The 144,179-nt window shown below is 44.5% G+C and overlaps 2 protein-coding genes across 2 annotated transcripts; both read left to right on the top strand.

Moving 5' to 3' along the window:
* Positions 1-2,906: 2,906 nt before the first annotated feature.
* GALNT8 (polypeptide N-acetylgalactosaminyltransferase 8) lies at positions 2,907-60,702 on the top strand. The gene is made up of 11 exons (XM_016215218.2): positions 2,907-3,117; positions 8,356-8,650; positions 37,484-37,650; positions 38,669-38,852; positions 39,765-39,962; positions 40,458-40,572; positions 45,416-45,601; positions 52,307-52,444; positions 53,019-53,114; positions 53,304-53,471; positions 60,559-60,702. Exons 1-11 carry the CDS (start codon positions 2,907-2,909, stop codon positions 60,700-60,702), a joined length of 1,902 nt encoding a protein of 633 aa, XP_016070704.2.
* Positions 60,703-94,871: 34,169 nt separating this feature from the next.
* Positions 94,872-131,701, top strand: KCNA6 (potassium voltage-gated channel subfamily A member 6). Its single transcript, XM_087814489.1, has 2 exons — positions 94,872-99,540; positions 131,400-131,701. The coding sequence occupies exon 1, from the start codon at positions 94,872-94,874 to the stop codon at positions 96,459-96,461; it is 1,590 nt and encodes a 529-aa protein (XP_087670615.1). The 3' UTR covers positions 96,462-99,540; positions 131,400-131,701.
* The last annotated feature ends 12,478 nt before the right edge of the window (positions 131,702-144,179 follow it).

Below are 144,179 nucleotides of genomic sequence, written 5' to 3' on the forward strand. Positions count from 1 at the left end.
TCATTTTGAAAATTTTCTGTAGGCTTTCTTTTAGAGTAGGTATACAACAAACTCTTTTAATTTTCTTTTGTCTGAGAATGGCTTTATTTCCTTCACTACTGAGGGATATTTTTGTTGGATATAGGACTCTGGATTGACCTTTTTTTATCACTTGAAAATGTGATATTTCTTTCTGGCCTCTGTGATTTCTGATCAGAAATCTGAACAGAAAGCAGAGGATAGAAACAAATAAGTTAGAACTGATTTTTGTTTGCTTGCTTGAGTTACTTTTCTGCTCTTGCTGTTTTTTTTCTATGTAAGGCCAGCCCCTTGTGCACTCAAACTCATCCACTCTCAGCTTGCTCCAGGACATGGTTTCTCCATTATCTCCTCTTTGTCATTCAAATAGCTTTTTCCCCTCTACAGGTGAGCTCTTGTTTCTCTCTTACTGTTTTCAAATTTTCTTCTTTGTCTTTAGTTATTAGAAGTTTGATTATGATGTGTCTTGGAGTGATTTCTTTGGTTTATACTATTTGCCGTTCACTCAGCTTTTTGAATCTGTAGATTTGTCTTTTGCCAACTTATTTCTTTGATTTCTTGTTTAGCCTCACATTTCTCCTTTCCTTCTGAGACTCTGATGAAATACTAAATCTTTTGTTATAGGCTCAGGTTCTTGGGGCTTAGTCTGTTCTTGCTCTGTCGTTCAGGCTGATAATTTCTACTGTCCTACCTGTTTTCTAATCAAGTTCCCTGATTCTTTTCTCTATCTCTTTTATTCTGCTATTGGAGCTCCTCCAGTGATTTAAACATTTATTTATTGTATTTTTAGTTCTAAAATTTCTATTTGGTTCTTTTTTTGTTTGTTTTCTATTTCTTTCCTTAGGCTTTATATTTCTTTGCTGAGACATTATTTTTTTCATTTGTTATAAGCATGCTGATAACTGCTTATTGAAGCTTTTTCTTTAAAAACTTTTTTTTTTTTTTTTTAATATATCTTTATTGATTTCAGAGAGAGGAAAGGAGGGGGAGAGAGAGAGAAACATCAATGATGAGAGAGTCATTGATTGGCTGCAGCCCGCAACTGGGCATATGCCCTGACTGGGAATCGAACCCCTATTGCCTGGATCCTAGGTCGACGCTCAACCGCTGAGCCACGCCTGGCTGGGCAAAGCTTTTTTTTAAACTTTTTTTTTTTTTTTTTATGATGGCTGCTTTAAAATCCTCATTAGATAGTTCCAACATCTTTGTCATATTGGTGTTGGTGTCATTCGAGTTGAGATTTTCCTGGTTCTAGGTATGTCAGGTTATTTTTTATTGCATTCTGGACATTCTGAAAATTATGTTATGAGACTCTGGATGTTAATGAAGTCTTCTGTTTTAGCAAGACTTCCTGACACTGTTTGGTGGGGAAAGGGAGATGCCACCTTGTTCCTGCCATGTGGAAGTCTAGGTTTTCCCCTTTGCTTCCATTGACACCTGGTGTAGGGAGGAGAGTACACCTACTGCTGGTGGGGAAGGAAGTTCCCATTCCCCACTAGGCCTCTGCTGAAACCAACTGCCTGAGAGAGGGAGGGCCACTTCATCACTGTTTCCTTACTGACATCCTGGAGGGCAATGGTAAAAATTATGGCTCCCCATTAGGCCACCATCCTAGACAGGATGAAGGAAGGGGCACCTCGTCATAGCTGAGGGTGTGTGGAAATTGAGGCTCCCTACACGGCTTTCGTTGGTGGGATGGGCGTGGTGCAGCCGGTCTTTCAGTGGTGTTTGGCTAGAATAGGGCAGTTACCTGAATGTTTTCTGTCTTTCCTTTTTTGCCAGAGAGAACAGGATTTTCTTGGGGACTTTTATTATCTTGCCTGTTGGCACTTACAGTTTGACAACTTATTCAGCATTCAGTCTAGGATATATTAGGCAAAAAGAAAACCCAAGGAATTCACCACTGTGTTGTTTCATTCCTTGGATCCTGTGATTTCTAGGTGGTCTGTCCCTTTTCTCTGCCTTTCAGAGTCCTCATACGTTTGTTTTCTATATAGTGTCCAGAGGTTTTAGTTGTCTTTAGTGGGGAGGAATAGAGATAAGTGGTCTACTACATTTTGAGTGTTAAATGGATGTAATCATGCATTTTTAATTTATTCTAATTTGTAGGTGAGGACATGGGAACAACTGATTAAAAAAACTGTTACATTTTATTTTATTATTTTCTTTGTTCTACCTGCTTTTTCTAATGCCACGTTTCTTTACTTTAATCTAAATGTCTGCCTCAGCTCTTGCCTGCATATGCTGTATTTGGGGACCTAGTAAGGAGTGCCAGCAGCTGGGACAAGGTGGAAGACATGATTATGGAAGGACCCAACACTAGACTGAGAACTTGAAATTTTTGGCTCTGGAGAGCAATTTCAAGTGTTTAATCTACAATGATGATAATTAGATGATTTGTCTAAAACATATAGTGAGTGTGAGGTGTGGGAGCCAAAGAGTTAGTGGAAGCTGGAGCAGGGTGGAATCTCAGTATGCAGAGCGGTGTGCAGATGGCTATCAGGAGGCAAAGATCAGTGAAACAAGATCATTGCATGGGGCTCACCTCAGGGGCCGCCTCCAGCTTACATGCCTGCTTTCAGGTGGAACCAGCAGAAAGAGCTCTCCTCAAGTTTGTTGAACTTGACTTCTGAGATAGTGTGAGGTGTGCCCATGTAACCTGCCAGTCATTGGGTGGCTGTCATGACATGATCCACACACCTGACGCTGCTCAGGGAGAAGCAAAGCAGCTTGTGCCAGCTTCGCTTCCACAGTTGGAGAGCATCTGATTCAGCAGGCAGGGTATTATCTATGCATCTGGAAGACCAGGCTCTGCTGATTCTGATCCTTAGCTTGCCTGAGCAGGGAACTCTCAGCCCCGCAGGGAGTGGCAGAGCCAGAGACTGAGTATGAAGATCAGGAGACATGCCTGCAAAGTTCTCTGCATTGGGCTGACTCTGTTTATCGCCTATAGCCTCTTCCTGGTATTTTATACCAAGGTGACTTTACAAAAGTTATTTCTGGCTAGTGTCCAAGAGGAGCTTCGTTTGCCTCTATCTGAATGGAACGGGACAGTGAAAAAGAAACTCTCTGAATTAGAGTTGGATTTGCAGCATCTGAGTAAGTTCATAACGTGAACTCGGAGGGGATGGGGGTGGTGCACATGTGCCTGAGCTTAGGGACACTTAGAAGAAAGGGGTGTAGAGAAAAAACGGGTGAGAGGTCACGTTTTCATCTTTTAGTTGCTCAATTTAGCATCTGACATTGAATTCTATGCCTCCAAATGGGCAGTAAGTATTGAGAGTTAGTGGGAACCAGAGCAAACAGTTAAGGGGAGGAAGCAGGGTGTGTTGATGTGAGTGGTGTGTTTGTGTACACTTGCACACATTCATGATCACAAGTACATACATGCAAGCAGGGAGACTGAGGCTCAGACGAAGACTCCCAGGGAGGCTCAGGAATATCTAGGCACAGCCCCGACCTTGGCCTGTACATGGAGATGATGAAACCATACCTACCTGACCTCACACGGTTGTGAAATGCATGCAGACAGTGCTCTATAAACGGATGTGTGTCATATTTTAACTTCTTTCTTTTATTGAGGTATAATAGTTATATAACATCATATTAGTTTTAGGTGTACAGTGTAATAATTTGATACTTGTATTTACTGTGAAATGATCACCGTAGGTCTAGTTAACATCCACCACCACACAGTTACAAGTATTTGTTTCTTTGTGATGAGAACTTCTAAGATCTACTCTCTTAGCAACTTCAAATATACAAAGCGGTATTATTAACTGTAGTCACCATGCTGTACATTACATCCCATGACTTACTTATTTTATAAATGGAAGTTTGTACCTTTTGACCCCTTTCGCCCATTTCGCCCCCCCTCCCCCCACCTGTGGCAACTATCAATTTGTTCTCTGTATCTATGAGCTTGTTTCCCTTATTTTTTTTTTTTAGATTCACATATAAGTGAAATCAGTGCTATTTGTCTTTCTCTGTCTGACTAATTTCACTTAGCCTAGTGCCCTCAAGTCCACCAAATTTTAACCTGTTCACGTGAATTCTGGGGCTTGCTTTTGATTCTGGCTCTAACCCCTGAGTTTTGTGTCTCAGCGTCTGACTCCAGTGAGGGGAACAGCCATGTTCCCCGCCCCCCACATCCTTGTCACCACAGGGATCAAATGCTTGTGCCCCTGAGGGGAGGTCGAATGGACGGGCAGGGATGTGACAGCGAAGATGTGTGGGGTTATGTACGTGGGGCTGGAGGTGGGGAAAGTGTCTTTTCAAATGAAAACTGAAAATTGTCCGGGTTCAGGGCAGGGCAGAGGGGTAGAAGGAAGGACAGACATGAGGACAAAAAGGAAGAGAGGAAATCAGGAAAAGGGAGAGAGAAAAGGGGGACAGTAGAGGACTGAAGATTTGAGGACAGAAAAGGGGCTAATAACAAGAGTCCAGGGCAAGAGAATGAAAGAACATGTATGGAGACAAGACAGAGACAAGGCAAGTGATGGGACGGGGGCGGGGGGGCATCAGAGCGCACCTCAGGCCTCCTACATCTCCCCTCGTAGGGCCCATCACCTTTTATTGTGGTGTAATTTTCTGGAAGGCGCATTTCATAAGGGCTGCTTTCAAGGATGGCTCACAGAGTGTCCTTGCACTTTATCCCCTGGGTCTGGCACATGGAAATTAAATGGATGAGTAACTACATGAAGGAAGGTAGGAAAAAGAGAACAGAGGACAGGCAGGCCTGGAGGGAAGAGACAGGGGGTAAAGGAGTAGGTGACATAGAGACGGCATCGTAGCTCTGGAAGCCCTGGCTTTGAGCACAGCCGGCTGGGACGGACACTGACGTACAAATATGCCCAGTGTAGCTTCACTAAGAGGATGCCGGTGTACCTGGGCAGTCACCGTCACTCCTTTTTTAATGTGATTTTATTGATTTCAGAGAGAGGAAGGGAGGGGGGGAGGGAGAGAGAGACAGAAACATCAATGAGGAGAGAGTCGTCATTGATCAGCTGCCTCCTGCACGCCCCTGACTGGGGATGGAGCCCGCATCCCGGGCATGTGCCCTGACCGGGAATCGAACCGCGATCTCTTGGTTCATAGGTCCACGCTCAACCGCTGAGCCACAGCTGACTGGGCCCTGTCACTGCTTCATAGAGACCACAAGACTTTCTCACCCAACCCTGGCTCAGCCACGTCAGGCCTTAAAATAGCAGGAGTTCTGCCTACAGCCTGTTTTCCCTTCAGCTGGGAACATGTTCTACCTCCACAAGTCACCTGGAGCCACCGGGTGTACTTCCCTTTCCTTCTGCGCAGTGACCGGTTCCTCCTCCTCTTGTTATTTTTAATGCTCCTCACATTTTATTCACTTTAAAATGATGTGGTGTCAGGGACTCCCTACCACCTGAGGTGAATTTCAAAACATCTTCTGGACCCTGTTTCCAGATCACAAATGCTCTTGTTTCCTGAAGGGCTTCCTGAAATGAAGCCTGTTCAGTTAGGCAGCATCCTGGTTGCTCACTGCCTCCGAGAAGACCAGGGGATATCCTGTCAGTAAGGACGTTTAGGCAAATCATAGAAACTCTCACATAAAACAAACGCAACCACATGTCGATAATGCTATTCCTATTGGGGGAGGGTTTGATGACTCTTAACCAATTTTTTGGAACCTCCCCAGGGAGTCTTAAAGCCTTCACCAGAATGATGACCTCTCATTGGGTGTGTCCCCGTTGGATCCTGGAAAGTTTCAGTATAAGTCATGGGAATGGTCTATTCCCCTGGCTGGACTCTGCACTTACATCCTCAAATTGTTTAAACAATCTCTGACAGCAATGAATAAAAGAGAAAAATCAGATATCCCCCAAAGAGGAGCACAGGGAACTGAAGGAAACAGAGGACTCAAGGCTGCCCTGCGACCCCCACATGCTTAGTACAGAAGAGTTAGAATAAAAATCCCATTCGATTTGAAATGCTGTAAAAATTCTGCTCTCATTTTGATTTTCTACCTGAGCAAATATACAGGGTACTCACATGAGCCTTCTGTGAAAGACCCACCATTTATTTTTCTTTCTGAATTTTCTTTAATCCTCTTTACAAATTTGAAAAAAAATTTTTTTCCTTAAGCACTTCTGTAATTGCTTCTCTTTCCCCTTGGGCCACCTTCCAAACATGTCCTCCTCCCAGTTGCAGGACTTTCCTGCTCGGCTTTAAGGGGCTGTAAATGTAGCTGAAATTTGGCCCACATTCTGCTCACAAAGCCATGTGCTGTGGCCTGGGGCTGCATCTGCCCAGGGGAAACTCACACAAGGAGAGGTGCCCTGGGCAAGCTGGTGCCGCTTGGCTACAAGCATCCAAAAAAGGGGCGATTCTTCTTACTTGCAAGAATCTGCTGCATGGGCTACAGGTGACCCGGTCAGTCTGGTTGGAATTCAATATAGGTTTAAGGGAAGATTAGTGGGAACTAAGTGGGTCCCTCTGGTGGAGCATCTCAATTAAACCATTTTGGAATTTGCTGCTGAGGAATGTCAATCAATGTTGGACTTAGGCAATATTAATGGGCTGGAGGTTTGATCCGATTGCAGAAAGCAATCAGACAGCTATGGTAATAGCTTTTTGCCTTATTGTGTAAACCTGGCTGCCCTCTAGCGTTTCTTCTATTGGCCTCCCTGACAAGTTTCCCCACTCATTGCAGACTTTGCAACGGCTCCTTGTTCACAGTCTTTTTCTCTGCCCCAAATCCTGCTATCACCCTGGACCACTGCCATGTCCTGTGGATGACCCATTCCTCACCCCTGCGTCCCCATTTATACAGCCCATTACCTCCGTCCTGCCTCACGCTTCTATGCTGTATGTTGGACTTTGTCATCATCCAGAACTGCTCACCTGTGAAATGACAAATTCATGCTGTGTTGCTGATCACAACCTCACCACTGCAGCGTTCTCACTCAGTTTTTCTCTGTAATAATACCCTTTCTCCAACTTTTCTCTTGCCATGATCCACAACTCCGTTGCACACTTGTTCTGTTGCACCCTCCTAAGAACCCCCGACACTGTGTGAAATCAACTGGCCATCTTCTTTATGCCTTCACCCAAGGGCTGAGCACTGCTGGAAAAATTCCCATAACTGAGCCACTTCAAATTCACGGCCACACTTCAGGCAGCCTTCTCTTAGACTTTCAGAGCTCTGTGTTTCACGAATCAGTTCTCACCTCCATTTCTTATAACAATTTTTAAAGTTTTCCATTCCTCCCCGGCCGGGCCTGGCTCAGTGGTTGAGAGTCGACCTAGGATCCAGGCGATCAGGGTTCATTTCCCGGTCAGGGCACATGCCCGGGTTGCGGGCTTCATCCCCAGTCGGGGGCACGCAGGAGGCAGCCGATCAATGACTCTCTCATCATTGATGTTTCTATCTCTCTTCCTCCCTCTCCTTTCCTCTCTCTGAAATCAATAAAGATTTAAAAAATAAAAATAAAAATAAAGTTTTCCATTCCTCTCAATACCCTTCCTCGCCTCTCTCCCCACTCCGCAAGCAGAGGAAACAGAGCAACCAGAGAAAACTGAATAATAGCCAAATTTTATTGTGTGCCAGGCCCTGTCATAAGCATTTCACAGGTATCAATCCACATAGTTATCACAGCAGCTCTCTGAGGTACTTAGTAAATCTATGGCACCAAGAAGAGAAATATCCTGGCCAAGGTCACGTAGTTAGGAAGTGGATCCCTATGGTGGAGTATCACGTTCTGCTCACAAAGCCATGTGCTGTGGCCTGGGGCTGCATCTGCCCAGAGGAAATTCATACAAGGAAAGGTGCCCACACAAGGAAGGAGTAGCCACTGATAGTGTAGTGCAGTGCTTCTCAAATATTATTGTACAAAAGAATTACTCATTGATTTTGTTAAATTTGCAGATTTTGGCATCTTCTCCTACCCGTATCTGACCTTGAGATTCTGATTTAGTTGATTTGGGGATAAGCCTGGGTATTTGCATTTTAGAATAATCCAACATATGATTCTATGTCAGTGGTTATCGGGCCTTGTTCTGAAAGACGTTAGCTACTGTCAACGTATTTCTCAGATCATAGTTCCTGGAGGAAATTTGAAGGTGTGGACTCAGGATAGACAAGTTCTGATAGAGCTGAAAAGGAGGTGTGTTCTATCACATGCCTTGCCAGGACAGCCTGTCATGACTCTGACAAGTTCCCTTGACATGGCATCCTCTAGGACAAGAGTTTGTCATTTTTGGGGATTTAGAGAGGAAAACATTTCAATGAAATTTGAATGCAACGCTATGCCCAGGTAACTAAGGATTGGCTGAAATGTTTTCTCTCCTGCCCTTCATTTGCAGAAGAAAGTATGAAACTGGTTATGAAGCAACAAGAAAATTTGAACAACACACTGGAGGGGATGGAAGATGAACATCCTGTTCAAAAGGCAGTGGAAGCCAAGGCAAGTGAGACAAAGAAACCCAAACCCAGAGAGAAACTCTTCCCAGACTCACCGCTTTTCAAACAGTGGGGTGAGGATCTTTCTGAGGCCCAGCAGAAAAAGGCCAAGGACCTCTTCCGGAACTTTGGTTACAATGCTTACCTCAGTAACCGGCTGCCCCTGGACCGGGCCATCCCAGACACTCGGCATTCCAGGTAGGATGGGGCAAGGTTGGGCTTCCTAGGGACCTCACTTTAATTTGGGGATGAGCTTTGAGAGCAGTGAAAAGGCAAAGAATGAAAAGAGAGTGGAAGGAGTGGGAAATTGGCAGGGAAGGGTTCAGGGCATAGAAAGTTCTGGCAGGCTGACTGAGCAGACTTCTTGTTATTGTTGTTTTAAATTTTATTTTTCAATTACAGTTTACATTGAATATTATTTTGTATTAGTTTCATGTGTACAATATAGTGGTTTGACAATCACATGCTTTACAAAGTGGTCTCCCCCCAATATTTCCAGTACCCACCTGGCACCACACATAGTTATCACAATATTATTAATTATACTCTCTTTGCTGTACTTTACATCCCTGTGACTATTCTGTAACGACCCATTTGTATTTCTTAATTCCTTCACCTTTTCCACCCCCTCTGGCAACCATCATTCTGTTCTCTGTACCTATGAGTTTATGATTGTTTTGTTTGTTTATTTTGTTTTTTAGAACCCACATCTAAAGAAAATCATATAGTATTTGTCTCTCTCTGACTGACTTGTTTCACTTAGCATAATACCCTCTAGGTCCACCCATGCTATAACAAATAGTAAGATTTAATTATTCTTAATGGCCAAGTAACATTTCGTTATATATGTGTATGTACCACCTCTTTTTTATCCATTTGTCTCTTGATGGGCAGTTGGGTTGCTTCCATATCTTGGCCATTGTAAATAACACTGCAATGAACATAGGAGTGCATATAGTCTTTCAAATTGGTGTTTTGGGTTTCTTCGGATATACCCAGAAGTGGAATCAATGGGTCATAAGGCATCCTATTTTTAATATTTTTAAGGACTCTCCATACTCTTTTCTATAGTAGTTGCGCCAGTCTGCATTCCCACCAACAGGACATGAGGGGTCCCTTTTCTCCACATCCTTGCCAACACTTGTTGCTTTATTGATGATAGCCATTCTGACAGGTGTGAGGTGATATCTCATTGTGGTTCGTTTGTTTACTCATTTATAAAAACTTTCAGCCACAGTTTACATTCAATACCATTCTGCACCAGTTTCAGATGTATAGCAAAGTGGTCGGAAAACCATGCATTCTACAGAATGGTCCCCTGCTGCCCCAAGCACTCACCTGGCCCCATACTCCATTATATTGACATTATTGACTATATTCTTCATGCTGCAATCCACATCTCTGAGGCTATTCTGCAACTACCAATTTGTACTGCTTAATCCCTTCATTGTGGTTTTAATTTGCATTTCTCTGCTGATTAGTGATGTTGAACATCTTTTCATATGTCTCTTGGCCATCTGTATGTCCTGTTTGGAGAAGTGTCTATTCAGAACCTGTGCCCAATTTCTAATTGGATTGTTTGTTTGTTTTTGGTGTTGAGTTGAATGAATTCTTTATAAATTTTGGATATTAACCCCTTATCAGATGTATCATTGGTGAATATGTTCTCCCATTCAGTAGATTGTCTTTTCATTTTGTTGATGATGTCCTTTGCTATGCAAAACCTTTTTAGTTTGATGTACTCCCATTTGTTTATTTTTTCTTTTGTTTCTTTTGCCTGAGGAGATAAATCAGAAAAACTATTGCTCTGAGAAATGTCAGAGATTTTACTGCCTATGTTTTCTTGTAGGATTTTATGGTTTCGAATCTTACATTTGTCTTTAATCCATTTTGAGTTTATTCTTGTATATGGTGCAAGAAGGTGGTCTAGTTTCATTTTTTTTGCTTGTATCTGTCCAATTTTTCCAACACCATTTACTGAATAGATTATCTATACCCCATTGTATATTCTTGCCTTCTTTATCAAATATTAATTGACCATATCTGTATGGGTTTATTTCTGGGCTCTCTATTCTGTTCCATTGATCTATATGCCTGTTTTTATGCCAGTACCATGCTGTTTTGATTACTATAGCCTTGTAGTATAGTTTCACATCAGGTAGTATCATACCATCAACTTTGTTCTTCTTTCTCAAGATTACTTTGGCTATTAAGGGTTTTTTGTGGTTCTATTTAAATATTTGGATTATTTGTTCTAGTTCTGTGAAAAATGTCATTGGTATTTCAGTAGGAATTGCATTGAATCTATAGACTGCTTTGGGTAGTATGAACATTTTAATAATGTTAATTCTTCCTATTCACAAGCACAGTATATGCTTCCATTTATATATATATATATATATATATATTTTTTTTTAATGTTTGTGTTGATTTCAGAGAGAGGAAGGGAGAGAGAGAGAGATGGAAACATCAGTGATGAGATAGTCATTCATTGGCTGCCTCCTGCATGCCCCCTACTGGGATTCAAACTGTGACCTTCTGGTTCATAGGTTGATGCTCAACCACTGAGCCATGCCAGCTGGGCTATTTATATCTTCTTAAATTTCTTTTTATTTTATTTTATTATTTTTTAACTTTTGTTTAAAATATTACAAATGTCCGTTTTTCTCCTCAATGACCCATTCCATCCTACATTTCTTTCTTCAGTGTCTTATATGTCTTTTACACGTGTTTTACCTCCTTGGTTAAATTTATTCTTAGGTTTTTGGTCTTTTAAATATATCTTTATTGATTTCAGAGAGAGGAAGGGAGAGGGAGAGAGAGAGAAACATCAATGACGAGAGTCATTGATTGGCTGCATCCTGCATGTCCCCTATTGAGGATTGAGCCCACAAACCGGGCATGTGCCCCAACTGGGATCTCCTGGATCCTAGGTTGATTCTCAACCACTGAGGCACTCCCAGCAGGGCCCTAGGTATTTTTTTGGTGCAATTGTAAATGGGATTTTAAAAAATTTTTATTTTTAGTTTTCTTTTCTGGTAGTTCATTATTGGTAAATAAAAATGAAACCATTTTCTGAATATTTATTTAATATCCTGCTACTTTACTGAATTCACTTATTAGTTCCAGTCATTTTTTGGTAGAATATTTAGAGTTCTCTATATACAGTATCATGTGATCTGCAAATAATGGCAGTTTAACTTCTTCCTTTCCAATTTGGATGCCTTTTTTCTTTTTCTTGTCTGTTTGCTGTGGCTAGACTATGTTGAATAAGAGTGGTGCTAGTGGACATCCCCACTGAGTATGATGTTAGCTATAGGTTTGTCATACATGGCCTTTATTATGTTGAGGTATGTTCCCTCTACTCCCACTTGTATTTTCTAATTTCCCTTGTGATATTTTCCTTTGACTTAATAGTTATTTAGGAATGTGTTGTTTAATTTACACATATTTGTGTATTTTTCATTTTTTCTGTTTTTATCTCTAATGTCACTCTATTGTGATCAGAGAATCACAGTTTGTATGAATTTAATATTTTAAAATTTACTGAGACTTATTTTATGTTTTAGCATATATCTCTCTGGAGAATGTTACATGTGCAGTTGAAAATATACTGCTGATGTTGGGTAGAGTGTTGCATGGATAGTTTGTGGTGTTCTATGTCTTTCATTTCCTTGTTTATCTTCTGCCCGGAAAGTGGGGTATTAAATTGTCTATGACTCCCTTTAATTCTGTCAGTTTTTGTTTCATATATTTTGGGAATCGATAGGTGGCCTCCCATATGTGACCCAATGAGGGACCAACCCCACAACCTGATATGTGCCCTGACTGAGAATGGAACCCGCAACCTTTTGGTGTATGGGAAGATACTCCAAGCAACTGAGCAACCCGGCTAGGGCACTAGATATATATTTCTGATTGTTACATCTTCCTGATGGATTGATCCTTTTATCATTATAAAATCTCCTTTATCACTAGTTAACACTTTTATTTTAACATCTATTTTGTCTAATATTAGTATAACTACTCTAGCTTTCTTATTTTTGCTGTTTGCATGCTATATTCTCTACTTTCAATGTATTTATATCTTTTGGTCTAAAGTGTGTTTTCTGAAGACAACATATAGTTGGATCTTTTGAAAAAAATACAATCTGACAATCTCTACCTTTTGACTGGGTAGTTTAATTCATTCATATTTGTTTTTATTGATATAGTTGGATTTATGTCTGCCATTCTATTTTTTGTTTGCGTTTTTGATTTTGAGGATATATTTATTAAAGCTAAGGACAGTGAAACAAGAGAGGGCTTAGCATAGAAGAAGCAACAGGAGAGAGCCTAGGCTGGGCTGCTTTGCCTCTCTAGAAATGTTAAAGGAAAAAAAGGAGCCGAGGCAGGGCTGCTTTAGCTCAATGGGAAGAAAGAAGAGAGGGGGCCTTGGAGACAGGTTCATGGTGTTAGCCCAAACAAGCTGAGCTGAGCTGCCCTTGCCCATTACTCCCCTGATTGAAAGCCTCATGGAGTTTTGGAGATGCATGCTTGTGGGGCAAGGAGAGAGGGAAGGGGAAGGCATGGGGGTAATTTCAGGAGCGAGAGTGCACCCCCTTTTTTTTTTTTTTTTTTGCTTTTAGAGAGAGGAAGGGAGAGAGAGAGATGTGTGAGAGAAACATCGATCTGTTCCCTCCCCGCACTCGCCTGGTCTGGGGCTCAAACCTGAAACCTGGGCATGTGCCCTGATGGGGAATCAAACCCAAGACATTTCAGTGCACCTGAGGATGCTCCAACCCACTGAACCGCACCAACCAGGGCCCTATTTTTGTTTTTTAATACCTCACGTTTTTTTTCTTTAGTCCTCCTTGACTGCTTGTTTTCTTCATTAAGTTAATATTTTCTAATGCAACAGTAGAGTTCTTTTAATGATTTTTAGTATATTTTTATAGTTATTTTTTTAAATTGTTCAGAATATTACAGATGTCCCCTTTTCTCCACATAGACCTCTTCCACCCTGGACCGACCCCCCTCTCCAGTCCCTCTGCACTCTCCCTCCTGAAATTACCCCCTCTCCACACCATTGTCTGTGTCCTTGGGTTATGCATATATGCATATATATTTTTTGGTTGATCTCTCCCCCCCACCATCTTCCTCTGAGATTTGTCAGTCTGATCCATGCTTCCATGTCACTCAATCTATTTTGTTCATCAGTTTATTAAATTCTTTAGATTCCACATACAAGTGAGATCATGTGATGTTTGTCTTTCTCTGCCTGGCTTATTTCACTTAGCATAATATTCTCCAGGTTTATCCATACTGTCCCAAAGGGTACGAGATCCTTCTTCTTTACAGCTGCGTAGTATTCCATGGTGTAAATGTTCCACAGCTTTTTTATCCACTCATCTACTGATGGGCACTTGGACTGTTTCCAGATCTTAGCTGTTGTAAACTGTGCTGCTATGAACATAGGGGTGCATATATTCTTTCTGATTAGCGTTTCCAGATTCCTAGGATATATTCCTAGAAGTAGGATCACTGGGTCAAATGACAGCTGTACTTTTAATTTTTTCAGGAAATTCCACACTGTTTTCCATAGTGGCTGCAGCAGTCTGCATTCCCACCAGCAGTGTACCAAGGTTCCCCTTTCTCCACATCCTCGCCAGCACATGTCATTTGTAGATTTGACAGCCATTCTGACAGGTGTGAAGTGATACCTCATTGTGGTTTTAATTTGCATCTTTCTGATGATTAGTGACTTTGAGCATTTTTTCATATGTCTCTTGGCCATCTGTATGTCCTCTTTGGAGAAGTGTCTATTTAGGTCCTTTGCCCATTTTTTAATTGGATTGTTTGTCTCTCCCTGGTTGAGTTGTATGAGTTCTTTGTACACTTTGGAAATTAGCTCTTATCAGATACAACCTTGGAAAATATGTTCTCTCATACCGTGGGGTTCCTTTGTATTTTGAGGCTGTTTTCTTTTGCTGTGCAGAAGCTTTTTAGTTTGATGTAGTCCCATTTGTTTATTTTTTCTTTAGTTTCTCTTGCCCTAGGAGATGTATCAGTGAAAATTCCACTACATGAGATGTCTGTGTCTTTACTGCCTATGTTTTCTTCCAGAATTTTTATGGTTTTGTGACTTACATTTAAGTCTTTTATCCATTTTGAATTTATTCTTTTTTTTTTTTTTTAAAGACAATGGTACCACTCTTTTTTTTTTTTTTAATATATCTTTATTGATTTGAGAGAGAGGAAAGGAGAGGGAGAGAGAGAGAGAGATAGAAACATCAATGATGAGAGAATCATTGATCGAGCCTGCAACCTGGGCATGTGCCCTGACCGGGAATCTAACCCCGATCGCTTGGATCCTAGGTCGACGCTCAACCGCTGAGCCATGCCCGGCCAGGCAAATTTATTCTTGTGTATGGAGTAAGTTGGTGATCTAGTTTCTTTTTTTTTTTTTTTGCATGTACCTGTCCAATTTTCCCAGCACTATTTATTGAAGAGACTGTCTTCTCACCATTGTATGTTCTTGCCTCCTTTGTCAAATATTAACTGACCATAATGGCTTGGGTCTATTTCTGGGGTCTCTGTTCTGTTCCATTTATCTATGTGTCTGTTGTTGTACCAATACCAGACTATTTTGATTACAATGGCTTTGTAGTATAGTTTGATGTCTGGTAAAGTGATACTTCCCACTCTGTTACTCTTTCTCAAGGTGGCTGCGGCCTTTTTTGTTTCCATATAAATTTTTGAAATATTTGTTCTAGCTCTGTGAAATATGCTGTTGATATTTTAATAGGAATTGCATTGAATCTATAGATTGCTTTGGGTACTATGGACATTTTGATGATATTAATTCTTCCAATCCATGAACATGCTATCTTCTTCCACTTGTTTATATCTTCCTCATTTTTTTTTTTCAGTGTCCTGTAGTTTTCCGAGTACAGGCCTTTTACATCCTTGGTTAAGTTTATTTCTAGGTATCTAATTTTTTTTAGTTGCAATGATAAATGGGATTGTTTTTTTAGTTTCTCCTTCTGATAGTTCATTGTTGGTGTATAAAAATGCTGTTGATTTCCAGATATTAATGTTGTACCCAGCTACCTTGCCGAATTCATTTATCAAATCTAGTAGTACTTTGGTGAAGTTTTTAGGGTTTTCTATGTACAATATCATGTCATCTGCAAATAATGACAGTTTTACTTCCTCCTTTCCAATTTGGATGCCTTTTATGTTTTCTTCCTGTCTGATGGCTGTGGCAAGAACTTCCAGTACTATGTTGAATAAGAGTGGTGAAAGTGGACAACCCTGTCCTGTTCCTGTTTTCAAGGGAAATAGTTGTAGCTTTTCACCATTGAATATTATTGTTGGCTGTAGGTTTGTTGTATATGACCTTTATTATGTTGAGGTATGATCCCTCTATTCCCACTTTGCTGAGAGCTTTTACCAGAAATGGGTGCTGGATTTTGTTGAATGGCTTTCCCACATCTATTGATATGATCATATGATTTTTTTCCTTCATTTTGCTTATGTGATATATCACATTTATTGATTTGCAAATAATATACCAGCCTTGCATCTCTGGAATAAATCCCACTTGGTTGTGGTATATGATCTTTTTAATGTATTGCTGGATCTGGTTTGCTAGTATTTTGTTGAGGATTTTAGCATCTATCTTCATCAGGGATATTGGCCTGTAATTTTCTTTCTTTATAGTGTCTTTATGTGGTTTTGGGATTAGGATGATGCTGGCCTCATAAAAAGAGTTTGGGAGTTTTCCCTCCTCTTGAATTTTCTGGAATAGTTTGAATAGAATAGGTGTTAATTCTTCTTTGAATGTTTGCTAAAACTCGCCTGTAAATCCATCTGGTCCAGAACTTTAGTTTGCTGGGAGTTTTTTTATTTTATTACTGCTTCAATTTCATTAGTTGTTAATGGCCTATTCAGGTTTTCTGCCTCTTCTTGATTCAGCTTTGGAAAGTTGTATACTTCTAGGAATTTGTCCATTTCCCCCATGTTGTCCAGTTTATTGGCATATAGATGCTTATAGTATTTTCTTACAATCTTTTGTATTTCTGTTGAGTCAGCTGTTATATTGCCTCTTTCATTTCTGATTTTATTTATTTGGGTCCGCTATCTTTGTTTCTTGATGAGTCTGGCTAAAGGTGCATCAGCCTTATTTATCTTTTCAAAGAACCATTTTGAACCATTTTGATTTTTGTATTTTTTTTTAGTTTCTATGTCATGAATTGCTGCTCTGGTCTTTATTATTTCCTTCCTTCTACTTCCTCAGGGTTTTTCGTGTGGTTCTCGTTCTAGTTCTTTTAGTTGCTGTGTTTGATGGCTCATTAGAGCTTCTTCTTGTTTCTTGAGATAGGCCTGTAATGCTATGAATTTTCCTCTCAGGACTGCTTTCGCCGTGTCCCATAGATTTTGGGTTGTTGTCTGTTTATTTTCATTTGTTTCCGTGAAGTGTTTGATTTCTTCCTTGATCTCATTGGTAACCAATTCATTGTTTAATAACGTGCTATTTAGAGTCCATGTGTCTGAATATTTTTGAGTTTTTTTATAGTGGTTGATTTCTAGTTTCATGGTATTGTGATCCTAGAAGATGCTTGATCTGATTTCAGTCTTCTTGAATTTGTAGAGACTTGCCTTGTGCCCTAACATGTGGTCTATTTTTGAGAATATTTCATGTGCACTTGAGAAGAATGTGTATTCTGCTGCTTTGGGATGAAATGTTCTGTAAATGTGAATTAAATCTATTAGGTCTAGTGAGTCATTTAAGGTCTGTGTTTCCCTGTTGATTTTTTGTCTTGATAATCTGTCTAATGCTGACAGTGGGGTGTTAAAGTCCCCCACTATCATTGTGCTGCTGTCAATCTCCCCCTTAAAGTCGATCAAGAAGTTTTTTTTATTTTTAGGTGCTCCTATATTGGGTGCATAAGTTTTTATAACGGTTATTACCTCCTGTTGGATGGATCCCTTTAGTATTATGTAGTGACCATCTTTGTCTCTTGTTATGGTCTTTATTTTGAAGTCTATTTTGTCAGAAGTAAGTATTGCTACTCCAGCTTTCTTTTCCCTTTCTATTTGTGTGGGATATTTTCTTCCAGCCCTTCACTTTTAGCCTGTGTGAATCTTTTGCTCTCAGGTGGGTCTCTTGTAGACAGCATATACTTGGGTCCTGTTTTCTTATCCATTCAGCTACTCTAGGTCTTTTGATTGGACCATTTATTCCACTTACATTTAAGGTTACTATTGATATATATTTATTTATTGCCATTTTCCCCCTTTATGCTGGTGTACCTTTCTCTCATTATTCCTTCTTTTTCTTAGAGCAGTCCTTTTAGCATTTCTTGCAATGCTGGTTTGGTGGTACTGAACTCCTTTAGCCTTTTTTTTTGTCTGGGAAGCTCTTTATTTCACCTTCAATTTTAAATGATAGCCTTGCTGGATAAAGCAATCTTGGTTACATGTTCTTGTTTTTCACTACTTTGAGAACTTCATGCCACACTCCCCTTCTGGCCTGGAGAGTTTCTGTTGAGAGATCTGATGTCAGCATTATGGGGGTTCCCTTGTAGGTCACTGCTTGTCTCTCTCTTGCAGCCCTTAATATTCTTCCTTTGTCTTTGACATTTGCCACTTTAATTATGGTGTGTCTTGGAGTGGGTCTCTTTGGGTCCTTCTTGTTTGGAACCCTCTGTGCTTCTTGAACTTGTGTGGCTTTCTCTATTGCCAGCATAGGGAAGTTTTCTGTCATAATTTCTTCCACTAAGTTCTCTATCCCTTGCTCTCTTTCCTCCCCCTCTGGCATTCCTATAATGAGAATGTTGTTTCCCTTCATGTTGTCCCACAGCTCCCTTAGACTGTGCTCATGCTTTTTAAGTGATTTTTCTTTTCGCTGCTCTGATTGAGTGATTTTTTTTCTCCCTTGTCTTCTAAGTCACTTATTCTCTGCTTCATTAAACCTGCTTTTAATTCCTTTCAGTGTATTTTTGATATCAGATACAGCATTCTTTATTTCTGTCTGATTTTTGTTTATGTTATATATCTCCATTTTTGTGTTTTCACTAAGGTCCTCACTAAGGCACCTTACCATCTGGTGCCTTGTTCTTCTCATTAATTTCTTTGAGTATCTTTATAATCATTACTCTGAACTCTTTCTGATAACTTGCTTAACTCCATCTCATCAAAGTCTTTTTCTGGTGATTTTTCCTTTTCTTTAATTTGGGGGTTGTTTCTTTGTCTCCCCATTTTGGTGGCTCTTTGAGTCTATATATTAGATATATTTGCTGTCTCCCAATCTTATGGGGATGGATTTTGTACTGTGAGTCCAGTGGAGCCCAGAGGTGTGTTTTCCTTATACTTCTGAGCTCTTTGCTCTATGTGTGCCCCTTTTGTGAGTGTCCCTTTTGTGGGTTCTTTGGGTTCTTTTGTTGTGGTTGGGTCTAGATTGTTGTTGAACAGTCCTTTGGAGGACTCTCTTCTCAGGTTGGCTAACTGTGTGTCTCAGCCTCAACCTCATTGTGTAAACTGTTGTATGGGTGCTGGCAAGGCGGGACAATACACAACTAAACTTCCAGGACACAAGGGGTATCTTACAAAATATCTTGACAATCTCAATGAAAACAACCCAAATGAAAATAGTACTGAGGGAGTGAAGGGAGAACACAAATTCTAGAGGGGAAAAAAAGGTTAAAAAAAGAGAGAAAGACAAGTAAAGCTTAGAGAGGGAAAAGTATGTTGTTGGTAATAGTGACAAAAATTTAGAAAATAATAATAATAAACTAAGCTAAAATGTAAAAAATAGAGAAACTACTGGAAGATAAAAGAGGCAGAGAAAAGATTCTGAAAGAAGGGCCAGCAAAAAATTAAGGGAGATAACAGGAATAGGATAATAGTTGAAAATGAAAAAATAAAAATACAGTAAAGAGAGTAACAGAAACTAATGATCAAACAAAAAGACAGGAAGACAGAAGGGAGAAAAACAAAAGAAAGAAAAGAAGAAGAGGGGAAAAAAAGTTATGACAATGGGGATTGAGAGGAGAGAGAGAGATAGAGCTAGGGCAAGGAGGGAGTCCAATAAGATATTTGCAGGAAACTGTAGAGAAAAGCAGTACACTTGGTTATAATGATAAAGTCCCAGCAATTAAGCAGGGAATATCAAGAAAATCTTGTAGTACAAGCAAGGATAAAACAAAACAAAGCAAATATGCAAAACAAAACAAAGAAGCAAAACCAAAAACAAGTTAAGCAAAATTTCTTTAAAAAAAAAATAAAATTAAAAATTAAAAAAATTTAAACAAACAAACAAAAAACCCCCAAAACTATAAAATTTAAAAAGAACAGAAAAAAAATTTCCCCCCACCTTTCTCAAAAAAAAAAAAAAAAAAAGTCAATCCAGTGAGTTTCTTCTGGGCAGCTTATGTTGTCTGAGACTCTCTGCTTTGTGTGTTGATTTCTGTTTTCCTGGGAAGTACATGTGTATCAGCCAATGTGAAGAGCTGTCTAGGTTTGGCTCTGGTGTCCTTAGGTAGTTGGTTGATCTGAGGCTCTCTGTGGGCCTCCTCCTCTTGTCAACTATTTGCAACCTTGTAGTTGCCTGGTCTTACTCCAGAGTCTTCTGTAGAGTCTTTAGGGTTCAGGATGGCTAGTGTAGCTTGGGATAACACTCCCTTTACTTAGAGGTTTCCCTGTCAAGCACTCATTGTGAAGGAGTTAGTCTCTGCTCCACCACCAGCTCCTCTGTCTCTACCCTCTCCTCGGATTCTATTTCCCCATGCACTGGCCTGCTGTAGTCTCAGATTGATTTCAGTCTGTTGTCTTTTCTGTATGGGCCATTTGGCTCAGTGGGTTTGATTAAAAAACATTCCAATGAGCCCTTTGCCTGCCCAGCCCCCAGCAGGGGTTTTCAGCTTTTCCTCCAGTTCCCAAACAACAGTCCCTTCGTGTCTTATTCTTGTAATATCCTCCTGTGAGCTGTTCCCTTTCCCCTCAGGACTGTGCCTTGTGGGGGATATCTGGGGCTTCAGTGAGCTGAACCAGCTCCTTTCCTGTTGGGGGTGGTGCTCCCAGGCTGCAGGAGAGGCCGGCGTGATCTGCTGCTCCTCCCTTCCCAGATATGGTTGGCTGGCCTCACCAGGTGCACCCCTCAAACAGTCTACTATGCAGACCCAAATTCCAGCTTCCACTGGTGTGTTTGCCCAATGCAAGCTGGGAAGGTGGGAGCCAGTTCAGCGATCAAAAACTCAAAAATGCACAAAGCAACACATAAGCAGAGAGTCCGCCCTGCAAGGTCCTGCTGCCTGCGCACCAAGGCACCCCACAGGAGGGGACCCAAAGTCAGTTCCATGCAGTTCCCTGCACCCCTGATCTCAGTAAAGCTGGGGCGGCTCCATGCATGCCACCATGGCACCCCTCAGGGCTGGTCCAAAATCCCAGAGTCTCCCCATTGGGAGCTCAGAGAGGGAGGGCCCTCTTCCCCTTCCCCATGCCACACAGATTAAATGCTTTCTGGGGCTCAATACAATGCCTTACAGGAAGGCAGAGGGTACCTGTGTGTGGCTGCTCAGTGCAGACCTCTGGTCCCTTACTACTCGGGCACCACACACTTTGGGGCAGCCTTTCCTATGGTCAGTGCTGCCATCAGAAGCTTTGTTTCACTAGGAAAATGCCATCCTCTCCTGGTGGGCACACTGCTCCCTTGGATCCCTCTGCCCTCCGTGTGGGCACACTGCTCCCCTCTCCTCCACTCCGGGTGTGGGATCCCCACTTTTGGATGCCAGTCTGAACTCCCAAGGGGAGTGAACTTTGCAGCCTCTAAGCCTCGGGGCTCATAGCCCAGCACAGGCTTCAGGGAGGACTCCCCCTTTCTTCTCCTCCCCTCTCTTACAAGACTCTATGAAGTTTCTTCAGTGCTCCCTATTTGCAATATGTCCACTTAGGTATATTTCTCTGTTTTTTCCAAGCTGGTTACGTAGTATTTTAGGAATAAATTGAGCCTGTGGCTGGGAGCAGGGGCACTCTCCTTCTTCTCACAGTGCCACCATCTTCCCTCCCTCATTAAAAAAACCTCCAGCATATTATTGATAACAGATATAGTATTCTTTATTTCTGCCTGGTTCTTATTTATCATATCTAGCTCTTTTTTCATGTATTCACTAAGATCCTGGACCTTTCCATTGTCTTGTGGTTCTCATTAATTTCCTTGAGCAACTTTATAACCATTACTCTGAACTCTATTTCTGATAATTTGCTTAACTCCATCTCATCAAAGTCTTTTTCTGGTGATTTTTCCTTTTCTTTAGTTTGAGGGTTGTTTCTTTGTTTTCTCATTTTAGTAACTCTTAGTATTTGCATATTAGATATATTTGCTGTCTCCCAGTCTTGTGAGGGTGGGATTTTGTAGTGTATGTCCAGTGGAGCCCAGAGGTGTGTTTTCCTTACACTTCTGAGCTATTTACTCTAGGCTTGTCCCTTTTGTGGGTGTCCCTTTTGTGGGTTCTTTGGGCTCTCTTGTTGTGATTGAGTCTAGATTGTTGTTGACCCATTCTTGGGAAGACTCTCCTCTCAGGTTAGCTAACTGTGTGGCTCAGCCACAACCACGTTGTGTAAGTTGTTGTAGAGGTGCTGGCAAGGAAAAACAAAACACAACGAAACTGCCACGATACAAGCAGTATCTTACAAAATATCCTGACAATCACAATGAAAACATCCCTAGAGAAAGTAGAATTGGGAGAGTGAAGCGAGGACACAAATACTAAGGCAAATATATATATATATACATATACATAGAGAGAGAGAGAGAGAGAGAGACGGGGGGGGAAGAAAGAAGGATATTATTGCTAATAGTAAAGAAAAATTAAAAAGAAATAATAAAATAAAAGTACAACATAGAGAGGCTGCTGGGAGATAAAAGGGGTAGAGAAAAGATTCTGAAAGAAGGGAGAGAAAAAAATTAAGGGTAGAGAGTAGGAATAGAAAAATAGTTGAAAAATAAAAAATAAAAATAAAGAGACAAACAGCAACAAACAAACAAAAAGACAGGAAGACAGAGAAAAAAAGGAGAGAAAAAGAAAAAAAAGTTATACCAATGGAACAAGAAGAGAGAGAAGGATAAAGCAAGGGCAGGGAAGGAGTCCAATAAGAGATATGGGGGAAACAATAGAGAAATGCAGTAAACTTTTTGGTTATAATAATATTCCAGCAATAAAGCAGAGAATATCAAGAAAATCTTGATACTAGAACAAAAAACAAAACAAAGCAAAAAGAGAAAAACAAGCAAAGCAAAACAAATTTTTAAAAAATTAATTAAAAACAATTAAAAAATTTAAAAAGAAATTTAAAAAAAGAGAAAGTCATGTGAGTTTCATCTGGGCACCTTATGTTGTCTGAGGCTCACTGTTTTGTGTGCTGATTTCAGTTCTCCTGGGAGATATTTGTTGTCTGCCAATGTCAGGAGCTGTGTAGGCTTGGCTCTGGTGTCCTTAGGTAGTTGGTTCATCTGAGGCTCTCTGTGGACCACCTCTACCTGTCAGCTATTTTGTCTCCTCTTTATGATTGCCTGGTCTTATTCCAGAGTCTTTTGAAGAGTCTTTAAGGTGCAGGCTGTCTTGGAATATTGCTCCCCTTACTTAGAGGTTTCACTGTGGGGGAGTTAGTCCCTGCTTCAAAGCCAACTCCTCAGTCTCTATCCTCTAATTTTAGATCCCCATACACTGGCCTGCTGCAGTTTCAGAATGAATTCAGTCTGTTGCCTTTTCTGTATGGGCAGTTTCAGAGTCCTGGGTTCAGTGGGTTCAATTAAAAAAAAAAATTCCGGTGAGCACTTTGCCTGCCCAGCCTCCAGTAGGGGTTTTAAGCTTTTCCTCCAGTTCCCAAACAATAGTCCCTGAGAGTCTTATTCTTGTAATGTCCTCCTATGAGCTGTTCTCCCTTCTCCCTCAGGACTGTGCCTTGTGGGGGTACCTGGAGCTTCAGTGAGCTGAACCAACCCCTTTCCTCTTAGGAGTGGTGCTCCCAGGCTGCAGGAGAGGCAGGCAGGCTCCATCTCTCCCTTCTGAGCTCTGGTTGGCTGATCTCACAGGGCACTCACTTCAAACTCTCCACAATGCAGGCACAAATCCCAGCTTTCCCCAGTCTGTCTCCCCAATGCAAGCCAGGAAGGTGAATGCCCATTCAGCGATCAAAAACTCAAAAACACACAAAGCAACAAACAGAGAACCTGCCCTGTGAGGTCCCGGTACCCCTGTGCCTTGGAACCAAGCAGGAGGGGACACAAAGTCAACCTCATGCAGGTCTGCTGCATAGCTGATCTCTGTAAAGCTGGGGCAGCTCCTTGCGCTCTATCCTGGCTCCCCTCAGAGCAGGTTAAAAGTCTCTGATTCACCCCACTGGCAGCTCTGGTGGCTATAGTCTGATCCGCTCCACCAGCAGCTCCAGCAGATGGAGTCCTGATCTGCCAGGCAGGCTGCTCCGGTCCCTTTCTGGTGGTGGGAGGGCTCTCTTTCCCTCCCTGTACCACACAGTTCAAATGCTTTCTGGGGTTCTACACAGTGCCTTACAGGAAAGCAGAGGGTCCCTGTAGGCGGCTGCTCAGTGCCGCTCTCTGGGCCCTTTATATTTGGAAGCTACACACTGTGGGACAGCCTTTCCAGGGTCAGCACCGGGTGTGAAAAACTCCTTTCCCAGCTGCTGCCATTAGGCACGCTATTTCACTGGGAAGGTGCGGTTCCCCCTCCCAGGCACACTATTCCCCTGGGTCCCTCTGCCCTCCAAGCATGGGTGCTCCTTCCCTCCTCTGCTCCGGGTGTGGGGTCCCAGCTTGTGGATGCCAGTCCACACTCCCAAGGGGCGGGAGCTTTGCAGCCTCTAGCCCTTGGGGCTCGGAGCCCAGCACTGGCTTCAGGGGAACTCCCCCTTTTTATGCCACCCTTCTCTTACCAGGCTCTATGATGTTTCTTCAGTGCTCCCTATTGGCAACTATGTCCACTCAGGTATATTTACCTTATTTTGCCAAGCTGGTTACGCAGTATTTTAGCAGTAAATAGAGTCCATGGCCAGGAGCAAAAGTGCCGCCATCTTCCCTCTCCTCTCATTGAAATCTTAAAGCCCCTATAGTTATTTTCTAATTGTTGTTCTAGGACGAATCACATGTCTTAATTTATCAGCCTACTTAAGCTTATTCCAATGAGAGATAGAAAGATTGCTTATATATAATCCCATTCCTTCTTCCTCCTTTTTATGCTATTATTGTTACTCATATTTATGTATGGTACAAACCTAAAAATATACAGCTTTAATTACTTTATGTAATTTTATGCCTAAAGATGAGAAAAAAGGAGAAAAAGTATAAATTTATAGAGTTTTATATTTATCTTTTTCTTTACCATGTCTGATTCTCTACACTTGTTCTTGTGGTTCAACTTACCATCCAGTGTCATTTATTTTAATACAACTTTGCTCCAATCTACCTCTTTTGTGTTATTATTGTCGAGTATATTAAATTACTATATGTTATAAGTCCAACAATGCAATTATATATACTTTTGAAATATACAATTCCTTTAAAAAATCAGTTAAGAGAATAAAGGAGAAGCAACAAGCATTTATACTGTCTTTTCTAATTACCCACTTTGCCGGTGCTCTTTGTTTTGTGTGTGCGGTGTACTCGGGTTACTGCCTGAGGTTACTTGCTTTCAGCCTAAAGAACTTAGTATTTCTTATAAAGTAGGTCTGCTACCAACAAATTCTCTCAGTGTTTGTTTATCTGCCAATATCTTTATTTCACCTCCATATTTGAAAAATATAAGATAAAAGATGCTTGGTTGATGGTATTTTTTTTCTTTCTTTCAACACTTTCAATATGGCATCCCACTGCCTCTGGCTCTATTGTTTCTAATGAGATGTCAACTGTTAATATTATTGGAGTTCCCTTGTAAATGGTGAGTTATTTTCTTTTTTCCCCAGATTTTGTTTTTATCTTTGGCTTTCAGCATTTAGACTATGGGATATACATCTGGGTGTGTATCTCTACCATTATTGTACTTGGGGTTCATTGAGCTTCTTGGGTGTGCTTAGAAGTTTTTGAGTATGAATACTTCTTTTGGAGGTTATAAAATACATATTTTGAAATTTCATCTTTCATGTCAACACGAATTGATTGGTAGTAACTACCTGGAGTATTGTGGGAGAAGATTTTGAGACCATGTAGTCAAAGGCATGAGTGCCACGATCTGTTAGAGGTGCCTGCCATCCTACAAGGGGAGAATGGGAGCATGTGTCACTATTTGCCACTTGTGTACCAGGAGGCAAGTAAGACATAATACATTTTTCCCTGTATGGGTTACATAATTTAGGTCTTTAGGTATGAGGATAATGTGCTGGAATCTGTTGGTTACTTAAGCTTCTTGTACTTATTTAATTTTGGAACATTCAGATTTAATTCCATAAGGATTAACTCATGAAACTGGTAGAAAGTATTACTGTGGATAAAAAAATATGTATGAATCAATTATCCATATGTACTTGAATAACATCTGAGTCACATCTGATACTTATGAACCAAGTGAGTACTCTTCCTCCCTGCTGTCCATATAAAATTCATGTGGTTCAAACATATATGGATTTTAGAGCTGAAGCATTCTGGAAACCACCGCTCCACTGACTTTCTTTGAGAGAGAAGTAATTTAGTGATTCAGAGCTATCACATAGAATCTTGAATTATAAGATTATATAAGAACTGACTTTGTATGCCATTTAGCCCAGTTTCCTGCTAAGTCAGATAGCAAAATGATCATGGTCACTGAGTTTCCCCAGCTTTCTGGATAGCTGTCTGATACAAGAAAGATGCCAGCCTTGGCAGTTCTCATGCTGTGGTGTCCCCGCTTTACCTTTCAGCAATCAGAGAAAGGCTACCCAGGAGGGTACTGTATGGAAATGGAGGATCCATCAGTCATTTTATTGAGTTTAGGCAAATATTAAATACCAACAAACAAACATAGGAAAAGGCATAGTGTTGATAGTTAATTTCTAATAGGCGGTTCACCAAAATGCTGTGGCCAGGACTGGGTATAAAATTTGCAGGGCCCAGTGCAAAATAAACATGTGGGGCCCTTTGTTCAAAAGTTATGAAGAATTTCAAGGCAGTGATAGTAAAGTGTAAAGTCAAGTTAACTCATTAAGTGGGTGGTGACCCTTGTGACTGCACAGGTCTCACACTCAGGAAGCTGGCCTTGCTGCTGGCATAACCTGCCTTGGAAAATCCTAGTGTAAGAACAGACTGTGCTTTGCCTGTGCACATATTAGTTTATTCATTCTCTATAACAGTAGTTTCAGGCAAAGTTGTGATATGCATAAAATTTATCTTTCCAACTCTAACCTCTAGAACTTAGTTATCTATTTCTACCATTGTGCTCTCTTATTGCTAGAAGTGAGGGGAGACTAGAACTGAGTTGCTAAGGATCAGTTCTTCTAGCTTTCATCCAAGAAATAAATATTTTTCAGTATCTTCTGCTGTACTGCCTAATATACCAGCCACTAATCACATGTGGCTAATTAAAATTAAATTAGTTAAAATGAAATGAAAATTTTAGTTTTTTGGTTACATGACCACATTATAAGTGCTCAATAGTCACATGGCAATCATAATAGACAGCACAGGTAAAAAACATTTCCATCACTGCAGGAAAATTTACTGGACACACCTGGTCTATACATTCCCGGTCAGGTGCTGGGAAACAGGGGGGAAGGAGAGATCATTCTCTTTGGAACTGCAGGAGCCTCATTTCCTGCCTTTCTTGATATAAGGTGGGAGGAGAATGTGAGTGTGCATAAGGAAGGTGCTGTGAAAGCATTCAGAATGGAGCCAAGAAAATATTCAAACTGAGGCATGTGAGACCGAGTGGAAGAAACAAAATATGAAGGTAGCTGATTGGATTATGTGGATTAGAGGGAAGAGAACCTGAGCAGAATTTTAATCAGTTTTCAGTGTAATTATCAGTTCTACTCTCAATTAAATACATACTTATTATATAACCACTCTGTACAAGGCATTAAGGATTGCCATTGAGCTCGAAAGAACTGATTTTAAAAAAATAATTTTTATTGATTTTAGAGAGCGAGGAAGGGAGACAGAGAAAGATTGATTGGTTGCCTCCCATACCCACCCCAACGGGGGATTGAACCCACAACCCAGGTATGTGCCCTGACTGGGAATTAAACCTGCAACCCTTTGGTGCATGACACTCAACCAACTTAGCAACACAGGCCAGGGCTGAGCTTGAAAGAATTTGAAGTTCACCTTTCAGGCTCCTCTGCCTCAGCTTTAAATATTGATGATTGTCAGGCATTAGCTCAAGGCTCTTATCAGCATGTAACTTGAGTGATTTTATCCAAGTCTTACGAATCAACCACTACTTACATGGTGATGACTCCCAAATTCACACATTGCCCATTCATATTGTCCAGCCGTGGTTCCGGGACCATATATACAGTGCCTGCTCGGGAGTTTCATGGTGTGACTCAGAGGCATTTCAGACTCACCGTGGCCAAACCGAAAAGTATCAATTTCTTTTTTTTAATTAAAAATTTTTTTTCAATTACAGTTGACATACAGTATTATATTAGTTTCAGGTATACAACATAGTGGTTAGACATTTATACACCTTAGGAAGAGATTCCCCTCATGAGTCTAGTACCCATCTGACATAGTTATTACAATATTACATAGTAATTACAATATTATTGACTATATTCTATGTAGCTGCAGTTTACATCCCACGCACTAATCTTATATCTTTTTTCCTCCCATTGTTCCTAGCTCAGTAAATGGATCATTGTTCAAGTAGTAATTATAACAAGAACAAGAACCACCTAATTAGTAAGAATAGCAGCTAACATTTATTGAGCACTCCTTTTATTCTGAGCACTTTAAGCACATTGACTTTGACCCTCATAATAATATTATTGCGAGATAAGAGAAAGTATATATCAGTCTCTGCTTGGGTTCCTGACACAGAGCTCGGGAAACCCTTGTAAAGTCCCAAGTAATAAGATCACAAGGATCTTTTGTTCTATTGAGGCAACTCGGGGTGGACTACTGGATAGGGACTGGTCACCAGAAAAACAAAACCATTACCAGAAGCTTGGACTTTCCAGTTTTATCCCCACACCCTCCAGAGAGGGGGAGAGGGGCTGGAAATGGAGTTAATAATTAATTGATTGTGCCTACGAGGAAACCTCCATAAAATCCCAGCAGCACAGGGTTTGGAGCTTCAGGTTGGCAACACGCCCACACGGGAGGGTGATGCACCTCACCCCCAGGGGAGAGAAGCTTCTGGGCTTGGGACCCTTACAGACCTGGCCTTATGTGTCTCTTCATCTGGCTCTTCATCTGTATCCTTTATCATCCCCTTTAATAAACTTATTAATGCAAGAGTCTCCCCTGAATTCTGTGAGCTGCTCTAGCAAATGACTTGGACCTGAAGAGAGGGTCATGAGAACATCCTATTTGTAGCCAAGTCTGACAGAAGCTATGGGTAACCTGATGTGGGGGAGGAACAAACTCTCTGCCTGTAAGGTGATTTTGGTTGGTCTAATAAAACAAACAGAAATGAGGCAAGAGAAAATAACCAAATTTAACACATACATTTGTATGGGAACCCCTCACACATGAGAGAACCAAAGACCCCACATGAAGGAGAGGTTCAGAGAAAGAAAGGGGGATTGAAGTATGTACGACATCTGAGCAAGAGATGCGGTAAGGTGCCTTGGGGGATTCAAAGGGTCACTGCAGGGCGATAAGAAGAGCAGATGCTTAGGAAATAGAAGTTTGTCCTGTATTATGGGCAAGGCCCCTAATCAAGTTTTCCTAGATAACTTAGGGAGGGGCAGAAGTTTCTCCGGAGCCTGCAGCTAAATTTGCCTTTAGCTCAAAACAATCTGCATACCACACAGGCACATCTTGGGGTGATTCACTCTGAACCCCCATACTGGGGACCCACTACTTGCAACTGGCATCTGAAGAGGGGTGCGTGCGGTGGTCTTGTGGGACTGAGACTTTAACCTGCGGGATCTGATGCTATTTCCAGGTAGACAGTATCTGAATTCTATCTGAATTCTGTACTGTCAGAATTGTAGGACACCCAGCTGGTGTCACAAAGAATTGTGTGGCATGGGAAAAACCCACACACATTTGGTTACCAGAAATGTCAAGAGTGAAGCGCTTGTGCGGTAATAATGTGAGTAATAAAGGAGACACAGAGTAGGGACAAACTGTTTTTTTTCTATACAACTATGATGTATTATTATCACTACTACCATTTTACAGATAACATACTGGAGACACAAAAACCATGGGTACCTTTCCCAAGGTCATACAGATAGAGGGTGACAGAGCTGGTACTTGAACACACATCTGTCTGGAAACTCTGCTCGTACTTGCTCTTATCATTGTACAGTCATGTCCCCTTGTTATAATTATTCAATTACCATGGCCAACTGTGTTCTGAAAATATTAAATGGAAAATTTCAGAAATAAACAATTTGTAGTTTTAAATTGGGTGACATTCTGAGTAGTGTGATGAATTCTTGCTTCGACTTGCTCTGTCCCACCTAGGATGTGACTCATCCCTTTGTCCAGCGTATCCACGCTCTACACACAGTGCAAGAAGATAGTGAGAGAAAGATCACATTCATATAACTTTTATTACAGGATATTGTTATAATTGTTCTATTTTATTATTAGTTATTGTTGTTAATCTCTTTCTGTGCCTAATTTATAAATAAAACTTTATCATAGGTATGTGTGTGTTAAAGAACAAACCTTATATTCCCCAAGTAGCATTATCTACGCTAAAAACCCATAATACTGTCAATGTAAGAAACATCCAAAGCTGTAGAGAATTTTGGTAAGAGTTTAATTGAGCCAAACTGACGACATTTGCCAGGGAGCAAGATCTCAAGTGCTACAGAGAATAACAGTCTGAAGCTTCTGTTATGCATTTGAAATTAAAGGAGCATAAGGAAGGTTACCTGGAGGTGGGAGAAAGGATTACAGGATAGCTAACAAGATTATGTGCTCTCTTGAAGGTGGTTATGGTTTACTTCAAAGGTGTGTTAACCTAGATGCACAGAAACAATGGACAGGGCTTACTCAAGGCAAAGGTAAACCTGACTACCCACAATGACCTGCCCAGTTAGGAATTTATGTTCAGATCACCCTGTGAGGTTACTTTCCATAGAATCCCCTTTTTTGTTCTCAATACCAAACTTAGATTTAATACCTGATCTAAATGTAGTTCCAATCTCTCTCAGAAATGTAATCTTAATCAACAATCTACATTTTTTTTTTATCTTTTAAATTTATCTTTATTGTTGAAAGTATTATAGATGTCCTCTTTCCCCTCCACTTACTGATCCCCTCCACCCTGTGTCCTCTCCACCGCCAGGCCTTTCCCATACTATTGTCTGTGTCCATGGGTTATGCATTTATGCATATAAATTCTTTGATTCATCTCTCCACACCCACTCCCCCACCCCCACCTTCCCCCTGAGACTGCTCAGTCTGTTCCATGCTTCTGTGTCTCTGGATCTATTTTATTCATTATATTCCACATACAAGTGAGATCTTGTGATACTTGTCTTTCTCTGCCTGGCTTATTTCACTTAGCATAATATCCTCCAGGTCCATCCATACTGTCCCAAAGAGTAAGATATCCTTTTCTTTTACAGCTGCATAGTATTCCATGGTGTAAATGTCCCACAGCTTTTTTATCCACTCATCTACCGATGGGCACTTAGGCTGTTTCCAGATCTTAGCTATTGTAAATTGTGCTGCTAGGAACATAGGGGTGCATAAGTTCTTTCTGATTGGCGTTTTTTAGGATATGTTCCTAGAAGTGGGATCACTGGGTCAAATGGCAGTTCAATTTTTCATTTTTTGAGGAACCTCCATACTGTTTTCCATAGTGGCTGCACCAGTCTGCATTCCCACCAGCAGTGTACTAGGGCTCCCTTTTCTCCACACCCTCACTTGTTTGTTGATTTGTTGACAGGTGTGAAGTGATACCTCATTGTTGTTTTAATTTGCATCTTTCTGATGATTAGTGACTTTGAGCATTTTTTCATGGTTCTTGGCCATCTGTATGTCCTCTTTGGAGAAGTGTCTATTTAGGTCCTTTGCCCATTTTTAATTGGATTCTGGCCAAGCACCAGTAAGGTATTCTGTCACTGTGAGCCCTCTCTATCCCCCTTAGAAAAAAGACAAAATCTGCATGATATAAACATTTCTCCCCCCCCCCCCCCGTCCAGCCCCCCCCCCCAGAGAAAAGATGTTCTGGACCAAAAAGAGTCCTTTTTATTCTCTTGTTAATAGCCCCCTTGCCCCACCCTCCTTCCTATAAAAACCTTCCATTTTGTAAGACCACTTGGAGTGTCCTCTGGTTGCTGGATGGGATGCTGCCCAATTCATGAGTTTCTTGAATAAAGCCAATTAGATCTTCAAATTGGCTTAGTTGAGTTTTTTAGAACATACATATAGAAAAAACATAGTATATATAGAATTTGGTGCTACCTGCAGTTTCAGTCATCTACTGAGGGTATTGGAAAGTATGCCTGGTGGATAATGGGGAGCTACTATAGTCCCCAGGTTGATCTACAATCCCTATCAAAATACCAACTGGATTTTGGGTAAAAATTGAGAAGCTGATCCAAAAATTCAAATGAAAATGCAAGCAATCCTAAATAGCCAAAACATCTTGAAACAGAAGAAAAAAATGTTACAGGACTCATATTTTCCCAATTTCTAAACCTATTACAAAGCTACAATAAGTAAGACCAGGTTACTGATTCAGGATAGACATATAGACCAGTAGAATAGGATTGATATCCAGAAATAAGCTCTTACATTTATGGTCAATTGGCTCCTCACAAGGGTGTTGTGATTTTGTAATTTATAATAAGAAATATATATTTGGTCTTTACCCATGTTCCTGGCACAGAACTCCTAAAATCCTTGGAATTTCTAAAGTGAGAACAGAAATTAAGGTGTCTTTTGTTATTCATAACAAGCTCTTTTCCACCTCACAGGCGTTTATGTTAATGACGTGGCTTTTGAAAGCCCCTAACAACATGGGTTTGTTGCCAGGGTAAGCAACCCTGTGATTAGAGAATTGGAACTTTCAGTTCTTCCCCCTTCTGGGAAGGAAGAGGGGCCAAGAGCTAGACTTGGTCACTAATGGCCAAAGGTTTAATCAATTGTGCCTACATGATGAAGCTTCCATAAAAATCCATGAACTATGGGAGTCAGAGTGTTTGGATTGGTGAACGAGAACACATACATGTGTCAGCAGTGAACTGCACACCAAATTCCACTGGGACAGATACTCCAGTGCTCGGGACCCTTCAGGACCTTGCCCTGTGTATCTATCTGGCTGTTCATTCATATCTTTTATTTTTTTAAAAAATATATCTTTATTGATTTCAGAGAGAGGAAGGGAGAAGGAGAGAGAGAGAGATAGAAACATCAATAATGAGTCATCATTGATCGGCTGCCTCCTGCACACCCCTGACTGGGGATCAAGCCCGCGCCCTGGGCATGTGCCCTGACTGGGAATCTAACTGCTATCTCCTGGATCCTAGGTCAATGCTCAACCCCTGAGCCACAACCGGCTAGGCTCATTTATATCTTTTAATATCCTTTGTAATAAACTGGCAATCTAGTAAGTGAAACGGTTTCTTGAATTCTGTGAGCCTCTCCAGCAAATTAATCTAACCAAAGCAGGGGGTCATGGGAATTTATAACCAGTAGGTCAGAAGTACAAGTAACAACCTGGGCTTGTGATTGGCTCTGGAGTGGGCTGGGGAGGGGGGATCAGTCTTGTGGGTCCGAACCCCTAACCTGTGGGATCTAATGTTAACTTCAGGTAGACAGTGTCAGAATTGAGTTAAACTGAGGTCACCTGGCCGATGTTGCAGAATTTTTTGATATGGGAAAATCCCACACACATCTGGTTACCTAAGTTTTCATTTTGAGTAGTGCTGTGAGTAGAGAGGAAGAAACAAACAGGAAAGCTTTTCTACTTTGCAGGTACCAAGACAATTCATGAGTGTGTGTGTGTGGGGGGGGAAGATTTAAAGTTTCTTTAACAAACATTATTGGGTCAACTGGGGATTTATATACAAAAATGATGAAGTTGGATTCCTATGTCATGATATATAAATATTAGCTCAAAATGATCATACAGGTAAATGTAAGAGATATAACTATAGAACTATTGGAAGAAAACACAAGAGAAAATCTTGATCATGGGTCAGACAGTGGTTTTTAGATATGACACTAAAAATGTAAATGACAAAAAAAAGATTGAAAAATTGAACTTCATCAAAACTAAAATATTTTTGGCTGCAAATAATATAATCAAGAAAGTGAAAAAACAACTTTCAGAGTGGGAGAATATTTGCAAGCCATATATCCAATAAGGTACTTGAATCTAGAATACATAAATAACTCCTACAACTCAATAATAAAAGGACAAATAACCAAATTTAAAATAAACAAAGGGCTTAGACATTGCTTTAAAAAACATATACAAATGGACAAGAAACAATGAAAAGATGCTCAACGTCATTAGTTATAAGGAAAATGGAAATCAAAACCACAGTGAGCTATACTTCACATCCACTGAAATAGCTATCATCGAAATGACAGAAAATGACAAATGTTCAAGATGTGGAGAAATCTGAACCCTCCTTCATCATGGATAATGTAAAATGGATAATGTAATGTAAAATGGCACAGACACCTTGGAAAACAGTGTGGCAATTCATCAAACTGTTTGTAAAACAAAATTAATTTTAGTCTGTAACAAGGAATAGAAGGCATTTATTTGAGCAAAAAGTTGCTGCACCCCAGCAGACACATTATAGTAGTAACCTAAATTGTGTTCCACCTAGACAAAGGGGAAGTATCTTTTATAGCAAAAGTTCCCACCCAGGTTCTTAATTAGGCCCATTTTATGTAAATGAGGTATCCAAATTATGCAGTTCTGATTGGACAGGGCAAGTCTCAATCTGTTGGTAGAAAGATGAAAACAGAGTTTCCTTCCCTGCAGTGGTGACTCTGCATAGTGTGAAAGCCCAGAGTTCAGTCTTCCCAGTGTACAGTGTGCAAGAAGCCCCTATCAGCAAATGGCCACTAGGCTCTTATTATTTATAAAATTGGGGCCCTCAGTTGACCGTGGCTAGTCCACCTCAGCAGGTAAATTTCTTCTTGGGGTTCACATCAAATGAATCTTTCTTCTCGGGGTCCACATGTTAGGCATAGAGTTATTATATGACTTAGCAATTGCATTCTTAGGTGTGTATGTAAGTGAAATAAAAACATGTCAACACAAAAACTTGTTCAAGAATGTTCACAGTGAGATTAAAGATGGTGGTGGACTGAGTGGAAGCTACACTGACTCTCCTGGGACCAAACTGGAATTACAACTAAAATATAGAAGAACCATCCTGAATGATCAACTGCAACTGAAGATGAGCTAGAGAGCATCCTCATAACCAAGGAGGAAAAGTAGAGACCGCATACAGACTGGCAGGAAGTGTAGAGGCACAAAAGGGCTGACTGGGCTCCCACAGGCAGCAGCTGAAAGCCCAGAAGGATATCTCAGCTGTGGGGGGTTCCCACTGAGGACTCTGGGGCTTAAACCCCAGGCTGGGCTTCCCAGCCCAGTGCACCAGAACTAAGAAAGGTGCACACATAGCATCTGGCTGTGAAAAACAGCAGGGTTTCTGTCTGCTAGGGAGAGACATCTGGAAATGCAGGCACCCTCTTAAAGAGACAATGCACAAAGTTTCGTGTGCAGCCACTCACCTTGGGCTCCAGCAGAGGGAGGGCAGAGTGGACTAGAGCTGTGTGAGGAGAACCTAGGGTTGTGGGCTCTTGAGATAGAGCTCAGAGGATTCCTGTGCCAAAGTCCTTCCCCCATATTGCAGATGCAGACATTTACCTTCCAAGCAGCTTTTGCCTGAGGCGGAAGCACTTGCCGCATGCAGCTGGAAAACCTCTGCCCAACCCAGGGGAGTTTCTACAGCCTGAGGCTCATTATGAGAATCAGATTAATCAGTCTGCAGTCCTCAGAGTGCTTTGAGTCTTTGCCTGATCTGCTTCTGGACCCAGGCCTTGGAAAAGCAGACTTTGGTGTGCATCTTGGTCCTGTCCAACTGCATCCAGCTACAGCAGAGGAGACCTCAAGCTGAGGGTTGTTGATAGCTTCAAACAAGGTACTCAGGGCCAGTGACAAACTGCGCCTGACATTTGCCTGCACCAGAGACCCTCCAAAAAGACTGAGAGTCCTAGAAGATCTACCTAGTAGAGAGAAACAAACCTAAACAGGCAGCCAAAATGGGGAGACAAAAAAACAAGCCCCAAATGAAAGAACAAGAGAAGTCTCCAGAAAAAGGGCTAAATGAAACAGAGATAAACAATCCATCAGATATAGAGTTCAGAATACTGATTGTAAGGTTGCTCAACAGCATGAAAAAAGATATGGAAACTATGAAGGAAATTAAGAATGACATGGCAGAAATAAAGAATATATTGGAAGGAATAAACAGCAGATTAAAGTAAGCTGAGGATTGGATCAGCGCATTAGAAGACAGGGTAGAAAAAGTCACTCAATCAGAGACCCAAAAAGAAAAAAACATTAAAAAACAAGAGGGACATCTATAATACTTAGAACAATAAAGGTAAATTAAAAACAAAAACAAAAACAAAAAACAACACCACCAACAAAAAAGAATGTTCACAGTAGCATTAATAGCCAAAAGGTGGTAACATCCTAAATGTCCAATAACTGATGAATGGATAAACTGATGAATGTGGCATATCCATGCAATGGAATATTATTTGACAATAAAAACAATGAAGTACTGATATGTGCTGTGAAATTGATGAACCTTGAAAATATTATGCCAAGTAAAAGAAGCCAGTCGCAAAAGACCAGATGTTGTATGTTTTCATTTATAGGAAAAGTCTAGAATAAGCAATTCTAGAGATAGAAAATAAATCTACTAATCAGTGGTTGCCTATAACTGAGGTGGGCGGGAGTAGAGTGGGTTTGAGGAGAAATGGAGAATGACTAGTAATGGGTATAGGGTTTCTTTTCTTTTCTTTTTTTTTTTTTTTTTTTTTAATATATCTTTATTGATTTCAGAGAGAGGAAAGGAGAGGGAGAGAGAGAGATAGAAACATCAATGATGAGAGAGTCATTGATCGGCTGCAGCCTGCAACCCGGGCATGTGCCCTGACCGGTAATCGAACCCCGATTGCCTGGATCCTAGGTCGACACTCAACCGCTGAGCCACACCCGGCCGGGCATAGGGTTTCTTTATAATGTGATGAAAATGTTCTAAAATTAGATAGTGGTGATGATTGGTCAATTCTGAATATTATAAAAAACACTGAATTGTACACGTGTAAATGAGTGAATTTTATAGCATGTAAAATGTATATCAATAAAAATGTTAAAAAAAGAAGAGTAAGCCAGTGCCTAGCATATGGTAAGCATTTAATAAATGTAAAGTATGACATTTAAAAAAATGTGTCAAGCACAATTCTTTGGATGGTTTGCTATCTCTCCATAGTGGTGAAGTAGCGGGTTGTGTCAAATATGACTGAAGGGCTGAGAACATGGGGAAAGGGTGTAGCAATGACAGAAAGAAGGCCTCTAGCAAGGAAGCTATTTTGGGGATGGAGGAGAAATAGGAATTCTTTTAGGGCATGTTAAATGTTCAAGTGGAAATGTCTACTAAAGATTAATCAACAAGAAAGGAATTTTATCCTCATAACAGGAGAATTTTGGATAAGTAAATATGAAATCTTCTCCATACTGTGATAAGCAAGAGTTTTCCTTTCTAGTGAGCTTGGGGAGATGGTGAGTTGACTGATATAACAACATTATAGGTAGTGAAACGATAGATTGGAAGTAATGTTTAAGTAAATAAAAAAAGTAAACCGGTTATTAAAAATGATCTCTCCCATAGGTGTCTTCAGAAGACATATTCTTCACAACTCCCATCCCTCAGTGTCATTCTCATATTCATGAATGAAGCTCTGTCCATTATACAACGGGCCATCGCCAGTATCATCAACCGGACCCCCTCTCGATTGTTGAAGGAGATCATCTTGGTGGATGATTTTAGCTCAAATGGTGAGCAACTTGATCAAGGAATAGTAGTAAAAACGACCATTTATCAACTGTGCTAGGCTGGAAATGGGTTTTAACTTAAAGTTCAGGACACTTTGGGCTCCTCATATAGGGAAAAGCAAGGGATTATTTATTGATCCCTGTTTGCACTGAACACATTAATCTTCACAGAGTCAAGGCAGAGGATCCTCATCTCAATTACACAGAGGAGGAAAGGAAGACAGAGAGAACACATAGTGTGCCCAAACCGCATGGCCAGTCAGTGGTGGAGCTGAGACAGGCCCAGGATTGTGTGACTCCAAAGCCACCTATGCCTTGTCCATGCACCACGAGGGAGGCTTGAGGAACTGAGGTGGGCTCCAAAGGAGGGTGTCAGACACCACGACTGAATTTAAGTAATTCCTTATGAGGGAAAAAACTATCTTCCCAGGTAGTTAAGCCCAGAGAAAGGAGGAGCTTTGGATGCTGAGACTCTTTAAAGTGGCAATGTCTTTTTGCTCACAGCATCCTCTCCTGGTCCTGGTCTAAACCCCTTACCCCAAGGAGGACATATGGAGAACTGGGAGACAGTGGGTAGGCCTGAGTCCTCACTTTCAGTGGTTTCAGAATCCAAGTTCCTCCTTTATAAGCTCTATGTCCTTGAGGAGCTTAACTTCTCCATGCTACGGTTTTCTTATTTGCAAAACATGTATGTTGATGATAATAACCATCTCATAGACTGTAATGAGAATTAAATGAGAGAATAATGGTAGCTAACATTATTCTAAGCACAGTGCATATGTTAACTATTTTAACCATTACAAAAATCCTATGAGGAAGGAGCCATTTCTTTGCCCAATTCACAAATGCAAAACAAATAAACTAAGGCATAGCCTGATCAGGAGAAACAATCAAGGCTGCAGAGTTGCGAGTCCTAAGCTGGAGGTAGTTCAGCGACTACTATGTATAGAACAGTATAAAATTTCCGTTCCAAATTGATTATCACACTCAGAATTTCTATAGGTGTGCATTTTGTTGGCAGGGGAACTAAAGGCAAACTTGGATGAGACTATTAAGCTTTACAACCAGAAGTATCCAGGACTACTGAAAATAGTGCGGCACACCAAGAGGAAAGGCCTCGCTCAGGCCCGCAACTCCGGCTGGGAGGCGGCCGCGGCCGACGTTGTTGCCATCTTGGACGCTCATGTTGAAGTGAACGCCGGGTGGTGAGGCTCCAGGGGTTTTCTTCTTCTGAAAAAGGGGAGAAAGGGCATATTTTACATGCTGAATATGAGATAGAATAGTGTGGAAATAGGGAAAGCCAACACCAGACCTTACACAAAGGTAAGCTACAAAGACAGGATGCTTTTACTGAGGACTTTGGTTGGCTAAGGATAGTGATCTAGCGCTGGAGGGACAACAGTGGGCTTGGCATGGTGACCCTGACCCCAACCCTGACTTTAACAAATACTTTGGGACTTCATATATACCACTTCATCTAACTTGATACTCACATGCTTATCTGTAAAATGAAGAGATTATCTTTTGTGAGGTGTAAGGTTTTTCCCAGTCCTGAAATTACATGACACAAGGAGAGGTGTGTTCTTTGGAGAATGGAGAATCGGGTAGTAAGGAGTCATCATTTTGGTAACAGGGAGACCCAAGAGGTGATGTAAATTCAGGTAGAATACTGATGGTCCTGGGTCACAGTGGCTCAGGGGTAGTATTTGGGTACTAATATCAAATATACATTTGACATGGGTCAGCTGCTAGCATCCCCAGCTATCCCCAAAGCTGCAGAGCTCTTCTGGGCTCTGGAGTGTTCCTCTCACCACCCAGTGCAGCCCTATCAGGGGTGGGGAATGTCTGACCCTGCCAAGGCAACCATACTCAGGACTCAAAATTCAACAAATCTAGGAGCTTTTTTCATAACTAATTTTTAAGTTGATAATTTTGGACAGCCCGGTAATGATGTTATAACTATCCAAATGGCCCTTGGCAGAAAAAAGGTTCTCCACCCCTGGCTAAATGAAAAAGGTGCTCAATGTCAGGGCAAGGTGCTGGGGGTGGCTTTGTTTGCTTGCTTCTGCTGCTTACTGTAATATCCAACCTGGATTTGTCACATACCTTTCTTCTAGGGCAGAGCCCATCTTGGCCCGGATTCAGGAAGATCACACCGTGATTGTGTCTCCTGTGTTTGATAAGATTCATTTTGACACCTTTGAAGTGGATAAGTATGATTTGGCGGTTGATGGGTTTAACTGGAAACTCTGGTGCCGCTATGATTCACTGCCAAAGGCCTGGATTGACCTGAATGATGTCACCGCTCCAGTGAAGTAAGTCTGAGAGGGCTCAGGAACTTGGTTAGCACATGGGAAGTCAGGAATGAATGGTGTGTGCTGGTAGTAATGGAAGAAGGGCGGGAGGAATGAAGGACAGGGGTGAGAGAGAGAGAGAGGGAGAGAAAGCTGATCCCAGATATGAAATCACAGACACTTTGGGCTATTTGAGGGTTTTCAAGCAAAATAAAGCAAAGTTTATAATGTTTTAGAAAACATTTGGGCCATTTAAACATTTATCAGGCTAAGAAGTAGGGATACTAAAATGAAAAAGATATACTTTTGATAGGCCTTGAAAAGGGTTATGGCCACACAGGGGGTGAGGGAAGCCTATACAAACAGTCCAGCTGGAGGGTTAAGGGAAAGCCTATGGGATAAGAGGCTTGGGTAGAGTTTCCAAGGCCAAACCATCACTGTGCTTCCTATCGAGCACCTCCCTCCTAACTCATTCATTACTGAGAGGTTAGTAACTCTCTTGCTTTGTGTTCACAGGAGTCCTTCCATCATGGGCATCCTGGCTGCCAACAGGCTCTTCCTGGGAAAGATTGGATCTCTGGATGGTGGTATGCTGGTCTATGGAGGAGAGAATGTGGAACTTAGCCTGAGGGTGGGTACATTTCCATTCTTATGGGATAAAGCAGATGGGAAATAATAGGAAGGTAGTATTATCTCTACAATCCTGGAACAAGGATGAATGTCATTGGTTCAAGAGGTGGACAAACTCTTATGTTTCTAGGTCACTAGACAGAGAAATAAGACTCCTGTAGTGGAGCTTTTTGGTGTAGGTCTATATAATCTGGGACATATGGGGAGAAAGGGGTTGAACTGAGGCTCAACAGATGGTATCCCCATTTCTCTTGAGATTCCAGGCATTTTCCAAGCATCTCCTAGAATAAAACAACTTTGTGGCAGACAGCTTTCTATAAGACCAAAGAGAAACTGGGCAAAGGGCCTAGGGGATACAGATGTGTGGGCAGCCAAATTGCTCCTGAATGGACAGCTAGAACAGCTGACATGATAGCGTAAGTTTATGCTGAGATGTAGTCTAGTCTAGGACACATAGCCAGTGATGGGTTGTATAGCAATAAAATCCTGTGCACTGGCTCCTCACTTCAGCAATGATGTCTATTCTCTGACCCTGACAGCTTCTCATGTTTTCTCAGGTCAAATGAATATCCTGAATTAATGTGCTTTATAAGGGAATTAAGAGTACAAACTAAGATAATTGGAGAAATCCAATTGCAAATCCATATTATATCAGTGTGTCAGTTATTGCCACAAAAATGCTGTGTAACCAGTCACCCCAAACTCAGTGACTTACAGCAACAGTCATTTATTTTCAGAGATCTGCAGGTCCACCTGGGCTTTGATGGGGTGGCTCTAAAGGCCCTGGTTTGGAACTAGTGCCTTATTTTTTCTGCCCTATCCAATTTGTCAAGCATCTTATGGCCAAGCCCAACGTCAAGGGGGGGGGAGTATCTTGTCTACAGTGAAGCCATGAAGAACTGGGGCCAGTAAGTTCAACCCATCATGATCAGTTTGGAACAGGTTCCATGCATAAAATATCCCTTCCATAGTACTGTTTTGCCTCTTCTGTATAATCTACAGGCCTTTGTTAAAAGGCCATGACCCTTGGGTTTGTGACTGTTCTTGTTATTTTGCCCCTCTTTCATTTTCCAGCCTAAGGCTGAACTTTTAAAAAAGGCTGCATAAAAGTAGTAAAAATTACATAGGTATTGGAGCCCAAATATTCAGTCCAAATCCCATTTTTCTACTAGAAAGTTTGTGTTATTCTGGGCAAGATACAAGCTCTCTAAGCCAAACCTGCTACATCAAGAACCTAGCATGACGAGTGACAGCTTATCCTCGATAATGAGTTAATAATAAAAATAATAATAAGGATGTCAGGGTGGTGGTGTAAGAAATGCTGGACCTAGGCTCTAATCCTGTCCCTGCTAATTCCCTGTGGACTAAATTTCTATAAAATATACCCCCCCACCCCCAGCTCCAAAATTCTGTGCCTGAGACCAGGTGACCTCTTGTCCATTGTGATTTCTGCAGGAGCAAGATGATTTCCATTCTAAAGCTTATTCCAGCCTACTCCCTTCAGTTTCTTTCCAGTTGAGACTCATGACCACATATTGTAACCACTTAGGACTCCACCAGGACCCCACCAGGGCCCCTCATTTATATTAACAAATAAACTTTGAGTCCTTGTCTGGGTTGTCCATTAAGCCACAACCATTCTTTGGTAGAGAGAACTATATTTTTGTCTGGTGGTCTTGATCAGTTTTTCCAATTGTGAAATGGAGAGAAGTGTCCTTATTTTAACTTCCCCATAAGAATGATTTACAGTTAAAGCATGATAAATAATTTGAAATGATTTATTAAGATACGAATTAGAATTCTTGTTTGGCTTCTGGGACAGAGGCCAAAATAACAGAGATTTAAATAAGATAGAAATTAGGTTTTCTCTTCCAGAACTGTTTGAACATAAGTAGTTCAGGATTGAGATGGCAGCTGCAGGGCGATGGGGACCAAGACTCTCCCATCTTGTGGTTCTGCTACATTCAACATCACATCAGTATTCCGGTCAGTAGAAAGAGAAAGGGGGGAAAGAGAGAGTATGTTCTTTTTTTTTTTTTTTTTTAAAGGGCTCTACCTGCAAGTTGTGTCTGTTGTATTGCATTGTCCACTACTGGACAATTAGTCTTTAGAACAAGAAATATAAATGCAGAAGTAATTATTTTATGTATGGTCCTTAGAAAATTCCCAAGGTGACCCTAGCTACATTGTGGCTGGGGTGTTCCTACTTACGAGAGCTTCCCATGAGTTTGACTGGAACCCCAATTCCCTGATTTAGGACCTAAAGCCTCTTTCCCATTTTTGAGTTCCTTGTCATTTTCTCTGCTCCTGCTTTCTGCATCTAGGCTGCCTCTCTCTTGTTAGGACCTGTCTTTCTCCAATAACAGATCTTAGAGACCATCAGAGCTGCATGGACTGTTTTATTCTGACATCTAGAGGCCATGGCAATGATGGTGTGCATGGATGTGTATAAATGGAGGGGAAGCAATGGGGCCAACAGGCGAGAGGAAAAACCAGTGTTTGTCAAGCACTGGATATATCCCTGGCGCTGTGCCAGAGCTGAACACATGGACTGCAGAATCAAAATCCAGCTCTGTCACTTACCAGCTAGTAAATTTAAGTGGGATAATAATACTACATGGTGAGGGTTAACGTTATGAAAAATGTTAGGATAGTATGTGGCACAAAGTAAGCCATTGCTATTATAAGTAGAAGCTTCGTGTGTGTGTGTGTGTGTGTGTGTGTGTGTGTGTGTGAAGGGGGTGGGAAGGGCTTTTGGCAAGTGGAATAAATTGAGAGAATAAAATTTGAAAAGTATTGGTCAAGGATAATAGTTAATATTCATAAATGACAATTCTGACTGTTATCTTTTCACTTGAATTTAAGGTTTCTTGTGCCAACTGTTAATTTTTCTCTCTTAAATTCCAGTGGCTTTGGAAAACTCCTTCAACCAGAAAAACTGAAGTTGTATTTGGATTTTTAAATGTTTGGCTACAGAAAATAGAATCTGAAAACAAATTAGCTGTAACCTCCCCATAGTTCTGGGAACGAATAAGGAGAGATGGAGGAGGGTAACGGGAGAAAAGGGGTGCTTCCAGCCAACATTCATGGACGCCCCTGCTCCCTGAGTACTTGTTATGTTATTTAGTCCACCTGACAACGCTGGTGGTGGGTTTGCTCACTGAGAAGGAGTATTTTGCCCCGAGTTATCAGATGTGCAGTGATAGATTTGAACACAGGTTCAGTCTAATTTCAAAGTTTGGCTTTTTGTCAAGAAGCAAGGGAAGGGAATCTGTGGGTTCAGGAGTTGAGGAAGGGACGAAAAACATTGAGTTGATAAGGGTACTGGTCCCTCAGGTGGGTAAGTAAACCAGCAGGACTTAAGTTGCTCATCCCTGTCTCAGGGGCTCCACAGGCATGAATGCAGTAGGTTGCTAAGCACTGCCAAATAGGAGAATTATCTCCCCACACTGCATCTCACTAGGCCACCATGAAGAGAAGACACTGGAGCCATTACATCAATCTCATAGCATTAGATAGTTTTACCATCTACTGGAAGGATGACCATATTTTTAAGCCGAATATTAGAATGTGTGATCTGACAAGTATGTTTGTACCCATCAGGATGACAAAAAAAATATTTAAAATTGTATCATAAGTCATGGTATCTCTCGGTCAAGAACTACCTGTGTTAGTTATCTATCGCTGTGTAACAACATTATTGCAAACTTAGTGGCTTAAAGCAAGACATGTTTACTATCCCACAGTTAACGTGAGTCAGGAGTCCATGCCTGGCTTAGGGGGGTCTCTGCAAGGTTGCAGTCAAGGTGTTGGCCAGGGCTGGGTTCTCATCTAGGACTGACTGAGAAGGATCTCCTTCTAGATTCATGCTGGTTTTGGCAGCACTCGTTCCTTGAAGTCTTCCAGACTGAGGGGGTGTTCAGGTTGTGGCCGGCTCTCATTTTGAAGCTGTCCTTAGTTTCTTGCACTCTCCATGTGGTGGCTCACAACGTGGTGGCTTGTTTCCTTAGAGCCAGTAGGAGAGTGCATCTCCTAGCAAGCTGGGCACTACAGTCTTATGTAATCGCACACATGTAATCATGTACATACTATCATCTTTGCCATACTCTGTTGGTTAAAGGAAGATCACAAGCTCACACTCAAACGGAGGGGAGTAGGGAAGTGTGTGAAGACCAGGAGGCAGGGGTCATGGGGGCCACCTGCAAGTCTGTGCAGCACCTTGTCTTATATCTGGCATGCAGAACAAAGAGAGTTCATGGGACGCTAACTCCAGTGGGATTAGCTCAGGGCGTGGTGACTTTCAGCACTTTGGCACTTTCCTTGGGGATAAATGAGCAGGGACAGACTGCCATTTGGTTTGTTTTGGAGGACTTCCTGAAGGGGGTAGGATTTCTGGAACTGTCTGAATGACAGGAGAGAAGAAGTAAGGTAAACTAAGGAAGGTTGTTTTAGATAAGTGGGTTGGGAGGCAACAGATATGGGAGTGGGAGAACTGATTTTTACCTTTTTTAGAAAATATATATCTTTATTGATTTCTGAGAGAGGAAAGAAGAGGGGGAGAGAGAGAGAAACATCAATGATGAGAGAGTCATTGATCAGCTGCCTCCTGCACGCCCCTGACTGGAGATCGAGCCCACATCCTGGGCATGTGCCCTGACCGGGAATCAAACCACAATCTCCTGGATCATAGGTTGATGCTCAACCACTAAGCCATGCAGGCTGAGCTGAATTTACAGTCTTTAAAAAATGGCTCCAAATTGTTGGTCTCTGTGCATCAGTAAGCTGTACTACTTATCACCCATGGGGCAAGCCTATCCAGATGATTTTTTCCCCTTCTTGTGCAGGTGTGGCAGTGTGGAGGGAGAATCGAGGTCTTGCCCTGCTCCCGGATTGCTCACGTAGAGAGATACCACAAGCCCTATGCCTTGGATCTGACTCCTGCCTTGAGGCGCAATGCTCTCAGAGTGGCCGAAATCTGGATGGATGAGCACAAAGACATGGTCTACTTGGCCTGGAACGTACCTCTCCAGGTTTGTCATGGCATTGAATAGGAGCAGGGAAGAACAAAGGAGGAGGTGGCAGTGGTAGTGGTGGGAAATGGGAAGGGATACAGCAAAAGTCCCATCCCAGCCCTCAAGAATAAGTGTAGACCTGGCTGGTGTTGCCCAATGGTTAGAGTGTCAGTCCACACATTGAAGGGTTGAGGGTTCAGTTCCCCGTCAAGGACACATACCTGGGTTGCAGATTCGATCCCTGGATCTGGTTGGGGTGAGTGCGAGAAGCAACCAATCAATCTGTCTCTTTCACATCAATGTTTCTTTCTCTCCCTCTCCCTTCTTCCCTTCCACTGTCTCTAAAAATCAATGGAAAAAATATCCTTGAGTGAGGATTAACAACAACAAAAAAGAATAAGGGTAAAGTCCAGATGATGTGATGATAGTGACACATTTATGTAGCAATAGTATGTCCCAGACTCATTAATCATCACAACATACTTATTGGGTAGGTTTTATTTTTAATTTTGTATTTAAAAAATTTTCAATTAGAGTTGACATTCAATATTATATTAGTTTCAGTTGTACCTCATAGTGCTTAGGCATTTATGTAACTTATCAAGAATTCCCGGGGAAAGTCTACCAAATTGGCACTGTGTACATAGTTATTACAATATAATTGACTGTATTCCCTATGCTGTAATTTACATCCCTGAGACTATTTTATAACTGCCAATTTTTACTTCTTAATCCCTTCATCTTTTCCACCCATCCCCCAACATCTGGCAACCATCAGTTTTGTTTGTTTATTTATTTTGTTTTTTTAGATTCTGCATGTAAGTGAAATCATATATTTGCCTTTCTGTGTTGGACTTACTTTATTTAGCATAATACCCTCTATGTCCATTCATGTTGTCACAAATGGCAAGATTTCATTCTTGTTTATGGCTAAGTAATATTCCATTGTATATATGTACCATATCATTTTTATGCATTTGTCTATTGATAGACACTTAGGTTGCTTTCATACTTTGGCTATTGCAAATAATGATGCAATGAACATAGAGGTGCATATATCGTTTCAAATAGTGTTTTGGATTTCTTCAAAGAAGAACCCAGAAGTGGAATCCTGGGTCATTTGGTAGTTCTATTTTTAATTTTTTTTTAATCCTCACCCAAGGACATGTTTCTTTTGATTTTAAAGAAAGAAGAAGGGAGAGGGGAGAGAGAGAGAGAGAACATTGATGTGAGAGAGAAATATTGATCAATTGCTTCCTGTACACACTCCTACTGGGGATCGAGCCTGCAATCTGGGTTGTGCCCTGACTGGGAATCAAACCCAGAATCCTTTGACACATGGGATGATGCTCCAACCAACTGAGAAACACTGGCCAGGGCTCTATTTTTAATTTTTTTATGAACCTCTTGTCTGATCGCTGTGGCTGGGACTTCCAGTACTACGTTGTATAAGGGTGGTGAAAATGGACATCCCTGTCTTGTACCTGTTCTTAAGGGAAACATTTTTAGTTTTTGTCCATTGAGTAAGACGTTGGCTGTAGGTTTGTCATATATAGTCTTTATTATGATGAAATATGACCCCTCTAGTCCCACTTTGCTGAGAATTCTTATCAAAAGGGGTTCTGGATTTTGTTGAATGATTTCTCTGCATCTATTGATATGATCATGTGATTTTCATCCTTCATTTTTTTATGTGATGTATCACATTTATTGATTTACAAATATTGTACCAGCCTTGCATCCCCAGAATAAATCCCACTTGGTCATGGTGTACAATGTTTTTAATGTGTTGCTGGATCCGATTTGCTAATATTTTGCTGAGGATTTTAGCATCTATGTTCATTAGGGATCTTGGTCTATAATTTTCTTTCTTTGCAGTGTCTTTATCTGGCTTTGGAATTAAGATAATGCTGGCCTTGTAAAAAGCTTGGAAGTCTTCCCTCCTCTTGAATTTTTTGGAATAGTTTGAGGAGGATAGGTGTTAGTTCTTCTTTGAATGTTTGGTAAAACTTGCCTGTGAAGTCATCTGGTCAAGGACTTTTGTTTGCTGGGAGTTATTTTATTACTGCTTCAATTTCATTTTTTGTTATTGGTTTGTTCAGGTTTTCTAATTCTTCCTGATTGAGTTTTGGAAGATAGTATGTTTCCAGGATTTGTCTGTTTTGCCCAGGTTGTCCATTTTGTTGGCATATAGTTGTTCTTAGTATGTTCTTACAGTCCTTTGTATATCTGTGGTGTTGGTTGTAACTTCCCCTCTGTCATTTCTGATTTTATTTATTTGGATCCCCTCTCTTTGTTTCTTGATGATTCTGGCTAAAGGTTCATCAATCTTGTTTATCTTTTCAAAAAACCAGCTCTTGGTTTCACTGCTTTTTTGTTTTTTGTGTTTGTTTTTTTTTTAGTCTCTATGTCAGTTATTTCTGCTCTGATCTTTATTATTTCTTTTCTTCTAGTTACTCTGGGACTTTTTGTTGTTCTCTTTTTAATTCTTTTAGTTGTAGGGTTAGATCATTTATTTGAGCTTTTTATTATTTCTTGATGTAGGCCTGTAATGCTATGAATTTCCCGCTCAGGATTGCTTTAGCCTTGTCCCATAGCTTTTGGGTTCTTGGGTGTTCATTTTCATTTGTTTTCAGGAAGTTTTTGATTTCTTCCTTGATCTCTTTGGTAACCCATTATTGTTTAAATACATGCTATTTATCCTCCATGTATTTGAATGTTTTTAAGTGTTTTTTTTTTTTTATTATTGTAATTGATTTCTAGTTTCATGTCATTGTGACCTGAGAAGATGCTTTATATGATTTCAATCTTCTTGAACTTGTATAGACTTGTTTTGTGTCCTAACATGTAGTCTATCTTTGAGAATGTTCCATGTGCACTTGAGTAGAATGTATATTCTGCAGCTTTGGGATGAAATGTTCTGTAAATATCAATTAAATTCAACTAATGTATTGTGTTGTCCAGGTTTGCTGTTTCCTTGTTGAATTTTTTGTCTGGAAGATCTATCCAGTGATGTCAGTGGGGTGTTAAAGTTCCCTACTAGGACTGTATTGCTTTCTATCTCTCCCTTAAAGTCCTCCAGGAATTAAAAAATATATTTCGGTGCTCCTATTTTGGGTGCATATATGTTTACCAGGGTTATATCCTCTTGTTGGATTGATCCCTTTAGTACTATGTAGTGAGTTTCTTTGTCATTTTTACAGCCTTTGTTCTGAAGTTTATTTTGTCAGATATAAGTATTGCTACCTCAGATTTTTTTTCATTTCCATTTACATGGGAAATTTTTTCCATCCCTTCACTTTTATCTTGTGAAAGATGTTTGTTCTGAGGTGGGTCTCTTGTAGACAGCATATATATGGGTGATGCTCTCTTATCCATTCAGGTACTGTGTATCTTTTGATTGGATCATTTAATTCATTTACATTTAAGGTTATTTTGATATGTTCTTATTTGTTGTCATTTTTATTCTTCATGTCTATATTCCTCCTCCCCGTACCCCCATCTATTCTTCTTACAACAGTCCCTTTAACATTTCTTATAATGCTGGTTTGGTGCTAATAAACTCCTTTAGCCTTTTTTTGTCTGAGAAGCTCTTTATTTCACCTTCAGTTTTAAATGATAGCCTCGCTGGATAGAGTAGTCTTGGCTTCAGATCCTTGCTCTTTGTTACTTTGAATATCTCATGCCACTCCCTTCTGGACTGTAGCGCTTCAGTTGAGAAATCAGCTGACAACCTTATGAGAGCTCCCTTGTAGGCAACTGACTGTCTCTCTCTAGCTGCCCTTAAAATTCTTTCTTGTCTTTAATGTTTTCACTTTAATTATGATGTGTATTCTGTGGGTCTCTTTGTGTTCATTTTGATTGGGACTCTCTGTGCTTCCTGAATTTGTATGACTTTTCACCAGGTTACGGAAGTTTTATGTCAATATTTCTTCAAACAAGGTTCTCATCCCTTGATCACTTTCTTCTCCCTCTGGTAATCCTATGATGCGGATGCTGCTCTGTTTCATGTTGTCCCACAATTCCCTTAAACTGACTATGCTTTTTAACTATTTTTTCTTTTTGCTGCTCTAATTGAATTATTTTTTCTACCTTGGCTTCTTATTTGATGAGTTTATCCCCAGTTTTTTCTAAACTACTGTTACTTCCTTCCAGGATGTTCTTTATTTCAGCTACATCATTCTTCACTTCTGACTTTTCCTTATTCATGGTTTCAGTGTCTCTTTTTATGCTGATGTAGTTCCCAATAAGTTTCTTATAGTTCTCATTAAGTTTCTTGTAGTTCTCACTAAGTTGTTTGAACATGCTTATAATCATTATAATATGCTTATAACCATTGCAGTCTATATCCAATAAATTGCTTGCCTCCATTTCATTTAGCTCTTTTTCTGGAGTTTCCTCCTGTTTTTTCATTTGGGGCTTGTTTGTTTCCCCATTTTTGCTGTTCCTTTGTGTTTGTTTCTGTGTATTGGATAAGACTACTGTGTCTCTCAATCTTGGTGGGGTGGCCTTTTTGTGGGACCCAGTGGTGTAGTTGCCTTGATCTTCTGAGATGAGTGCTCTAAGCATGTCTCTTGTGTGGGTTATGTGGGCCCTCCTGTTGAATTTTGGTCTTGATTGTTGTCTGCTTTGTGAGTGGACTCAGCCCTCAGGCATGGTGACTGTGAGTCTCAACCCAGACCACATCGTGCAAAATGTCATTTATACAGGTGCTGATAGAGCAAAGCAAGACTAAACCAGACCACAACATGGAAAAAAAAACAAAACGAAAAACCTACAGAACAACAACTGCAACAATAAAGACTAAAAAAAAAAATTCTAAAAGACATTAGACTAAAATAATTAGAGGAGAAAAAAAATCAAAAAAAAAAAAAAGAAAAAAAAGAAAGAAGGACAAAACAAGAATAAGGATAAAAAATAAAAGAAAGAAAAAATAAATTAAATGATAATTTTTAAAAGTAAAAAATAATGAATACAACAAAATATACAAGATAGGAAAAAAATGGGAAAAAAGACAAGAAAGAAAATAACTAAAAATTAAAAAGTAAAGAGAAAAAAGAATAGACTAAATGGAAAGATAAAAATAAGAGAATATGAAAGAAAAAAGTGAAGAAAGAGGAAGAAAAACAAATCAAAGGCAAACAAAAAAATACACCTTGGGATCTTCTATTTGTGTAGCTTGCTGGATTTTGTCCAGATGTTGTTGAATTTGGCCCATGAATATGTTGGACTGAGGCCTCCTGGGAAGTTCTCTGGTGTGGGACAATGTGAGTCACTGTCCATGCCTGGCCCGGGGGCAACCTGACTGAAGCCTCGAAGGGCAGACCCCTGAGTAGTCCAGTGGGCGGGCCTCTGTAGCCCAGAGGCTGGGTCTGCCTCCTGTCTCACACCTTGAATGTCCCTGTTCTGAACTGCTCTCTCTTCTTCCACAGATATAGGGTTTGTAGGGGTATCCTGGTCCTGGTCAAGGTGGTTTAAACAGTCTCCCATTGGAGGTGGTGCCCATAGCTTGTAGGAGGGGCAGGTGGGCACTTCCTCTCCTTCCAATGCCTCAGCTCTTCTTGGGTCACTCACAACTTTGCTGTCACTCCATGCAAGAGGGGATATTTAAAAACCCAGCTTCACTTTGCTCTCCAATCTTTCAGCACACTGGCCGTCACTGGGTGGGGCTTCTACCCAAGATCCCATAGCCAGATGTTCGAGTCTTCCCACACCACCAGACCCAGCTGCACAGGTGCAAATTTACATCCCAGAGCCATTTGACAGGTGGGGGTGTGGGGCCAGCCTATCCTGTGTCTACACCCCTCCTACCAGTCTTGATTTGGCTTCTTCTTTATATCCTTAGTTATAAGAGTTCTGTTCAGCTAGTTGTCAGGTGGTTCTCAAGGGTGATTGTTCTATAATTTAGTGGAAGTTTTGATGGGGTCATGGGAGGAAGTGAGCAGAGAGTTTTCCTTGGGTATGTTTTATTTTTATTATTCTAAGTTTATAAATGAAGAAACTGAAGCACAGAGAGTTGAAAGAAAATTGTTTAAGGTAATAAGGTAGTTAGTGGCTTAGATAAGATTCAAACCAAAGAATCTTCTAGATTTTTTGTTCTTCATCCATCATCAATACTGGTGGAATCTTTATGGTACAAGGTTGGACATCAGGAATTCACTGTTTTAAGAGGATATAAACGTGGCAGGCTGATGTGGGATAGTGGGAATGGAGACTAATGCTGGATGCACATGAATGAGGATGACTTTCTCTCCTAAGGCCATACCATTGTCCCTATCACCTGAAGTCAGCATGATTTGCTATCTCTGAGCTGTGGCTGTGGGCTCATTCTTTCACTATGATTCCATATATATTACTTTTAGAAAATGTCCTTTAGTCTCCAAAATCTTACTACCAGAATATTCCTTTTGAAAGCTTTTTCTGGTCATCATCAAGTATTTTGTGTCTTATGGATGTAAATATTATCTCGAACAGGAGCAGTCTGCATCAGCTTGATAATGATGGAAATAAACCTGTGACCCAGCTAGGTGGGCCTTGCAAGTGCCTTTAAAACCAAAAGAGATTCCCTAAGGTTCAAGCTTTGTTCACTTTCCCTGGAAAACTATCAATTATCAAGGTTACTTTACAGGCCATCAGAAAAATACCCGGTTCCCTCAGGCATCATTCATACCCTCTGATGGAGTCAAGAATGTTACACAGAAACACCTCATGTTTTATTTACAGAACTCTGGAATCGATTATGGAGACATTTCTTCCAGAATAGCACTCCGGGAGAAATTGGAATGTAAAACTTTTGACTGGTATCTGAAAAATATTTATCCAGCCCTGAAGCCAATACGCGACATTGTAGGCTACGGAAGAGTACGTATTATGAAATTGCATTTCAGAGTTTAAATGTTTGACTGTAACAGAAAATGAGACCTGAATCGCATCACTACCTAGAAAAGGGTTTCCAAACTCCATCCTGCCCAAGATTCCCTTCCTATCCCCAACTCCTTCCTTGGCTTTTTGACCTTGGACACTCTTGGTTTCCTTTTATGTCTTGCTCCCCAGTTTCCATCTCTCTTCCTTCTCTCTGCCTCTGCTTCCTTACTTAGCAAACTGCAGCCCTTGCTCTTACCCTCCTAGTTTCTGAGCCAATCAGGGTGTTTGGCCTCACACACCTAAATCGGGGCATAAGTGCTCCTTCTCTATCTGTGCTGTGATGGTCCAAGGGGGTGGGGGTTCCCAGGAAGTGGGCATCACAGCAGCGTCTCACTTCAACATTTGTCTAGTGCTTAGAAAATTGCTGTCAGGATACCAAACCGCTGGTCCCTTTGGCTGGTAATTTCTGGCACCCTTGGAGTACTGGAGAAAATGCAGGGCCTGGGGAGACTTGAGGGCCTTCTTTCTCTGACTTTTTCCAATCATGTTGTCATATGTTTTGCCCCTTCAGCTGAAAAACCCACTGGATGGAAATGTCTGCCTGGATCAGGGACCTATTCTAGGCAACACCCCCACCATGAATTACTGTAATGAATACAGTTCACAGGTATCCTCCTAAAATCAACTGGGGGTGGGGAGAAAGATACAGAGAGTACTTCTTGATACTCAGGAAAGTTCAGTGCTCCCCATGGTGACTGAGTGTCCAGGGGAGCCATGAGCAGTCTTTTTATCCACTATAGGGTCAAGGGCCTCTCCTCTGACTGTGTCCATGGCACACCCCTTTGCTGTCTTCTAGAATGTCTACTACCATCTAACTGGGGAGTTGTATGTGGGACCGCTGATTGCAGAAACAAACACTGATGATCGCTGCCTGACAGACCCTGGCAGTGGGGAGAAGCCCACTTTAGAGCCATGTTCCAAGGCAGCCCAAAATAGACTGCACATATATTGGGATTTTAAACCGGTGAGTCACATTCTTTTTAAAGGATATATTCAAATATAATCTGAGAGGTTCAGATTTGATTTGATAGTGTTTTAGAAAGACTTATTTTGTGCCAGTGTGTAGGGAAAGCACTGGAAACATGGAACTGGGCGTGGAACACTGAGCCTGTTGACTAAGGTGGGGTGGTTAAGGGAAAGGAATATGTGATATGTTATAGCTTAACAGTTAAGAGTTTGGGTTCAAATTGTAGTTCAGTCACATTTAGCAATTTTATTACCCTCTTTGAGAGACTCAGTTTCCTCATATATAAAGTGATAATATCGACTTTGCGGGTTTGGAGGATTAAATGAGATAATGTGTGTAAAGCTTTTGGCACACTGCCTGGCACATAGAAAGTGCTCAATAAATATTAGCCATTGTGATCAGTTTTATTGTTAATGATAATCAGAGTCAGAAGCACTGGGCTGAAATTTGACAGGGACTATATAAAAGTCCTGACTTTAACTTCAGCGTCAATTGACCAAGAATAAGGTGGAGGGAATCTGGCAGAATTTACGTGACAGTGACATGAGTGACCTGGTTGACCACAGTCTATGTGTGAATTTACTGTGTGATAGGGCAGCATTAAGTTGCACTGGCAAGACTGTGACGTCCTAATGGTGGGAGGCAGTGCTTTGTCTATGGACACACCTCTGAGCATGTTGGTACTGTATGAGGTTCAGGAGCCACATAGTAAAAGACATGGACAATCTAACACAGTAATTCCTAACTTAAAGCTAAAAACCTCTTTGAGAATCTGCTGCAGGCTATGGGCTGTCTCCAGAAGAACATATATGTGCATATATGCGCACAATTTTGTTACAATTTCAGGAGATTTTGGATCTTAGATTAAGTCTCTCTGAACTAGACAATATCAGTGAAAAGGAGGAGGAGAGTAGGTCCTGTCTTCCCACTCTAAGCTCCAGCTGTATGGAAATACATATAATTCTGTGAAAGGCCATGCTCCCTCTTAGGCACTTTTGTAGGTGTGTTTTCCTCTCCTCCCTGCTCTTTACTGGGCCAGATTCAAAGTGTTCTTCTGTCTCATTTTTTCTTCTAATTGCCTGCTCACTTCTTTTCATAGCTAGACTGGAGGCTGGAGGCCAAGGCCTGGCTTCTGTTTGTTGTTTTCTCTCTAGCATCTAACACAGTGTTTGGAGTGTTGCAGGCATTCAAGAAATGATTGCAGAACAAATAAAAGATTGGCAGACCTGGAGGTACTGGCTAGAGGAGAGGCGAATCTAGAGAAAAGACAGTGCTGTGTTCATGAGAAAGAAGAAGTAGACTTGTTCAGTGTCTGCAGGAGGGCAAAACTAATAAGACCAGATGTTGGAGACCAAGGAGTTTGACTTAGCATAATGGGCAGGGGGAGGAATTTCTAACAGTCTAACGGCTTAAACTGTCCTACAAAAGAGTGGGCTGCCTGGCGAGGTGGTGAGCTCTCTGTCAATGGTAGTCACCAAGCAAAGCATATTTGAGCATCTGGCAGGCCTAGTGTAGTTCACGTGAGTTTTTGAAATCCTTAATAATATCTTTTGTGTGCAGAAAATGCAATTACAGGTTTGCTTTCAGTTAAAAATTAATAATTAACTTATTAAAGTTATAAATTAAAGAACTCGTTTTTCTTTAAGCTTTTATGTTCCACTTACAAATCTTATTTTATTTATGAACCTATCAAGTTTTAACAATCACTTTTTATGTGTTTAATCTGTGTGACTTTTATTTGTGTTTTTTGTTTTATTATATTAGCTAGACTTTCTAGTACTACGTTGAATAAGAGTGGTGAGAGAACATCCTTGCCTTGTGCCCAAATGTAAGGGCAAAGCATTGAGTCTTTAACTGTTAAGTATAAGTATAACATTAGCTGTAGATTATTTTGTAGTTGAAGTGATTTCCCTATGTTTCTAACTTTTTAAGAATTTGTTTTATACCGAATGTGAGTTGAATTTTGTCAAGTGCTTATTCTGTGTCAATTGATATAATCCTATTTTTTCTTCTTTAGCCTCTTTATATGATGGATGACACTGATTGATTTTCAAAGTTGAGCCAGCCTTGTGTACCAGTAATAAATCACACTTAGTCATGGAGTATACTTTTTTCCCCCATACTTTGCTGGATTTGGTTTGCTGGTATTTTGTTGAAGACTTTTGTGTCTAAGTTTGTTAGAGATCATGGTCTGCAACATTTTTTCCCTTCAGTCTTTGGTTTCAGTATTGGCCTTGTAGAGTGAGTTGGGAAGTATTCCCTCTTCCTGTAGATAAAATTTATCCTTTTGACAGAAATTAAAGAATAGACCAATTTCTGAAAGAGGCATTTTCTGGAAGATATTGTCTTAAATTGGTATACAACATAGTACTAGAAATTCCAGCCAATATAATCCTTCTTTAAATGTTTAGTATACTTCTTCAGTGAAACCTTATGGGCCTGGAGAATTCTTTTTCAGGAGCTTTTAAACCATGAATTGAAAAAAATTTTTACTGGCACAGGGCTATTCAGATTATTTATTTTGAGTTTTTATGATTATTTATGATGCTTGAGTTTTGATTGTTTATGGTTTTTGGAAATTAACCCCTTAAAATTTATGAGTATAGAGTTATTTGTAATGTTTTAATTATTTATTTATTATTATTGAGATGTAATTGACATATACATTATATTAATTTCAGGTGTACAACACAATATACATAATTTGTTGCAAAATGATTATACACAATAATTTTAGTTAGCATCCATTACCAAACATAGTTACAAAATATTTTTTTCTTATGAAGCTTTTAAGATCTACTCTCTTAGCAACTTTAAAGAGGATTTTACAATTTGATAAATATCCTTAAACATTATAGCTTATATTTATAAATTTAATACATTAAATTTTCTTTCTTAAGGCATTCAATTATCTGAGTTTAAATTGAATGATTCTTAAGTTCTTTTAAATGTTCAAAAGTGTTTGCAATCTAGTGAAATTTCAACATAAAATCACAGATTTAATTATTCAATTACACCTTTTAAAATTGGTAGCACAGCCTGGGGCGCATAGCTCAGCAGTTGAGCATCGACCTGTGATCCAGGAGATTGCAGTTCGATTCCCGGTCAGGGCACATGCTTGGCTTTCGAGCTCAATCCCCAGTGGGGTGCATGCAAAGAGGCAGCCGATCAATGACTCTCTCATCATTGGTGTTTCTATCTATCTCTCTCCCTTTCCATTTTTTTCTCTGAAATCAATAAAGATATATTTTTAAAAAATAAAATAAAATCGGTAGCACAAGAGTAATATAAACAAAGCACGCGCTTAAACATAGTAACATATGTAGAATCTTTAACAAATACTATGTGTTTGGCTCCCTTAACATTTATACTTTAGTCTAAATCTCCTGGGAATTAAAGATATTACATATGCTAAAGAAACAATTATGGCATCCCAAACATTTTGAGGGTTGCTTTTTAAGAGCATTTTGGAAGATCTCTTCCTCAGGTGGCTGAAGTTGCTGGTAGAATACAGATTGTGGCTGGGCGAGACCTGGAGCTGCAGGACATCCAGGGAGAGTGTACCTACCCTCTGGTGTCCAGGCTGGATCTCTTTTTATGGTCACTATGCCAAGAACTCCAAAAGTTAAAGAGGGAGGCAATCAGGTAGCTCATAGTGTTTCCTGATTTTAAGTCCGTTTTAAGTCAATTCATTCTATCTAAGCCTTTCATAACCATCTTATCCCAATTCTTTCAGATATGAATGTGATATTTGACTGAATGTTGGGACTCTTTTGTGCTCTATTTACTTTGTAGACACAACTTACACATTCATTCTATAAAAAGTTACCTAAGATATTTTGCAGAATTGAGAGGGAGGTAAGCCTAGATAATCCCTTTGTTTTCTTCCAAAGTCATGATTAACATTTTGAGTCAACCAGAGGGGGTTATGACTTTCGAAGACCACAAGAGAGAGAGAGTGCCAGTGACTGTGAAGAGTCCCAATGTGAAGAGATGAGTTAGAGACACATCTGAATTTAAGGAGAATGTGGGTGAAGGTCATTGTTTGGAAGTCTTCCAGATGGAGTGACAACTCAGGACACAGAGAATCTCTGGGAGAGGTAGTGAGAAGGAAGAGACCACTTGCAGTCAGGGTTCGAGAAGAGACCTCTGGGGAGTGTGCTCCCAAGCTGCTAGTGGTAATAGCTCCAGAAAGCAATTCAGCTCTCTATAGGAAAACCCCGACACCGATCAGAACTCTAAAACTAATTATGCCCCTTTTAAAGGCACTAATTCTCTTTTAAGACAATATCTTAATTTAAGGAATAATATAGAATGTAGGTCAAGATTCATATAAAAAACATCTTAATACTTATCATAGCAAAATATTAGGAAAAATTAAATGTTTAACAGTAGGAGAGATTTTTTATTCATCCCTTGAACTGAATATTATATAGCCATTCAAACTATTCTCAAGAAGTGTATTTTCAAAAAATTAATGAAATTGGAAAATTCACGTGATGTAGTGTTAAATTTAAAGAACAGGATATAAAAACTCTATATACAATGCTATCCCATTATGAGTGCTTCTAATTTTAAAAATATATTTTCCAAGTTAAAAAAAAAAAGCACATATTCTTTCTGTAAAAAGGAAAAAGAAACAAAAACAAAAATATTTTAAAAACTGGCAGGCAATACTCCTCAAGTAAAAACCAAAGCAAAAATGTATTAGATCCAGATGAACACAATGTAAAAGAAAACAGAGTCTGAGTAGGACACTGCCAAAGTACATTTCACTTGGCAGTGATGAGAAAATAGAAAAAAGACCACTGACTCTCTCAGAAAGGTCACAGTAAATTATAATAGCCAAGATTTATTGAGTACGTATTAAGTGCCAGGCACTGGGTTAAACGTGATCTAATTTAGCTTTTTTTTAAAATATATTTTTATTGATTTTAGAGAGAGGAAAGGAGAGGGAGAGAGATAGAAACATCAATGACGAGAGAGTCATTGATCGACTGTCTCTTGCATGCCCTTGACTGGGGATCGAGCCCGCAACCCAGGCATGTGCCCTGACAGAGAATCGAACCTCGATCTCCTCGATCCTAGGTCGATGCTCAACCGCTGAGCCATGCCCCGCCAGGCTAATTTAGTCTTTACATAAATTTTATAAGAGAAGTATTATTATCATTAGCTCTACTTTACCTATGAAGTAACTAAAGCACAGAGAAGTCAAATAATATTCCCAAGGTCACACAGCATGATAAATGTTGAGGGTTCAAAGACAGAATCTCATCCACTGTTTGTTATTACCTCGCTGATTAGGAAGTTTGCTTCTGAAAGGGAGAAACACACTGAATGTTGGCTTGAAAAGGAAGGTAGAGTTAAAGGTGTCTCTCCCTGCCCCCGTTCTAATATTGGGACATTTGGATATATTTAAAGTCAATAGAAAAGGAAGCTGCCAAGAGGGAGAAATAAAAGAAGGATGTTAGACAGGAAGAGTTTTTCTTTATGTATGTCAAGGACGGCTGGGCTCAGAGCACAGGGCGCTGCTGGAGTAGAGACAGGCAGGGCAGCTCCCCTGAGACCAGCCCTGAGCAGCATTCGAGGACTGCTCATGGCATTCCCCTGAGGGACTAGACTGACTGGAAGCCGGGTCTTCTGACAGTGTGAAACATAAAGGCACGTAGTGAAAGTGGGCATCAAGGATAAAGCGTGCTAAGGAGGCCTGGAGGAGTAGCTCTAAGGAGTAAGCCAAGTGCTGAGGCCAGACTGCTGTAGGCACATTTGTGGGTAGGCCTGCTCCATTGGTGGCCCCTCTCGGGGAGCCCAGTGTGGTCTGGAAGTGGGGGCCAAGAGAAAGGAGCAGTGGGAGTGATGGGAGGAGATCATGAACCGGGAGAACCACCCTGAGTGGTGATGCTGGGTGGATGCACCCTGGGAGGTGGGGGCGAAAGGAGTCCAGTGTGGCCAGGGGCAAGCGACTGTGGGGGAGCAGGGCTGTCGGGGGCAGTTTGTGGTTGAGGGAGAAGAGAGGTACAGAGGTGATGGTTATGGAGAGAGCAGGGATGTGGCCATAGAGATGGTGCCCTTCCTGCTGTTGGAACACTTGGTGGTTGGTAACGTGGGCGAAACAGCGAGATCCGGATTTCCCACTAGACAAAGGAGGCTGTTAACTCTGAGGACGACAGCAGAGGGAAAGCAGAGTCACCGGCCCTGAGGCAGGCAGTGCGAGTTATTCCTGCCACAGATGGAGAGGGGCGTGGGGAGTGGGAGGGCTGGGAGAACAGGACAGGGCCTGGACAATGGTGTGTCACCAACTGTCGAGCCTCGGAAATAAGGAAGAAAGAGGACGAGCCCTCCTCCCTCTTCCCCCATTAGTGTGGGGAGAGGCCTCTGCCTCAAGATGCTCAATAAATATGAACCCTAACGTTAACCCTGGTGTTAACTCTAAACCCACTTTACAGATGAGGACATTGAGACTTAGGAAGGTTAGATGATTTGCCAAAGGCCCCTGTGTTTGTACATATTGCAGCAGGGATTTAACCCAGGTGCTTTAACTCTAAAGCCAGCAACAGTTCCCAGTAGTAAACCCTGGTGAAGCCCCCCCCCCCAACGGGAGAGGTAGGAACTGCCCCTTCCAGTGGTGGAGAAAATAGGCTGAGGTTCCTGAACGCAGCTCCCGCTCCAGACCCACCACAGAGCCTCACCGAGGAGGGAGGAAGCATCCCAGTGGGTTTCATGGGCTCAGGGGTTGAAGACCTGAAAAGGAAGGTCCAGGAGAGAAGGGCATGGCTCTCCAAGGCGCTTCATGACTTGTCAGTCACACTCACCTGACGCTCCAATCTCAGGAGAGGCAGATGATAAGGTCAGAACCCAGCCCTGCATTTCTACCCCAGATCTACGGTTAGCTTACCATGGGGCTGGTGGAGAAAGCACTGGGTGACCCGACTCTACACTTGGCTTCACTGGTCCTCTGGATGACTCGCAGAGGACTGAGGGGCCCCTCTGGCATACCTGTGAGCAGAGCAGGGAGAGGAGGCACAGGGGAGGTGAGGCAGGGCTATGGCGTTTCAGTACCTTGACTGTCTCTCTTCCCATCTAGCAAAGAGCCCTCAAAAACAGAGTCACCAACCGATGTCTGGAGATAAAGAAGAGCAATTTGGGTTTCTATATGCCTGTGCTCCAGACCTGTACCACACAAGTGTGGACAATCCAGCATACCGTCCGAGGCTGGGGGGCCAACTAGCATCCCGTGATCCTCAGAGAGCCTGCATGTGGGACATCAGTTCTTGCCACTGAATGGTTTCTACTCCCAGTGCCATTCAGAGCACAAGCACGTGTGAGGAAGAAAAGGTGCGTGTGTTTTTCGGTGACTTCAGCCTGTGACACAGGATGCAGGGAGGTGAGGCCTGTGCACGTGTCCGGGAGCCCTGGCCGGGAAGAGTAAGGAAACGACAGTGCCTCACCCCAGCCTCCCTTGGAACGATACATATCAAATGCCATTCTTGGAAACTCCTTGAAATAGCCACCATCATCTGGCTGTCATGTGGGGGAGAGAACCAGGAGGGTGGAAGATATCTTTGACTTCTGCCAACGCTGTTTAGTCTTCATTCCTGACAACTGCTGCCACCATCTGCCCCACACCTCCTCCCAGCTCATCTGCTCAGACTCCCTACTGCCTCGGGGCAGCCACACTGGAGAGGCCGGGTCATCGTCGGGCAGCAGGGAGACAACTATTTCGGTGCCGCCAATTCTCTAAAGCTGTGTTGCTGCTCCTACTCTGTTTTCTGGGATGTCCTGAAAGATACAACAAATAGATAAGTAATCTTAAAAATTCCTCCAGTTGTCCACTCACAGCAGTTTTATTTGGATTACCCAGTCTCTCCCGTATCAACTAGGTTCCAGAGGCTGAGAGTAGGAGTTGCCTTAGCTAATCACAGCTCTGGACAGTGCAGAGAGAATGCTAGAAACATCTAAGCTATCTGGATCTTTCTCCAAGTAGCTCATAATATTTTTGTTGTTGTCAATCCTCACCTGAGGATCTTTTTCCCATTGCTTTTCAGAGAGAGTAAAAGGGAGTTGGGGGCAGGGAGAGTATGTATTCAATAAAAAAACAGATGAAAGACACAATAGCTTTTTTAAAAAATATCTTTATTGATGTGAGAGAGACACATAGATTGGTTGCCTCTACATGCACCCTGAGCAGGGCTGGGGATCCAACCTGAAACCCTGGTACTTGCCCTTGACCAAGAATCGAACCAGCAACTCTTCAGTATGCGAGCTGATGCTCTAAACACTGAGAACACCAGCTAGGGTGAGCTCATAATATGTAATAGACTTGATTACCCATTTCCTTCCACAATCTGTAAATTACGGGGAAAGGCTTGAAACAGAGGGGGATCACTTATTAGGACACAAAGGAAAGGTTGTAGGAAAAACCTGAAACCCAGGCTCTTAACTGCCATCCACTGGGTAAGTCCTTTCCGCTAGCTGGTGAGGTGGGAAGACATGTCCTGGGCAGCCAGTTTTGGGTAGGTCTTAGAGGATGGGACTGGGCACCATGGTGAGAGGGGAGGTAGAACGAACCTGTGTGTTGTGTTGTGTTGTGTTGTGGGCTCAGCTTTCAAGTAGGATCTTACAGAGACTCTTCTTCAGAGGGTCTTTTCCCCTTTGTCTCACATCAAAGCTACTTGGGCCTGATACTGGTTATCATTAGGCTTCCTTTAGGCAATTAGCAAGCAGGACACTGTTAATTTAGCACAGAATTAAACTGGCTAAAAGTTTTTAAAATAAGCTTTTAGAAGTGTAAAGTCATAAGTGTATCGCTTGATAAAATTTTTACAGTGAGCACCGTATCAAAAACTAAGACATTGCCATAGATAATGTTTTATTATGAAAAAATTACAGAACAGGATAAATGCTAAGCAAATGTATAACTTCTAGCTTCTCCTTACCAAACTGAAGGGAAAATGCAAGTCATAGCAAAATTTTTTAAAAAGTATGTATCCAATAAAAAAACAGATAAAAGACACAATAGCTTTTTTTTTTTTTTTTAAATATATCTTTATTGATTTCAGAGAGAGGAAGGGAGAGAGAGAGAGAGAGAGAGAGAAACATCAATGATGAGAGAGTCATTGATCAGCTGCCTTCTGCACGGCCCCCGCCTGGGGATTAAGCCCGCAACCCGGGCATGTGCCCTGACCGGGAATCGAACCATGATCTCCTGGATCCTACGTCGATGCTCAACCACTGAGCCACACCCGGCCAGGCAAAAGACACAATATCTTAAACATATGAGAAGATATTTAACCTCACTCAAAGATAGAGAAATTCAAATTAAAACTGTACTGAGATAATTTTTCACTTATATTGGTGAAAATTAAAAAGCATGACAGCAGGTTCTATTGGCAAGGTTATGGGAAATGGGCAGCCTCATATTGTGATGGTAAGGATGCAACTGGTACAATCCTTTTGGAGAGATATTTGGCAATATCTAAAAAGATTAAATGTGCATTTTCAATTTGTACCAATAAGTCCCCCTCTAGGAATTTACACCTCCCAAAATAAGAAAATACAAAGCAATTATTTGCAGTATTGATTGATAAATGTTAAGAATAAAGTATATGCTCAAACATCAGGGAGCGGCTGAATGCATCAACACATTGGAGTACTATGCAGCTATAAAAAGAACTGGGAACTTTTCTTTGAGCTGATATGGAGTGATTTCCAGTGTGAAAAAGGAAGATGGCATTTATATTATGTACCTTTTAGGTAAGAAATCAGGAAAAAATATACATGCACTAGTTTATTTCTGCAAAATGAAACAAAGATAAACCAGAAACTAATGACATTGGTTACTGATGGATGGTGGTTGGGAACAGTATGGAAAGGACTGGGACAGGGTAGAAGGGCTGTGGGGGGAGTGACGCTTCTCAAAATATACATTTTTCTATAATTTAGACTTTAGAACCATGTGATATTTCATAACATAAATACATAAAACCAGCAAGGATGGAGGGAAATACAAAATGAAGTACAAGCTAACACAGGCAAACCTGACTACCTTTCTCTAGTTTAAATGAATACATACTCACTCTAAGCACACTCAGCATCCAGCACCCAGATCTCAGTTCCTAAATATTTTCCAGTAAAAGGAATTAGGGCACCTGGAGGAAATAGCTGGTTTTAGGGTTGTGGGGCTGGGACATTTTCCAATGTTAGAAAATAAGAAACTACTTGAATGATTGGGAATGTCACAATTTACAGCAGCTAGATTCAAAGGGTTTAATTTGAACCTTAAAATAAATAATGATTTTTATTAAATAGATTATAAACCATACAATAAAATAAGAACCCGCAAGTTCATACAAATGAGTGGATGGACGGACGAATGGACAGATGGATGGATGGATGGATAAATAAGAAGGGAGAGCTCTTCTTTATGGCAGAATGCTGACTAAAAATGGTAGGAAGAATTATGGATCTAGAAAATTATTTGACAACCCACATAGCTGAAGTTGTTTTAAGTAAGAATTATCAATGGATGTTAAAACTAATGGGCGGTGAGGAACAGGATACACGCACAGTATCAGAGTAACTCCCTGAAAATATTTATTAACTACAAAGTAAAAATAGTAATTTCATGGTGGAGAAACCTGGCAGACACCATCTTAACTAAGTGATCAGTGTTAATTAACATCACTAGTTACTGAACAAAGGGATATCATATGCCTCCTGAAATGATTCAGCCAGAAGAATACATCATTTCTATGGTATTCTTGACCAAAATACAGGACTCCAATCTATAAACTTGAGGGACATTCTTCAAAATAAATGGTCTGTATGCTTCAAAACTGTCAAAGTCATAAAAGACACAGGAAGACTGAGGAACTGCCCCGGAATAAAGGGGACTAGAGAGACGTGACAACTAAATGTGATGTGTGGTCTTGGGTCAGAATCTGGGCCTGAGGGGAAATTCCTTTTCCTTTGGTTATAAAGGACAGAGGGGACAACTGGTGGAATTTAAGTAGGGCTTGTTGATTAGATAATAATCTTGTATCAATGTTATTTTCTTGATTTTGATCATTGTACTCTATGTGAAAATGTCCTTGATTTTATGAAATGCTCACTGGAAGGTAGATTGGGGAGCATTATCGCTGACATTTTCTATGTATGGATAGATAGATGACAGATAGATGATAGATACATAGGTAGGTAGATAGAGCAGTGGATGGGTAAATGGATGAAAACAAACGGAGCAGAAAATAAAACAAATGTGGTAAAGTGAATCTGGATGATGGTAAAGGATATACAAGAATGCCCTGCACTATGTCTGCAGCTTTTCTGTAAGTCTGAAATTGTTTCAAAATAAAAAGATTTAAAATACACCCAAACAAAAAATGTCTGTCTAGATATACATTAAATATCTCTTCCTGCTAAGCGGCGTCCATAAGCAATGCTGCCCGTCTACCGTTGGTGCTACTGATTCTTTGAGGGGAATCTGTGATTCTCTCACACCCACAGTTAGGGTGACAAAGCGACTCAGGCTCCCCCGCTTTCCCAGAGGCTCCCAGCTTCCAGCGGCTGAGCTGATCTGTGGGGCAGCCTGACAGTTAAGACGAGAATGGAGTCGATTTGCTTCGCTGGCCCTGAACCCACCTATCTGCTTGTCCAAAGGTCTACATGAAATTCTGCCATGACATTCTGCTCCTCTGCTCACGGTCTGCTACTGGCCCTCAATGGTCAGAAGGCTGTGCAGGTCATCTCAGCGACTATCTTTAGTCCAGTCAGGAGACTGTTCCCTTGGCAACCAAGTTCATTTTTCACTGATTCCTCTCTCTCTGATTTTTGGGAATGTTGGAGCTCTAATATAAGTTAAAGTTACCTTATAGACAATAGAAATATGACAAGTTGATACACAAGGCATCGTACGACCCCAACAGAGAACTGATTCTGTGTGAAGCCCCATGAGTCAGATCCCTGGAACCCTGGCCCTGACAGCTCCCTTCCTCCGCTCAGACAGCGATAGTCCCTGGGAGGTCTCACAGTGTCCATTTTTCTCCCCATCTCACACTGCTCTGGGTTTCTTGGTGGTCATCCCTGATCGACCCCTCATGGCCATGTGGAGAAGCCACTCTTACAAGCATCCTGAAGGAACCACACTTCACTGTTACCCAATGCTCCTCCCCCGAAGTGGCCGGCTTCTTTCCTCTTTTCATGCTCTTTGTCCAAAACTAAAGGTACAAAGCAGCTGTGCTTGGCCCCCTCAAGTTCCCACAGAAACCCCAGGAATACAGCTCAGATTGGCCCCTGTCCTTGTTATAGCTGCTGCTTCTCTAGAATTCTGGCCCTTTTCCAAAGGCAGATGGGCCCAGAGTGCAGTCACGCCATCATGACGGGTTGTCCCTTTGCTCCAGGCCCTCAGCGTCATCTACACCAGGCCTGAGCAGCCCAATGCTTTCTTTAGGGCAAGCAATTTCCTTATTTGTGCAAAACTCAAGAGATAAAGGGCAGAGGGCTGAGTCATTACAAATTGAGATTCTAGCAGTTTTAAAGTATATCTTTTATAGAGTACCTTTATTCTATTTGTAATCCATTTTTTACAATAGGAAATGTGTTTTTAGCTAATTTCCATTTTTAAAGGAAACTTGTAAAGTCTTTTTACAGAAATGAAGTGAAATAGAGTTAGGTCAGTTATGTCATGGTGAGGGATTATCACAAGAATTGGTGGATAAAATCAATTTCTCACAACTTTAAGTTGTATGTTTTAATTTTAACAAACGCAGTTTTCTCCCTCAAACGTTTTGACAAATGTAGTTTCAAGGACCAAACTTGCCTCAAGATTACAAGTCTTCTATCCTTGGAATGATAAAAACCACACTTCTCAATATTATCAGAAAGCTGTTTGGCCACCTTAACAAAAAGACCAAGACAGAAAGTCAACTTTAACACAAGATAAGAAATAGGTTTTAACTTCTTTCTCTCTCTAACAAGGCATACGGCTAGGTCAGGACTTGTCTTTTCCAAGCACCCATGGATGTTCTTCCGCCCTTTAAAGGTTCTTCATTAACTACTAAATGAGTCTGGTGGCTTCTTCTTACAGTACATTTTCTAGCCAAGGCTAAATTGAAGAAGATGGGCTTCTGCTCTTCTGTTTTCCCAGGCTAGTAGTCCTGGGACTGGCTGCAGCCCCCAATCCCAGCTTTCATCAAGCTCCTTGCTTTCCCTTCCAGAGAGCCTGCTGTTGGGCCTTCCCCACTGGACCTGCAGCCCATTGAGTATTTCCATCTGAGGATTCCTTCCCAGCATTGCTCAGGACATCTCTGTGTTTTTTCCAAATTCAAATTCTAAGAAAAATCCGTTGAAAAATTAGGAAAACAGAGAAGAACTCTATAATTCTCCTGCAAGAATTAAAGCTTTGCAAGTAACAGAGATGTTACTGGTTTGGAGGAATCTACTGAAGTCCAATGGAATTCGAGAGCAGAAAACATGGACACACAGAGTCTAAGGTTGAGAGTGATAGTTTTGGAAACCAGGGCAGGCGCATGCAGAAAAAGCAGCCAGGATCTAATCAAGTGGTCGTGCATATAGCAATTGCCATGTTGTAAGTGTGTTTGTGACCTACCTGCCCTTTCTGGTGAGTAATCGTTGCAAAGAAAAGATGTATATTAATAAGTTTTTATGCATAGCATACTTAATACAAATCTTATAATGATACTCTAAGAAATAACAAGTTTTGGAAGCAAAATATGTCCTGAAATTGGCAATTTCAATGTATGATTCTGACTAGTGCTGTTAACCTAGTTAACCTCTTATGAGGCGATGTGGATGCTGCATTATTTGAATATTACATAGGAATGTTCGCTGGTGTTTTCTTGTGTTTGAATATTTGTTATATTCAAACTATGGTTTTTGTAAATATTACTAAACTTAGTACTAATTTATTAAACAAGATTTTAGATATCCATAATAATGAATAAAAAGTATAATTAATTTTAGAAACACTTAAAGAATAACTTATGATTTGGGGAATCCCTGAAAATTCCTGATAGTTCTCATGTTTTGTTCCTGAATCTCAAAGGTACTATCTGCTGGGAAACTGCTCGGAATGCCACCTTAGCAATGCTGACACCCATGCGGTGGTCTCCCTCACTGCTCTGGGTTCTCCGTTAAACCATCGATCAAACGGTTGCCTTTCAGGTTTTCTTGATAAAAATGTTGTCCTTTTACTATTTTTTTCTGCCAAGTGTTTTGTTTTTTTAAAATATATCTTTATTGATTTCAGAGAGAGGAAAGGAGAGGGAGAGAGAGATAGAATCATCAATGATGAGAGAGTCATTGATCGAGCCCACAACCCGGGCATGTGCCCCGACCGGGAATCGAACCCTGATCGCCTGGATCCCAGGTCGACGACGCTCAACCGCTGAGCCATGCCTGGCTGGGCCCAAGTGTTTTTTTAAAAACCATTTTATTGAGGACTGATTGACATGTAAGAAGCTGTACATATTTAATATATATAACTCGGTGAGTTTGGGGATAAGAATACACCCATGAAGCCACCCCACCATCAAGGCCACAGACATATTCATCATCTCCAAGGTTTCCTCTTGCTCTCTTTATTATTATTATTATTAATAATATTTTATCATCATCATTATTATTGTGTGTGTGCAGTAAGCACACTTACCATAAGATTTATTCTTTTAGACATTTTTTAAGTATACAATACAATATTTTCAGCTGTAAGCATTATACTGTAAAGGAGATCCCCAGAACTTACTCATCTTGTATAACTAAAACTCTGTGCCCTGTGACCATCATCTCCCTCTGCCCCACTCCCTAATCCCTGGCAACCACCATTCTAACCGCCTCTGTGAGTCTGACTATTTTTAGATTCTACATATAAATGAGATCATACAATATTTGTCTTTCTGTGCCTGGTTTATTTCACTTAGCATAATGTCTTCCAGGTCCATCTATGTTCTTGCAGATTTGCCACATGTTTTATTTATTTTTTATTTGTTCATTTATTGATATAAAATGCCCTTATTTTGCCTTCATTTTTAAAATGTTTTCTTCTTCTTTTTTTTTTTACCAAGTGTTTTTAAATGCCTTTGACAAAAACAGTTTTCCAGCAATCTTTTCTCCTTGTGCCTGCGTGTCCACGTGCTGTGGTTGGCCGCGAGAACTGTGACTGGGTGGATGGCAGCCTGTACACGCTGTCTGTGGGCTCCTGTTGGGCATTGTGGCTCTCGTGCTTGTAACAGTCTCCAACCATTAGTTCCCAGTGACGTTTTAATCTTCATGAGCTTCTCCCCAGGACAGGAGAGTTCCACTGAAGACGAGTGGAATAACGTACTTTCCCAGTGTCCCCTGAACCATAGGGGAAGGGGCAAATCTAGGAACGTGGGTTACAGTGTCAATGGCAACAAGGGAAATCCACGAGTAGCGCAAACTCTAGCACCATAACCCATGGGAGCCCTTTCCCCCACAAATCCCACTCCAGCCCTGGCGTGGAACCCCTACACTACTGCCGGAATCTCTCCTCTGTGCGGGGAGGTGTCACAGAGTCTGTGGTACAGAAGCTCTGGATACAGACACTGCCTTGGCGGCCTTGGGTCCTGACTCTCCAATGAAGTTTTCTCTTCTCCACTCAGAATTGGCTTCAGGATCCTGGGCAAGGATGCTGCTCTGGGACTGGCCACCTACCAGGCCTCGCTTTGTTCCCTGGAACACTGCACGCCTGGGTTGCCCAGCATGGCTCAGGAAACAGGGGAGATGGACTGAGAGGACAGAAAAGCATTGGCTCAGGGGCAATGGGTAGGGGTACTGCAAAGCCAGTGTGGGTGATGGAGGACTTGTGGGATGGCTGTGGCTGTGTGGGCACCACAGAGGTACCAGAATGCCCTAGGACACCATCAGTAGGGCTGCAGATTTTGTGGGGTGCTGGAAATGGTGGGGTGGATATGGCCTGTTCTTGCCTCCAGTAGCTGCTGCAGGAGGCCCTGTGTTGCTGGCTGGCCCTCAGGGAACTCTGGCAACGGTGGGTAGTGGCTCAGTGTGAAAACATTGATAGCTAAGCCTGGGGATTGGCCTGGCAGGGACGGCTGTGAAAGAGCCAGGACGAGAGGCCTCCAGGGCTCTTGTTCCCCTCCCTTCAGGAGGGCTCTGATTTTCTCGATGTGCCTGTGGTTTTCTTCTCCCTGTCCTCAGATGTTAGGACCTTTGCATCTGGGATTAATTCAGCTCCAGTGGAGCAGGCACTGATTGCTATTAATCAAGGAGATAACCTGCTCTTGTGCATCTTTCTGTTCAGTCAGGAGGGAGCAATAGGGAGGTCTTGACTCATAAACACTTTGCCCAATGGACCCCTAATCACAGGCAGTCTGTTTTCCATAGAGGATTCTTCTTTGGGGTTCTATCCCAACCTCTAGGAACTTGAGGAGAGCTCTGTAAAGAGTGAGGTCCCCACCTCTGAGACTTGCCTTTCTCCCCTAAAGCCTTTGGGAGCAGGGAAGGTTTCTTAAGACTCTGACAGGAAACATCCCTAAAAGCAGAAGGCATCTCTTCTACTTTACTTCTACCATTGTGAGCTCCCTGTAGCTGAGGGTGGGGGGGGGGGAGAGAGAGAGAGAGAGAGAGAGAGAGAGAGAGAGAGAGAGAGAGAGATATATTCAGCTGTTTTTGGCAATATCCAGAGCCTGGAGAAGCAGTTCCATTGCTGTCGCCCAGAACTGCCTTCCAAGTGAGAATCAACGGCCAGCACAGCAGACCCCTGAGCATCTCGAGCTTTACCAAATATCCTGTTGATTTACAGAGAGGGGTTTAGAAAAATAAAACAGTGCAGGACCAGTTCTATCCAGATGACAAGGAAGGGAGGTTCTTAAGGGAGCAGCCAAGGCCCCCCGGGGAGGGTGGCTATGGTCGGGTTGGGCCTCCTCAGGCAAATAGACCAGTTGGCCGGCCCTTCCCTGGATGCAGTTTGGTAGAATGAACAGGCAACTGTTCTGCCATCCAGCTCGCCCTGGCCCTCGGCTGGGCGGTCTGGCAAACCCAGCGGTGGCGAGACTTCATCGCAGACATGCTGTCAATAAGTGCACCCGGCTGACTTCTCTGCCAGCACGCTTGTCTGTCTTCACCCAGCCTTAGGTTCTTTTGGCTCCAGACAAGATCAAAGGCTCCCACTCTTCTTGGCCAGAGGCCTGAGAGAGAGATTTGTACGAGTCTTTTCATTTTGGGCTCCTGGTTCCTGGAATTTGAAAATCTGGCTGTGAACACTTATTCCAGGCCAACTGTTGGCATCAATGTTATAACAAGGATCCACTTCTACCTCTCCCCCGCCCCCTTTCAAGTCAAATATGGAAAAACTCCATTTGGCAGTTCTTTTCCCTGAAATAGCACCAAGAAGGGAGACAAATATCCCATTTTTAAAAAGAGAACTTTGGACTGAATCAGAGATTCTCTTATGTTATTTTAATAAGTAATACCTTCAACTCTATCACCACCCTCCTGTTATTTGTGATTATAAATGGTCCTCTAGACTGAGGATGTAAGTCAGTTCTAAAGCCACCATCGAGATTTTAAAAACACAGTGTATTAAAAGAAACACACACACACTGAGGGAGGGGGAGATTAAGTCCATGAGTCAGAGAATAGAAAATTCCAGGTAAATAAGCTCCCAGCAGGGTGGCTCTGGGGACACAGCTCTGCTTACCTTGAGGCTGGGCTTTTCCCTCCAGTCCAGAGGGGACCTTGTGATCCAGTGTTTTTCTTTGGAGAGTGCGAGTCCTCACAGAAGGGACATCCTGTCTCCTCTCTTTCAAACACATTTTCCTGCCACCTCTATAGGGGTCAGAGAAAAGAGAAAAAGGACCATTTGAAGCCCTTTCTGTTGTTGCCTTTTGAGACTTTGTAGCCACTGAATGCCTGGCCTAGATATACAAAGTTCTGCAAACTTAGTTTTTCCAGTTTTGTGGTTTCACCCATTTTGTCATCCTTCCCTCCTTCAGTCCCTTCTCACCTCCAGTCCTCACTTTCATTTCTATTCCTTTGACCCTTGGCCTAATCGACTTGAATGGTGCAGAAGGGAAGCAGACTGTGAAGAAGGCTCTCAGTTGAGTCCTCAGGCTTAGGAGGCTTCCCAACAAGTGGGGAATTGAAGATGTGAGTGAGTGAGAAGTGGACTCCCCCCGCTTGACAGGCTCAAGACTGCCCCACGCAAGTGGCTCCAAGTGAAGAGAGAGGTGGGACTAGGAGAAAAGAGAGCTAGAAATAAAATTGCCTGGATGGAATGAAAGGGCAAGAAAGGGACAGGGGCAAACCCTGGGAGAGAGACAGCACAGCACGGGGCCTACTAGGAACTCAGCAGCCAACAAAAATGTCTTCTGAATCCCAGCCAGGTGGCTCAGTTGGCTGGAGCATCATCCTGTACACCAGAAAGTTTGCATGTTCAATCTCCGGTCAGGGCACACACCTAGGCTGCAGGTTTGATCCCCAGTTGGGCCAAGCATGAGAGGCAACCGATCCACGTTTCTCTATCACATCAATGTTTCTTTCCCCCCTCTCTCTCCCTATCTCTCTCTATCTCTAAAATCAATAAACATGCCTTTGGGTGACAATTTTTAAAAAAATGTCTTCCGTGATGCCTTCTCTCTAAGGAATGCATAGAGAAACAAATGAATAAATAATATTTATGTTTTTATCTCTCACTGTAAACATCTTCAAACACATAAAGGCAAAAATAAATAAATAGTAAACAAACATATAATGGGTATGATCTTATTGCTTTGAGGTAAAAATTATATAAATTTCTTTTCACTTCCTTCACATCTTTTTTTCTTTGAATCTGTGTGTCTGGATATATCTATACATTTAATAAAATTAGGACATACCTTATATACACTTGTAGCTTGATTTTAAAAAATATTTTATATAGAAATCCAGCATATTTCACTAGTTGGTTATTTGTGGGTTTAGAGAAGTCATCTGCAAAAGGACTGAACTTTCTAGTACAGGTTTTGGAAAATAACTGTGGAACAATGGCAGCGAGTGTCTTTCAGGCCCAGGTTTTGGGTGGAGCAGAGCGCTCCCTCAGCTTACCTGCCCAGCACAGGGGCTGCTGCCCTGAGGAGGAAGAAGGCAGGCGGAGGTATGTTAGAAAAAAGAGTTTTCTTCTCCCTGGATGTGGTGGGTGGAAGCCCAAAGGGCAGGAGCTGCTGTGTCATGGTGGGGTCAGAGCTTCCCAGCTGAGTGCAAACGGATGGACCCCACTGGGGGGATGCCCATTCAGTTATTATTGAGCATCTACTATGAGCTAGGCATTGGGGGCTGTGCAAACAATACTATTTGCCACTCACTTAACAGTCTGACAAAATAGGTGTTCTCATCCATATTTTCCACGTGAGGACACTGAGGCTCTCAGAGATTAATTGACCAGTTGACAGTCACACAACAGGTAAATGGTTGTGTGAGGACTACAACCTGGGTTTCCAACAGTTAGAAGAATAGAAAAAGATAAGCTTCAAATAAACAAAAGCCATGAATTTGAATCATTTTTGTTAAAACACAACTTTCTTTTAGATGGAGGGACCTGGAGAGTAATATGCTAAGCAAAATAAGCCAGTCAGAGACAGACAAGTATCACATGATCTCACTTATATGTGGAATCTAATGAACTAAATAAACTGATGAACAAAAGAGATGCAGAGACATAGGAGCATGGAACAGACTGAGGGATCTCAGAGGGAAGGTGGGGGTGGGTGGGGGGAAGAGATTAACAAAGGAGTTTATATGCATATACGCATAACCCATGGACACAGAAAACAGTGTGGTGAAGGCCTGGGGGGGATGGGGTGGTGGTGGAGTGGAGGGAGTCAATGGGGAAAAAGGGGACACCTGCAATACTTACAACAATAAAGATAAATTTTTAAAAGAAGAATGAAAAAAATAAACCCATGTCTTTCACTGTCTAAAAAAAAAAAAATAGTACAATGGGATTAGGTAGCCACTTGCACACGGTGATACCTGTAAGGATTACTGTTTTATTGATCTGAATCTGGCTCAGGAAAGTGGCAGTGGGAGGAGGTTTAAACCTACCTGGTGAGAGCCAAAGAAGGTTTCAAAATGAAGGTGGTCTTCCCTTTTCTGAGCCATGATCATGTCACCTGTTAAATACAGGAATTGGGCAAAAGTGGTTTCTGGCTTTAGCATTCCGTAATTCTCATTCCTTGATCTTACACAGATTTGTAGCCCAAAACAGCTCTTTTCCACATGTAGAGAATGACATGTATGTTATATGTATGTTCCCTGGGCAGCCTGATCCCGCGCCCACGTTGCGCGGCTGCCTTCACAGGCCCCTTCTGCAGAGTGGCAGTGGCCGCCGTAGGCACGTTTCCCTATGCTTGTGCGTAGCCAGGAGAGATCTGCTCACCTACTGCTTCCAGTTCTTTTTCCCTCCTAATTTTAGCTCCTTTGCTCTTTCAATGCTTTCTGCATCTTTTGGTGGCAGGTCATCATTGATCTAACCCTTCTCACCCTGAAGTTCCCTGGAAGGATGGACCCTAGGTCAGGATTTGTTCCCATTCAGCCCTGTATCCCTCCAGATCTCAGCATAGCACCTTGTGCATAGAAGATGTTCAGTTAATGCTGAAGAATGAATAAAGTTTTCTCTTTTTCTCAGCTTCTTTGCATGGATTTAAAAATGCCTGTATGTGTTTTCTCAAACTACCACAAACAGAAGCTAAAAACAAAATAAATACATTGGTTTGCAGTCTGGAGGTCAGAAGTCTGAGATGGTTAATCAAGGTGTTGGCAGGATGCGTTTGTTTGTTTTCTCTGTTTGCGCCTTTTCCAGCTTCTAGAGGCTGCCTGCATTCCTTAGCTTGGAAGTCAGGGGTGGCTGGTCATCTGTCTCACATCGCATCACTCTGCCACTGACTGTTCTGCCTCTCTCCTCCATCTTTCAAAGCCCCTTGCGGTTACACTGGGCCCATCTGGATACTCCAGGATCATTTCTCTATCTTAAGGTCCTTTGATCAGCAACCTTAATTCCATTTTGCCCTGTAACATGACATAGTTGCAGGTCACAGGGATTAGGACTTGGACATCTTTGGGGGGCCATTATTCTGCCTACTGCGGTGCCAAGTGACTTTTCGCCAGGATTATGTTTATTCATTTACCTACCTATGCTCTCAGCTGGCATGTGTTGAGCTCTTAATATGTTCTCTGTGCTCTGCTGGGTGCTGGAAAATCAAATGTGTGATACATAGTCTGGTAGGAGGCTGAATGAACAATTGTAGTACAGCCTGATCAGCGCTACAGTTGGTGTGCAAAGGAAACTGTGGGGTACAGAGCGGCATCAACCCCAGACTGGAGAAAGAGAGAGCCATGACCTGAGCTTTAAAAGGGTTGTAACTAAGGATGGGGGACATGCAGAGGGAATAGCATGTGCAAATAGCACAGTGTGTTCTGGAGTTAAGAGAGTAGATTGCTGAAGCCTGAGGCACTTTCCCCACACTCTGCTGCGCTGTCCTTACGGAAGAGTTGAGGCAGCAAGAGTAAGAGTGGGCGGATCATGGTGAACCTGTGTTCAGGTAAGAAGCTGGGCTTTATGCCATCGGCCCTGGGAAGTGACCGAAGGGTTTCAGAGTTGTGATGATGGGCTGAGGTGCTGGCTCTGCAGAGTGACTTTGCAAGAATTCTCTCCTTTGCATGTTTAGGGCTTCCTTCCTTCCAGGGGCACACATGCTCTACCTTTTCCTAGTGTGAGCACAGTGTAGCTGTTTTCTACCCGTGGTGCTGACCTCTCCTGGCTAACCTTGTTGCCACTTGTTGGCTAAGGATGTTTCAAGGTTCTCAAAGGTGACTTTGCAGCATCTCTTCTTATTTTATGCCCAGGACCTGGCCCTGATTACCTCCCTGCTTCCAGCCTCGTTTTCCCCAGAGCCATCTTAATTAAGGTCCTAATTAGGACAGCAGCAATGAACTGTATGAAATGATTGCTTGTCTCAGCAGATTTGCTGCATCTTTGAAGGATGTAGCAGAAGCGATTATGAAGCAGCTGTGGTATAATGGCTGAAGCGCTGGATTTTAGTCAGAAAATCTGTCCATGGATTCCAGCTCTGCCATTTAATAGCCATTTGGACTTGGGGAAGTCACATAAATTTGTTGAGTCTCAATTCCATAATCTATAGAAAAGAGGATGTATCAGTCAGGGTAGCTTAACTACGTAACCAAAATGTTAGTAGTTTAACACAATAAAAGCTTATATCTGACTACCACAACAGTCCAGCATGGGTGTTCCTAGCCTGGTGCTCTTCTGCATAGCTCTCCTCCAACGTGTGACTCAGAGACTCAGGATCCCTCTGTCTGTGGCTTCCTCAATCCCCTCCACCCCGCAGTCCTCAGAGTCCTCCCCATTTCGCCAAAAGATGGGGAAAAGTGAGAGATTGCTAAGGTTTTTGTAGTTTGATGGGCCAGGACAGGAAGTAATCCACATCCCTTTTACCTGCATCCCACTGGGCAAAACCCAGTCACATGGCTGCACCCAATTAATTGCAAGAGAAGCTGGGAAATGTAGTCCAGCTGTGCGTCTGGGATGAAAGGAAATAGTTTACCAAATGCAGGGTCAGTCCTTCCAACTATCGGACTCTAAGGATACAATTGTTTCTAGAATTAAATTAGATGAGTAAGTGCTAGTGCTGAGAGCAGCATCTTGTGCACGGTGAACTGTGAGTGTGGGTTTGTACACTGTGAAGAATGCCTCAGAGGACAACCAACAGACGCTTCGGGAAGGAAATGTAAGTTGTGGGTTGTGAGAGCAGTCCTCCTTCACGGTTTCTTTTAGAGTGTATCAGGAAACAATATTCAGTAAGAAATAGTCCATTAGTATCAATAAAAAAAACTTCAAAAGAAAATAATCCATTAGCCTGGGCACCTTAGGAAAGAGCTCTTAGCCTGAGAGAGGGAGCCTTGCTTCCTTGCTCTGCTTCCCAGCCTCCCTCATCTTCTTCTGATGCCTCTTTTCCAACTAATTGTACCCCTGCCCCACCATCCCCAATGCACACGCAGAAATTCCCCTCGTTGAGATTACAGGAGTGATAATGAGGGAGTGGTGGATTAAATCAGATGAGATGATTTGGAGGAAGAAATAAGGTAACATAGGTCAGCTAATGGAGAATTAAATGGAATTTGGCCCGAGAAAGGTCCAGACTAATTTTAGCTTGTGCAAGTGAGTATGCAAATCAACTGAACAGAGAATAGAGGGAACACTAATATAAGTGTTTTGTAATAAAATAAGACTTTGTCTACCCCAAATGTTAGGGCCCTTATGCCTTTCCAATCCACTTGGAGTTCCCTGTCCTCTTTCCCTCTTTGTGATCCTCGAGGACATCTGAATTAAGAATGGAAAAAATTTTACTCCCTTCTTGCATATTTTTGGGATGATGATTTTATTAGAACAGGTTTGTTTTTTTTTTAAAAAAAGGCATAATAAGATTATTTCTTCTCCCTTTCACCAGTTCAAGCCCTACCTTGGAAAAAAACATCAGGAAGAAACTATTAACTGACGTGTGCTGCTTTTAGAGCCATCCCAGGGGAAAGATATGTCTCCATTAAGCGTCCAGTTGTTGAGAGCTGCAGCAGGCTCAGTAATGAATTCTGCAGGCTGGGGGCTGGCTGGGAGGGGGCTCTAATGGTAGCTTGGAAAGCAAGTCCCTCTCTGAAGATGTCCAAGATTGGGTCATTAGAGGAGGGGGCTGAGGGACAGGCTCCAGAGAGGGATGTATAGGGGTTACTTGAAAGAAAAGACGTGACAAGCTAAAGAGAAATAATGATTGCAGCTCAGGACTCAGAGCTTTTATTCAGCCACGAGCTATTCTTGCTCTGCTTGAGGGAGAGAGGGCTGCAGGCTTCTGCTTCGGAGTGAGAACATGAGAATGAAGAGGGCCTGGTCCTGGGTGAGTGGGAGGATGAGAGGTCAGGGATGAGCCCAGGAGCTGGAGGAAAGCTGGAGGGGGAGGAGTTAAAGAAGGAGCTCGGCAGGCGGGTGCAGAGAACCAGGGACTCAGGGTCCCAGCCCTAGAGGCCTCAGAAGCAGCCCTTCTTGCTCTAGAGGAGAGGGTTTAGGACGGATGCTCCACCGGCCATCTTCATTGTGGGTGGAGAACTCCATGACTGCCCTTCCCTCTGACCAGTTCTGCTTTTCCTTGTGGTGAATCTCCTTATGGAAGGGGTTTGCAACGTGTGGTTGTTAAAAACCTGGGTTTTGCCCGGCCGGGCGTGGCTCAGCAGTTGAGCATCGACCTAGTATCCAGGTGATCAGGTTTCAATTCCCTGTCAGGGCACATGCCCGGGTTGCGGGCTCAATTAATGACTCTCTCATCATTGATGTTTCTATCTCTCTCTCTCCCTCTCCTTTCCTCTCTCTGAAATCAATAAAGATATATTTAAACAAACAAACACACACACACACTTGGGTTTGAATTCCAACTCTACTATTTGTTAGCTAGGTGAACTTGGGGAAGTTTGTTAACCCCTTTAAGCTCCAGAGAACAGTGAAGATTAAGAGGATAAAGCATGTAAAACAGCAGTGTCTGGCACATAAGCAATCATTTGTCAAAAGTTAACTGATATTGTCAAAAATGCTTAGCTTGATCCAGGAGATGACTGGAAACTTGGGAAAGCAGCCCAGACAGTGTGATAGAGTTGTTCTCATGCAAACAAAAATCTGAAGGCCTGTTTCATGGGATTTGCCCCCATTGGAGTCAGACCTGGGTCTTGGTTATCTTGCTACCGCTAACAAGCTTCAGAATCTGCAGGCAACTTAAGCATTGAGTGAGCCTTTCAGGTCTCAGGTTCTCACTTTCAAAATACTGAGCCCTTGCCCTGTCTCATGGGCATCCATCAGGCAAACTTGAGAGCACCTCGTGACAGGCAGGAATCTAGGCAAGCATCGGGAGTCACTAGGGTGGGTGGCTGGGGCACTGTGCAGAATAGTGACCCCTGAAAATGGGAGGCTAGGATGACTAGGACAAGAGAAGAGCAAGTGGAGAGCCAGAGAGCTGGAGAGAAAGTGCTAGGAAGCTGACAGACAGTAGAGGGAGGGACTGAGGTTACCGTTGGGCTGTCTGCAGGGTCAGGGTATTAGCCAGGAAGATTCAAATTCCAGGAGCAAGAGCGAAGGTAGAATTCACACGGAGACTGTTTTATATTAGGAATTGAGCTACATGGGCTGAAGGCCATAGGGGTTAACAGTGTAAAATAATGATAATGATAATAAACTACATTTATTGAGTTTATTCATTTATTCAACAAGTCTTGGGGCTGCTATGTACCGGGCAGTGTTGTAGGGAGTGGAGATGGACACATCAGTGAAGAAACAGAAAAGAATCCTTGTCCTCATGGAGCTGGGGGCCTAAGCAGGAAAATAGATAAGCTTTAAAATAAATGTATCTGCTGGGAAAACTGGATGTCCACAGCTGCACCCTAACCTCCCATCATATACAAAAATTAGTTCAAAATAGATCAAAGGCGTTAGTATAAGACACAAAACTATAAAACTGTTAGAAGGAAACATGGGCATAATCCCTGGGACCTCAGACTTGGCGATGGAGTCTGTTATAATGCCCAAAGCACAGGCAACAAAAGGAAATCGATTAATTTTTTCGTGCTTCACTTTTTATAAAATTAAAGTTAAAAAAAAAAATCTTTATTGATTTCAGAGAGAGGGAAGGAGAGGGAGAGAGAGAGATAGAAACATCAATGATGAGAGAGTCATTGATCGAGCCCGCAACCCGGGCATGTGCCCTGACCGGGAGTCGAACCCCGACCGCCTGGATCCCAGGTCGACGCTCAACCGCTGAGCCACGCCCGGCCGGGCAAAAAAATTTTTTCAACTACAGTTTGCATTCAATATTATTTTTTATTAGTTTCAGGCATACAGCATATGATTGGACAATCATATACATTACAATGTGTTCCCCCTGCTATTTCCAGTACCCACTTGGCACCATACACAGTTATCACAATATTATTGACTATGTTTCTGTGCTGCACTTTACATCCCATGCATATTTTGGAATTACCAATCTGTACTTCTCAATCCACTGACCTTAGGAAATAGATTAATTTGAAATTATCAAATTAAGAACTTTTGTGCTTTAAATTACACTTTCAAGAAAGTAAAAAGACAAGGTACAATTTTTCTGTAAAGCTAACACTACTCTAAAAAAATAAAATCTAGTCATTGTTTTTAAAAACTCAAAAAATGAAAGAAATATTGCAAATCATATATCGGACCATGGACTTGGATCTAGAATATAAAGAATTCTTTAAAAATGGGCAAAGGATCTGAATAGGCATTTATTGAAAGATGTTATACAAATGGCCAATAAGCCTATGAAAAGATGTTCAATATCATTAACCATGAGGGAAATGCCAATCAAAACTACAATGATATCCCACTTCACACTCACTAGCATGGCTATAATTAAAACAAACAAACAAACAAAAAACCCACAGAAAATACCAATTGCTGGTGAGGATATAGAGAAATCAGAACTCTCACACACTGCTGGTGGGACGCAGAGTGGTGCAGCTACTTTGGAAAACAGTCTGAAAGTTTCTCAGAAAGTGAAATATCGAGTTACCATGTGCTCCAGCAATTCTACTCCTAATTATGTACCCAGAGGAGACGAGAACATGGCCACCCAAACACTCGTGTATGAACGCTCACAGCAGCATTATTCATAATAGCCGAAAGGAAGAAACAACCTCATTGATGAGTGGATAAGCAAAATGTGATATATCTTTGTGATGGAACATTATTTGGCCACAAAAAGGAATGAATTTTGATACATGCTACAGCATAGACGAACCTTGAGACTATTACACTGAATGAAAGAAACCAGTCATAAAAGATCACATATTATATGATTCCATTCATGTGAAATGCTCAGGATTGGCAAAAAATAGAGACAGAAAGTAGGTTAGTGGTGGCTTAGCGCTGGTGGGAAAAGGAAGGCGGCTCGGGGGGGGGGGGGCTTTGGAAGCGATAGCTAAGGGGTTTTTTTCTGGTGTGATGACAATGTTCTAAAATGGATCGTGGTGCTGGTTGCACAACTCTGCACATACTGAAACCCAGTGAATTGTACCTTTTAAATGGGTGAATTGTACGGTTTGTGAATTCTATCTCATTAAAGCTGTTACCAAAAATGCCAATGCATATTATGTCAGGGGGTGGTACATCCTATGAAGAGAGTAGAGCAGCAGCAGGGAGAGGTGCTGCTGAGACAGCATGGCCAGGGAGGGCCTCAAGAGACCACCTTGCGGAAGGAGACAGTGAGCTCTGCAGGTACATAGCGGGGAGGATGGTCCAGGCCGAAGGGATAAGTGCAAGGCCCAAAGCCACAGAGAGCTTCCAGAGCCCAGGAGCCACGAGGACGCTGTGGCTGAAGCTGAAAAGGGAGAGGAGGGATGCTAGGAGCTGGAGTCTTGGAGGCAGGCCGCAGCGCCAGCCAGGCCACATAGGGTCCTAAGGCCTGAGGGCGGGAGCTCAGACTCCCTACTGCGTGACCTGTTGGGGTCTTTGAAGCAGCAAATGACCCGCGTGGATTCACATTTTTAAGTTACTGTGACCGTGGAATGAGAGAAATGTCAGTAAACCAGCTCTCTGGGGGGGGGGGGGGGGGGGGGGGAGACCCAAGTTAGTAATATTTGCTAATTTCTGTGATGTAAATGCTCCCACCATGGCCAATTTCAAACTACCAATGGACTGGCAAAATTCCTGAAAGTTTAGCAGTCGATCCTAGCAGGCCAGCGTGAGCTCCAGCCCAGCACCGGCAGGAGACCAGCTGGAGACGTCTAGAGCAGCAGCAAAGTGGTGAGAGAAAGAAGTCAGATTTGGGGTCTGTCTGTAAAGTTTCCTTCTATCATGAACTAGAGCGAGTGATGTTCTTGCTGTATCTCACTTAATCTTCAGACCATCCCAGGGCCAGCTTTAGCCCGTAGAGAACCTTTACGCAAATCGGAAAGAGACAGCCCTTCCTGTGGGCGAGCGGCCCTGCGCCAGGCGCACGGGGGCCCGTGGAGTGCGGCTGGGTGTCAGGATTTCAGCCCCACTCACGCCAGCGGCCCTGTTCAGGGCACAACCTGCCAATTCATAACGTGGCAACCCTTTAACCATGCTGACGAGGACAATGTTATGGCTCCGGTTTTATAGATGAGAAACTGGCCGTCCATATTAGTTAAGTAACTTGCCTGAAGTGGGGGAGCTGGGATTGAAATCCAGTTGGCCCTACGTCAAAGCCTTGGACAGCCTTCCTTAAAACTTTACCCTCAGAGCCTGCTTCTCCTCAGTACCGCAAATGCACTTCAGCATAGCCTCACCTCCCAGAGGAAATCTGTAGCCCTGGGCTGCCAGGTGTGCCAGACTGCAAGGCAGGGAGGTGAAAGGAGGAGGGATAGGGAAACTGAGGGTTATAGATTTTTATGGCAAAATTTTATTCCTGTAGCAACTGCAGGTAAAGAGAAGGAATTGCAGTTATTAAGTTCCTATTTTATGTAAAGTAGTCCAAATACATTTACACGGATTTGGAAAGACGAGAAATTTTAGCTTTATTTTAGAGATGAGGACACCAAGGCTGAGAGAGGTTAAGAAATGTGCCCAGGGTCACACAGCTGCTGATTGGCATCTGGGGCTGTGGTCTGTGCTCTTTCCACATAATCTCCTAGGAGCTTGAGCTCTACCAGTGGGCAAAGGAACCCTGCCTTTCAATGTGTCTACCCTTTCTCAGAAGCTTACAGGCATGTTTCTGGACAAGGAGCAAGCCAGTGCCTTCCCGAAAGGTTTAGGAACTTGATATCAAGCCAGCGTACAGAGATTATTTTTCTATTCACTCAACAAACCATGAGTGTCTATTATTTATCAGCTACCCCAGTTAGGTATCAGGGCTACAGTGATGACTAAGACATTGTCTCTGACCTTGTAAGTTACTCCACACCCTCTCCATGTTCCCCTTTACAATTTGGGACACAAAACCCAACTGCTTACCCCCAATCTATCCATGGATTTAAGGGAACCCAGCTTGCTCACGTGATTTGACATTTCCCTAAGCAGCTATGGGAAATGGAATCTGGACACATGTAAAATGTCAAAAACTGCCACTTCTTTTTCTGGTGCTCAAAACATTGTTTGCCCCATTCCTTCGCCAATTTCTAAGCTGACAAAATCAAGAATGCCAACTTCAGAATTTCTGGACAGCACTGGGCCTGCCCTCCAGCTGCACCTGCTCCTCTGCTAGTGGTCTCCTTGTTTTTGACAAGGGAGCAGAACCTGTTTTGAGAGCATGCAGGACACTTCCCTGGAGCAGGGCCCCTTCCTGGCTTTGGGAAGGACCAGGGGATTAAGCTGGAAGGGTTTTTTCTTTTCTTCTTTTTTTCCTGGAAATGGAATTCAAATTGGAACCTTATGTCTGGTTCCTCTGTGCTGCGTGCGGAGCATGGCTAGAGCCAGATCTGGCATTCAGAAGTCGGCTGCCTCTTTGATTAGCTAAGCTTTCTCCCTAAGCGAGAGGCTGCACGCATACCCTTTCCCTGTAAGAACTCATTTCTGGTGATAAAATAGTGAAACACAAGGCCTAGGTGGCGTGTATGTGTGTGTGTGTGTGTGCGCGCACACGCACGCACGCAAAGGAAGCCTCAGAGCTAGCTCAGCATTAGGAAAGCAGGTGAAGAAGTTGAGCACTGGGCCTCCCTGAGCTCTGACATCCTACTCCCTTCCCAGGAGGCAGTAGGTTCTAGCCGCTCAGCTGGGTTTGAATCTCCATGACTGATTAGCTGAGTGACTTTCTGCAAGTAACTTGGCTTGTCTGAGGGTTTTGGGTTTCTATTGCTGCATAGCAAGGTACCCATTAGCCCATAGTTCTGTGATTCAGGAATATCAGGCGAGTGCTGGTGGGAATGCCCGTGTCTGCTCTGCCATGTCTGGGGCCTCAGCAGGGATGACTGGAATGACTGAGTGCTGAGACAGCTAGGGGCTGTGGGAGATTCTCTCTCTCTCTCTCTCTCTCTCTCTCTCTCTCTCTCAGTGTCTCAGTGTGTGTGTGTGTGTGTGTGTGTGTGTGTGTGTACTTTGCCCCCTATCAGGTAGACTGTTCTTGGGTTCAGGAACCACGATTGTTTTGTTCATCATTGTATATCCAGTACCCAACAAAGTATGTGGTGCACAGATGATGCTCAACAATTATTTGTTGACTAAATGAATGAATTCCTCTCAAGTCTCCAGTATGCATGGGTGAGGGGCAGCAGGCAGTGATGATAAAGAGTCCGTGTGGACAGTCCTGGTAGGAGCTTGTTAGGGGTGTGCTGCTCAGTTCACCCAGACATGGGTGGAGAAGTCTATTTCTTTTGCAGTTAATGAAACTTGAGGAGTTCAGGGCTCACAGATTCTTACCTACACTATTGTCTAGGATAATGTAAAATACCTGCAATAATTAATTTGGGCTTTTCAGATTAATAAGTTCTGGGAACAAATGGGAGACACTGAGTACTTGGAGATTTTTAGATGACAGATCAGTTGGAAATGCCCTCTACTGTAATTTTTACCTCTCCATATTTTGGCTGTTAGTTTAAGATCTTTCAGCTTCTGCCATTCATCTTATCCTCAGATGAGCACTTCCCAATATAGACTGGTACAGGGATAGTTTTGAATAGAGGGGAAATGGCACCTGGGGTGGTACGTGTGTTTGCATTCTCTCTCTCCTCTCTTTCTCTTTCTCTCCCCTCCCCCCCCCCACTCCTCTCTGTCTCCCTCTCCCTCTGTGGCTCTGTCTGCTGTAGCTTGTAACATGTGTCCTCTGCATAGCCTCCAAGAACCAGGTCCTGGGCCTACCAGGAGCGGTGCAGAAGGCCCACTCCTCACCCAGCAGGAAGGGCCCTGTGGGTGACACCTGGGGTCCCAGTGTCTGTAGGAGACTGCTATCACTGGGAGTTGCTGCACTGTTGCTCTTGGAGAAAATGCAGTTCTTTCTGCCAGTCAGTGGGCAGATGCCCAGAGAGCCCCTGAAATGGTATCTAGAATCTGAGGGTGATAGAACTAGGATTATAATTTACTTTAACTCCCAGAGTTCTGTCCTATAAACTCTTCTCTGTGTGAGAGAGGAAACTGAGGCCCAGGAAAGTGTGGTGACCTGGGCTGAACAGTGGGTGGGCCAGGCCTGGAAGTCAGGCTCCCTGACTCCCACTTAGAGTTCCAGGCTCTGGGTGTGACCATCCCTTGCAAACTGTACAGCACCATGAGAAGGTAAGGTCGTTATTAATGCTATTGCCATCATGTGGCCCTTCGTGGCTTGGATGGGAAACAAGTGGAGGGTAAATGGAAGGGCACCTGGGAACCTCCCTTTTCTCCGGCTCCCCCTCCACACACTGGTCCTGTGTCTCTGGACTCTGTCCTCTTACTGCTGTTCTGGTCAGGCCTGGGTGGAAACAACAAGCACATTTCAGAAAAGAGGAGCAGAAGAGGGGAAGAAAGTGTATGAAGACCGCTTGGTATGGCTTTGACCTGTTCAGAAGAAATGGACAAAGTGTGAGGATTCTGAAGAATTGCTGCAGGGTCCCCTTCACATCCTCTCACGTCCTCCCTGGCCCCCAGCTCCGGGTGTCCTGGGGTCCAGCCCCAGGAGAGCAGATGCTGGAAGCGTGGCCCTCGGCCCAGTCCAGCAGCGTCACCCCTCGGTGGTCAGAGCCCAGCTGCCTCTGTTACCGGTGCCTGGGAGGAAGCGAGGGCCTCCTTCCACCAGGCTTCCTGAACCACCGAGAGCGCTGGGGGGAGGAATGAATATTTTATAAAAGGCCATAAAACATAATTTGTTACTTGGAGTGAATTAGAGTCTGTAGTTAAAAAAAGAGAGAAGTTACCATCAGTGGACCAGGAGTTTTGCATTATTTAGGCCTCGCTATTTCATTACCCCAGGAAAGCAGAAGAACCAGAACATTAAAATCACACCCTCTGCCCCTCAGGATGGGGGCAGCGTCTTGGAGGCCCGACTGCATACAACTGAGACTCACTGGTGAGGGGCAGTGGCTCTCTGCCTGGGCACCAGCCACTCCAGCCTCCCCTTGCTGCTCCCATGTTTGCATCAAAGAAAGGTGGGGAGGGGAGAGGGCAACCCTAGTGACTCTCCTCTTTCTGTTAGGGTCTGCCCTCCCCTCCCCCTTCTCCTCTCCCGAAGCAGCCCCTTCACTCCCCAAGGCTGGAAGGGGAACTCAGGCCTGGAAGAGAAAACAGCTTAAAAGTGGACAGCAGACATCCCTGTTCCCATCTCAGCAGACATCCCTGTTCCCATCTCAGCAGACATCCCTGTTCCCATCTCAGCAGACATCCCTGTTCCCATCTCTGTATCGCACCCGCACCTGACACAGTGCCTTACAGGAACCATCTGAGATCTTGTCGTCCCACCCTACTCAGGGGACTTGTCCTATTCAACAGACAGCTTTCTCTAATTTCTTCTCTTTGCCAACTATAGGTTTCAGCAAATTCCTCTCCCTGGGGGGAAACGAAAATCATTTCCCTTTTGTTTTGAGGTGACGTGATTTAATTTCTTTTGCCTTAAGGTCACCTTCACAGCCCATTCCCCGGGCTTGACAATTCTTCCTTATAAAAACATGGTTTTCAGAACCAAAAGAACTTTCTACTCCGTGGAGTCCACACTTAGCAAAATCAACAATAGATACCAACTTCAAAACTACAGTTTCTTTAACCGTGTCAGAGGTTCTAGATCAATCTCTTTGCGATCCTAGTCAAAGAAGTCATGCTTCACCTCAGCGGTGGAAAAGGCAGGGACACATTTTCTCCATCTTTTCAGGACATACTCTGAAAGCCATGGCTCTTTGTTCCTTCATTACCAGACTGGCTTTTGCACCCCTCCCCCTCTATACCTGTATTTGGGGCAGATGTGATTTTCTGTGTCTTGTCCGGCTCTCCTTTTTTCTGCCGCCCAATCCCTCCCTCCTGTGCACACACTACACACCACACACACACACACACACTCATGTTCACATGTGCAGCTCTACAGGATTTGCTTTTACTCCATCAGTACCTGAGAAGGATGGTGTTATTGTAGGTGAAGGGAGATACTTTTGGACCTTGTGTCCTTTATGTCACCTATTTAGTAACCAACACTCTCTCTGCATAGGCCACATGCTTTCTTCATCTCTTCCTCCGGTTTACTTTGTCCCCCTCCCATTCCTCATTGTTACTCATCAACTGACATGATAAACACCTGCTACGTGCAGGATGCTGTGCTAGGCCGGGGGGAAAGGTATAACAGACAGGGCCCTTGTCCTCATAATGATTGGAACCTGTGGGAACTTGTGCTTCTCTTTAATCTGCCTCGTCACCCTAGAAGAGTTTGCTATTGCTAACCCACTGGGTGGAGAAATCATGCTGAACAGGGAGAAGGAGATCTGGACTCCAATCACCATGCCCTGGTCCGTGGAGAAGTCACTACTCATTCTGGCATCAGCAAAATAATGCAGTTGAATGAAGTGATGTTCACTGTCAGTCCTAATGCTTGGTTTCTATGATTTAATTTTCTCAGATTATGTTCTATAGCACACAAATCTTTCAGAATGTAAGCTTTGGTGAAAAATAGGGTTCCACGATTAAATCTATCTGGGAGAAGTTGGGTTAAACAATGTTAAGGGGTATATTGGAGCCTTTTAAAATAGCCTTTGTTCTAATGTCTATTGTAAACCTCTGAGTCACATAAAGTGTCATATTCCCAAATTCATTTAACTGGGAAGTGTGTGTGTGTGCGTGTGTGTGTGTGTGTGTGAACATCTATTAACATGATGTAAAATTAGAACTGTATAGAACACAGTTCAGGAATGAAGAACAGAGTGCCTGTAACACAAGCTCTGACACCAAGACTGCTTGCATTAGAAGCCTGCTCTGGTCCACACTAGTTCTGCAACGTGGGGAATATGCAGCTTCTCTGGGCTTCAGTTTTCTTATTCTTATAAGGAGGTTAGGGAAAGCTATTACTTTAGAAAAGGGTTTAGAATATAGTAAGTGTTCACTAAATGCATATAATTAGCTATTACTATCTTTAGTTAACATTTGTTAAAAGCTTAATAAACACAACCTACTTATAACATTTTATCATGAAGATTTAGCCACAGTCCATGATCCCAAGATGTCAGCTAAGACACCGGAATTAGACAACAGGTTTTTGTTACCTTAGTGGTACAGAGTTAGGTCAGAAAATGGACAAGAGAGAAATTTAGGTTAGTTCAATATAAACACATGAGAAAATCTCTACAGAATGATATAGTAGGGGGAGAAATAAGCAATAAGGACAAAAACAGCCAAAGTTAAGTTTTTGAAATGAATTTCATGATCCATGTTCAATTTTCTTCTGTGGCCATAGAACATTAATGACTTCTGTGTCGTATGTATCTTCCAAGCAGGAAATCAAGTAGGTGTATCGGTCAGGAAAGGCTAGGTTATGCTCTAGTAACAGACATCCCATAAATCTTAGTGAGTTATATTAAAGGATTATTTATTGTCAGACTACAGCAGGTCTTGAATAACATTGTTTCATTACAATATTGATGAGGGGCTATAAAAATTTAACTCTTGTTTATATCAGTTAGCCTGTGGTAAAGCTGGTTTTGTTATACGTTGTTTCACTTAAAGTCTTAGAATGATGGACAATGTTAAGTGAGGACTTACTCTACATATCCATGACTGATGTTTTGCTACTCATGACATACATTGCCTTTAATAGCCTCCAGTGAAGTTTCTTCACTGTCCATTATCTGGCCACTAAGCCAATGTCACTAAGTTTAGGTTTTTATTTATAGCTGTTCCTCATTTCTGGATCCTACTACTGAGTCAGTTTGAAGAGACTAGATTATATTTTGGTAACAAATCAATCCCAAAATATCAGAGGATTAGAACAATGAAGGATTGTTTTTCACTCATGAACATTCCTTTTGCTTTGGCTGGGGGTCCATCTCCATGTCACCTCATTCTGGAACCCACCTCGCTCTAAAGAACAGCATTTTGAGCCACACTGGCCATTGTGGCTGGGGTAAAGAAAACTCTGGAGGCTTCCACATTGGTAATTAAGCGTATTGGTCCAGAAGTGACACATATAACTTCTGCTTACAATTTATTGGTCAGAACTACTTGCCTGGTCCAACCATAAGTAAGCTAGAGAGTACAATTCCTATGGTCTGCAAAGGTAGGCAGCTAGAGACATTTAGAAAACAGCACCAATGTCTACCACAGTAAGGGCATGGGATGAAGAAGCAGACTGCAAACTTGTGATGCTAAGAGGCTCTCTTGGGATGCTCCCTGAAAGATGCTCTTTTACAGATTTGTTTGTTGGCATGGTTAGTCATTTCCTAGGGCTGTTGATTTGCATGGCACAGATGTCTAATGCATTCCTTTTTTCAATATACAGCTTCACTCAAGCAAAAGCTGTTAGATTTTTCTCTGATGAATTCATCATCACCATCAGCACTTTGTAGTTGACATAATCATCATCATCATTATCATCACCACCATCTTCCTCCTCCTCAAAACTTGGGTTAAGCAGCTAATTATAAAGGATGCTTATTAACAGTATATTTTCATTTGTTCTTCCCTTTCTCCACTTTAGTTCCAGAAGGAGGGAAATGATCCCGGTGCTTCCAAAAACTAAACTAGTGGACGGGACTTTAGGTGTAAGACTTCTCCTATCTAGTGTGGGCAGTGGACATCAATCAGTTTGTAGAACCAGTAGGTGCTACTGGCAGGATATTAACCCTCAAAGTTCAAGACATTGATTTCTTTTTAATGTAACTCTTTGATGACCAGATTTTTGGGTGTGAATGTGTGTGTGCGTGTGTGTGTGTGTTTGTGTAAAGAGGGGGGAACAAGAGGAAAATAGCAAAAACTGTGTGCAAAGTATAGAATTGCTCAATATTCTCCACATTTAACCCAGGATTCAAAGCCTCCTTCCTTCATCTCTGCAGCAGAGAATGAGGAAAGGTTCAGAGAATAAGTAGAAATGACTCAGGAAGATGGGGGCTGGGTCATGAGGGAGACTGTCCTCTGGTCAGAGGAACTTCCACATTGGCCATCATGAAGAGCAGAAGGCCCAGGGCAGTAAGCCTTGCCCAGAGGTGAGACAGGAAGATGAGGGACACAGTGTCTGACTTGTCACCCTTGCCAACAGCAATTGCTGTGTGGTTTGCCCTCTACAGTGGAAAGCTATAGAGAAGGGTGGTACTTCTTAGGGAGGGTGTGTGTATACTTGTGCACAGGTGTTTACTCAGTGGGAACTGAGGGAGTTGGCCACTTACCACTCTTTCCTTCCACAGGGGCCTTCGGGGGCTAGGGCAGTGAAAAGAACCATTCCCAGAGATTATTCAGAGAAACAAGGCTAAGCTTATGAGCACCATCTTCACTCCCAGAGAAAAACTAAAAGGATCTTACTGCTGGGGTAATGACAAGTGAGCACACGTGTACACACACACGCACACACACACACACACACACACATACACACACAGAGGCAGAGCAAGGTAAAAAATGTACTAACCGCCCAGAGGGCATGGCTCAGTGGTTGAGCATCAACCTAGGATCCAAGAGATCACGGTTCGATTCCCAGTCAGGGCACATGCCCGGGTTGCAGTCTCAATCCCCAGTTGGGGGTATGCAGGAGGCAGCCGATCAATGACTCTCTCATCGTTGATGTTTCTATCTCTCTCTCTCCCTTTCCTTTCCTCTCTCTGAAATCAATAAAGATATAATTTTTTAAAATGTACTAAGAAAAGCCTGGAAAATAGAATAAAATGATCACTTATATACCTGGAATAAGCACATTTTAAGGTCCAGGGCAGAGATAAGAATATAAATAATTATCAAATTATGTGCCACATTATGTGTGCTCATCTTGGTTGGTACATACATCCACCTTTAGACGATTCCTCCCTAATGGCACCTCTTTCTTCCCACCACGTATTCCTCACCGGATGTGGTTTGTGTTCAGCTGGAAGGTCAGCATGGGCCTGGAAGGATGGAAGCCCAGGGGTCAGGTCCCAGTCATTGATTTTCCACAACCGCTTCTCTTGGTTTCCTCCTACCTCATGACAATCTTTTGGTCTCCTTCGCTGGCTCCTCTCCCTCCTGAACTTAAACTGTAAATTGTTGGAGTATGTGAAGAACTTGGTCTTGGTTATGTTTCTTTTCATTGTCTATATTCTGTCTCTCTAGAAGACTTTAGTGCCATGGGTTTAAATGTTTTAAAATATTTTTAATTCAATCAATAAAGATATATTTAAAAAATAAAAATAAAAATAAAAATAAATAAATATTTTTAATTTATAAATCACAAATTTCTCTACCATAAGCAATGGCCTCCTCGATGCCTTCATTTGCATGTCTAATTTGCCTCTTCAACTTAATACCTCTAAAAACGGGGTCTCGATTGATCTCAAGTTGTTTAACCCCTCACTTCCCCTTTCTCAATAAATGGCACCTGGCATTCTTTATTTTTTTTCTCATGCCCTATTTGTCACAAATTCCTGATAATTCTATCTCCTTAACACCCCTCCTCCTCTCCTGCCTCCTCTCCGTTCTATCTCTATTCACCCTACCTGTACCCTAGTCCAAGTCACCAATATCTTTCCCCCAGACTACTACACTTTCCTGCTATAACTCATTCCCCTGACAGCCTCTATGTTAATCATACCACGTCTCTCCTCGGATTGAGAACCATCATCGGTATCACACCTATCACCCGTAAGGCACAACCTGAGCATCTCACCCTGCAAGAATGCACCCCTTGCTTCCTCCTCAGCCTCATCCTGTAGGTCCCTTCCTTTGCCCACCCTCCTCCCAGCACATTGGCTTCTTCGTCATCCCTGAACACCCTTGACCTTTCTAGCTCAGGGGTTTGGGACTTGTCTGCCCAGAATGCTAGTCCCCTTCTATTAGCACAGCTGGCTCACTCTCATTTTTGAATTCTCAGTTGAAAGATGATCTCTTCAGAGGGAACTTTCCCAAACATCCCCTTCAAAGATGAATCCTCAGGTTCATTTCTGACATAACATCTCATTTATTTCCTTCAAAGTATTTACTACAAAATGTGAAAATCTTCTTTGTTGTTTACTGTTAAACTTTTCTACCTAGAATGTATTTATTGCATGAAAGTGTAAACTCATTAGAACAGATATTTTGTCTAGATTACTCCTAAATCTCCAGTAGCTGCTCATTGAATGCTTGTTAAAGGAATGAATGACTCCTACCATCATTGCAAATATCTGAATTTAGGTACAACAAGAAATCGGCCATGATGAAATCGGTGGTCAGTGAATTCCGGGGAAATGCTGCTGTTCTGTGAGTGGAGTTGTGCCCTGAGTCTTCCTTCACCTGGGAACTGGCACTTCTGAAGGTGTGATTTGACTCACCTTTCCTATGTGCTGGGCAAGAATGATCTAAGCACAGGGCTTTTCTAAAGCTAAGAAGTGAGTCTCTTTCACAAAAGAACTAAAAACAGAATTCTGATTCATGACTTTGCTAATGGTTTTTCCCTCCAGGGGAACCTCCCTGTGCACAGCGAAACCTCTCTTGGGGCACAGCCTTATGCCTCATGTGACGGTAACCATGGAGCCTCAACTCTGCTATAGCTCGGCAGGCTTAAGCCAAGGGGCATTCAAACGGCGGTCGCTGCCACCACGTCAGACCGTGTGCCCTTCTGGCAGGATGCAGGTTCCTTCCCATGCTTCTCCAAGGTTTGTTTGGAAGAGTTGTTGGCCTAGCTGATAAACTCATGAATAGAAATGCAATAATAAAAACAAACATGCGCATGAATATGTCATTATAAATTTTGAAATCAAAGACAAACACCATCATAACTAATCAATTTACAGGCCAGAAAATAATTGCAGATAATCGGATAAGGGTAAAAAAGTATCTTCTATGTTGTATTTGTTGTTGGTTTCCTTTTCTTTCCTTTAAAAATTATTTTTGAATGGAACAACTTAGTTGGGTGAAGTCTAAATTACATAGCCTGTAAATAGGAAAACTATCAGCTGGTGACTCGGAACACTTGCTTTCACTGAAACATGCAAGGTGAGAGGAGGGAGTGGAAATGAAGAGTAGTCGGAGTACAGAAAGGAGGCAAAAACCATTGCCCGGCAAGCCTGGTGAGGGACAAGGCTAGAGAATGAAGACGCCGTGAGATGCCAGTCTCTCTCCTACCCCCGCACCACCTGACCTCTTCTCTGCACATCCAGGAGCCTTAGTTCCCTACTCGCCCGCTCCTCTGGGAGCGAGCCACTGTGGTTTTAAAGCACTCTGTGCAATGCAAAGAATTCTTACATGTATCTTGTGGTTTGAGAGCACTTTTACGTATCACTCCCATCCTTATCTTCAGTGAACTCTTACTGATGATCTAATATGCTGAAGAAGAAACACAAAACACCCGTAGTTGTCAACCAATTAATTTTGGCCGTAGACACCCCAAAAGAGAAAACTGAGGCACTGAGAAGCAAATGTTATGCCTACCTGAAGTGGCAGTCTGAAAAGAGCAGACCAACCCTCCTCCACCAGACACCAACCTGTCTGATCTGGTGACAAAAGACTATACTGCCTTCGGCGGAAATGGATGGAAAACCATTCTCACCATCTCCCTCCTGGAGAGTTAGGGAAAGAATCTTTACCAACAAAGTTTGGTCCCTACTCAAATACTGTAACATTACCTAGAGCAGAGGCCATCTTTCTCATAGGGTTGTGAGGACTGAGGGAGAGAACACAGGTCAAACACCTAGATTGTGGCTGGAACATAGTAGATGCTCAGTAAATGTAGCTATTGTGTTGCTGTTTTTTAAATCAACACTCTTACATATCCTTTTCACTCACCTTTTTTCTTGTCGGCACAATAAGTAGACACTCCGGATGCCTTCCCGGTAGGCTGGGAGCTAATGAATTCCAGGCTGCACTTCCCTGGACTACAGTACCTCTGACAGTCCACCGTCTTCTGGTTCTTTCTTCACTGGGCCTGTTGCCTAAATTCCCAGGACTCCCAGGAAAACTTTCTGATGGGAAAGGCAACGGGAGACTTCCTACCTCTTTCTTTACTGGCACTTTGCAATCCTAGGAGGCTTGCAGCCCCGCCCTCCCAGGTTCGCAAAGGGAGGTATAGGTTCTCTGGGGAATTAGATGGAGTACAATTTAAATGGGAAGCTCTCAAGACATCTCAAAAAAGCTTCCTCTACTTTTTTTCTATTTTCAGTAGAGATTGGAGATGCTGGCAAATGGGTCTTGGTAAACACAGGACTGAATATGATTTGACTTTCTCATTACATTTCTGGATGAGCGGAGGCACAGGGCTCCGTGCGTGTGGGGGGGCAGGGTGTGTTGTCTTATTGATGAAATGCACTGCGCAGGTCGACGCTGTAAACTGACATTGAGAAAAGCTGGTTGCGGGGGTGGAGGGGGTGTGGTAGGAGGTGTTGGAGCTCGCTTAGGGGAGCGTGAACGTGAACGCGAGAGGGGGGAAGGCGCGCCGGAGAGCGCGGGAAAGGCTCCTGGTGAGGCAAGTGTGCGTCTGTTTCCACAGCGCCCTGGCTCGCCGCAGCCCCTGGCTGGGCGAGGGGTGTGATGTGGGAGTGGGGTGGGAGGGGGCAGCAGGCGGGGCCTGCCACGTCACTCGGGGAGTGTGTGTTGGGAAGGAAGGGCAGAGCGGAGAGCCGAGCCGCTGCAGCTGCGGCGGCTGCAGCAGAGGCTTGAGCGGTGGGGAGGTGGGTCCCCGCGCTCCGGCGCTGGGGCAGCCCCAGGGCCCTCTCCGCGGCCTGCGGCTCGGCCCGTAGGGAGGAGGTGGCAGCTGTGGAGCGGGAACGGCGACCTTGGCTGGACGGAGCCCGCGGTGGACGCAGGGCGGAGGCCGAGCCCCGCCGGCAGCCTTTGCGGAGCCGGAGGGAGGCGCATCTGGCGCTTCGGTACCCGCGGCAGCCGGGGGGCTTGAGCTGTTGGAGAAGCGCAGTGGGAGCTGGGAAGTGCTAACCCGGCTGGAGGGCGGCCCCCCGCGGCCCGGAGCCGGGTCTCAGGCACGGAGGGGGCGAAGCCGCGCGTCTTCGGGGGCATCCAGTATCCCACGCGCCAGTTTGCGGTTCCAGGTATCCCAGGAAGCTCTGGCACCCAGGCGCGGGCAACTGGAGGCGCGGAGCCCATCCTCCGCCCCAGGGCGCCTCTCCCGACCTCGCCGCGTGGGGACCGGGGCGTCAGGGCTCCGGGACCCACCCGCAGGTCGGACCGCGGGCCCCGCCCTAGGAAAGCGGGCGCCGCCGGGCTCCGGGCAGCGCCGCCGCGCTCCCGAGGTGGTGTCGGGGGCGCTGTCGTAGCGCCGGCGGGCGCGCGGCGAGGACATGCGATCCGAGAAGTCCCTGCCGCTGGCGGCGCCGGGGGAGGTCCGCGGGCCCGAGGGGGAGCCGCAGGACGCGGGAGGCTTCCCGGAGGACGGCGCGGGCGGGGGCTGCTGCAGTAGCGAGCGCCTGGTGATCAACATCTCGGGGCTGCGCTTCGAGACGCAGCTGCGCACCCTGTCGCTGTTCCCCGACACGCTGCTGGGAGACCCGGGCCGCCGCGTCCGCTTTTTCGACCCCCTGCGGAACGAGTACTTCTTCGACCGCAACCGGCCCAGCTTCGACGCCATCCTCTACTACTACCAGTCGGGGGGCCGGCTGCGCAGGCCGGTCAACGTGCCCCTGGACATCTTCCTGGAGGAGATCCGCTTCTACCAGCTGGGCGAGGAGGCCCTGGCCGCCTTCCGGGAGGACGAGGGCTGCCTCCCCGAGGGCGGCGAGGACGAGAAGCCGCTGCCCTCGCAGCCCTTCCAGCGCCAGGTGTGGCTGCTCTTCGAGTACCCCGAGAGCTCGGGGCCCGCCAGGGGCATCGCCATCGTGTCCGTGCTGGTCATTCTCATCTCCATCGTCATCTTCTGCCTGGAGACTTTGCCCCAGTTCCGCGCGGACGGCCGAGGCGGAAGCAACGGCGGCGGCGGCGGGAGCAGGGTCTCCCCGGTTTCCAGGGGGAGCCAGGAGGAAGAAGAGGAAGACGACGACGCCTCCCCCTTCCACGCGGGCGGCGCCTCGGGGGGCGCGGGGGCGGGGGGCTCGGCCCCGCTGGGCGCCCTCGGGGGCTCCTTCTTCACGGACCCCTTCTTTCTGGTGGAGACGCTGTGCATCGTCTGGTTCACCTTCGAGCTGCTGGTGCGCTTCTCCGCCTGCCCCAGCAAGCCCGCCTTCTTCCGCAACATCATGAACATCATCGACCTGGTGGCCATCTTCCCCTACTTCATCACGCTGGGCACCGAGCTGGTGCAGCAGCAGGGCCCGGCGCCCGCGGGCGGCGGCCAGAACGGGCAGCAGGCCATGTCCCTGGCCATCCTGCGGGTCATCCGCCTGGTGCGCGTGTTCCGCATCTTCAAGCTCTCGCGCCACTCCAAGGGGCTGCAGATCCTGGGCAAGACGCTGCAGGCGTCCATGCGCGAGCTGGGCCTGCTCATCTTCTTCCTCTTCATCGGCGTCATCCTCTTCTCCAGCGCCGTCTACTTCGCCGAGGCCGACGACGACGACTCGCTCTTTCCCAGCATCCCCGACGCCTTCTGGTGGGCGGTGGTCACCATGACCACGGTGGGGTACGGGGACATGTACCCCATGACCGTCGGGGGCAAGATCGTGGGCTCGCTCTGCGCCATCGCCGGGGTGCTCACCATCGCCCTGCCGGTGCCCGTCATCGTCTCCAACTTCAACTACTTCTACCACCGCGAGACGGAGCAGGAGGAGCAGGGCCAGTACACCCACGTCACCTGCGGGCAGCCCGCGCCCGACCTGAAGGCGGCCGACGGCGGGCTGGGCAAGCCCGAGCTGCCCGAGGCCGCCCGGGAGCGCAGGCCCAGCTACCTGCCCCCCGCGCATCGGATGTACGCGGAGAAAAGGGTGCTCACGGAGGTCTGACCCCGCGGCGGGGCTGCGCGGGGAGGGCGGCGCCGCCCGGCGAGCCACTTCCAGGCCCCTTCTCACCGGAGCGCCCGCTGACCTCCCGACCCTTCCCTTCCCCCGTGCATGGCACCCGAGGACCGGACACCTGGACCCGCAGCCTCGTTGCTTGGTCCCTGCGGCATTCAAGTTCATCCATCTGAAGTGAGACTTTCGAAATTCCAATGGTGCCACCTCTTCGTGCCCATCTCCCGTGACGTGAATGAGATTTCGGTCTGACTTTCCCCTCGAGATTCTGATGTCTCATGTCTGAGGCTTCTAACAGCTGTGCGTACAGAGATGTCACCAGGATGCAGGGAAACCGGGTTATGCCTGGGTCCTGTTTCTCTCCTTAGCGTCCTTTGCTTCGGGCATGCGCCTGTCTTAGTCTCTGGCCAGGTGGCAACCGGCGGAAGCTGGGGGACAGAAACAGTACACTCATCTTGCTGTTTGAATCCCGCCCGGTAACACTTGCTGGTCATCCTGCAGAGGACCCTCGGGTAGAGCCTTTAGCTGCACAGCCTCAAAGGGAATTAGAGAAACTGCAATGAAACGTGGCCGCTTGGAGGGCATTGGTGTGAGTCCTGGCCCAGGGGGGCCAATGGAGCCTTCCAGGTGTGCTCTGGCACAGTAGACATCAGTCTCCCCCCACCCCTACCCCGGGCTCTGATCCCCTGACTCTCTCTAGCTTCCAGGAAGGTTCTTTCTCAGAGCCAAATACTCTAAGTGCAAGTGCCTTCCTGTGCGGAGGGACTAGGAAAAAGCAACCACAGAGCCAGCAGAAGTGGCCGAACAGAGTCAGGCAACTGGCATGTCCACATATCTGAAGACAGGTGGCACTTAAACAGATACGGTCATCCAGGAGGGGCAGAGGAATCTTGTTGCCATCCCTTACTTTCCCCCAACCTCTCCAGCCCTCCACCCTTCTTCTTGGGAATTTGATTTAGGACAGTTGAAGGCTTTCTAAAACAAACTCCAGCTTAAACCTGCAGACAGGTAAAAGCACACATTGGATGCTAGTGTGGGTGTCTTCCCATCTTACTGGGAATGGAATAGGTGGTTTAGAGTAAGAAAGAAGCATTATTCTTTGCTGACAACCACACTGCTAGAGGTTTTTTGCTCAGTCAAGCAAACATTCGCCTGCTCTGCCCCTCGGAGCTGCAGCCGACTTGCTCTAACCGGTAAGGTAACTTGGTGGTGTCACCACCCCAACTAAGCCATCTCCTTCCATCGGGAAACCCCTGCCTTCCACTTCCCCTCATTTCTCTCCTGGTAACACTGTCATTTGTTTGTTGCCTTGATAAACTGTGATGTACTGTTCTGAGCTCTTTTGGGTACAGTTCAGAAACCAAAAGGACTGTTAACATGTTTTTAATTTTATATCTTTGCTTTAAGATTTACTCTTGGATGAGAATTTTTTTTTTTTTTTAATTATTTTCTCAAAGAGCAACTTATGAGGGACGGCCTTTTGAGGGTTTTCTTGAGAGATGCTATGGCTCCTGTGAGTACCAGATCTCAGTCTGGATTATGCCACAGCTTTACAGGGTAACTGGTGCCACCCTTTTTGTGCCTCAGTTTCCCCATCCATTACATGGGAACATTAATGTCTTCCCCTCCCTACCTCATGGGGAATGTTCAGTGAACTCATCTGGGAAACTGGGGATAATGCTATGCAAATGTGTGAATTTTAGTTCATCACCCTGACTCCCACCTCCCATAGGCGAAGCCTCTCCTCAGAGTTTCTGCCTTGGATCCAAAGCCCACGAATAGGCCATTCTGGGCCATTAGCTCATTAAATCCTTTCTTAGCCTCTTAAACTGGGCCTCAGTTTTTCTTCTTACACTTCAGAAAGGAGGGTGCTCTTTAGACAGATTCACTGGGATCCTTAGGACCAGAGGCCACTTCGATTAGGAGCTTAGCTTCTCCAAACCTGAACTACAGTAGGAGGTAGAGGAGTTCATGACTCAGAAACCTGCTCTGAGGCCGAAAAGTGCTGCTTTTCCGCATCTCTTCAGTTGCTCCTGGGTATTTGGAGGAAGGGGAAGGGCCCAGCCGAGGGTAAATGTTGGAACATGTAGGCCTGCATCTCTACATGTGTGTATGTGATCACCTTCATCACCATCCCTGATAAACCACCTCCTCTTGTAGTCAGAGCTTGCCCGAAAGTAAAGGGTGTGTGGAGCACTGGGCTCTCCAGGGATGCTGGTTGCCGTAGCAACCTTCCAGACCTTTCTATTTTCCTATTTGGGAGACCAGGAGACTACATATCCCCAGCTTCTGAAGTGGGAACGCCTCCCCCACACTGGGTTAGGGACTCAGTGCAAGGACAGGGGTGTGTGACCTTTGGAAAAGCAGGTCCCTAAAACTTCCACCTGGACCTTTCTTCCTGGTTTCCCCACCCAGTCACTGAAGCTGCCTCATCTCACTTCTGAGTCGTCAGAAACCTGAATGCTAAGCAGCTGCCAGTTAAACAGATGCCAATACTATCGTTTTCAAAATGACAAGGGGAGCATTGGAGGGGACTTGGTCCTCAAGAGGTAGCCAAGCTGGGCCTTGCCGGGCATCACGACCGTTTTAGTCCGTCATAGTATCAGGAAGTTTTCGTCTCCTCAGAGGGAGTGGCTCCTCCCAGCTCCAAGAGCGATGGAGAGAAATGATATTCCTTCCCTGCCGGGAAACAGTCTGGCTCCTGGGAGGAACTTCATAGGTGGTTCTTCTTAAGATGTCGAAGAAAAACCGACTGAGAGGCTGTGACCTGCCCTAGTTTCTGTGGAGGATTTTGCCAAGTGAGCCCTCTCTGCCTCTGAGCCTCTCCCTGTGGATTTGTGCCCTGAGCATCGGGAGAATGTGCACTCTGTGTTGCTGTGACAGGCCGGGCAGCGATGTCACAGCTGCCAGCGAAGGCCGGGCTCAGGCGATCCCGACATCTGGCTCAGACAGCAGGAGCTCCCACAGGTCTTTCTGGATCTGTTGGGCTCAACAGAGAAGTGGGATATTCCTCCTGCCCGGTGATCCCCAGGATGGGAGAAAGGGACAGCTGGCTGGCTGTGCATCTGAGGTAGGTGCTGCCGTTGGGGAATTTCTCGTGGGCTCAGTCCTTTGGGGCAAATTAGAATCAGGGTGGGGAGGGGCAGAGAGAGGGCGGGAGTGAACGCATTTGGGGAAAATCAGGGCTTGGATTTCCCTGACTTCAGCAGCCACCGCTCTCTGTCTGTTCCTCAGTCCATCTACATTAGTTCCCTCCTTCTCTGTTTTTCTTCCCTGCGGCTGCTTCGCCCCACCCTTTGAATCATCACCTCTTCTCGGTTTTTCCCCCTTCCATTCTCACCCGCTCTGCGTTTCTTCTTCTCGAATTTCCCTTCTTTTGTTTTAATATCATTTTCCTTTTATATGTATCTTTCTATCTTTGTCCCCTCTTCACCTTTTTGGTGGCTGGGAGTACCTATAGGATTTCTGCAGAGCTCAGGCTTTGAACTCTAGGACCGGCAGTGTTTGCTGAGAAGGTTGTTGTCCAGCCCAGGAGCCCTCTTTTTCCTGACATCTCAGTAGACCATCTCTTCCTACTGTGCTCACCTCTGTGCAGGGAAGTCCTGAACTTATGAGGCAAGATGAGATTGCTGTGGGTTTAGAAAAGTGTCTCCCAGAATTTCCTGAACCTACAAGGATGAGAGAGAAAGAGAGAATCTGATAAGTCTCTGATAAATACTGTGCTTTATAGCACTGAAATATCTTCACCTTAGGGTCCCCCAACCTTTAGAAGCTTACAGAGATGTTCAAGACGAAGAGTAGAAATAGTAAAAATACACAGAAAAGATGACTTAGAAGGTATAAGACTGGAATTAGCCTAGAAAAAGCCTTAACTCGGGGTTGACCTTCTAACTGCCGTAGTTCACTGGAAGGTTCTCACAGCGCCCAGATGTCTCTCTCGCGCACTGAAGGCAGAACAGAAGCTAGGACATAAATCTCAGTGTGCAAGGTGCAGGGGACACTCCTTGACAAGCTGGATTAAGATCCCCAACCTGGCTGTAAGAGAGCTTGTGTACTTCCCTTGCTGGAGGTCTAGCATAGGGTAAGGTCCACCTGCATCAGGACATGGGGGCGGGGAGGATGGAAATTTTCTAAAACAGGATTGTGGTGAAAGTTATACAACTATAAATTAACCAAAAAAAGTCATTGATTGTGAAAAGAGTGATGTGCGGCTAATACTTGGGAGAGTCACATCTTGGCTGTGGGAATGGTTTGGGTTTATAAACCTAGAAGTTTAGCATTTTTAAAGATGGGCCAGGCTGAGCATTCAGGATGAAATAACAGTTTTTTTCTTCTGCCACATGGGGACACCTTGAGCCTTCCATACAGTTGCTCCTTTCTACTCACATACAGTGCCAAGGACCGATTTTATTTTTATTTTTTTTTGACAAACCATGGTGGGATTTGCATGTTTGTTCGTTTTTGCTCTAAAGATAGCTTAAACCCCTTTTGGTAGATGCCGAGCATAATTAGCGTCATTAAACTACAATAAGTATGTTGGACATCATTCATTACATGGGACTGAGGCAGTGAACTTGGCCAAGGGACTTATTATACTTTGCTGGCAAAACAAAAATAAAAACAACAAAAACCCCACAAACAAACCAAAATCCCCACCTAATCTCTGCACCTGTGAACACAGACTTCCTTCGGAAATCGCAGGAGCCAGGGCTGCATTCTGCCCCCCCTTCCCTGCAGCACCCAGTGAGTACCCTTCGTGGCCGAGGGTGGGCCGGCAGGCAGGTGCTTCCCGTAACAGAAGTGGGCGCAGCAGCCTTTCCTCAGACCTTGCTCTTCTCTTGCTCTTACTTGCGTTTCCCTCAGGAATCCCTTCTTTCCCTCCCCTTGGTGCTTTTCCTCACATGACACCGTCCAGTCCTGCTGCTTATCTTTCCTCTCTCCACTGGCCGAGCCCTTGCTCTTGGCAGTATTTCAGTCGCTGGCATCTGCCTGTAAATGCCAAGTAGATTCCCAGAGAATATTGTCCTCCCGGGACAGTCTGGCTGGAACTGGTGTCCAGCTCTGATTGGTTCTGACTGTGTGTTGTTGCCCCAGGAAGCAAAGTGTGGTCTCGCTCTGGCTTGTCAAGGTCACTTAGGGGAGGAAAAGAGATCCAGTCTTTAAACTGTAGGGTCTCTTCTCTCCATCCCACTTACACCCGCTGCCTCAGGTTGCACAGATGCCTCCTGGCAGAATCAGGCCTGGAACTCGGGGCTTAGGGGAGACGGAGCTTCCCAAAATCAGGCCACGGGAACCAGGGCAGATGGGCTCTTGCTTGGTGCTGTTCCCGTGCCTCATGAGGAACCACTTCCCCGTTCTGGACGCGAGGTCTCTGTAGGGTTGGAGCTTGTCTTGTCCGTTTGCTCTGAACTCCCAGAGGAAGGCGTTCACCCTGCCTCTCCATCCATCGTGGTCCTCATTTCCTTGGCATCCTAAGGGGACAGTGGGTTGAACCTAGTGGTGCTTGCTTTTGACAGGTGATCCAAACGGAACAGTGACTCCCTCATTTCCAGATCAAAAGAGAAAAGGGGCCTACGCTACAGTCGGTGTCATTAATACTGGTCTCACCTTGGCTGTCACTTAACCTATTTGGAACCTACCCCTGGTGGGGTTTATGACAACAGAAACATTTTTAAACCCAACTCCAAGCTCATCATTGTTACTATGGAGAGGATTTTTCCAGCAGACACTCTGTGCCCACCCCTAGCAAACGTCTTGGAACCTTAAGCAGCCTCAGCTGCAGGCTGCAGGGAGCGCAGACAGACCCCGGCTCTCTTGGCTAGAACAAAGCCGACATTTCAAAAGGAAATTGCAGCCACGCAGTCTGCTGGCGCTGCTATTTTTGACATGCTTGCTGCTCTCTCAGGCTTGACAACCGCTGTCTCCAAGAGACAGACAAACCCGCTCTTGGCAGCAGAGACACTTTGCTTTGAAAAAGAGCATAGGAAGACAGCCCTGCACTGGGAGGGGCCAGAGGACTGACCATTCCTTCCCTTCCCCTGGGAAGCCTGGCACTGGGGAGAGGGTCGCAGTTCTAAGGCTGCAGGTGCTGTCCTTGCCCAGTGAGTTCTCACCCTGCTTTCCTCCCTAGTGGGAGTAGTTGCAATAAGAATGGGAATGCACCATTCATTTTAAATGCACATCATGTCGTGAAACGAAGAGATTAGGAGCAGGGACTCTGGGGCCAGATTTTCTGGGTTCAAATCCCATCTCTGCCACTTGCCCTGCTAGGTGACATTGAACAAATTCTGAAAACACACCGTGCCTCAGTTTCCTTCTCTGTCAAGTGGGGGGATAATAAGAGTACCAATTTCATAGAGCTGTTTTGAGGGTTAAATGAGTTAATATATGTCCAGTGTTTATGTAATATGTAACAGGAGGTACACAGTGTAATATGTAAGCACTATACAAAGATTGGCTGTTATCATCATTATTACTGTCTTACAGCAGCCCAATAAGGTCGGTATGCTAGGCATTGTTTCCCTCCCATTTGGTAGGTAGGACAGTTGAGGCTCAGAGGGCATGTTCAAGGGCAATAGCTCATGTGTGGTCCACCGTCCTCAGGAGAGATATAATAGAACGGAATGCAGTGAGGGCCTGTTGGTACTGAGCTAGGAGACAGAATTGGATTCGTGGTTCCTGAAGGAATATGTGGGCTTTTCTTTACGTGCCTGTTTCTCTCTGACTGGAAACCAGCCTGTGTGCTCTGCTTCCTTCCCTACAGGGCCCTGAGAGCACGTAGCCGCCACATCTTCCTGTGGAGCCTTTCCTCACTACCCTCGCTCTTCTCTTCACCTCGCAAGTTAGCATTCCCGGGGTTGGCTCTCCACTGGAGCTTTCCTCACACACCTCCTTGCCTCTTCCTCCTTGGGACAAATGCAGGGTCTCACAGTTAGCCCTGGGGACAAAACCCATAAGCCAGATCCCTGGCTCAGAGTTTTTTTCCAGTTCCAGTGGCTTTCAAAGTCCCACCTCCCCTGATTCTCACCCTCAGCATCCTCCTCAGTTCCCTGGCCACCTTCCCATCCCACTGCACCCTGCCCCTTTCCCTGCAGGTGGGGATACCCTGTGACATCCCTCAGGTGTTTTCCAGGTTTCCTTTCCTCCTTTCAGGTGGAGGAGACAGGAGACTCCGGAGTCAGAAATTGGCGCCCCTACTCCTGTGGGTGTCCCTTTGTTTCCATTGTGACTAGAGAGCTTCCTCAGCCCTCGCTTGGAGTCCCTACTCAGGCCAGATGCTCTACTGATGCTCCACTGGTCCCCACAGCCGTGGCAGCTTCCCACGGGGGCCCAGCCCAGGCCAGCTCAGCAGGAGGGGCTGCCTCCCCACCCTGAACTCAGCCTCTTGGCTGGCTTGCCTTGGAGTTTGGTCTGAATCACAGCTTAGTAGCTGCGCCTCATTTAACCTCTCCAAGCTTCAGTTTTGTCATCTGCAAAATAGTGAAGCTAATTCCATTTGCTTTTTGTGAGGTTGTGAGGCTGATAAGTGAAAGGGCTTATCAGGAAATAAACTCTCCGCAGAGTGGGCTCTTCCCTCGGCCAGGCAGCTGAGGGGGCTGCAAACACTGAATAGCCGCGGGGGCGGGGCTGGGACCACGTGCATCTCAGAGAAAGGCAGGGTCCCTGCGACTTTAGTTTTGTTCTCTCAAACACACAATGAAATGAAATATGACATAAACAATCAATTTGGAATAGCTAGCTATTTTACCAGAAGACTCTTTGCCTAAAGATTCACAGCAGAATCTCTTTAAATAATTGCACTTGCAAATCAATGTAATATATGGAAATGTAATCTGTATGTGTCTCATAAGAATAGAATGATATGCTGGTAATATTTTTTCAACAGTTTCCAACCAAAGTAGAACCAGGAATTCAGTCACCTCTTCTTTGCCACGAGCACCAGAGCCTTGCAAAGGACAGTGCCAAGGGCCACAGATGGACAGAATGTGGGAGTTGGGAGGGGCCTATCTGCCTCCCTCACGAGGAGGAATCTGAGGCCAGGAAGTGGGGTGAGTAGCCCCCAGTCACACAGGCGCTGGGGCAAGGCTGCTGAGTGTTCTGACTCCGACTTCAGTATATTTTTCCATGGAAAGTAGGAACCTAGGGATTATTTTACCAGTGTTTAAAACCAACTTTATTTATTTCCTACCCAACCAAACTCCTTACCTGAGCTGTCCACAGGAAATGGAATTCAGTGCTTTCCCATTTCCTCTTTCTCTCCCCTGTGGCTTTCCAGGGCACAGAGGCAGCAGGCCCAGATAGAGGAATCCTTAGTCAGATAATCAGCTGCTGGATGTTTAAGGAAGGATTAATAACTGTCACTCTAGAGAGTACCAAAGGTATTTGCACTGTGCAGAGAGGCTGGTGCACAGACTCTGGCCTGAGCTGCAGCCCCTGGGCTCCCCATCTCACTGAGCGAGGGGTCTCTAACCTTTCAGGGCTTCGCTCTTTCTGCTAAACATCGTGACTGGGCTGCAGGACACTGTCATTGGTTAATCAGGAAAGCAGAGGTTACCTGAGACTTCTCTATTTTATAGAGGAAGGAAGGGATGCAGAAAGTTAGCATCTTACCCACGAGTGCCGGCTTCTGACGCCTTGGGAAACAATCAACTTCTAGGCTCTTCCCTGCCCTTTGTTGCCCTGGTAGAAAAAGAGAAGTTACTGTGGGGTCACAGGTCTCTGTTATAAATCACAGGGAGGACCGTTTCCAGAAGTCAGGGTAGCTGAGCCATAAATTAGACAGGCACTCCCCAGCTGCATAGAGGCAGTTTGGCGTTGCTGGAGAGAGGTCTGGCGTGCTGGGAAAATAGCGTGTGCGCCCTGCAGGACTGCTCTCTGCTCTCAGGGGAGTGGTCCCATTTGCCCACATGTGCTCATGGGGAGCCCAGGCCCTCACCCATACCCAGTCAGTCTCCGTTCCTGGTAGTCGCCCTCTGCTCACCTGGAAGTATGTTTGTTTTCTGTTTTATTTTACCTGCATCTGCAGCTCTCTGGTTCATGCTTTGAAATGTCTGCAGAATTCCCAATAGCAACTGCCAAGCACCTAGCCTAAAACTGTGCAGGCTGCTCCTGACACCAGGTCCCAAAACAGTGACTCCTGGGTCAAATGCAGCACAGCATTATAAATACTGAAGATGACAATTACATTTCACTAAAGCTGGGAAAATGTCCAATAAGTATTGGAAGAGTTCACATGCAGTGCTGGGTTTTTGGTTTCTCTGGAAAAACTAAAGGTCTGGTCTCATTGTTCCTGCATTTTGACTTTCCTACACCAGCCACCAGGAGCTGAGCACAGCTGCCCCTTCTGTGGGGAGTGGGCTGTCTTTTGCCCAGTGCTCACTGAGGCTGGGGCCATCTGTCACTTTCATTGTATGTGGGGAACGCTTCCCTCTGTGCGAATTTCTACTCCAGGTTAGACAATCAGACTGAAGGGCGCCACGGTTAGGGAAACTGCACCCGGCCTGCTTCATCTGGAGACTCTGTGGACCCTGGTGCGTGTGACTGCTCTCAAAGGCCTTCCTGTGTGATCCCATTTAACTGAGTCACAGTGGACATTAAATGGGTGGAAGTAGATGTGGTTATTAGAAACAGATAGTGAGAGCAAGAGTGAGGGCTGGCAGCCTGGGGAGGAGACAGAATTGTGCAGTTGCATGGAGAGCAGGGGCCTTGCAGGAATCAAGGCCATGCTCAGTTGTGTTCTCTGTCCAATGAAGAAGGCAGGGAGATGTGTAATGCAGTTAAGGATTTCTATCTAAAATGATTAAAATGAGAAAAAGGCAAACTTTGGTGTTTGGATATTTCCGATTTGAGGATGACCTCCTTCTTCTGTCATGTCAGATAATGAGACACCACTCTGTCCTGCTGGCGGGGATGGGAGGGAGCAAAGAGTAAGGATTCATAGGTGGGATCGCATGGCTTTCCTAGCTAACTGGTGGCCGCCCAGCCATGGGCTGCACATCTGTCAGGTGTCTGTGCAACATATCGATCCGGATCCCCATGGTCATCCAGATTCTTTCTTGCCTCTCTTCCTAGATTCTTCCCAGTTGGTTTCAGCCCTCAGGTGGACACTCCTGTCTGTGAAGTTTATTGGTCAAAAGTTAAGAGTCTGTAAAGGTGGAACTGTGTCCAACATTATTGCCTTGGGAGAGAGATAAGGTTGTCCTTGAAAAGGGAGCCCTTGTGCACTGTTGGTGGACTGCAAACTGGTGCAGCCACCATGGAAAAGAGTATAGAGAGTCCTCAGAAAACTAAAAATAGATATACCATACGACCCAGCAATTCCACCTCTGGGTACTTATTCAGAGAAAATAAAAACACTCATTTGAAAAAATATATGCACTCCCATGCTTATGCAGCATTATTTACAATTATCAAGATACAGAAGCAACCTAAGTGCCCACTGATAGATGAATGGAGAAAGAAGATGTGGTACATAAATGCAATGGAACGTTACACAGCAATAAAAAAGAACGAAATCTTGCCATTTGCAGCAACATGGAATCATCTAGAGGGTATTATGCTAAGTGAAATAAGTCAGACAGAGAAAGACAAATACTGTATAGCTTCACTTATATGTGGAATCTAAAAAACAAAACAGAACAGACTCATAGAAACAGAGACCAAAGGGATGGTTACCAGAGGGAAGGGGTTAGGGATGGGTGAAAAGGGGAAGGAGAGTGCAGTCAATAATATTGTGATAAGTCTGCGTGATGACAGATGATTACTAGAATGAGGTGATGATCGCGTTGTAAAGTATAAAAATGTCAAACCATTGTATTGTATACCTGAAATGAATATAACCAATATACAATTTTATACCACCAAATAAAAAATAAATTTAAAAAATACAAAAAACAAAAACAAAACAAAGTTTGAGAAACTGCCGGAACAAACTGTTGGAGTAAAGGGTAGTGAAGGATTCCTTTAACAAGGCACAGTAAAGTAAAGCTAAAAGGAAAAAAGAAGGCTCTTTGTCTCCTAGCTTCACCTGTAATTTCATTAAAAACGTTTCAGGGCCAGAATTCAAGAGGGGAGTCTCAACAGTACCTGGGGCTCGAGTCTACTCCAAATCCTTAGGATTCCAAAGGAGAAGTAGATTTCACACTGGTCACCCCTCACTGGGGACAGCTTTCACATCTGAAAACCCCAAATTAAGAGGCTCGTATAATGTGTCCCCCCCCGCCCCCCCCCCCCCCCCCCCGCATTTGTCCTTTCCAGGAGTGCAGATAAATCAGGTGAGCTTAAAGGAAATCCATTGTGGACCCTACTTTTTAATGCCTGCCTGCCTCACTTTTCTCAATAAGTATACCTCTCAAAAGTTGTTGTGTTTGACATAAGTGTGTGTGTGTGTGTGTGTGTATAAAAATTAAAGAATAATTTTCCTATCAGAGATGCTTTTTAAAAGGGGGCATTTTACATTAAAAACTCACACAATAAACTTAAGAGTATGTAGTCTGTAGAAAATAAATTTAAACTAGTTTATGGCATACTTCATACAATCATAATTCCCTTCCTCCAATGGAAAGTAAAGGAATGCTATGGTGTTAGAAATGGTGGGGATTTATGACCAGATTTGAGAAAGAAAGAGGTGGGGTTTTTTTTGGGTTTTTTTTAATCCTCACCTGAGGATATTTTTTCCATTGCTTTTCAGAGAGAGTGGAAGGAGGAGAGAGAGAGAGAAACACCAGTTGGTTGGCTCCTGCATGCACCCTGTCCGAGGCTGGGTATCGAGCCTGCAGCCAAGGTACATGCCCTTGGCTGGAATCGAACCTGGGACCCTTCAGTAGCCGATGCTCTAACTACTGAGCCAAACCGGCTAGGGCAGAAAGAGGTTTTTTATTCTTTAGATAAACTAGGGGATATTTTTCCAAATGTATATTCAAAAGTGGGATCGCTATGAAACTCTATTACCTTTTTCTCTTTTTCTTAATGCATTTCGACTCCCGGTGATGGATTTGCAAGTGTGCACACTGCATGTCTATCATTCCTGCCTGTCACATGCCAAGTAAGGCAGGACGGGAGAAATGAAGACATGATCTCAGTCCTTCGTCTCTTAACTGTGCAGTAAGGGGTGATGTCCCCCCACCCTGGAGTCAGTGTCCAGCGCTGCCACCCACTGGCTGTGTCACTGTGTGGCCCTGGGAACATTTTGATCCTCTCTGAGCCTTGCTTTTCTCTGTAAAATGAGGACATTGTTGTAACATTCCTCATGGTGGCTGGTGGAATTCAATGAGATGATGTTAACCAGGGTGCATCCCAGGGCCTGGCAGGCGATAAGCCCCCAACGAAAGTGGGTTGTTATTTCCACCATTGCCTTCTTCTCTGCCTGCTTCAGTGGGGTCCTGAGGTATAGGCGAGGCCTCTGAAAATTGCCCAGCCTTTAGAAGAGTTGAAACCACTCAGGGCTTCTGTGAATCAAAGTCTTTTGAGAAATATATATGCAATAGTTTCTCTCATTTTGTAGATGTGTATTTCCTGACCTAACATGGAGCATGATTCAGCTATTTCACCATCTAATACCTGGCCTTAACAAAGGTGGCCACGCAAATGGGCTTGATACCCTTTTAGACTAAAACCTTCCTTCTTTGATGCTAAAAAAGCCAGCAGAAGAGAAGACCCAGGGATTCTGACAAATTCCTTTAAAAAGGACATAAGCAATGAAATGACTTTTATCCATTCAAAATCCCTAGAGTAGTAAGAACTTCCAAGTCCCTTAGGAATTAACCAAGGTTGAATAACAGGGTGGGAGACCATGTGGCTCTGCCCTTCCCTTGCCTGACTTCTGGGCTGGCCTTGAGGGAGCAGAAGCTGGAAGGAGACTGACTGCACAAGGACCCAGGTCCAATGCTTCCTCGAGTGCCCAACAGGCCCACCCATGTGCCTTTGTGATGTGTTCGGGGCTGGCGTTCTTTGGAATTATAATACAAGTCAGCGGAAAATATGACTCAATTTACAGATAATGTATTTACTTACAGTCAACATTTCCGGAATATATTTAATTCGCAAGGAAATCAGCTGAACTCACATGATGTGTAAGCAGAGAATAAGACAAAATGAGGTGGAATAATAGAGCTGGAAGAAGCAATTAGTCACAGAATCCATTACTCTGCCCCCCATTAGAAAAAGTTCCTAATTACCCCGGGCCTGTTCTGTAACATCTCCAGAGAGAGAGAATCTGCAGCTGAGACTCCTTCGAGCTATGTGTGCTGGAGCCTCTCAGCCTTTGCTGTCAGGATGCTTTCTTCCTGTCTTGGTTACACATCTGCTGTACATTAAAGTTTCTTCCTTCTACTTCGTCCTCTACTGATATGGATACTCAATTGACCATATTATCTAGAATATTCTTTATGCTGGACTTTCTCAAATGTGATCTCCAGAGTGGTAGCCCTGCACAACATGCCCGCGGAGAAGAGTCCCCAGGCATGATATTTCAGAAACACTGCCTCTTGGAGATACACGATGTCTGTGAACATGAGACTAAAGGCCCTGAGAAGTCCTGCAGCAAATAAGCCTATTTCATTTCTTTAACCCAAGGTTGTTCAAATTATTTTCACCATAGACAGTCTCCACTCCCTTTTTTGGGTAACTTCTATTCACATCTCACAAAAACTGTAATCTAAGGAATACATTTTGAGAAACTCAAAGAGATCTGAAACTGCTCGCGATAGGCTCGAGTCATGGAACCTTAGCTGCTAAAGGTTTTCTCAAATGGACCATTTTTGTGGCTTTTCATCACGCTTCCTGAGTTGTGCAGAGACATATAGAATCAGGGTTTCGATAAAGCTCTGGGTAATGTGAAAGAAAACATTCTTTCCCTGGAGTCCTTCAAAGCCTTCTTAAAAAGAAGTCTGAGAAAAATAACTGTAAGAGTCGGTCTTATTTGCTGGATTGAGTTTCTGTTCTACTTTGCTAGCACACGTCCATGCTTCAGATACACTTCTCCAGATAGAAGACTTATTGTGGTGTTGCCTTAGCGTGGAACAGTTCAATTTCCATGCATGCTGTTAGCAAAAGCGAAGATGATAGCTTGCGTTTTTATGCAGGAGTGCTTTTCTAACTAAACTGGACCTTTTAATGAAAACGTTCAAGCACACCTTTACTAATTACCATCGTTATAAAATCTTATTCACAACCCGAGCCAGACACTAAGAAATGCTAGCAGTGAGCTATAAGTAACAGGTTTTCCAATCTTCTCACTTTCCTACGTACTATTTTCAAGCGCGACACACTTCAGGCACTGGTGCCTCCCGGTGGGCCCTGGTCCCTCTGTGCTGGGGTTTAAGGCCCATTGTGCTACCAAAGGCTCTTACCTTGATACCCCCCCAGGAAGGGTCTGATTCTCTTGTCTGCTCATCTGCCCGCTGGCCCAGGACTCAGCTCTTTCTTCCACGGTTTCCCTCCTGTGCTCAGAGGTAAAGGGAGAGAGGACGTGGCTGTTCCTGACCTGTTCTTGCCTTTGTATCTGCTCCTTTCCTGCACATTTTGGGCTGAGGAGGAGTTTCTGGTATCCCATTGCTGCTTTCATCGTTAAATCTACTAAAAGTCAGAACAAGTGGACTATGGGGAAGGTGGGAATAGCATCTAATTCTGGGTCAGTCACTAACCTGCTGTGTGACCCTGAACAAGTTGTCTTCCTGGACCTCAGCAAGGTCAGCGTTAGTATTACTCTCTGGCCCCCTGTCTGCATCTGTAAAGTGAGATAGTTGGATCAGACGATTTTTTGTTGTTGTTAATCAATGGAAAAGATATTTTTTCCATTGATTTTTCTAGAGAGAGTGGAGGGAGGGTGGAGGAGAGATAGAGAGAGAAACATCAATTGGTTGCCACCCCCATGCACCCTGACCCGGGCCAGGGATCGAGCCTGCAACTGAGATATATGCCGTTGACCAGAATTGAACACTTGACACTTTGGACCATGGGCCAACTCTCTAACCACTGAGCCAAACCAGCCAGGGCTGGATCAGACAATTTTTGAGTTTTTGCTCAAATATTCTATGGATGCTCAGCTTATTCATTAAATATATAGCTGGTTCCCTTGATGACTTAGTAAAGTTGATTGCTTGACTTTTGCCACCAGATGATCTTTTAAAAAGAGAGTTGGAGTTACTAAAATTTCAACTTTATATAGAATCACTGAATTTCAGAGTTTGTCTACTTCTGCTTCTTATTTTTTAGACAAAGATCAGAACTAAACAATTAAAAATATACTGAGCAGTTTATAGCACCATTTTGAAAGATGTAATAATTTTTATGTATTACCAAGTGTGATACATTTCTTTTCTCTGCTTTTCTCTTACTTTCCCTCCCTTTCTCCTGCTTGCCTGCCTGCCTATTTTTCTCTGATGAGGTCCATCTTAGTTATTAAGTGATTCCAGATCTCCTTTTACTTTAAAGCTGCAAAATAAACATTCCTTGGTTTTTGGCTGTGTCAGCACCTTGGCATCGTGATTGGAAAAATGTTGGGCAGAGAAAGGAAAGACGCTTCTATATTAAAAAGAAGTAAGAGAATGCAGACCAGTAGGGATGCTAACCCCCATTCCCTGGGTCTCTGGCTCCTTGCAAAGGAGTCTGTTAAAAAGACAAAGGGAAAAAAAGTTGATGTAATTCTTTGGTATCCTCAGACAAGTAGAAGCTGGCTCTTTCCATTTCTCACAAAAAGCAGCCCCCCCCCCCCCCCCCCCCCCCGCCAGGGCAGGCGTTGAATTGTATGCCCCATTGTGTCACGCAGTGGCCCTGATCAGAAAGGTCTTCCCTGAGAGCTGCACTGCACGTCCAGACCTGGGTCCCCTCTGAGCCGAGTCCCAGTGCTTTTTGGTGTTCGTCGTTCCCTCATCCATTTAGCATCCCTTCCTCCTGCCAGCGCAGGCTGCTGAAGCAGCAGAACCCTGGACAGGGATGGAGAGCCTTGGTGGGCTCCTGAGGCACGGTTCCACCCTGAGCACATTGCTAGAAACATCTTATTTTCTGACTTTAGAAGTGATATCTGCTCATTATAAAAAATTAGTACACTTCAGTAAAGCATACCGAAGAAAATAAAAGTCCCTATAACCCCACAACCGGAGACATTCGTTGTTGGCATTTTACTGGGTTTTTCTTCTAGACTAGCTCTTTCTTAGTTTGTATCTATCTCTATAGAGATCATATTGGATTTTATTTTAGAAACTTTATATTATGTCTCTAACTTTCTCATGCAATTATTACATAACCATCCCATAGATGCGCCATTATTTTGGTGACCTACCCACACTATTGGACATTCAGGTTATTCTTCTAAACGATGCTACAGTGACCATTGTTAGCATAGATGCTTGTTCACATTTATGATGCTTTCCTTGAGTTGCATTCTTCCTGAGAGTCAGGAAGTATAAACAAATTGAGCAAGTCATTTTCTAGACCTCGGCTTCCTCCCCTACAATAAAATAACAACAGGAACCACAATAATTAAGAGCAGCAAATGCTTCTTGGCACATATGTGCCAGGCACAGTGCTGGGAGCTTTGCCTGTACTAACTCCTTGATCTTTCTGCAGCCTGGGCAGTGTTTCCACGTCACAGGAGTAGCTTGCCCCAGGTCACACAGCCAGTAAGGAGGGTGGTAGGATTTCAACGCAGGCATCTGGCTCCAGAATCCTTGCTCTTAGCTGCTATGCTCATCCTGCCCCTGTGAGAGGAGAGAACCGAATCGGACATAATCCCCAGGGCCCCTTTGGTCCTAACATGTCTGTGTTCTTCTATTCTGCACTGGCGATGTCTCCAAGTAACACACTTGCCTGGCATCAGTTCACCGCTCCTTTAATCTTCTTCATCCCCCCATGTGTGTGTTTGATGAGGCCGGGGTCTGTGTGTGTGTGAGTGTGTGAGTGTTTCTATAATCTGATGAATGGGACAGAGTCAGCAGAGAGAGTGTGAAGCAGGAAAGCCTGGACAGTCCATGGACGAAACAGTAGGACACTGGTAACCTGTGCTGTTAGTTGTAGATCACTTGTCATGGTTTCCTTTTTATCTTAAGGTTCTCAGGTTCTTTGGCTGGGAAATTTTTCATTTTATAATTAGACTGTCACCCGGTGAAGCGGGAATGGGATTGGATGTGGCTGTCTAGTGCAACCCTGTCCTGGAAGCACATGTCTGTAGTCTGTACATATCATCTAAGGAGGACCCCCCGCCCTCTGAGCTGCTCTGCCCTGCTGCCAAGGGCATTGCTGGGTATTTCTTCTCAGCCTGTAGGGAAGGAGAGAATCGACAGACATGTACCTGGAATGACATGTCCACGCCGTCTTCATTGCTTGCTCAATATCTCTATATTATTTCCAGGATAGCCAAGCCTCCTGGAAATTCTGATTCAGTAGATCTGAGAAAAGCCAAGAACCTGCTTTTTACAGATGTGTTCCAAGTGCTTATCTCCAGGAAGCTTGGGGAAGTCTGGGCAGCAAGTGTGGACCTTCACAGGGCATCAGAATCCCCTGAAAAGCTGCCCCCTCTGCTGTCTTATCTTACCCTTCCCCCAATTTGAATAATTGATCTAAGGTGGGGTTCAGGTGTAGAATTATTATAAAAGTTCCTCAAGAGATCTTAGTGTCCAGCCAGAGTTGGGGACCACTAGTCTAAGAAATTCTAGGGGTGATAATTTGACACCTTTACACTTAAGTGCACTTCACATTTTCTAAACCTCTTCCACAGTTGAACATCATAACAATCCACTAAGATCAGTACAGCAGGCATTACAATAATTGCCTCTGGCCCAGAGAGGTTGAGTGAGTTGCCCAAGGTTGCACAGCTTCTCCCTCAGCCAGTAGCATTTGTTCCCTGCCCAGTGCAGACCAGTCCTGCCAAGCCCTTTGGAAGAGAGCAGCCTCCCACCCCCTTAAGATCTTCCAGGATGAAGTCACCTTAGCTTCCTCGGCTGCCTCTCCTGGTGCTGGCGCATAGGAGGCCCTTTCTTCTCAATCCTTATCCACATCCCTCCGACTGCAGAGAGCCCCTTGTGCAAAGTGCAGTTAGGTTTTCCTCCCAAACTCCATCCCACTTTGCAGCTAGATAATGGCACCAAAGGACAGAAGGCCTGGGGACCTGGACAGCGCATGACACCCCCAGAGGTCTGACTTTCAGCCCCAGATCTGGCCCTTCCCTGCTTGTCCTCTGCAGAAAGCGCAGCCCATTGCAGGAGCGAGGAGGGTCGCCTCCAGTAGCAGCTGCCCAGGGCTAAGTTCAGTCTCCTCAGCTAACACCTCCCATCCCCAATGAATTCTCTTACCAGCAAGCTTTCTCTCCCCTGCACCCACTCCCCCGCCGGCCCTGCCCCCAATAGTCGTAAAGCCCACCTGAGTCCATCCTGGGAGGCCGCTCTGAGGGCTGGAGGCCCCTGCAGTGCTGAGTCCCCAGTCGGGACATCTGGAATGGATTTGAGCTTAACAAGGCAGACCAGGGAAAGAAAAACAAAACCAGGTCACTGCATGTGCCCTCCACCATCCTCTACCAGCAGCCGGCCAGTGGCTCAAACTCTGTCCTGACTCAAACCAACGGCTCTGTTTCCTTTACTCTTCCTCTCCTTGTGCAAACCGTTTCCCTGGCAGGGGCCGGGTCCTGGAGAGGCTCCCAGCGACTGCGGCTCCGGGCGTCAGCATCCTGCAGCCTGGCTGCCTGGGGCGCTGGGAGGCGGGAGGCGGGAGGCGGGGTTTTGCCTTGCGGGCACTGCGGGCGGCAGAGCTGCACCGGAGGGGAGCCCAAATGCTGATACCTCTCACTTCTCTCTATGTACCCATTCTGCAGCCATCTGACCGAGGTGGGGCCACCACCTAGCAGATTCCTGCAGCAATATCATTCTTTCCCTCTCCCAGGACCTGCCCACTGTGAGTTGTTAATTGATTCGGTGGGTTAGCGTGGAAGATCAATCATTGTCCTCAAAGGCTTTTGCCCCCCCCCCCCCCCCCCCCCCCCCGACTTTCAGGAAAAACACCTTCTCTGCTAGCAAGGCTGGCCCCACCCCCACCCTTGTGTGGCTTTTCTGCTGAATGGGAGGATTGGGAAGGAAGGGAGAGGGGGATGGGGCTGACAAACTCTTTTCCCAAAGCAAAGGAAGCAGTGGTGTGGTTTTCCATGGGCCAGAATGGCTGGCTTGGCGAATCTTTACCATTCTGGTTGGATGTAGTCAGATAGGATGGTTATCAAAGGATCCAAGAGCACTTGACGGTTACCACCTTAACTGCCCTGTCGCCCACAAGGCTGAGCCTCCAGCAGCCAAGGTGGTACTGTTGACCCTGTCCCCTGAGGTGGTGGATTGGAGGAGGGTTGAACCTGAGGCAATCTGAGCCTCTTTCCTAGAAGCCCTAACTTGGGACAGAGGCTCTGGTTCAATCTGAGTTAGTCTCTCTATGGAAGAGATGAAAAACCTCCCAGCCATGGGAGCTGGAAGGGGTCTGCTCCATCATTCAGCTTCACCTTCTCATTTTATAAACGAAAAAAAAATCATTAAGATCCCGAGAGATTCCTTGATTGGTTCAAGGCCACATGGCTACCATGGCTCCTTTATAACAGAGCTGGATCTGAAGTCTAAAGCGTTAGCTCACTTACTCTCTCGGCTAAAATGGGATGTCCTTGCAGATGACCTCCTATGAAAGCTTGCATTCAGCTCAGACTCGGAGAAAATTGCAGTAGCGAGGCACTGCATGGGCTTCATGGGGAGAGCACAGACTTCAGCACCAGGCTGACCTGGATTCAAATGCTGCCTCTCCCACTCACTGGTGGTGAGACCTTGGGCACCTTCCTCACCCTGGTGCTCCTTAACTATAAAGTGGGGATCATTATGCTTATCTCACAGAAATACTGTGAGGGTTTTCTAATGAAGATACAATATGCTTAGCACATAATCATTGCTCAATTAAAGAAAGAAGGCTTCTTGGCCAAAATAAATAGTGGTTTCCTCCTTCCCTGTGCTCTAATTCTGAAGCTCACTTGGTTTTGGAATTATTTAGTGCCTTCATGTTTGCAGTTGGGACCAAAGAAGAGGGGCTTCCTTTTACCTCTTCTCCAGGCCCCAAGTGGATGAACCCCCCAGAGCCCGGGGTCATCCTTGTAGCCCACAATCATTCCTCCCGGGCTTGGGCAGCTCAGGTGAAGAGAGAGACGTGGCAGATGCCGCCGGCAATTTGAAAGAAACAGGCACCTCTCTGTTACTTTCTTTGTAGGCTTGTAAAATTCATTCAGCCTGTGATCCAACCTTATTTCAAGGCCTAGTCTTTGCCCTCTGCCCTGGGCTGCCAGTAAGCCCACTGGGTAAGAAAAAGTAAAGGGTACAGGGGAACAGGTGGAAGGAACTCCTCAGGCCTGGTCACTTGTGGGGTCATGGGATGATCCCTGATACAGTGTGCCTTCTGAAACTCTTTTGAAAGTGGCTGTGGAGGATACTGGGTGCACCCCCTGGTGGCTCTGCTTGTGACCTCATAGAATGAATATTTGTGGGGCCTGCACTGAGAAAGCTCGTGTGTCCTAAATCACCACACCTGAGCTCGATTCAAGCCATACACCTTATTGCAGAACAAATCCCTATGGAACGTCCATCTTTCTACCTCCTTTCTTTCCTCATCTCTCTAAGTCCAAACCTTCCTCAAAGATTACTTAGCTCATGTCCAACTTTCTTTATGAGGTCTCCTCGTGGACTGGCCCCCTTCACTCTGTATGCAGTGGAGGTTACCTTATATTGCTATGTGCCTTTTCAGACCCTAATCCTTTCTACAGATACACAAAAGCACCAGTCCTTACCTCACCTAGTTGAGAAATGTGCTTTAAGTCCAATTGGGCTGTCATTTCCTTGAAGGCAAAGGCCCTGCCTCATCTTTTTAGTTCTCAGCTGCACTGCATCGGGGAACTGTTAGCTCTGTCCAACAGTGGCATTTGAAAACAAACACCAAAAGAACACATTTTCTCATATAACTTGGAGTCTTGAAGAGGGACAGCACCAGAATTGGTAAACCAGTTAGCTACTGCTATGTAAGTAACTACTTCAAAACTCAGTGGTTTGAAACAACCACCTTTATTTTCTAGGTCCCAATTCAGCAGGTGAGCAATATAGGCTGCGCTCAGCTGGGCAGCTCTTCTGGTCTCGCCTGACCTGCGTTTCCTCCTGCCTCTGTGGTCAGTCTGGGTTCATCAGGTGGCTGCTTCTGGGGGTTAGCTGGCTGTTGGCCAGGAAGCCTTAGTTCTCCGGTGAATCTTTTCTGTCCCCCTAGCAGGTAGCCTGAGCTTTTTCTCATGGTGGATGCTGGGGCCCAAGAGCAAGCAGAAGCATCAAAACCACTTGAGACCAAGGTTTGTAACGAGTGCAGCCACTTCTCCTGCATACTATTTGTTGGCTAAAACAAATCACTAGGCCAGCCCAGACTCCAGTAATGGGAAAATAAATTCTGCCTCTTGGTGGGAGGAGCTTAAAGTCACATTGCAAAGGCAGGGTGGGGAGTTTGAATCACTTTTACCATCGGCCTGCCCCAGCCATTATGTGGGGCTCAGAGGATTCCCTGGGACTCCCGTGGCTTCCCTCTGTGTTTTTGATCTTCAGTTGGGAATCATGGATGTGGAGGGCTGACTGTATGCATTGTCCTCCGGCCATTTTATATAAGGGATTTGCACATCTGAAAATCTTGGTATATGTAGGGGTCCTGGAACCAATCCTCTATGGATACCAAAGGACTGCACTTAAGTTTGTAGGAAGTTGAACATTATATGCAGATTTTTGATGAGGGATGGCACCCCTAACCGCTGCACTGTTCAAGAGTCAACTGTAGTCAATGGAAGCAGAGGGGGTGGACCTGCAGTAAGTGATAGTGGGGGCATCTAGGAGGCTCCAGGTAAGCCAGGAAGAGTAATGAATTCTTCCCAGGCTGGAGGAAGTCAGGGAGGTTTTCCAAAGAAGTGGATATCAGCCACACCTTGCAAGATTAAAAAGAAAATTCCTAATAGAAGGAATGGCTTGAACAAAGGCATGGGGGCCGGAGAATGGGGTGATGTGTTCAAGGACCTGGGAACATTGGACACATGGGGAGGGAGAAAGCATGCAGGGGAGGCTAGAAAAGCTGGTCAGACTCAGATTGGGAAGAACCATGAAGCTGCGAGAGGTCGGATTCATTCTGAGGGCTGTGGGAGAAAGCAAGAATTTTTCAATAAGAAGCATAACATGCCCAGATCCCATTTTGGAGTGATCCCTCTCACTGAAGTGAGGACAGGAGTGCGAAGGAGACTAGAGGATGGGGACCCAGTGGGAACAGTGGCTGGCATTGCTAGTGGTGGGGAGAGGTGGTCCAGCCTAGTTTGGAGGAATACAGTGTCACTGACATTGTTTATAATTGCTGAAATGTGTGAAAAAAGGCAGTCAGCTTTTGGTCAGTTCCATTATTTTTTTATTTTTATTTATTATTATTATTACCTTTTGTTAATCCACACCCAAGGATATATTTTTTTCATTGATTTTTTGAGAGAGTAGAAGGGAGGGAAAGAGGATGGGAGGGAGGGAGGGAGAGAGGGAGGGAGGGGGAGAGAGAGAGAAGGAGGGAGGGAGGGAGGGACATGGATTGGTTGCCCCACGTTCCCTGACCGGGGCCAGGGATCAAACTAGCAACCCAGGTACCTGCCATTGACCGGGAATTGAACCAAAGACCCTTTAGAGCCCGCCAACGCTCTAACCACTGAGCCACATTGACCAGGGCTTATTATTGTTTTTAAGTTCTCTGCGGACAATGCGTCCTTTTATTGCTTGTATGGGGACAGACTTGTCTCGATGCACTATCCTTGCTGTGCCACCGACGGAAGGCTTTTGCAAGAATCACAGCAGAAGAGGTTACAGTCACTTATTGAGCATCTGCTAGGAGCTCATGGATGGACGGGCTGAGCGTGGGCCCTGCAGGTCAGAGGTGGATTTGAAAAGAACCTTTGTATTTGGGGTGCTGCTGGGCCAGGCTGCAGAAACCTCTCTCGGTTTCTCACTAGTGAAAAGCACTCATGCGCACTAGGAGGGCGTGGAGTAGAGGTGGGGTGGGGTGGTTGTCATCATCCTACTGACCTTGGCGGCCTAGTGTCACAAATTGCATCTCCTTCAGCCACACTGGCCTCCCTTTGACCCTCTCTAGGAGGCTGAAGCCCTCCCTCAGCCCACTGGGATGGGTGGTAAGGAACAAAAAGGCTCTCGTTCCTGGAACTTCCTCCATAAAATATTCAGGGCTGCCAGGAAATCGGCAAGTGAAGATGTTTGACAAATAGATTTATTCAGAAACAAACCGAAAGGCTTGGCCCACCAGCCTGCATCCCTACCGGCTTCTTTAGGAGCCCCGGGCCCCGCTTTTGCTGTTCTTCAGGGGAAGCAGTAGCCCTGTGCCACCCACACCCCGGGTTGCAAATGAGGACTGTGGGTGCTGTTGCTGGAGAGCAGAAACTGAGGAGGCAAGAGCGATTTCTTGCCCTCTGACTTCTCTTCGAGTTCAGCCTAATGAACTATGATATGATGGCCCAAAGGACTCAGTCACCTCCAGAAAGTGAGATACTTGATCATATGAGTTTGCCATTGATCTGATACCTGACTTTGAACAGAGGTAATCACCTACGTGCCGAACCTGAGTTTCTTGAGAAGAGTGGGTTACTATGAGAAATAACAAACACAAGATGATTGCACATAGAACGTCATATCACAGGTATGAATCATTTTATTTATGTATTTTTTATACATTGATAAGAAACAGAAGTGATTTCTTGGAAAGCTAGTGATTTCTTTGTCTCAGGCCTGCATGTATACATAGTTCATGTCCAGCTTGTACAGTTCTAGGCAGTGTTCTCATAAAGTGGAAAATCTGCAGTTATCCAGTTAACTTCAACAGTAGAGTTGACTTTAATTAATGCTTGAGATTGCATGAGGCCGATTGGCATTTGACATGACTCAAGTGAGCCAACACTTATTTTTAACTCAACAGTAGTGAATCCAAGCCCAGTAAAAGAATTCTCTCTGTGGTGTGAGATCAGAGTTCAGAATTCAAAGTCTAGAATAGATGATGCAGTGGAAGAATGTAGATTGGAGTCTGGCATCCTGCTTCCATCCATCTCTCTGTGTGATATTTGGCGAATTATTTAATCCCCTGGACCCTCAGGTTCCTCATCTGTGAAACAGAGAAAATAATGTCTATTTCAAAGGATGGGCGGCCTTATGCATAAGATAATGTATTTAAAATGTCATAGACACAGTAAGTGATTAATAAAATATAACTATTATTGTATTAGACTCTACAGCTTAGTATTTGTTGGTTCTGTAATTAATTGGGTCCAGTTAGCTTTCTTTTGGTTATGAGACTAAATGTCTGGTTTAAAATAATGTAACAAAAAAGGGAATTTATTAACTCATATAACTTTATCTAAACTTGGGTTTCAGTTGGCAGAGATCTATAGAGCAGGCTGAAGCATGGAAGGTCATAGGGGTTGAATGATTGCTTAGGAGGGCCACCAAATTTATCAAATGCCCAGATTAATTTGATATATAGCTCTAACTACTGAATTTTTGTAATTTATTGAAAAAAGCTGAATGCAAGATATTTAGGGTGTCCTGAGAAAGTCAATACAGGAAGCAAGGCATTAAATATAGGACCTGTCTCGTATATACAGGATGCTTGACAACCCTACTCCTTAGGATATTTCCACCCATGAAATTTTACCCATACCTATAAGTAGTGTTTCCACCTAGTGCTAGTAGAATCAATTAATTTTATTCTCATGTCAATTAAATTAACTAGAGCCTTTGCTGGGGAATTTATGATAAATCTAAGGTCCATACTATGTTACTTGAAAATAATAAAATTCTTCAAAAAAAAAAAAAAAATTGGGCTTCAGGTACAGTGTGATCCAGGAGGTAAAATTTTAAAATCTCTATTAATGCAATTCTGCTGTCTGTTTTGACTTCACATGTTGGCAGGATGGCTAGTAACTCCAGACATATATCCTCTCTGGTTCTGGTCCAATAAAAAGAGTGCTTCTGTTGACCCGATCAAATACATGATCTGATTTTCATCAGTCAGAATTCTACCTCATCCTCTTATCTGGGCAAATTATTAGGCCAAGGGAATGGTATGCTATGATTGGACATATCTGAGTTACATGTACACCCTTGGAGCCAAGGTTGGAATTAGTTTTACCCAAAGCATGTGGACTGAGCATGGAGTGTGGAGATGGTTTCTCAAGAGGAAAATTGGTGCTCTGTAATGACACTTGATCTTAGCCAAAAGGCCAAAAATAGATTCTGTAATGAAAAGAAGGGATAAAATGGGTATTGGATAGCCACTTCCCCCCCAACCAAAGCCCTACCCACCTCCCCCTTAAACACAAATAAACAAAAATAACAAATATACATCCAGGTTCTTCTGTGGCTTAGGCAAGAGAAAGATGTCATAGCTTAGATAAATCAACATCAAATAAGGAGGAGGAACATGTCCACAACTTTAGGCAGGGAGTTCCTGAATCTACACATGGACTTGTTGTAGATGGCAGGAACGGCACTGGGTGTTAGTCTGGTGGGGTCACACTGGACCTGGGTTCAGCAACCTCAGAACTTGGGTTCTGGCTATGAAAGAATTCAGAGCCAAGACCTGAACTCTAAGAGAACATTTATTTGGGAAAGTTACAGAGGTGGAATAAGTAATTCCTAGAAGAAATGGGATTAGAAAACAAATTAGAGGTTAAGGAAAGGGCCTTTGGAGCTTGGGACTGAGGAACCTAATGGTAACGTGCCTGGGGAGGAGGGGAAGGGAAGGGAAGGGAAGGGAAGGGAAGGGAAGGGAAGGGAAGGGAAGGGAAGGGAAGGGAAGGGAAGGGAAGGGAAGGGAAGGAAAGGGAAGGGGAAAGGGAAGGGGAAGACAAGAGTATGCTCCTAGGAGGGACAGCAGAGCCCTGGGTCCTCCATCCTCATGGTTTTATCTTAGGGGAGGTCCCAGGGAAAGATCTCATTATAATATTCAGCAGCTCTCCAGGTGTGTCCTTTCAGGGTTGCGGTCTCCACTGATTTATTGGTTGCAAGGGGGTGGGGGGAGCATCATTCATTGCAGCTGGTTCTGAGGTCAGGCATGGCTGGATTTACTGCTTTTCTGGGCCTGGACCTGGAATACAACTGAGGCCTAGGTTATCTCTAGGGAGGAAAGGTCAGGGGGTTCAAATCACATGTCCAGCAATATGCTTGAGAAGGAAAGGCCATCCTGGGGGCGAGATCCCACCCTACAATTGTCCTTACTAGGCACCCAGGGCTTTGCACCTGGTGACCTTCTGTACCTGGCCCATTGTCCTTTCTCTGTTCATGTCTAACTGCCTATCACAGACTCACTGCTTCAGATTGTAAGATTATATAAATATCAAATAATGTTTTTGTATAATTCTTTTTTGGGAAAGTTACTAGTACTTTTACTTTTAAAATTGTAATAGCATTATTGTTTTTTTCTGATTATTAAAATAATATATGCATAAAGGCATATAGAGCAAAGTAAGTCACCAATAATCCCACAATCCAGAGGCGACTCCTGTCAACATGTTGGTATAATTATCCAGATATTTTGTATGTGTGTGAGTTGTACATATAAAATATAGTTAAAAATAAAATCAAACTTAAAATTATATTATTACCTTTTAGAATTTAATGTTACTTCTAGACATCTTTTCATATTAATAAATATAGACTTTAAAAATATAATTTTAAGACTGCGTACATTTGAACAAAAATACGTTATTTAACCAGTTTTTTATTATAAGCAATACACTGATAATATCCTTATCTGTACATGTTTATCTATTACTATTTTTTTTCTGTAACTAAATTCCTAAAAGTGGAATTGTCATGCAAATAATTTTGTATGCCTTAAATGTTTTGATGTGCATTACTAAAATGCCCTTCAGATACTTGCTCCAGTACTGGATGGAGTGGCCAGATAAAATGCAGGATGCTCAGTTAATTTGAATACCAGAAAACAGCAAATAAGTTTCTTGTAGAAGAATGTTCCAAATATTGCAAAATCATCTGAAACTGAAATTTAGCTGCAGATCTTTTACTTTTATTTGCTGATAAATCTCAGTTCTCAAACCCAGCAGTGGCTATGCAGCTTCATTGCCAGGCTGTGAGCCCGAGCCTCAGGTCTGGCCACCTGTATGCACCCAACAGTCAACCCTCCAAATTCCTACCATGTCCAGGGATGTTAACCATCTAGTGGTGTTTGGGGCCCTGTTCTTTTCTTACTGCTGACCTCTGACTTGCCTGTTGTGCCCTCACATGACCTTTCCTCTGTGCAAGCTCCAGTGTCTCACTCTTTTATAAGGACACCAATCCCATGGGATCAGCCTTACTTCTGTGACCTCATTTAAGCTTAATTACTTCCTTAAAGGCCTCATCTCCAAATACAGTCACACTGGGGGTTAGGGTTTCAGCATATGTATTTGAGGGGGCCACAGACATTCAATCCATAACACATAGCCTTCGAGGAGCTCTTATTGTTGCTTTCAAAGACTCTCAAGGAATGCTGGCTTTCGAAAAACAAAACAGGCAGCCTCTGCTTATGAATAGAGTCATAAAATTTGTCAGTTGAACTCAAAACTTAAGGAAGAGCTCAATTTAAAGACTTATAATCTCAATACATTATTTATTTATCAAAGCAATGTATTTTCTAAATAATCTTTTCGGTACACAAAAGCCACTTTCTGGGGGACAAAAGAAATGCACATTGACACATATATATGCATTAAAAAAGACTAGAAATACATCAGTGATGGTAATGGTCATAGCTAGCAGTTACTAAACACTGTGCTGCATTCAAATATTATCTTAAATCCTCACACTGTGAGGCAGCTTCAATCATTATTCCTATTTATCAGATGAGGCACCAAGTAAGTAACTGGGCTGAGACCAGCTCTGTGCAACTGCAAGATCAATGTGTTATTTTCTGAGTTGAAGAGATATATGTGATTTTCAGTTTCTTTTTAACATTTTATGCAGTGCCTGAATTGTTTGCAATGAGAGTGTATTTTTTAGGACCAGGAAATATTACTTCCATCTTGAAAAATGATAATGGGGTTATAGAAATTGAGACACCAACAGATAGAAGAAATCACCAGCTCTGAATGAGAGTGTTTATGGCACACAACCAACTCTGAATATCCTAATTGTGGAGGGGGACTGTTAATTTGATGGGCATTAAATAGTATCTTGTTTAATTTGCATTTTTATTGACAGTTATAACATACACTTGCTCTTAATGATAATGGTGGAGTATTATTTGGCCATAAGAAGAAGGAAATCTTGCCATCTGCGACAACAAGGTGGACCTTGAGGGCATTGTGTTAAGTGAAATAAGTCAGACAGAGGAAAACAAATACTGTATGATCTCACTTATATGTGGAATATAAAAGATAAATAAAATTAAAAAACACCAAACTCATAGAAAAAGAGATCAGATTTGTGGTTACCAGAGGCAGGGTAGGGGGACTGGGTAAAGGTACAAGCTTCTAGTTATAAAGTAAGTACTAGGGATGCAATGTACTGCATGGTGACTATAGTGAACGCTGCTCTATGATATATTTGATATCCTGAGAGTAGATTCTAAGAGTTCTCATCACAAGGAAGAAGACAGTTTTTTCTTTTTTCTTTTGTATCTATATGAGATGATAGATGTTAACTAAACTTATATGGTAATCATTTCTCAGTATATGTAAGTCAACCTTAAAATTATATAGTGCTGTATGTCACTTATATAGCAATAAAAGTAAAAAATGTATAGTGGTGGACACAGAGCCTTGAGAATGTCCTGACAATTTTCCTGTGGGTGTCTGCATATAAACCATAGTTCCCAATGTGCTGCATGCCGCCTCTCCACCTGCCACCTCTCCACCTCTCTGGGAATGCACAGGGATTTTTGTTCCCAGAGGAACAAAATTTTATCAAGTTCAAGGTTTCCAGGAATGCCAAATTCCACATCACTCACAGAAATATCAAGAATGGTTGTGAAATAACTGCTGAGCCTAACTCTGAAAACAGTGACAAGAGCAGTGAGTGTAGACACGAGATCCAGGTGCTCAGTGGTTCACACTGGGTCCAGCAGGAGGGAGGAGCGTCCAGATCCAGGTCCCAGCTTTGCCCTGTTGATGTGGCATAGCCCAAGCTCTGGGGACTGTAGCCCTTTTGAAGATGTGATCCCCATAGCTATTGCCAGAGACTGATTTGGGGGGCACAGGAAGGAGTATTTTAAAAATACATGCATGAAGGTTCTCAGCTTTAGTTGTGTAATTGTATTATATTGCGGACATAAAAAAATTAAGACTCCCCATGGCTATTTTAGCTTGTGTCTGAGGGGAGTTACTGCAGAGGAAGACAACCTGACAGTCTTATTCTTTAGAATGAACTCTAAGAATATTTGGTTTATCATACAATTTTGAATAGGTAGAAATAAAACTGGATGAACTCAAACTAGTTTTACTCAGCAAAGGGTTAAATTAGTATTGAATTATCAGACAATCCCTGATTGCACAGGAAGTGTAAATAAGTGAGCTCAGCTTTAGATGCTCACATTTAGAGCCCCAAGTCCCCTATCTTGCCCTGGATTTGGAATTTTGCTCATTAGCTGACAAGTGGTCATTCTCACGGTGCCCTGTCAGCCAGTCGGTGTCACCATTTTCTGCATATTAATGCATAGGCGATAATGTGCCTCCTTTTTTTTTTTTGCATTTTGACCTTATTTTATAAACTAAAGGAAAATAGAGAACTCTCCAGCACAGAGCATGGGTGTTAAACTTAATAGCATTGAGACAATCTGCAAGTCACCAGGTTTGCCTCAGCGCCGAGTCTTCAGCCTCAATCAGCTGTGCTCTAGAATTCAGCCAGTTGAGTCTGTGCTGGGTATGAAGGAAGACCCCATATCTGAAGATCATATGCGAAGTGCAGGGGATATATCGTGAATGATTGTGTTTAAAAGGCAAAATGTGAGGAAGGGTTTTATAATATGGCAGCTCACCAGGATAGAAGCCCCATAGCACATAGTTTTTTGTGCCTTTTACGTCAATACACATTTCCAGAAGTTATGTGTGAAGATGGGAACTGGAAGTATAGAGAGAAGTGGGTGGTGGGGCTTCAGAGAAGAAGCATGCAGTTTCCAAGCCCTAGAATTTTAGGTAGAGAGGAGACAGATGACTAATTATTATACCCAAGCTGTACTTATTGGTTGTTGCAGTAGTAAAAAGTAGTGTTTCAACCAATTATTCCATATGTATTTATTGAGGTTCGACTATGTATAGACAATGAGGATATAATGACAAACAAAACAACTGATTTCCTCCTTTAATGGAGCATATGACTGGGTGTGGGCGTGGCTGTGTTGCTGCCGATGGTGGGGGTCGAGGCAGATGTTAATCCAATAAGCCCGAATGTAAAACTGCAGCTGTGGCAAGTGTTACAAAGTACAGATATCCCCATACCTGTGCTGTAAGAACCTAGGGAGCTTTGACCTAATGGCTCTTTAACTGATATTTGAATGGTGAGCAGGAGGTAAATAGGGAAAGGTTCCAGAAACAGCATTTCAGGCAGAGAGAACAGCATGCCCAAAGGCCCTGTGGTGGGGAAAGATGGTGAGTGCGAGACTGGGGTGACAAGGGCAAGGGCAAGCGTGGAGCAAAGTGGAAGGGCTAAGTGTTTTATCCTTAGCGTAGGAGCAATAGGATGCCATGGGCCTGTTTAAAGAGGGTGGCAGTGGAGCGATATAATCAGATTTGTGTTTGAAAATATCTGTCTGTCTGCAGTATAACAGATTGGAAAGATTGAATGGATGTAGGTGGACCAGATAGAGCACTTTTCCAACATCCAGGTAAAAGATGGCACTAGGGCAATAATGCTCGAGAAAGAAAGAGGTGAATGGATTTGGGAGCTATGGAGGAGGTGGGAGCCTCAGGCCTTGGTGATGGATTGGAGGTGGTGGGTCAGAGAGAACGAGGTGGGTGCGAGGAAGGAGATGACTCCGAGGATTAGTAACACAAAAAGGGCAGGTAGCCTGGTAGTGTCTTCCTTTTGGTATTAGAATGAAATATGATTTGGATGGGAAGGTGAAAGCAGCATATTAAAAAATCATTTCAATTTTTATTGAAGTAACACATGCACACAGTTTGAAAAGCCAAGTAATACTCTAAGACTTCTAAGGAGAACCAGCAGGCCCTGTTGCTCTCCTTACTGTGATCCAAGTCCTCAAAGACAACCACCTTCAATTATTTTAATAGCTGGTTTCTGGTATTTACCTTTGTTTTCCTCAGTAAATGCTTATGTCGCTATCTCTTTTTCTGTTTAACAAATATTTCTAAAGCTCTTACTTTGTGCTGGTCACTAAGCATGGGTACGTTAGCAAACAAATCATGGGTGGATGTAGTGAACCAAATTCCCTGCCCTCATAGAGCTTTCACTCCACTGGGGAGAGTAAGCAAACGTTTAATTGAAAGGTCACTCTAACCATCTCATTACATAGAGGTGTGCTCTATGTAGAATAATACAGAGAACAGTTAGCATCCGTGGGGGTGATGCAGGGAATGTAGGGGAAGACATACAATGTTAAGTAAGGGAATGGGGGAATGGGATGGCCTTACTGACTGATGGCATCTGAGCAAAAACCTGGAGGATGGGAGGGGGAGCCCTGTGGGTATGAGGAGGGAGGGCATTCTAAGCAAAGGGAACAGCAAGTGCAAAGGCCCTGAGGTGGGAGGACATACGGTGTAACTGAGGGACAGAACAGCGAAGCAGCCCCTATTGCTGGTGCCAGGTGAACACGGACAGAGCAGTAAAGAGTAGGTTAGAGCGCGAAGTTGGGGCAACACCGTTGTGCAGGCCCTTGCGGGCTGCTATAAGGACTGACTATTACCCTGGGTGATGGGACCTTACCTCTTATCTTTGTATGAAACCATATGCCCACTTTCTCTGCTTCCAACAAAATTATTGGTTAAATGAATGTTTAGTGTTTACATCATTATTACTATCAAATGTTATTTTCTGCATTGCCGCGCAGTATACTGTGACAATGTTTATTTAATCTCTTGTAAACATTAATTGCCTAATTTTCTTCACCTGCTTAATTTTCTGTGTACCTATTTATAGTTCTTTCCAAACTCTCCAAAGGAGTTGGAAAACCCATCTAAACCCCACTTTCCATGTGACCGAGTGCGTCAGGCTTTCTCCGGGCTCCTTTGGTCCCCTGGAGCCCTGCACTTGGCCTCCCACTCTCCTGCTCCACCCAGTGTCTGCTGCCTGGGCCTCAGCACGGCTTGTGTCCTCGGAATTTGCTTCCTTCCTCCCCATGTTAAGGCTCCGTTTCCCTGCACATCTTTTCTTCTTTTTTGTTATTTCTTCTTTTGGTGCAGCAAATCCTCCACGAATTTTCTAGGAAAGGAAGAAGGGGATGTGCATTTTTGAAACTTCACATGCCTAAAAATGCCTTTATTTAATTCTCAAACTTCATTAATGATTGGGAGGATGTGAAATTCCAGGATAGATATAATTTTCTTTAGAATTTGAAGGCACTACTCTACTGCTTCCGATCTCCCTGTCTTGCCATGAGAAGTGGATACTTTTCTGATTTCTTTGTATGTGACATTTTTTCCATCTGGGAGTTGTGAATGTCTTCTCTTTACCCCCAGTGCTTCTCAATATCACGACTATGTACCTTGGTCCGCGTGTATCGAGCATAGGGTTGTGAGATAAAATAGAGGATTCGCGTTACATTTGAATTTCAGATAAACTATGAGTAATTTTGCAATATTTGGGACATACTGTACTTTTATCAAAAGCTTACTCACTGTTTATGAAATTCAAATTTAACTGGGTGTCCATTTCTGTTTGGTTTGTTTTTGCTAAATCTGGCAAACTTAGAACTTGGGCCTTTTAATCTGGAGACTTGTGTCTTTTAGTTTAGGAATATTTTCATGTATTATTTCTTTTCCTTTAAATTAAATTAGTAGTCTGAGTTTTAAAAGGTAAATATTTCAACAAGGCTTATAACCAAAGTTGTTGATTGTTATTTTTGTAACAGTCCCTGCCCCCCGCCCCTCTATCTTGCTCTCCCCCGAAACAATCTCTTTCACCTCTTTAGCTCTTTCTTGCCAATTTGCCACAGCATTTCTCAATGATGCACTCACATGCCTTCTTTTCCCATTATCTATCAAGTCTTAGGGAAGCTGACTTCCTACTATAGAAGGTAAGGATTTAGCTCTCTCATACCATCCACCGCGACTCTCCGTGTGCTTCTGCACCCACCGTGGTCCGAGCGTCAGGGCAGCCCTGGCACAAAGCCCACGGCCTATAGTTTACAGCCTCATCATGAGAGCGGAGCCGAGCGCAGACCGCTGGCATTGGACATTGTGTCCGGACACCTGTCACAGCTCTGCGTTGAATGCAGACGCTCTCGTAAAGGCTTCTTTCAAACATGAGCGTGTGGGAAAAGCAATCAGATTTCTATTCACTCTCTTCGAAACAACAAAAGATTGCATTTCTACTAATGCTAAAGTGTTGTGATGACCACTGGAATTTCACAAAGAAACCAAAGTTTTTGTTGTGTTTCATTGTGTTTTTAACCGCTTTGCAGGAGTTATTGCACATGGACAAAGCCAGTGGAAAGCACTGGGTGATGTCCGTGAGACTGATGCTGGAGAGTCAGTGACACTTGGCTGCAGGACAGACTGCTGTCCCCAGGACCCCAGGCTTACAGTACACCCTTGGGTCACCTTTGTGCTTTAGTAAAATTACCTGCTTCTTACTCCATGTGACAGACCTTGGGGCCTGCTCTCACATAATTGATATTACAAATATTAAATCTCTTCATCCCAGAGGAGTGTACAGCATAGGCACAATAATATCTATTGTAAACCTTTACCTTTTCTAAGTGGTTTCACAAACATCTGGTAGCCCTGAGAACCTGGGAGCACACCTTGTCCCTGTCACCCCTGTGTCACACATGCGGGAACAGAGCTGCAAGCAAGTACTGGTTGTATTTGTTTTTAGCCAAACCCTGGGCTGCTCTCGAAGGCCTTAGGGTAGTCACAGAATCACATTCGTCATATCTGGATGGATGACTGATCGACGCCCTAGCTTTCTTGGCCCAGGGCACGGGAGAGGCAGACCGTGAACTCAGGACTTTAGGCCCCGAATCCCACATACTTTCTAATAGGAAATAGTTACGTACAATGTCTTGTGGACAGACTGTAAAGGCAACAGGATATTAGGAAAGAGAGAGATCAATCATGTTAGGATGGCCAGAGAAGCTCCTGAAAGTGGCGGGTGGGGCTGGGTGGGGCTGGTGGACCACCCTCCAGGCAGGCAGCGGGGGGGGGGGGGGGGGGGGGGAGAGAAGCCAGTGTTTGGGTGGGTGGGCGAGGGAGGAGCGGGCTGTGGCAGGCACTCTCCCCGAGGGGGCCATGCCCGAGGTACACTCAGGGTCAGAGACGGGTCCCTGGGGCCAAGGTGACCGTGCTGCGCCTTAGAAAGCAGGGGCCACAGCTGGGTAGATTGTGTGGAGCTTCACTTTCCAGGGCCTGGAAGCCAAGCAGAGGGCTCAGACTTGATCTTTGGAGGACTAAGGGGCCACTAAAGGTGGATAACCAATGACGCAACATACAAAGGCAACTTCTGCAGGGCGGCTTCAGGTTGCACGTGCCCTCCAGGGGCTGGTGGGTTGCAGGGGCCCTTGTGGGGTCCATGGGGTGAGCGGTATGGTTTGAGCAAACAAGACCTAGGGGCTGAGTGGGGGACCACTGTTCAAATGCCAGAGGAGCGGAGGGAAGAGGCCAGAGGGCGTTCCCCGGTTCCTTGGGCCAGTCCCCCTGCAGCTCACCCTCGTATCACTAACTACACTTCCTCTGTTCTGATTCCTCCCTGGCAGGGAAAAGGCTGGCACAGTGGCCCACGCAAGAACACTTACACGTAGGTCTGAGAGAGGCTGGGCAGAGAGGGCCTGAACCGTTCATTTCTCCAGAAGACGGGATCCCTCCGTGGGTGACCTGGCCTGACACTCCTCCGGTCGCCTCCCACAGCAGTGGCCAGGCTGCGAAAAGCTGGGACCGAGCCCGCCGGCGTTAAAGATGGAACCCAGCATGTTGGAGCGAGGCTGTATGGGAAAGTGAAAGCAGGTGCTGTGGGCAAAACAGAACAGGTACAGGGAGGTCAGAGGTCAAGGGATGCCAGAAAGTGTATGCCACAGCCCCACCCAGGAAAAAAGTGGCCTGGAAGACTAACAAATAAACATATGGCAAAGTCTCAGAGGCTGTGCGTGTTGCTGTGTGAAAGCATCAACAGCGGAGTTAAGCAGACAAGTTAAGTGGTCATGACCAAATCAGGCACGTCTCCAATAACCTGGCCACCTACAGATCATCAGAGAAGGTGCTTGATTGCCCTCAGCAGCAACTCTCCACTGACGGGGGCACTCTCCAGGAAGGCAAAATGTGTAACCCACGGTCTAGGAGTTGTCTGTCTTATGTGTACAAGGCTGTGGGCAGAGGTCAAGATCAGAGCTACATTCCCCACGGCTCTCCCAGGGCCCAGATGGTGCTGTGTGCAGGGCCTCCCAGGAGCAGGCAGGACCACTTCCTAGTGTGTGACTCGCTGCTCTTCTTGTCACGGACAGCTCCTCACTCCTGGCCTGTCCTCAGGGGAAGAGCAAGGTCACCTCCTGGAGTCCCTCCTCACCCACTCAGTCCTGCCAGGGTGCTCTGGAGGGGCAAACTCCCACTGGTAGACACTCACCCAAGTAGCTTTTCCTCTTGGTGACAAAACGCAAGGCTGATCTTCCTGCCCTGAATCTACTGTCCTCGTTTGGTGCTGCTGGGGTTACAGTTCACTTAATGCCCAGAATCTCCCAGATGTGTCCGAGTGCTGGGGCTTTGTTGCCATATTGCAGATGCCTTTGCAGCAGGCACCATATCCTTGGCACATGCCCGCCTAATGTCTAGCAGAGCACCTGACACCGAATTGTCGCTCATAAAATGTCTGGTGAACGAGGACATGAACGGATGAAGTGTTGACTCTGGTTCGTAGATACAGCTAAAACATTTTCATACTTGCCGGAGCCCGCCGGCAGAGTCGAACGGTCCTGAGGAAGGGGTGAGGATGGAGAAAAGATAGACACAAAAAAGATGGGATCGGGAGGACTGCAGCTCGTGGCTGCCGCAGCCCCGAGTTTATTTTCTCAGCTCAATATATACAGGCACTGTTGATGGTGCTGAATAGCACCCCGCCCCGCATTTCTTCCCTTAGCCCGATACAAAGTAATCCCTCCAACGAACTTTTGGGGAGGATTGAGTCCTTGGCTTGGTATGTGGTTTAACTATCCTTTAACCCTTCAGGCCGGGGCCAGCTTCCTAATTAGCCTTTCTAGAATTTAGTATTGCTTTGGTGCCTCAAGGACTGGGTCAGGGAGCAGGAGAGCACATCCGCAGCTCACCCAGGCAGCTCCTCTGTGCCTGGGGCCACAGCAGCTCACCCACATCTCCCCGGGAGCAGGGGAGCACATCCGCAGCTCACCCAGGCAGCTCCTCTGTGCCTGGGGCCACAGCAGCTCACCCACATCTCCCTGGGAGCAGGGGAGCACCTCTGCAGCTCACCCAGGCAGCTCCTCCATGCCTGGGGCCACAGCGGCTCCCTACACATACTGAAAGGGCTCTGCACCCAATTCCGATGCGGGGAGAGGGGTTTCTCCACACCAACAAGCAATTCTCAGACACCTGCTGGGTGTCTTACAGTTCAACTAAGTCCTGACAGTACACCCAGAGGTAGCATCGGATGCCACAGGCTGAGCCCTCGGTGCCCAACACTGCCCCTCCCACGCCCTTTCAGGTGCCAGTCTCAAGCCCAGGTTGTTGCGTGTGCTCCTGACGACTGGCTATAAATTAGAGGTTCCCATAACCTCCTCCTCGTGTTCAATTACTTTGCTGGGGCAGCTCACAGGACTTAGAGAAACATTTTACTTACTAGATCACCAGTTCATCATTAAAGGATATAAGTCAGGAACAGCCAGATGGAAGAAAGGCCCAGGGTATGTGAGAAGGGGAGTGGCTCCCATGACCCCCCTGGGAACCACTCTCCCCAGATCACCACGTATTCAACCGGGAAGCTCTTCAAACCCCAGGAGTTTTTACGGAGGCTTTATCACATAGGCCTGGAGGCTGGGGGGTGGGACTGAAAGCCCCAACCTTCTAATCACATGGCTGGTTCTCCTGACCACCAGATTTCATTTTTAGGTACTTTCTAAAAGTCACCTCATTCATATAACGAGACACCTCTATCCCTCTCTTCACTTAGGAAATTCCAAGAGTTTTAGGAGCTTTATGCTAGAAATAGGGACAAAGACCAAGTATGTTTCGTATTGTAAATCATGATATCACATATACAAATTACCAAGAACTCACACATCGTTTACCACAAGTGAAGGTGGTTGTCAAATGCCCCAGCAACACACACACACCCTTTTCTTTCCCAGGCCTCTCTTCTTACTAAAGAAACCCCGTAACTCTGAAATCCCCTGTGTGAAGGTCCATTTTCTAAGCTGTATCTATCATGTGTTTGTTTCTTTATCTAACAAGTGTTCATTGAGGGCCTACTCTGCACTGGGCCAATGAATAACACTAAGACACCCATGCCCTTAAGAAGGTTGGGGCCTGTTAGGGGGAGGCAGGCAATCAATACGATAAATAACTCATATTTTGTATTCTACAGAAGCACAAGTGCAATAAAGGAAAATAAGAAAGGAAACTATGAAATACAGAAGGAGTGGGCAGGGGTGGAGATCAGCTTAAAATAACAGCGACAGGGAAAGCCTGATCTAGAAGATAATGTAGGTACTTGAGGGAGATATTCTAGACAGAAGGAGTAGCACATGCAAAGACCCTGAGGTCAGAGCCTTGCTGGCATGTTCTAGGAACAGCAAGGAGGCCAGAATGGCTGGAGGGCAGGGAGCAAGCAGGACAGGAGCAGGAGATGAGACCCAAGACAGCTGGGTGGTGGAGGGTGGGGCTGGCCAGACAGAGCCTGAAAGGACTGTGCTTGTACTTGGATTTGGAGGGGAAGCCGTTCTTTCAGGTCTGAGCAGAGAAGTGATGTAATTGGACTTAAATTTTTAACAGAATTTCCAGTTAGGAAGATGTTTCTAGGTGGGAATGGATGGTGGTATGGACCAGTCTGTCCACAGTGGAGGTGGTGAGAAGTGGGCAGATTCTGAACTGTGAAGAGAGAGCCAGCAGGAAGACTGGCTGTGGCATGTGAAAGAGAGTGAAGGCAAGGATGACTCCCAGGTCGTGGGTCTGAGAGGCGTGTAGAAGAAAAGAAAGACTTGGCGGCGAGGCCCTTCCTGGCTGCTGCTGGAGGCCGATGATGCCTTTCCAGAAGCTGACCTTCCTCCAGCTGAGCAGGCTCTCCTCCCTGATTTCAGCAAGTTCAGCAGAGTGTGACTTTCCCAGCCTCTCATCCTTCTCACTGAAGCCAGTGGGAGAGCGGCAGGTGTCATCCCTGTCCTGTCTGGTTTCCTGACCCCGTGTCTAGGATGGGCTGATCCGAGTTTGTGATTCATTCTCAGTCTTTCACTCCTCTCTCCCTCCACACATCCACCCTCTGATTGTATTCACTACCCTCTGCATGGTTCTCACCCTCCCCACAAACTAGAACATAAGGAGTCTGCTTCTCCACCAAGTAACAGAACACACATAGCAAAGTGCCCAGAGAACTCTCAAGGACCCTGGGACCAGAGGACTGCCAACCAAGTCACAGCCCATAGAATGGGACCATAGAGGTCTTGTACAAAGTGGATGGGTAAAGGAAGAAGGCCCTCCCTCCTGCTGTGAGCAGAAGGCCTGATGTCACAGGCTGTCCTCAAACTGCCCTTGCTCTCTGCCATCTGCCTGTCTTTGGAATGCACCATTCCAGGGGTGACACTGTCTTTGTTTTGAGGTGAGGTGGCAGAGGACTGATTTGCCAGACCGCTTTTGGGTGCCCTAGGCTGGCATCAGAACAACTGTGCTCCTTGAACTCTGTTGGGTGGGCCGAAGACCAGAAGCTCACAGGGCCACAGAGGGGAAGCCTCAGTGCTGTGCCTCAGTTCGAGTGTGTGGCAGCCACAGCACGGAGCACTGGAAAGAACTTGGGACCTGGGGACCAGGCCTGGCCTTGCCACCAAACTCACTGTGTGATAAGCATGAAGATATTTCACCTTTTATTCCTGAGTCCTCCATGTCACCTGAGAAATGGAGAATTAGGCCAAATCATCTCCAGTGTCTCTTCCCACCTCGTAATTCTGAGGTCTTTAACTGCATCACGTGGGTAACTGAGGGCAAACTGATTTCCAGGTTTATGATGGAAAAGGAAAGCCCTCTCTTCTTGCCAAAGGAGATGCATGTTGGCTAAATTCTTATTAAGCATCTATAGTTGGTGGCAGGCAGTTAAAATAGCCAGGTGGCTTTGGCGCTTATGAAAGTTATTCTGGTATCCAGGAAAGAATGGCACATTTATGGACCACCTATGACATAGGTTGCTGTGATGATTAAATGAGTAAATATACAAGCACAGTGATTAGAGCTGTGCCTGGCCTGTAGTAAACATATGTGTTAATCATCACTATTATTATAACTATTATGGGATGAATCACATGTTCTTTTTCTGCTAAGAAGGAGTGAAATTCCTCGGTCTCACTTTCACAGAGCTCCAAGCTCAAGCCAACAGAGCCAATTGAACCCTGGGTCTGGACTCTTTGGCTCTGTGGCCTCAGAGAGGATCTTTCATCCCTGAGCTCAACCTCAGGACCCAAAGTCAACCTGGTGGTCCGGGCAGATGGGAGAGATCAGAATAAGGTGCATTAGATGGTCGTTATGAGAGCAAAGTGCAGTGATGTTCGTGAAAATGCTTGGTGACTGTCAGGCTCCGTCTGAGTGTAGGAGGTTATGAGCAATGCTGTGGCTTCCTCCTGGGTGAGTGATAGACTGTGAGCTCATTTGAGAGTCATGGCATTTTAAAGCATCTCAGACACAGGAGAGAGGCTGGATGACCTGAACCACCCCCGCCCCTTCGACATATGGAGAAAAACAAGCCCCAGAGACATGAAAGGGATTTGTCCACAGTGGCTGGAAGAGACTTCCTGTGTAGGAGGTGACTGCTCCTGGCCTGCTGGCTTCTGGCTTGTTTCCAACCCTAAGGCCTACAGCCAGAGAGCAAAACTGCTCGTCCGAATAGCCACAGCCTTCCATGCTGGAGGTGATAAAAAACAAAACAAAATTACTTCCTCCAAAAATTTTAGCTATTACTTGAGATGACATGTATGACTATTTGGGGGCCACCCAGCTCAGTATCTTCCATCAGGTACCTTCTTCATTTGACCCAGAGCCGCTTTCTATTTCTGACAACTCCACTAGAGGGAGCCACTGTCACTTGTATTTCTCCCACAGGCCTGGTGGGAAACAGGCCCTCATGCCCTGGGCACCCAGGCACCTCCCAGTTGGAAGCACTCTTGAGGAAACACAGGGTCCTTACCAACCAGACTTGCAGTGTGAATCGATCCAGGGCTGGGAGTGGGCCCTGCCTTTCCTCTGGGGCTGCTGGTTTTTTCGCTTCCCCAGCAGTCCTGATGTGGCTGCATGTCCACGGAACTGGGCGGTGACCTGGCCCCTTGTTCACACTCGAGCACGAAGAGGAAGTGCCCCGTGCAGTAGTAAACACGCTGCTCAGCGATCCAAGACAGATGTTGGGGAAGGCGAGGCTTCAAAGGCCCCCAGATCCCCTGCTCTGTGGAATCAAATGGGCATCTTGAGGGACCCTTGCCTGTGAGGTATCCCCAACCTCTTGGAAGAGGCAAAGAAGCAGCTGGCAGCAGCAGGCAATTTCCCTGGAAATTCTGCACAGAAACCTGGCATCCTGGGAACTCTTTTCCCAATTTGCTTTCTGTGGAGGGAAATTATCCACTGAGGCTAGGAGATGACATGGCAAAGAGATCAGGTGTCTAGAAAGTCACAGAGACTTTCCAGAATCTCACCAGGCTAGGAATCATGCTAAATAACCTTAAACTCCTACCTGCTAATCAGATCTGGAGTTAGGAGGGAATAGGTGGATAGGGGACTTTGTGCACAACCTTTTTTCCTCCAGGGAGAGTCTTCAACTCTAGACCTCAGTTTCCTCCTCAGTCAAGCGGGGAGTTGATTTCAATGACCTCCAAGATCCTGCCTGAAAGGAACGGGTTCGTTAAGTGTGTCGTCCTGCAGTGTGGCTCATTTGTCACTCTTTTCTTTTTGATGTTTGAAGCATGTTAAAAGTCATTTCCCTTCCCTGCATAAGCATCTTTTAAAAATACCAGTAAAAATAAAATTAGATTGACCTCCTAGAACCAGTCAACTCATCAAAATGATTCCGAGCCCTCTGTGCTTAACCGTGTCGACAGTAATTGCTACATTTCACAGCAATAGGCTGGAAAAGTCCAAAAGCAAGGCTAAGGTTTATATTTTCTTTGTCAGCAATCACTTGCCTACTGTCTGGTTTCTTTCTCAGTCCTGCTTACTTTTTTTTTTTTAAGAGAGCGGAAGGGGGAGAGAGAGAGAGGGAGAGAGACATCAATGTGCGAGAGAAACACTGATTGATCGCCTCCCCTATGTGCCCTGACTAGGGGATTGAACTTGAAACCTAGGCATGTGCCCTGACCAGGAATCGAACCCGAAACCTTTTGGTGCATGGGATGACACCCAAACAACCGAGTCACCTGGCTAGGGCAATCCTGTTTACTTTTGATGAGCTATGGCCAGCTCACAGGGGCTCCGAGAGTTTGCCTCACATCCTGGTGACAGGGCCCCCCCCCCATTACTCTTAATTTCCAAGCACTGCTCAAAGATGTTTCAGTGACTAAAACTTTATTCCAAACTGAGTTTTGATGAAAAAGAAAGTGGGTGACAATGGGAGGACGGAAGGAAGTTTCCTTAGTGGCAAACCTGGGAGAGGTATTCCTTATTCCGATCAACACATTACTTCAATCAATGCATTATTGGTTAGAATAAAAAAAAGGTATCTTCCAGTGTTCGTTTGGGTTTTTTGTTGTTGTTTTTTGTCCAGTGCCTAATAGTCAAAAAAAGCTTCCGGACATTAATAGGAGTAAAATATGAGGGCATACTTGGTCTACGCCAGCCCTTTCTCCTCCTTCCCTGTGTATCAGAATCACCTGGAGAACTTGTTAAAAATGCAGATTCCTGGGCACCAAACCCCAGAGTTACTGATTCCGTAGGTCTGCAAAGAAGCCCCAAACGTGCATTTTTAGCAGGCTTCCAGGTAATGCTGATTCTGCAGGTCAGGACACCTCATTTTGAGCAGCACTGGCCTAGAACACAGTGACGACACCAGGTTGTCATCTGCATCCAGCGCAGTGAGCGCTGTGCGGACAATAACCTGGGGTTTTTTGAGCTCGTAGGGAGCAGTCGGTGCAATGGATGCATGCGTAGCTAAATCTCCAAGGAAGCAGGATGGTCCCTTCCCACGGTTAGTTAATGAGAGTTAATGAGAGTGTGCTTGTTCACTGAACTACGTGCTAATTACCACCTTTGCAGGAAGCGTCCCAGGTTAGCGCTACGGGCCGCTGGCCGCTAGAGGGAGCCAGGACCGAGGGTCTGAGGAGAGGAAAAGTACTGGGGAGGGCGAGCGGAGCCTTCCGAGAATGCTGCAGGCTCCCGGGGAGGCTCCAGGCCCCTGCAATCTCCGCGTGCACAGCAGCCATCGAGAGTCAGGGTTTGGCGGGGACGGGGGATCGTTTCTGTTTTATGTTGTGTGGTTTTCCTCCCGTTCCTGTCTCAAAGTACATTCAATTCACATGAACCCCGTTAGGCAATAGAAGACTTGTAGTATGAGATGGAAGGAAGATCGCCACCCCGGTTTTGTAGAGGGATCAAGGGGAGAAGAAAGAGAAAAGGCTTTGCAAGGTCACAAGGGGGGCGGGCTGGGCGGGGGGCCCCAAATGTTTCCTGCCCAGGTGTGTTGTGGGGGGGACGCAAGGCTGGGGGCGGGCTGCAGGCTCTGAGGTCTCTGTTGACTCCAGTGTCATGGTGCTGATCAGGCTGTGATCCTTGGGGTGGGGCAGGCAAAGGAATTCTTTAGGGAGAAAAAGACTAAGGCAGTCCTAGAAGCTAAGAAGATGAAATCACCAAGAGGGTATTTTATTTGCCTTGCACTTGCAAAGAAGTGTGGTCCAGGAGCTATCACACGTCCCCTTTCCACACCCTGTTAGCAGACCCCATCTGGGGACATGCATGTTAGAACCGATGACCATGAACTTGCCACCTAACATTTTCGTGGCATCCCTGCTCCTTCCTCCTCACTCATTAGGTCCTGAATGAGCTTTGGAAAGAGCTTAATCTCCCACAAATTATTTGGAAGGGATTTGCATTTTAGTCATCGAAAAGCCTTTTCTTTTCTGGGCAGGAAAGTGGCCACCTAGTGGTTTAGAAGAAAATATCTGAGTTCAGGTAACACTGGGGCATGTGGGATCATCAGTGAAGTGGGTGTGTGTTCGTTTGAGGGACACATTTCTGCATGTTTCTGTGTGTATGAGTGTGTGCCTCTGTGCGCATGTTTGGGTACAGCTTCTATGACAAATGATGGCGACAACATCGGCTGTAAAAATTTGGTTTGAGGACTTGGTGCATATTTCCTGGGTCCACTCTTACCTGTCCTAAGGGGTGCTTGCCCTGGCCCTCAATAATTCACTACGTAGCTTATTAACATTCTTCTGCTCCTGTGACCCACACAGGCAAACAGTGGGTCAGACATAGCCCCGTTACAACTAAGTGGAGGGCAGACCCTTTCTTCTCAGGCTGCAGCCGGATCTTTCTCCAGCTCACTGCGATAGCTTTTTGGCTTGAGCAAAGGAGCTGTGTGTGTGTGTGTGTGTGTGTGTTAGACTCCATAAGCTCCCACCCTGCACACTCTCCTTAAAGCGTTCTCAGTGAGCCAGTCCATGTCTCCGGGCTATGCTGCCGTATTCTCACACAGCTCTCCTTACTGCCAGCACGGCAAGGATCTTAAATGAGACCACGGGCTTCTCCTTCCCCTGCATTCAGGTCCTGGATATAAATTCTGACTTTCCTAATGACAATTTCCAAAAGGGTTTCATTGTCCCTTGTTGAGTGCAAACGCAGTAGCTCTTTGAGGCAGGGCCTCTGCACTCACCCTGAGTCTTTCTGCAGCTGTCTGGATGGCAGCTACTTGCCGCATGAGACCCTAGCCTGACCTACTGCTCCCCCTGAATGCCCATTTTGGGGAACACTGCAGTGCCTGCCTCCAGGTACCCTTGCCACTCCGCACAGAGCCCTATCTGGGCCTCCATGGCTCCCTGATATTGCTTTCAGTGCTGCCTGGTTTCTGGAACCATTGGGGTCCATTGTTTTGAGTGCTGCCTGGTTTCTGGGACCATCTGGGACCATTGGGGTCTCCAACAACCCAAAGTCAGGGAATGGAGAGCAGCGATTGCTCTGGATTGCTGTTCGGATCCTCTCCCTCCCTTTGAAGGCCCCCCACCCTGCTGTCCCCTCTCAGCCCTCCCGGTGCTGTAGCTGACCCGGTGCTGTAACTGGAACGTCAGAGGCAGGAAAGTCACTGCTCTAGTTGAATTTTGCTGCAGTTTCTTTTTTCCTCCCCTAGATGCTGAGAGCTATTTTTAGCCAGAGATTTTAAATTTTTTTTTTTTTTTGCAGGGGATCCACAGTCTATTTTTAAAGCCCTCACGGAGCCCAAATATTGCAGTACTCCTCAGGGGACTTTGGAGTTAGGTGGGCGAGACCGGGGCAGTAGGGATGCTGGGCGTCTTCCTGAAGATGGAGGGTGGTCAGGAGAGGCCTAAGGAGGGCTGGCAGAAGCTGGATCCCAGGCAGGGGGAGCCCAGGAAGACTCACCATGCTCCTCCTTCTCAGGACCGGGGCAGACCTGACTCCATCATCCCAAGCCCTGCAATGACATCGCTTTTGAACATGGCAATTGGTTTAATTTACTGCATTTCCTTTCCTTTTCCTGAATTTCCACACTCACGCCTCTCGTCTCTCCCCACCGCCCCTTCCACGATACCACCTTGCAGAGGCAAGCTGAGCTGGGAAAGGTTTTGGACAATGAGTTGGGCAGGAGGCCAGTTCTGGGGGAGGAGAGGGGTCCAGGTGTGCCACAGACTGTCACTGGGTGTCGATGGGCTCCGAGACAGTGGGGAGAAGGCAGTCGACAGAGTTCTGGAGGCCTCCGAGGGCAGGGCTGCTTCTGGAATGCCCGGAGTCCCATTCAGAGTGACGGGCAGGGATGCTAACCGGGCGGGGGTGCGTGGCATCCGAAAGAGCCTCCCTAGAGCCTGCCTTCCCCCCAGGCCCTCCCTGACACGGCCTCCCTCCAAGGCCTGTGGGACTGGGCAGGGGCGCCCCCAAGACCTGGAGCGGTGGGGCAAGAGGCCTGAGTGGAAAATTCCAGACAGAGTTGGAGCACATGCTCTGAAGCTGAACCAAAGGCCTCCCTTACCTCTGCTTTCCACACAGGGAATCAACGGAGGGCCTCCTCCTAGGCCGCCCGAGCTTCCCCACCAGGGCAGCTGGTCACCCCCCCCGTCTCTCTCCTCGTTGCCCTTTGTCCATGGGGCCCGGTGCTGCCCTGCAGGTAATCAGGGTGCTTGGTGCCCACCTGCCCCCAGGCCCCGTCCCCACCGTCTCAGCTGTACCGAGGGGAGATGGGGAGAGGAGGAAGGAGGCAGAGAAGCGGGGAGTCTTTCATTCCACCTCACCAGCCGATGATTACATGACACTCGGGACAAGTGCAGGCTGGGGTGCTGCTGCGTGGCCTGCCTGGGGTGGGCAGGGCCCTGGGAAAGGCTGCTGTCTTGGGGCAGGGAGAGGCCTGGCCTGGCTCTCTCAGCTCTGCTGACAGTCCAAGATGGCCTGCCTTCCTGGCTCCATCAGGATGGGGTAACGGGGGCCAAAGCTCTGTGTGACCCTAAAAAGCCTTCACATTCCCTGCAATCATATCCTCCCCGCCATTGCCTGCCTGAGACCCAGGCCAAGATCACTGTGACCTCTGGACCTGTTATATCAGGCTCCATAGAAGCCTGGGGCTCGGGGGCAGCCTCCCTTCTGAACTCTCCTCTCTGTGGCACCCAGGCTTTATCAGTGGTCACATTTTCAGTGGGACCATCCCTGCCCCTGTATTTGAAATTGTCATCCCCCCTGCCTTGGTGCCTCCCTTGCTTAGTTTTCACTTTACCACCATCTGGCATACCATGTATTTTTCCACCCCTTGTTTATTACCTGTCTCTTATTATGAGTTCCATGAAGATAGGGGTTTCTTTCCCTTTCTCACAACAAATTTCTCAGTGCCTAGACCAGTGCTGGCATATTTTAATATTTGTTGAATAAATTAATAAAAAAGATCAAGGTGTGCCTGGGAGCTTTCTCTCTGATTCCCCTAGTGGACCCTCCAGGCCAGCGGAGAATTCAGGGAGGCGATGCAGGGAAAATAGCCCACCAACCGCCACCCAGCAGACACACAGAGATCAGTGTGGGCTCCGGAATAGCGAGTAATTCAGAGCCTCAGCAGGAAGGGGCTGAAGAGATCATCAGAGCTAAGCCCCACATTTGTGCAGTAGAGGGAACTAAAGCCCAGAGAGGTGAAATAACTTCTCAGAGTCACACAGCCAATTAGTGACAGAGGAATCCGAGTTCCCTGCTCCCAGGCTACAATTTCAGCAGCTCCAGTGGCTGCTGAATCGTCTCTGCCTTGAAAGATGAGAAAAGCATTACATTCCCTCCCAGGCCAAGTGTCTTCCTGCCCCACAGGATAGGATTTCCCTCCAAACTCAGGGCAAACAAGTCAGCAAACCAGAGTGCCAGGTTCTCAGTCATCCGGAGGGCTCCAGGGGACTGCGGGAAAATCTGCAGTGAAGACGTCTCTTCTCAGCACGACCCACACTATGAGTAGTAAAGAAACTGTTGGCAAAGAAACAGACACTCTGTTTCCAGGAAGCGATAAGGGGCTGTGCCACCCTCGTCGCTAGAGGAGTCAGAGTCTTCACCAAGGGCAGTCTGCAGGGTGGAGGCAGAGGGCTGCGCTCGCCATGCTTTCCACACCTGGGCTTGTCCTTGGGGAAGCCACGGGGTGGTCAGCAGGGGCAGTGGTATGAGGACCAGGCAGTGAAACACCTCCCTGTCAGTCAGCCATCCCCCCCACTGAATCCTGTTACTCTGGAGAAACAGAGGTGTCCCTGAGCTCAGGGACCCTGCGCCGTATGGGGAGAACCCACCAGTATAACATATGCAGATGCACAAGCACAAATTTAAATCATGGCAGCCCGGTAAGTAGGAAAGGAGGAAACCAGGTAATGGAGCAGGGATGTTAATCAATAATAAAAGTGAGTGAGAGAGAGAGTGTGTGTGCGTGTGTGTGTGTGTGTGTGCGCGCATTATATATTTGCATGTGGAACTTGTACCGTACAGATTTAGGGTGACTTCATTCATTACGTTATCATGCTTACAATGTGCCAAGTGCTTTCACACCTGTTATGCTGCATATCTTCACAACGTGCTTCTGAGACCAAGGGCTTCAGGATTTATGGTCTGTGTTTAAGGTTAAGAAAACAGAAGTTCAGAGAAGTCAAGTCCCTGATCTGATCTGAAGTCTCTCTACAGGTAAG

This window comes from Miniopterus natalensis, chromosome 2 (assembly GCF_054644295.1).
Source record: "Miniopterus natalensis isolate mMinNat1 chromosome 2, mMinNat1.hap1, whole genome shotgun sequence".
In the NCBI taxonomy this organism is placed as follows: Eukaryota; Metazoa; Chordata; class Mammalia; order Chiroptera; family Miniopteridae; genus Miniopterus; species Miniopterus natalensis.

Coding starts and splice junctions, on each gene's coding strand:
- GALNT8 (XM_016215218.2), top strand. CDS start 2,907: ATGAAGATCAGGAGACATGCCTGCAAAGTTCTCTGCATTGGGCTGACT. Junction 37,651..38,668: donor GGATGATTTTAGCTCAAATG/GTGAGCAACTTG, acceptor TTTTGTTGGCAG/GGGAACTAAAGGCAAACTTG. Junction 53,115..53,303: donor GTAATGAATACAGTTCACAG/GTATCCTCCTAA, acceptor GCTGTCTTCTAG/AATGTCTACTACCATCTAAC.
- KCNA6 (XM_087814489.1), top strand. CDS start 94,872: ATGCGATCCGAGAAGTCCCTGCCGCTGGCGGCGCCGGGGGAGGTCCGC.